Below are 144,179 nucleotides of genomic sequence, written 5' to 3' on the forward strand. Positions count from 1 at the left end.
TTAATGAGTAAAAATAAAACTCATTTCAGACCCCAATGAGGAACATCCCTGGGCTCCAGACTCCTCTAGCACCTTCCCCTTTTTTCTGAATCCTAAGTGATTCTCGGCCAGCAGCTCTATGGGAGACCCCTAGGGGTTTTTCCCCTCCATGTCTACAGAGCACTCTTGGCTACTTTTGAAGAGTGAGTCTCACCCACAACCTCAACCCTGCTCGTTCAGACTTTACCAGTTCCTTCTTTAACTGGTAACAAGTGCTCTAGGGTCTGGGCCAGTGGACCTTGTGTGGTACTGTCCAGTATCGACCTTTTGTGAAAGCCTCTATGTTCTTCTTATCCCATGAGCCAGGAACTCAGGATGGGCTAGACAACACCCCTCAACTCTCCACCCAAAAGTGAACTCTGCCTCAGCGGCATATCCACACAGCACTCTCATCTTCCCCATCCACTTCTCCAAAGCAGGTCCCATCTCCGGACCTGTGGTCAGGACTCCTGTGGTCTCAGAGGCAGCTGGCTCCCTGTGGACAACCGGGTGGAAGCTGCATTGCATTTTCTTTCTGATTTAACCTCGAAGGTTGCACAGTGTCACTTCTCACTCTGCTACATTCCATTAGTGAGTCACTAAGATTGGCCCAGACTCAAGGGAAGAAAACACTCAGTAACACAGTGTAAGAATTGGCAGAAACATTTCAAAACCAACATACCCACTAAAGTGGAGTTGTCTGTCTTAAAGTTGCCTTATGATGATTAGACACTCAGAACTAGTAGTTGATGTTTTAGAAAAAGCCAGAAACCTCTCATCATGTCCCTGGTGTACTTATCCTCTATAACCTGTCTCTGGAAACTGTAGCGGTAGTTTGGCAGGTGGAATAAGATGGGTAGAAATGACAGGGGAGGAGACAGTCACGACAAACGGTTTCACTCCCTAAGAAAGTTCACGAATTCCTTTTCATTTAGGCACACAGCAGCCAAATTGTACACATACAAGCATCGTTATTTATTTAGTGCCTGCTATGGGAGGAAAACAAGAAGTGTGGTTAGACAGAAGCAAGGAGAGCACCATAGATGTCAGGGAGATAAGGCACCATTCTAGAACTTGGCTTCCACTGGGATGGGAGCTGTGAGGGTTGTGTACAGAAATGGCATGATCTGAGTTGTGTGTTGAGATCCAGCTGGTAGGGCAGAGGCCTACCTGAGCCTTCAGGGAGACTGGTTAGGAGGCTCCTTCAGGGAGACTGGTTAGGAGGCTCCTAGAACAATCCAGTTGACGGTGGGAGGACTGGACCATGGTTAGCAGTAGTAGAATGGTGACAAGTGTTCTGGAATACATTTGAAGGTAGGCTTGTGTCTGCAAGCTTGCCTAACTTTTCAGCTTGCAACCTGGGATTCATTTGATAGATTAACAGATGTGACTCCTGAAGCAAGAGATGTAAGAAGTCATATCTGGCCAAAACCGGTTTGGCTCAGTGGATAGAGCGTCGGCCTGCGGACTGAAGGGTCCCGGGTTCGATTCCGGTCAAGGGCATGTACCTGGGTTGCGGGCACATCCCCAGTGGGAGATGTGCAGGAGGCAGCTGATCAATGTTTCTCTCTCATCGATGTTTCTAGCTCTCTATCTCTCTCCCTTCCTCTCTGTAAAAAATCAATAAAATATATATTTAAAAAAAAAAAAGAAGTCATATCTGGCCTTAAAATATAAGAAATGCAAAAGTACATTAATAACTTGGAAATAAAGCCACTCATTACTTATGTAAAGAATTATTTTTACACAAGTAAATCCAGAACTGAACAAATTTCGGTTTGGCCATATGCTTTTTCCTCTTCCTTTCTTCCTCTTTTTAGTACCGCATGAGGTTAATTCAACCAGATGTTCTTACTTATTTATAGAAGTTGCTCCCCAATGAGTTCCTCTAACTCCAGGTAACAGCTCAATGAAGTGCACATAACACAACATTTTTGCATATTCAGCCTTATGTGACAAAGGATGGGAAGAACATACCTAGGTGTGCTCCCTAATCCATTCAATCAATAAATGAAACACAGAAAAGATTTAGAGAATCAAAGGGCTAGCAAAGCCTTTAAGGATTGCGCAGGTCTTGTGTAAAGGGCAGTGAGGATATAGACATAGAGGCTCGTCCCTGCCTTACAGAGCTTCAGGCTAGAACCAGAGCTGGTTAGCAGGTCCTTACCATGCACCTGTCAAGTCTCATGATATGAGTCAAATCACGTGAGGGGTCCAGAAGAATGGTTTACATAAACTTGCAATTGTTCAAATGCAATTGTCCTGTCTGTGGCTTAAGGTATCTTGAATTCAACAAGCTGCCATCAGGCAAATCTTGTAATCACAGAATTAACTGAAAGAATTCACAGCTATGGAAATATCTGATTGTTTTCTATTCTTACCAAAACTTAATGTCACATTTATCTAATAAGGGAATGATACCTGTAATTCTGAAATGTTAAAATCATGTGACTGTTTTGTGACTTTATTAGTTGGATTTGATTTTCATGGTGGAGTCTACAGGCTATTTATTGGCTATTCTTTAATATTATAGGAATAGATGACAATCCCTGTTATGAGGTTAGATTTAAGTAATAGTCTCTTAAGAGTGTTACTAGTTTAACAGGCATACTTTAGAAGAGTGATTCCTTAAGTTATTTCAAATAATTAGCTTGATTTTGGCATGACTCTATATTCTTTTCTGCACATTAATGTTAATCTAGTTCAGATAAAAATAAAATTCACTTTCTAAAATAAATTTTGTAACAGTTATAAAATGACTTAAAATAGTGGAGTGTCATAAAATACAGATTAGGGATCACTGCTCTTCAGAATGCATGGGAAACGAATGATTGAAGTTACGTCATCACAAAAGCCACCTATCAGTGCCACCAGGTTTTCAAAAAATCTTTTTTATACTTTTTTGGTATTTTTTATTTATTTTCAGTTTCTTTTTATTATAATAAACATATTATTTTGAGAATGAGAAAAAAATAAAGCTTATCTCTTTAATAGCATAGTAAACGGCCATTCTGGTTTCCAAATCAACCTCTTACCAGTTAGGCCAAGAATCACTTCTTCTAGGTCAGAACTACCGTGTTTATTGACAAAACAGCTGTGAGGGGGAGACTGGGCCACAGATCTGGCGTCTCTTCATAGCTCACAGTGCAGGCTGAGAGCCTGGATGTGCTGAGCCACCTGACCCCAGGGCTTCATAAACTCCAAAAGAGACACCACCATCTGCCTCCCTCACATAACATACTACACATTAAGGCAGGTGGTATGAAGAAGGTGTGTGCTTCAAGTCAGACAGACAGAAAGACAGACAGGACCTTCTTGGTTTTCTCATCTGTGAATGGGGACAATAATGACTGAAGTGTTGCCAGGATTGAATAACATAAAGTCGGCAGAGCAGGCAGCACACCGAGGGTGCTAAACACACAGCAGCTACTATTATTGCCCTGTGTCCAGATCAAAAAACAAAAGCTAAATTAAGCAACAGAGTAACAAGCAAGGAATATTTTATTGTACACATTTTCTCAGAAAAACCCCACAAAAACAGAACCCACAAATAGGAGCAAAGGACAAAGATTTTTAGCTCTCTGGGATCCGTAGGGCACCATATCTTATAGAAACATAGCTAGTACAGGGACAAAATGTACTATTCAACATTGCCCTGACTCCCCAGTCAAAAAGGCTATAGAGAAAAACACTTAAAGTGGTATATTCTAATGCAAATTTGTCGCACAATTGAACTTCAACTTACTCAAAGAGTTGCTGTATAATAAACTGCAGAAAATAGAGTAGGCATTCAGTAATCTGCTCACAATGAATAAATATAGCATGTCTTACTTATTTGTTAAGCCTCACATTTATAATGAGCAGATGGTTTATCATTAATAGTAACTGAGTTTCTTACATTTTAAGAAATATCAGATCCAGTAATGGAAGTAGAAACTAATTTTTAAAAAAACTGATCTTAGAAAATAGTTCCTTGGGTGTGAGCCACTATCAAGTTTATTACATACTTGGGCCAGTTTCAACTTAAAAATGTGGACATGAACAAACTGAATTCTGTACAGAGAGGACAAAGTGACACCGTCTAGACCAATATGTTTGTTTATATCCACCAGGAGCAGGACAGGACTAGGACATAGCAAACAGAGATTTACAATGAAATGAATAATGTTTCCACCTATTGCTATAGAGATATCTCCATCACCTGCACTAATAAAGGGCAATTTAAAAACATGTTTAAAATGAAGAATTGGCATTTTCATGTCCTATACATACTAGGGCTAAGCATAAGGATCTTCTCTAACATTCTATACTTCTTAACCCCTGTTTGTACAAATGAGCGTGAGTATCCCAGGAATGGAAAAACCAGTAAACATTACTTGAAGAACTATCTAAAGTGACCCGTTTAAGAGGAACATAGTCAAAGTAAGGCAATAACTATAAGCCTAGCTGTACTATCTTTATGTGCCCAAGTCAGTAAAATTGAGAAAATAATTTTTGCCCACCTCTACAGAAAATATGCCCTCATTTGCTACTTAGTTTGTGACAGAGGCAAGACAAGGCTGCCATGTGTGTTTTCATACAGAAAAACGGTAACAGGCTCAGGTGGAGAGAAAGCAACACGGAAACATCTCCTTTCCTTTCCCGATACCACACTCTAATTCTTCCTTAAATATGCATTTCCTCCTTGATTTATATTATTAGCTTAACCCCTTGGGAGGCACTCTCACAATCTTAGTCTCTATGGAGCATTGGGGTTCTTCATTAAAAAGTTTTTATAAAATAAAAAGAAGTTTGAAAGTTATGGCATATTCTTAGCAGCTGTGATGTTCTACTCAGTCTACCACAGACATTGAAAGTCACATTTTACAGAATAAAGAAAAATGGAACCACAGTTCAGTGCTCTTCATTGTGGAAAAGAATCGATCACATTCTATTTTCCTTTCCGGACTTCATAAAATCCCCAGGATAGCACCTTTGTGGGGCTGAACCCTAACTGAACACAAGTCAACAGTCAATGATGCCATTTAGAAGTTAGCATCACTCGATTTTCCTTCCAGGTTATATTAGTAATGTACATTTTGCAGAAAGCCTAGGGAAAGTTTTTAGAGAAAACATCTTTTTCAGGTGATATAATACAAAAATTACAAGGAGCAACACACCCTTCGGTCTTATTTCTGAGGCAAGTCAACTTTCTCTGCAGATCACTCTAAAACAGGGTGTGCCTGACCCCGTCCCTTTCCCGCAGCATGTGTGTCCCTGCGCCATCTGACATTTCAGTGTAACTGCCTGTCAAATGTTACAGTTCCTCTGAGCTGCTGTTAGACACAGGGTGAGTCTCTTACTTGTATCGGGTAGAATAACATGTCGTCTTCATACGAACCCGACAGAGTAACACAGTAGTGAGCCTCTATCAATATCCATCAGTCAGACTAACAAAAATATTGTTGCTATTTTTAAATTTATCCTTAAAAAATGTAGGCCTCTCTCCATTCACTTCCATAGCCGTCAAGTGATAGATACATGTATTATTGTTAAAAACAAACAATAAATATCTGAATACTAAAAGCAGGTGCCCCTTCTCCCACCTCTTCCCCCTTCTGGTACTAAGTGGCCAAAACCCTTTCAAACACCATTTGATACAACAGATTTTGCAAGTTGTTATGTAACTAATATATTGAATATTAGTTACAATGACTACAAGTCAACATTGCTTAAAAAGCTTTGGAGTTCTTGTCTGAGGTGTATATTAACTGCCACAATATCATGGGGCTCACCCTGAACTAGAAATAGAAAGTGTCTCTTAGGAGGACTGGGCTGTTCCATGGAACAGAATGATCATTCCCACCGCACACAGGCTGGTAGCTGGGTTTTCCATCAGTCATTACTAACTGCAATGACAAACAGTCAGGCAGCTGTGTGACTCCCATGGTAGTGGCAACACAAAAGCATTTTGTCCTCAGAGCACGTGTGAGGGGAAGGAAGAACTTGGACTGCTTGGTTAACAGAGGAATTCACAATTCACTCACAACCACCATGAGGTTCGCCCACGGCTTACTGCCCGCAGGACAAACAAGTGAAGTGAGCCCAATACTAGGTGCAGATGGCACTGAAGAGAACAGATGTCTCTAATGAGTGTCAATAACTAAGTGTAAAGCAGGTGCACATCCTGCCAGCACCTGAGGAGTCGCTGGGATCGTAAGCTCCTACTGCGTTCCCTCAAGAGGGCGCCCTCCCTGCCTGACTCCTGCTCCCACAGCAGCCACAGGGCTCGGAGGCCCAGCAGGTCAAGGGGAATGTGTGCGTGTACTCACAGTTGTTATAAGAACATTTTAGGCATCAACTCTTTAGTTCAATATTTTTTTCTCTAAAACTCTATTTGCTAGATCAATCTTGTCCACATCAGCTCACTGTTTGTGAGGACGTTTTGCTGGAGGGATTCCATTCTTTGGGAACCACAGGTAGGTCCACAAATGCCCCAAAACACATCTTTACATTTTTTTTCCTCTGAAAAGTGTTGATCTGTGTTTAAGTGGCTCCTGTTTGTCCACGTGACGGTGACTGTGGTGCCACAGGGAAGGGTGGCGCTTGTACAGGCTGCCGCTGGGAAGGTGCAGACCTCGCGGCTCCTGGGTCAGTGTGGAGAGAAGCCGGTCGCCAGGCTGCAGCCCACCACGGGCGTCATGTCCCATATCTGCAAGAGAGAAGGCGCCGGGAGGCAGCACAGGTCACCTGGTCTGCCCGTGAGAGCCAAGACTGACACAAACAGGCGTGGGACTGGAAAAGGGCCGAAGGAGCTCATTCTCTTCTTTCAGTGCAAAACTGCCTCCTGACCCCAACAGTGATAAAACACTAAACGTGATGAAAGCTTTTCAGTAGTATCTAGACACCTGAAAATTACATCATAATGATGTTCTACTATAGTCTATACCTTATTATGAAATAATATATGTCATAGTTTCACAACTCAAGAGTGGTACTAAGTATAAAATAGTTACTTTCAGTTTCTGTGTTAGTGGGAATTAATGAAAAAAAAAAGTGTGGCTATTTCTTACAACTAGAAGCCTTCCGCCCAGGATGGAAGGAAACCAGCACAGGAAGGAATGGCTTCAGCAAAAGATCAGCCATGGGATCAGCGGGGAGGGGAAACCCTGGCTCGCTCAGCCAGGTGGCGACGGGGGTGCCAGGCAGAGGGAAATGCCTTGGGAAGCGCCAAGGCCGAGGGCGTGGAAACTCACAGGCATGCAGTTTGCTACTGCGGATCTTCACATGGCTGTAGGTAGCTTATGAAAGGGGAAGACGAGCTTGCCAATCAGAAAGTGAGGCTGGACTAGAAATGTCATGCTCATTCGCAGCATGATGAGGTAGCAATCTACGCTGAGATGCTAATTGGGACAATTATGCAGGTTACCTTTACAATGCGATCGGTCCCACAGGTCACCATCAGTCCCCTGGCAACATCCATGGACATGTGGGAGATGTTATGTTTTCCTTCATGAAAGGTTGCTAGAGAAGTCCGACTAACAAAGATAAAAGGGACCATTTAGAAGTCACCTGACTGTACCTAGAGCTGAGGGACACGTTTTCTTAGCAACAGAAAGGAAATACAGCTGCTCTGGAACAACATGGGTGTGATGCACAGGTCCACTAATATGCAAATTTTTTTCCAATAAATACGTCCGGTACTATAATGTATTTTCTCTTCCCTACAATTTTCTTAATAGCATTTTCTTTTCTCTAGCTTACTTTGTTGTAAGAATACAGTATATAATACATATAACTTACAAAATATGTGTTAAACAACTGTTTATGTTATTAGTAAGGCTTCTGGTCAACAGAAAGCTACCAGTAGTTAAGTTTTTGAGGGAGTCAAAAGTTATTTGTGGATTTTCAATTGCCAGGGGTTCAGCACCCCAAATCCCCACACTGTTCAGCTGTACTTACAGAGCCTTTCATGTAGAAGAGAAACTGCCTGCATGAGATCACACAGTGTGGGCACGAGACAGCTGCAGGCTCCCAGACCTCTCTGCTGCCCAGGGAGTAGCACTCACCGACCAATGGTGCCCACTGGCTTTCCAACTCGGGCCTCTGCCAAGGTTTGCCCATCTACTACTTTCAAAGATGACTCAACGGGAAGGGAACGAAAATGATGGTTCTGCCCTAGTGGAACTGCCTGAGTCAGGACAGAATGGGGAAAGGACAGAAATGTCTGAACACAAATAGTTAAGAACTGATTTCTAGGTCAGATCTTGGTGGGGGGAAAAAAAACCATCGGTCTCTAGAATTTTCCCAGTAATTAAATTTCCACGCACAGGTGAACAAAGTTGAGAGCATTCAATGCTTCTGGAGAGAACCAGCTGGCCACTGCGTCAGTGTGCACGTGGCCTTGACCCCGCACAGCACCCTGAGTGCTGGGGGCTCAAGACTGGGCTGGTCCTAGCAGCATCATTTCTCATAGTTTTGGGGAGAAATCTATCTTCTGTCGTAAAGCTAGAATAGGATCCTCTCTTTACACATCGCCTATGAAATTGGGAGACACAAACATGTGGGCAGTAGTACATCTACGTCACTTCCTGTTTCAGGCGCACAGTAAGATTGAGACACGCAAACACTCACTCCTCATCCTTGATGGAGTCATAGCAGGAGTCACACATGCGGACCTGGAACTCGAAGCCCATGACGGGGTAGCTTGAGCGCTTGCTGCTGCACTTCCCACAGACGGCCTGCCCGCACTTCCTGCAGTGGTGCTGCGGGAGGGAAAGGAGGAGTTTCATTTTGCTTTAATGTACAGGGTTTCCCTTCAGAGCAGGGGAATGGATCGGAGTGGGGAAGTCTTGCCTTGACTTATAAACATTCCAAGTTAATGTAGCAGTTAACAGCCAAAAGGTGGGCAATTGCACTATTTGACAAGGATTTCCAAACAACCTTACTACATCGGTCAGATACTGCTTTTTGTTCATTCATCTTGTGCCTCGATGTCAGGAAATATTAAAACCAAGTTCAAATTCACTTAGCAGCCCAACTGATTAGAGAGTTCAGGAAGGAGAAATCTATTCCTATGTCAAAGGAAAGTTAAGAAATAAGGTTTTAAATTTAATATGCCCTCATTAAGAAACCAACATGCATAACCAGATGTTTTACTATCTCTTTTAATCTTTCAATTGTGACTCTGGAAATAAAGCTTCAAGAACATTCCAAAATAGTTCCAGTATTATTACTGATTCGGACATACTTTTTTATACTGAAAGACCTGTTTATTTCCTCTGCTATTAGCTGTTAATCATAAACGTAAAATTAATCTCTTCATGTTTCCTTTAGAAGTAGGGACTTCTTCACCCATCAACTACAATGCACTAGTTTCCACCAGACACGCATTGTTAAAAATAGCTAACGAAACAATTCAGGTACCATTTTCAGAGCATTAGAAAGTTTTAAGTGCTAAAATAATTCCTGCATTGCCTGACAGTCTCATATTAGACCTTGCAGGAGTACAACTTTGTAAGTAAAATCCAAGAGAATTTATTACCACACACAAGTTTTAGGCCAATGCTTCATAGCGGTGTAACCAGTAATAAAATGAGTACAATCAGCATTCCTTTTTACTTACTTGCACAAATTCATATTAAACCTGAGTGAGTGGCTACCTTCAAATCTGCCATATATATATTTGTAGAACTTTAGTATATGTGCATACCTAGTGAGAAGAACATCTTTGAAATCTATAGGCTATTTTTAATTTAAAAAACAAACATTGTACTTGAAAGATGCTTAAAAATATTACACATGCTTACTAAAAATATTCCAGGTAGATTTATGTGGAACAATTTAGGAATAATCTAACATTATTAGAGCCACAGTATTCCACTGAGGGCTAAATTGTTACTTTTTATCAGTTTGTGAAAGCATGAGGCTTGTATGCCCTAATTCATTCTAATTTGGTGCTCGGCTACTATGAAACAGTGACCTTAACAATAGTCCCAAAGGGAAAGATCTGTATCTATTTACCAGCAGGCTTGGGTTTTCTATGCATCCCCCTCTTCCAGTGGGGGACCAGCCATGGACAGTTAGCGGACAGTGTCCAGTGCGGGACCAGCCATGGACAGTTAGGGGACTGTCTCCAGTGCGGGACCAGCCATGGACAGTTAGGGGACAGTCTCCAGTGCGGGACCAGCCATGGACAGTTAGGGGACAGTCTCCAGTGCGGGACCAGCCATGGACAGTTAGGGGACAGTGTCCAGTGCGGGACCAGCCATAGACAGTTAGGGGACAGTGTCCAGAATAGGACAAGCAATGGGACAGTTAGGGGACCGTCTCCAGTGCAGGACCAGCCATGGGCAGTTAGGGGACAGTCTCCAGTGCGGGACCAGCCATGGACAGTTAGCGGACTGTCTCCAGTGCGGGACCAGCCATGGACAGTTAGGGGACAGTGTCCAGTGCGGGACCAGCCATGGACAGTTAGGGGACAGTGTCCAGAATAGGACAAGCAATGGGACAGTTAGGGGACCGTCTCCAGTGCAGGACCAGCCATGGACAGTTAGGGGACAGTGTCCAGTGCGGGACCAGCCATGGACAGTTAGCGGACTGTCTCCAGTGCGGGACCAGCCATGGACAGTTAGTGGACTGTCTCCAGTGCGGGACCAGCCATGGACAGTTAGGGGACCGTCTCCAGTGCGGGACCAGCCATGGACAGTTAGGGGACAGTCTCCAGTGCGGGACCAGCCATGGACAGTTAGTGGACTGTCTCCAGTGCGGGACCAGCCATGGACAGTTAGGGGACAGTCTCCAGTGCCGGACCAGCCATGGACAGTTAGCAGACTGTCTCCAGTGTGGGACCAGCCATGGACAGTTAGGGGACAGTGTCCAGTGCGGGACGAGCCATGGACAGTCAGGGGACAGTGTCCAGTGCGGGACCAGCCATGGACAGTTAGGGGACAGTCTCCAGTGCGGGACCAGCCATGGACAGTTAGCAGACTGTCTCCAGTGTGGGACCAGCCATGGACAGTTAGGGGACTGTCTCCAGTGCGGGACCAGCCATGGACAGTTAGGGGACAGTCTCCAGTGCGGGACCAGCCATGGCATAGTCTCACTGGCCTGAGGAAAGGTCTTGCTCATTATCACCAGTGACGGTCATATAAAAAAAAAGTATGAATTAACAGCACTTCTGGAGAAGAAGTGTGATTCCGAACAAAATAAGAATTACACAAATCACAGAGTACACGATTAACCCGGTGGTGACTCAAAGTTGGTTACGTACCTGTCTCAACCCCAGTGTCTTTGTGTCCCACATCTGCTTTATGTTCCAGAAAAAGGGCTGCTCACATTTCTGGCAAGAATCACTTTCTAACCACTGAGGAGCCTGGAAGGAGAGAGAGCCAACGTCAGTGTGGCCGCATATTTACACTGGCTTTTCAGAAATTCACATGATAGTTCTAAATATGGTCGAGGTTAGCATTTTTAAAAATTCTCAGTATTTTATAGCTATTGCCATACTCACTACTATGTGTGTGTTCTGAGTAATCGTTATTATTTTAGTAATGTTTACAGAATTGTTCAACTTTCAACCTAGAGATATGAGGAAATTATTCAATTCTCATTTGAACTCTTAGAGTTGTCTTGTATATTTCTTTTGTTATGCCAAATTTGTTTGAAATTATTCAACCAGTTGAGCAAAAACCCCTTTTTACAGAATCTGGCAAACAACCACTTGGGGCAGCTGGTGGTACCACAAGGTACCTGACAGGGGAATCCCTCTCGCTGGGCACCAGGTCAGACAGATTTTCCACCCCCCGCCCCCAGCCTTGCCCGCTTCCTCCTCTAACCTCTTCTCTGCTAACGTCCATGTTCCACACAGCAATGCCGCCGTCCGAGGAACAGGAGACGAGCTGCCTCGTGAGCTGAAGGTAGCACAGCGCCTGCACCCGGTCACTGCGGATGACACGCCAGCACTGGCCTCAGTGTGGGAAACAGACAGCCTCCAGGGAGGCGCAACTCCCTCCCCCGTTGGAACCAGCCCTTGGCATGTCTCACGCACTCTGTGGGACGGGAATATGGACTCCGGTGTGAACTACCTGGCATGCTCTAACTTACCATAAGAATAATAGTTTCTACAAAACAAACACTACTTTCAGGTTAGTCTTTAAGAACTGCAGGTCAGAGACGATGACTACAGTTATCTGGACCAATCACCATGATTTCCTTGTCCAGAAACAAAGAACAAAGGAGGTGTAACTGCCTTGCCTGAACCCAACCATAACAAGTGGTCACACACTACAGAGGTTACTGGTACACTCATGCTCACACGTGCACACATATACGTGCTCACAGTGCACACACATGTTCACACATGCACACACACACACATACACAGGGTCACACATGCACACACACAGGGTCACACATGCACACACGCGCGCGCGCACAGGGTCACACATGCACACACGCACATACACAGGGTCACACATGCACACACGCACGTACACAGGGTCACACATGCACGCACACGCACAGGGTCACACATGCACATACACAGGGTCACACATGCACACACACGCACACACACAGGGTCACACATGCACATACACAGGGTCACACATGCACACACACGCACACACACAGGGTCACACATGCACACACACGCACATACACTTGCTCAGGTGTGCATACACACATTCACACATGTACACAGGCAGATACCGTGGAGGCTCTGGGGAACACTCTCCTGGCCTGTAGGCTTGAATGGAGAATGTTTCCGTGGCTACCTTTCGGCTTGACTCTGGTTATGGTGGACGGCAACAACCTAGCCAACAAAGGGGAAAGGTTCCTTTTCCTTTCAAGACTAGACGGCAAGAGCCTGAGTATTACACCGTCATAGCAATGGCCATACGACTACATCAAACCACATGTTCCTTCTTAATGAAATACATCTTATAATTTAAGAAAATGAGTTAGGCATCCGATTGGAGAATGGCTTAGTATCACATTACACACACTTCCACGGTCAAAGTCCACGCCTGGGCTCCAGGCCTGAGCAGCTTATTTCAACAGGGTGACTCGCTGGGAGAGACACGTGGGAAGTGCCCTTGGGACCAAGGAGGAAGCAAACCCTCTGCTCTCCGTTTCCCTTTTGGCTACAGAACACCAGACACTCAGGACTACCAGAAAAGCAGTTAAAAGTGGTCCCCGTCAGCCCTCTCAAATGGCCGTTTTGTAAACACAGTTTCCCCCGTTTTCCCCGAACTCGGGCTCTCTCCCCACCCCCAGAACAGTCACGCACTGGTGGCCCTGGAGCAGGAGCGTGCGGCCCTTCCTTCCTCCGATGTCCCACATGATGATGCTGTTGTCAGAGGCTCCAGAGAAGAGTAACCGCTGGATGGGGTCCCACCAGAGGCAGGCGATACTACCTGGGGGCGAGGGAGGGAGGGAGAGAAGGTGGGGTGGAGGAAGAGAGGAGGAGGGGCAGGGAGAGAGGATTGGTTAAGTTAACTCCATGTCAGGGCACACATCTGACAGCTGAAGACCCAACTAGCACAACTGAGTCTTTCAGGAAACATGTGTCTTCACTGTACAATGGGCCATTCAACGCTTCATCACGAGTCATGAGAAGACGCAGCACATCCACTCTCCTGGTCGTAAGACTAAAGTCTTCAGTTGTACATCAAAGATGTACAAAAAGGCAAAGATGTTCCAATAAACGGTTCCTTGTTCCGTACCACAAAATTATAAAACAGCTGTTGAAAAGACTATAAAAAGCTTTTGAAAAATATAGCCATTGACATTTAATGAGAACAGGCCGTTAAGTTTACTGTGGTCATCTCATAGAAGCTAGAAAGCTAGACTACTGAAGATATCTGGGACCTTGCAGGCAGTTTTACAGCCAAGATGCCTATGTTTGAGAAAATTAAGTGTCTCGAAGGAAAGGTTTGCAGGTATTTCAGAAATTTAGGTAAAAAGTCCAAATTGGCTAAACTTATCAAATTAGATAACCCTTGAGAAACTCTTTCTTTCTATAGATTTCTCTCTCAACAGAATTCATTATTCCAGTAACTTGCTTACCTAGAAGAAAATGATTAATAAACTTAATAAAACTGAACCAGTCACACGAGCCCATAATATTTTATATAATTCAAAGCAAACAACACAAACGGTTTCTCACAGAAACTTAACAAAAGTGTGTGTGGGGGGAAGTATTCTGCAAAACTGGCTTCAGGCATAATTTTGTATAAATCCTGACCTTGTTTAAACCTATGCCCCACACACTTTAGCTAGAGGCTTAATAGCAGACAAACATGATCTTTCTATACAAACATGACTAAGCAGTTGCCAGAACCCACTCTAACCTAGCAACCTGGAGAACACTTACGAGCCCGGAGTCATGAGACTCTTAAGTCATAAACGGAAAGGGGTGTCCTCAGGGGCTGTGCTTTCCTGCCCACGTCTACTCTAATTTACTGTTCTTTCTCCTTTTTCCTCTACAAGGTCCCTGTCTGACAGACTTGATTTCACCTAAATAGATTTCTTAGACAGCGTGGAGAACATTTAACTTGTTAGACTTAAGACACTATTTTCATAACAGTCCATCATTAATTCTTTTTAACAACTCCCAATTCTTCAATCTAAGCCAGATGGCCTCGAAGCTTCTAATTTGTTACTGAATACAGCCAAGTGAGTTTTAAAACACTTTCTTGGAGTCTTGCCAACTCACTGCACTGTAGAAATAATGAAATTCCACCTGACCTCTTTTTCCTCAGTCCCTTCCCAGGGGAGGTTTCCCAAGTAGAGGATGACCCAGCCCATACATTTCTTTTCATTGTATTGAGCCACTAGTCTTGTTCAGTGTCCTAGAAACTGACAATTTAGAAACACTAACATTCTTGAAAAGGTTTTACCATTTACAAAAAATTTTAAAAGGTCTTCTGAAAATAATTTCATTGAAAATGGTAAACAAAGTAGAAAGTATGATCCACACAAGCAACCTCGGAGGGATTTTGACAATTCAAAACCCAACCCAGCACCCTTCCTTCACTTGGCCTTCACTCTTGGAGATCTATATCCCCTGTCTGGCCAATCAAATTGAAATCTGACAGATCATAGGGAGGTGATCATTCATGAAACCACAGGGCTGAGAACTAAACTCAGATGCTCAAATTAGGTGGGAAAGCTGTGGGTGAGGACGCAGACTACCTTCATGTCCTTTGAGGGTTGTGATAACTGAGCAGGTGTCCTGTTCCAGCTTCAGCAGGGTGATCTGTCCAGAATAATCGCCAACAAAAGCATACTGGGTATCAAAATCGTATCTGTGGGGAAGCAGTCAAAGATCTCCAACACAATCCATCTCACAGTTGTAAATCAGAAAATGTTCTCTTTAAAGAGAATAAGCACACGCTCAAACTCTGAGAAAGGACACAGCCGACGGAAAATCATGCAGGATTTAAACACTGAAGAAAACAGTTGTAAGCTGGACTCAAGGAGAAAATTAGTATTTAATCATTCAACAAGAATTCATTGAGTATCTGTCATTACTCTAAGCAATATTTGGAACTTGGCAATGAAAAAGATAACAGCTAACAGAGAAGACAGACACGAGAGCAAGTAGTTCTAATCAAATTAAAATAAAACACACAAAAAGTGAAATACTCAATAATGAAAAAAGCAGAAAGAATGGGAGGAAAATGGCTATTCGTGAAATATCTCTGGAAATAATACGGACATGACCATCTTTCCTCTGGCCTAGAGCCCTAGACGATTTAGCTTTAAGTAAAGAGGATGGTTCACTTTAAATTGCTGTGGAGAGTTCATTCAACCAAAAGACAGTTATTTGGGGCAATGGTAAATTTAAGTTTTAAAAATATATTTACTTATCACTTTCTCAGTGACATCATAGCCATAGAAATTTGTGGCAAATTGGTAGATGACACACAGTAGGATACTACTATTTAAAGGTCAGAAGGACAGCCATGGGCTAGGCCAGTGGTCGGCAAACCGTAGCTCGCGAGCCACATGCGGCTCTTTGACCCCTTGAGTGTGGCCACGAAGTTTCAATCACACTGTACGTGCGCGCCCGAACATGGTATTTTGTGGAAGAGCCACACTCAAGGGGCCGCAGTTTGCCGACCACTGGGCTAGGCCATGACTGTGATTCTGTGGCATTTCTACCAGTCCATATGAAAAGCCTAACTCAGAACAGAAACACTTAATTAGCACATAAGGTATCTGAATATTTTCCTTTGTTTGATTCTAAAGTGTACGGTTCTAATTTATACGCTTATTTTACATATCTCATGTTCTATGTACATTCATTTGTAGCAAACATTTTTTATGAAGGCTTTCAATGGAAAAAAGGAATTTCACTAGGCCAGATGTCCAGCTCTGAAAGAGAACTACTGATGCCGACAGCCTTGATCTTGCTGGCACTAAGATACACAGCTACCACTGCTAGCCTTAAGCAAGGGCGAACTCCACGTGAAAGGTTCCATTCACCAGTGAAAAAATTTTAAAGCAGGAATTTCAGGGATGCTGAGGCACCTTTGAGAGTATTGTAAGAATTATGAACCCTCTCTATACACAAAAAAACAACTATAAAACCTATAGCCCATTTATGAACTCCAGAGTCATAAGCCTTACTGTATTTACTAGTATATTCTATTGCAGGGTCTGTAAATAACCAATTACTAGAAGATCAATTCCTTTTTTGTTTCTTTCTTTATACAAAAAGTCTTTTCTTTCACTTTGAAATGTAAAGGAATGAGGGGAGGGGTTTGCAATAATGAGGGTTAGGTTTTCCAAGATTTTGTATTAAAAGTACAGCACTGCCCTAACCAGTTTGGCTCAGTGGATAGAGCATCGGCCTGCGGACTGAAAGGTCCCAGGTTTGATTCCGGTCAAGGCATGCACCTTGGTTGCGGGCACATCCCCAGTAGGAGGTGTGCAGGAGGCAGCTCATTGATGTTTCTCTCTCATCGATGTTTCTAACTCTCTATCCTTCTCTCTTCCTCTCTGTAAAAAATCAGTGAAATAAAATAATGCCGAAATCGGTTTGGCTCAGTGGATAGAGCGTCGGCCTGCGGACTGAAGGGTCCCAGGTTCGATTCCGGTCAAGGGCATGTACCTGGGTTGCAGGCACATCCCCAGTGGGGGGTATGCAGGAGGCAGCTGATCGATGTTTCTCTCTCATCGATGTTTCTAGCTCTCTATCTCTCTTCCTTCCTCTCTGTAAAAAATCAATAAAATATATTTAAAAAAATCAATAAAATATATTAATAAATAAATAAAAGTACAGCACTTCCCAGCAGGGAATGGTAAGTCACTTAATTATTTTTAATAAACCAATTTTATACCAATAAAGCAAATTTCAGATTTTATGTAAAATATCAGGAATCCCTCAGCCTTTGGGTCTCAAATAACAATTTATTCCTTTTTTAATCTTATTTTTTGTTTTTTCCTTTCTTTTTCTCTTTTTTTAGTCTTTTTTACATTTTTTTCTCTGTTTTGTTTTTCATTTTTTTTATTCTACTTTTTGGATATTTTTGTCAATTAACAATTTCTGATCAGAATAGAAATTAATCATTGAGACAAGGAGGCGGAGGCCCAGCCCTTCAAAGGATACTGCAAACACGAAGCCCAGGAGGGGAAGAGGTGCCTCCCGAGCATGTCCCCGGTCCGGGTGCACATCCAGCTGACACACTTGTCGTGACCAGTGCTGACCACCCACTCCGTGGCCAAGCTGAAGATTATTGCAGACACCCGGTTCTGATGAGCTGTAGGAACAGAAACGGAAAGTCTGCGCCCTTCAGGAAGAAATGGGACCTTCAGAATCGAGCCTCATGGGGTGAGAACTGAGGCTGGCCAGGGGATGCACAACATCCCATCACGGGAGTGCCCGACTGTGAGCGGGTGTCAGATAACCTGAACTACCCCGACTCCCTATCACGGGCTTCCCAGGGCCCTGCCCACTGCCTGCCTACATGGCAGACAGTCAGAAGCTACCAATCGTTAAGGAGTAATGCTCAAGAGGGACTCCGATCATAGATTAGAGAACAGACTTGCACTTTGCTCTAAAAAGCCCTACCTACCAATGAGTTCCACACGGAAAGCAGGAGTCTCTTCTTAAAAGAGAAAATTTTTTTATTGTCCATAACTTCAGTGTTCTGGCCCTTTACAAAAGACTTTATAAACAAGAGCAACTATACTTTTCTGTAATTAAAAAGTAGTGTAAGCAATTTGTGTGTAACTTTTTACTATTTATAGAGACAAAATATTGTGAAGTTCTATATTCCAAAATACCAAAATAAGAGCTGAGAATGAGGAAAGTGTGCTGTCTGTGACCTAACCTGTGAAATATCTGAGTGTGCAGGTTAATTGTAAGCCACTAGGGCAGCGACCTACCTACTTCGTCTGATACAGCACCTTGCATAGAGCAGGTGCTTGGTAAATGCCCAGGCTGATGAATGAAGTCTGAGGCTAGACAGAGAAACTTCTAACTTGCTCTCAGCTGTACAGGCTGCTGCAGGAGCACTGAGGAACTCTTTCTTATAAATTAATTAGAAAAGACTCTGGGAATATGGGCAAAGCATGAACCAGATATGCATAAAAGATGACAAAGGGTTAACATTAAATACAGCTTAAATAATTTTTAACTTGAGAACTATTTTGACTATCAAACTGGCAAAAAGCATTTATAAAGAGTAATGTTGTAAACATTTAAAGAGCAGGCACTCTCAACCGCCATTCATAGGATTGAAAAATTTGCACAATTGCTGGGAGGAGGTTTGCAAATAAATCTAGAGTATTAAAAATACATTTTAATGTTTGACCCAGTTACTCTACTTTTATGAATTTGTCTTAAATAGAAGTAATTAGAGTCAGAGTAACAGTAAAGGACACACACACACACACACACACACACACACACACACGTATATACATAGATATGAAATATATATACTCACAGATATATATACACATACATATACTACCATATATGTTAGTGAGTGGGCATTATCAAAAAGTAGGAGCAGTACTCATGTTTAAAAATAAAGCAATGGTTAAATTAAATCTGATACATGTACCCAAATGGAATAGTATACAAAAATTTAAATATTAATAAGCAGGAAAAGAATGGTAAGTAACTTCAAAGAACTAATAGCCTCTTATTTAATTGGGGTAACAAAACTAAAAAGTTAATATGAAAACCTACATTTTTATTTTTACTTTTTTTATAACTTTATTTTTAAAATCTTTATTGCTGAAAGTATTACATATGCCCCTCTGCTTCCTGCATTGACCTTCCTAGCCCATCCCTGCTCCTCTCCCCAGGCCTTCACCAAACCTACTTTTGATCATATGAGATGGTGTCCTAGTTTTGTGTATGCAGATCTACATGTATTGTGTGTGTGTGTGTGTGTGTGTGTGTGTGTGTGTGTGTTTGTATTTATTATAATTACCTGGGTAAGTCCTGATAAAGTTCATTTTATTAAAATCTTCAGAAACATGAAATTCCTAAAAGTAAACACAAGCAATAAGAATATAGTCATGGTTTTAAAAACAACAGGAATTTAACTTTCAAAACAAAGTGAAATCCAAAAATAGCTATCACCAGACCTGGGACTGAGATCAGCTAGAAGACAATAATGCGGACCTGTCCTCAGGCACCCTTTGTTTTGGGGACCAGATGGAACAGAGCCGCTGACCAGCACAGCATTTCTATCCAGTCCTTCCGCCGTGAAAGCTTTGAAGTCCCTCTCCTTCCAATTGCAAAGGAGGCAACTTGTTCATTTTTTCTCTTTGGGCTGCATCAAAAATTCCTCAGGATGATATATATAAAGTGAAAGTATAAAAACCCATTACTATCAGAGTTTTCAACTACAGTGAAAATAAAACATAGGGTATTCCAAGTAATGTAAGGGGGGAGTATACATATTTAATATACAAATATACAAAAAAGAGCATTAAGAGGCTGTGGGTGGGTTTCTTCTTTCTTATATTCTTGGATTTTCTAAATTTTTACAGACTGTATAATACTTTATAACTAGAAAAAAGTTAAAAGTATGCGCTTAATGAAAAAAATGAACTTCAACACAAAATAAAAAAGATGAACCTCTTTATAAAAAAAGTCCTAATAAAAAATTCTATTGACCAATGCTAAATTGATAAGTTTTTAAGGCTCTAGGTAACATGGACTTTATAAATTGTTGACTACTCAGACTGAAAAAATATATATAAATTCCTTGTTCTCCATTCTGGTTTTGCAAACTACAAGTACGTCTCAGCGTCTTAAGGATACTCATCTGTTTTGGGTGGATCAATAGATCAATAGCTAGCTAATGGTAAGTTGGATTTCCATTGCCCCTTTCCACTGGAGAGCTGTAAGGGTTCTGTAGGCTGTCCTATTACTGATATCTTTGAACCAGGAGCCACAAGAAGGGTCCCTAAAAAAAAAAGAAATGCTCAACCTCTGCTACCACTGGAGAAAGTATTTGAGGCTTGAAGTTCACGGCTCCTTGTTATATTTGTATATGCACATCACCATTATTTTCCTACAATATTTTCAGAAAAAGTAGAGTGAGAATGTTGGCTTTAACTACTACGTAATGTATTTACAGCAGCCCCAACTTCATAGGGCATAGAACTCTTCAAAGCCTATCTATGTCGCCCCAAGTCCTTACCACCTGCCCTTTGCTGGATGGACTGTTTGGGCTGAGAACCTGTGTTTGTACTGGTTTTTCCCTTCTTGGCCCAGAAAGACCATAAACAACAAACATGAACTGAGGAAGAAATAGAAAATCTGTAACAAGTGAAAAGATTAAATGAGTAGTCCAAAAACTTTCCACAATGAAAAACCCAGGACATCAGGTGGTTTCTCTAGTAACTTCTTCCAAGCTGCAAGTCTGAGTCTCTTACTACTCAACAATTAAAAAAATAAAAATAAAAAATGGGCAAAGGGACTTAAATAGGTATTTCTCCAAAGAAGATATACAAATGATCAACAAGCAACTGAAATACTCGACATCACTAGTCATTAGGCAAATGCAAACAAAAATCATAATGAGATACCATTTCACACCCTCTAGGATGGCCATAGTAAAAACAAAACAAAAACAACAGAAAATAACAAGTGTTGGCAATGATGGAGACAAACTAGAACCCTTACACGGTGGTGGTGGGAATGTACAATGATAGAGCCACTTTGAAAAACAGCTTGGGGGTTCCTCAATGAGTTAAAAACAGATTTACCACATGACCCAGCAATTCCACTCCTAGGTATATATTCCCAATAGAATGAAAAACTTAGTTTCACACACGAACTAGCACACGAAGGTTCAACAACCAAATGTCCATCAACTGATGAGTGGATAAACAAATTGTGGTCTATCTACATAATAAACAAAAAAAGTACTAATTCAAATTACGATGCAAAGAACCTTAATATATTACTCTAGGTCAGTGATGGCAAACCTTTTGAGCTCAGTGTGTCAGCATTTTGAAAAACCCTAACTTAACTCTGGTGCCATGTCACATATAGAAACTTTTTGATATTTGCAACCATAGTAAAACAAAGACTTATATTTTTGATATTTATTTTATACTAGAGGCCCGGTGCACAAAAATTTGTGCCCTGGGGGGGGGGGGGAGGCGAGTCCCTAAGCCCAGCCTGTGCCCTCTCGCAGTCTGGATCCCCTCGGGGGATGACCACCTGCTGGCTTAGGCCTGCTCCTCAGGGGGATTTGGCCTAAGATGGCAATAAGACATCCCTCTGGCAGCCCGGCAGCCCTCAGGGGATGTCCACTTGCCAGTGGGGAGCAGACCTAAGCTGCAGTCAGACATCCTTAGCACTGCTGAGGAGGCAGGAGAGGCTCCCACCACCACCACTGTACTGGCAGCCATCAGCCTGGCTTGTGGTTGAGCAGAGCTCCCCCTGTGAAAGCGCCCTGACCACCAGAGGGCAGCTCCTGCATTGAGCGTCTGCCCCCTGGTGGTCAGTGTGTGTCATAGTGACCAGTCATTCCCAGTCCTTCTGCTGTTAGGTTCCGTTTGCATATTACCCTTTTACTATATAGGATAGAGGCCTGGTCCATGGGTGGGGGCCGGCTGGTTTGCCCTGAAGGGTGTCCCGGATCAGGGTGGGAGTCCCGCTTGGGTGCCTGGCCAGCCTGGATGAGGGGATGATGGCTGTTTTCAGGCTGGCCACACCCCCTTCAGGGTGGGGGTCGCCACTGGGGTGCCTGGCCAGTCTGGGTGAGGGGCTGAGGGCCATTTTCAGGCTGGTGGGCGACTGAAGCTCCCAACCTCTCCTTTTTTCCTTTTTTTTTTAATTCTGGGATTTATTTACCTTCTCTATCTGTCACTGGAGCTGAGAGCCGGCTTTAGCTCTGAGGCCCTGCTCCAGCTCTGAGACCTCGGCTGCTGAAAGCAGGTATCTGGGGTTTGTTTAGCTTCTATAATTGAAACACTGTTGCAGTCCTGCTCGCTGAGGCCCAGCTGGCTGAAAGCAGGTATCTGGGGTTTGTTTAGCTTCTATAATTGCAACATTTTTGCTTAGAGTACAGCTCAGAGCCCAGCTGCGGCAGGCGGGGAACCTTGGCTTCCTCCATCACTGGGGCAACCAAGCCTCATGTTCGCTTCAGCTGCGTGGCTGCAAGCCGCCATCTTGGTTGGCAGTTAATTTGCATATTCTGATTAGCCAATGGGAAGCATATCGGAGGTACGGTTAATTACCCTATTTGTCTTTTATTAGATAGGATATTTAAATGCCATTTAACAAAGAAAAGTCAACCAAAAAAATGAGTTCACATGTCACCTCTGACACGCGTGTTATGGGTTCACCATCACTGCTCTAGGTGAAAGAAGCCAGACGTAAAAGGCAACATGTATTATATGATTCTACTCACATAAAATATCAGAACAGACAAATCTCTGGACTCAGAAAGTAGATTAGTGATTGCCAGGAGCTGGGGGGAGTCCTAGGGGGGAATGGGGAGTGACTGCTAATGGGCTGGGGTTTCCTTGGGGGAGGGGGGTGTGATGAAAATGTTCTGGAATTAGAGAGTGTTAATGGTTGCATCATCTTGTGAACATACCACAAAACCACAGAATTGCACACTTTAAAATGGTGAACTTTATGGTATATAAATTATGTCTCCTTAAGAAAAAATGTATATATACATATACACACACACAACCTGACCCACAAAAATACCTATAATAAATTAAAAATGTAAATACCCAATCCTTCACTAAAAATACTTGTGAAACACTGCCCTAAAGAGCTATACAAGTTGTTGGTTGAATGGCTAGTCCCTAACTTGGTTCTCCTTCCCCTTCCTCTGTTACACACACATGCACACACACATGCACACACAGGCTCTCCACCGCACCCTCCTTGTCCTGGTCTTCTCTGTGGTCCAGGGATAGGGGCTGCATGGAGACTGCACCTGTGGGCTAGCCTGTGCACCCAACCATCCATCAAAACAGCATTCTGAGTTCCACGAAACTGGTTTAAAATTAAGCACTCATTAAAATTAATCCATTTTGCCCTAGCTGGTTTGGCTCAGTGGATAGAGTGTCGGCCTGTGGACTGAAGGGTCCTAGGTTCAATTCTGGTCAAAGGCACATGCCCAGGTTGCAGGCTCGATCCCATCCCCAGTTGGGAGAATGCAGGAGGCAGCCGATCAATGATTCTTTCTCATCATTGATGTTTCTCTCTCCCCCTCCCTTCCTCTCTGAAATCAATAAAAATATATTTTAAAAAAATAATAAAATTAATCCATTTTTAGGTCTAACACCTATACTGAATTCAAAAAATTTAATGCCAATCAGGCATTTATTGCTAACTTTATTTAAACTGTCCAACAGACATGAACATGGGGAGGTCGATATAATACATACATTCTGGAAAGTACCTACCATGACGGCTCCGTTATCCTGGCCCACAAATATCCGCCTGCTATCATGATGGTAAGTCATAGCCGAGCAAGGAGCTGCCAGAAAGACAAAGACCACATTATAGCAAAGCTAAGCACTGTGTCATTGTGCAAAATTCATTATTAAAAGAGCTATACGACTGAGGTTAAAAAAAGAGGGTAAAAAGGTTTTGTAAAAAAATAATGACGTAAATTGAAAATGCTAATAAAGTTCTTTCTGTTATTTTAGTTTAAAATTCTCACATAAAATCAGTTTTAATACTTTGGGTCAAGTGATCCAGCCTGAAGTTTCATCTGACTGAAACTCCTGCCTATTTCTGGAAAGGTTTGGGGACCAGCGCTTACAGTGGGTGACCTGCACCCCAAACTCAGTGGGTCATCCTGCCCCCGCCCCCCTTCCCTATCACAGGTAAGAGTAGCTGCTGTCTGTGGAGACAGGGGTTCCCGGCACAAGAATTCCCATTCCAAGGCGTATGTGAGAAGGCTGAAAAAGCCCCTTTGGAACTGCTTTTCCCCCTCACTGGCCAAACAACGTTCCCTTGTGCAATGACATCCAACCCCAGTGTGTAGTCCGTGAAGTTGTGCGTATATTTTTCTTTGTCCACAGCAGTATCATGTGACTGGGTAGCACCTGCTGCCCTCCAGGTTCTGGCTACCCTTCTAGATAGCAAGGGCCAGAGAATGAGTTTCAGAAAGGAGCAACTCCACCTGTCTCCTTCGGCTACAAATCAGAATCAATGTGATTTAGAAAATGGAGCATTCGTAAAAAGAAATGTGCGGGTTCATTTCATCCTAAGAATTGTAATTGCCCAGGAAGGAACCACAACAAGGAAATAAATGCATGCCAGGAAAAAAACAACAAACTTGAGTTTGCTTTGAAATAAAACTTCATATGAAAAAGTAAGGGAAAAAAACCTTATATGTGAAGTCACCATTTGAAAATTGTTTAATTTAAAGTTCTCTCTCTACAATGGGCTGGTATTCTCCACCAAAAGCAGGCAATAAACTATAATATAGTACTGGATTGTACTCAAAGGCAAGAACACAGCTAACTGCGTGACCAGCTTATAGAAAGAAACTGAGCAGCAAAGAACCATCTAGCTGAAAGGCAGGTACTGCCTTTGCCTGTAAACAGAACAATGAGAAGTGGCAAGAAGCCTGTACCCCCTTAGCCCCATGCTGCTGTTGAAACTGCAAAGAACAATCATGTTTAAGAATTGTAACCACAAAGATATGTGTATCTTCATACACAGTGCTCTTTAATAACCACGCATAAAATTATCACCGACAAATCAAATCATACTTTGATCATTTCAAAGATTCATTGTCATTATTTTTACTTACTTTTCAGTTGGTACTAAATATTAATGCTTTAAAACTTCCTTTCAATTCTTTTTATGTCTAACCCTCTAACAAACTGCTCGTAAATATGTAAGAACCCTCCTCTGTGCAAAAATTACAATGGGCTGAGTTATTTTATGAGGCTATAGAATTCTTAAGTTTAAACAGAAAGCTTTCCTAGTTTATTTGTTTTGTATATAAAGATGTCCTGGCTCTTTACCCTAGAAGACAAGCTTCTAGTGAGATAAGCAGTACAATTTTTTTTAAAAAAAACTTTGGATACTGACATAGTTTTATAAACAAACAAAATACCTTTTTATAATCAAACAAAATACCTTAAACAAACAAAATACCTGTGGCCTTTTAAAAAGGCATCACTGCCATCCCAAATCATATGCTTCAAGTCTAGTTCTGTAAATAAAGTTTTTGTTTCTTTGTTTTTCTGAAACACGGCCAGGCTCCTCCTTTTAGCATTGTTTATGGCCACTTTCATGTTCCAAGGGCAGAAGGTTGAAAAGTTGCCATGGAGATTGTTTGGCCCGTAAAGTCTAAATATTTACTGTCTGGCCCTTCAGGAAAAGCTCATGGACACACCCCATACCTGTGGTGGGGAGCATAGTTTTGGAGTCAGACAGGCATGGATTGGAATTCCAACCACAAGCAACCCAGTAACCCCTCTGGCCTCAGTTTCCTCATCTACTAATGGTGAAAATATCATCTACCTTCCCAAGTTGCTATGATGATTTCATAAAGTGACATTATTTTTTACAAAGGCATGAGGCACACAGTAGATTCAGGAACTAAGAGTTACCATTTCTCTTCAGCTAAAGCAGATTCTGAAAGTTATCTTTGTTATGGGAAGAAACATTCTGAAACATAATCGGACCACACAGAGCAATATGCTAAGGTCCGGCTTGCTGATCACAGTCAGGTCATAGGAAAAAGTCTTAATTGGTGGCTGACCACTAAAATGTCCTAAATTGGGTAATCTACAGATAGTTTTAAGAGCCAACATGGCACTTTTCTTCTCATATTTTGAATTTATTTTTAAAATGAAAGTCATCCTAAAATAGACAAGCAATTATTTCTCATAATTCATTCATTGTTTTCTTCTGGCAATGTTCCTGCAGTTTTATCAGCACACACATCTCCAGATGGATGCAATAAAGAAGCTTCCAGAAGCAACAAGCCAAATATGTGTAGGTATAAACATGCAGGGGTCAGCCACCAACAGCAGAGATGCTGGGCCTGTTCGCCCCAGTTTTTACTGGTCTCTGCAGCCACAGTGTTCTGAGAGCTACTTCCAGAAGGTACCATTAAGCCAAGTTGGCAAGGGATGGCCAAAGCCTCGTGCCCAGGACCTAAGAGCCACGGAAGAGTACTCACTTCTGCTGCCACTGGAAGTCTAAAAGGAACCCTTTTTGGTTGGGTAGACGGTGGGCTCAGAGGCCCAGGATGTCCCACCCACCTCTGACCCCTGCTCCAAACAAACTCCCAAAGTAAATTTATCAAATGGCCCCATGAGCACCTTTATTAAGACACTGGTCCTTCATATTTCAGAAGAGTGACCAAGGTTATGCATCCACGGCATACGGAAACAGGAGATACTACTGCTCGCTCCAATCAATATGATTGGGTTTTCTTCTAGTGCACTCTGTATTATAAAGCTTTATGGTGCCTTTTACATAGTTATCTCTATAGCAGTAGTCCAAAAAGTCTACTTCATTTTCACTGAATGATTACCAAGACAGGGGAGCTAAGGAGGCTGCCCAAGCTGCAAGTGGAAGACAGAACAAATGAAAATCCTGACAAACCACTCGTGTTTTGTAGTAACTGACCACAGGGCCTGGACAATGCATGTTCACGGGAATAAAAGTGCAGGTGCCTGGGAGGGTGGCTCACGCAGACCGTGGGAATGTGCTGAATAACTGGCTACTCTGTGTGTACAACTCCACTGCCTCTGCCACAACTCTTAAGAAAGTTGTCACCAGTGTCCGGAACAACTGGCAAGAGGTCTTTTAGGAGAACTTCATAATGGTCTTCAGAAGTAAAAACATTAAGCATGCCCCACAGCCTTTCTTTTTTCCCCAGGGGGGCCTCTAAATCTGGGAACACTTAACTGAGGAAAATCCCTTATTCAGGACCAAGCCACAAGGAAATGAGCAGCTCTGGATGCTTCTGTGTGGCCATTTGGGACAGCAGGGCTCCACCCCAGCTGGGCCTGGTGGGGTCCAGGCGTCCTGCACAGGGCTCTCTTTTGCAGAAAGGATGGAGAAAGGAAGTGGCAGAGGATGGTGATGCGGCTCAGATCTGCATGACGGGCTAGAACTAAAAACCTCAATGCAAAAGACTGATCTAGATTTATTTTTAGAACACATTTAGCTACTGAGAAAATTTTCTTTTTAGAATGTGTAGTACTTTGGGCCCAATCTCCCATTGGAACCCAGAGGTTTGTGAAAAGGTTGGGCACAAGGCTGGTTATGAGGGCACAGAACGTCAGTATCAGCTATTACTAAGTACTAAGTCACTACTAGTTTAAGTTGGCAAAATTAAGGAAAACTGGGGGTGGGGTTGGGAGGGGCATGTCCTCCCTCCACCCCCTCCAGTTTTGCTCAAGGTTGCTTCAGTTAAGCCAGTAGACCCAACTTCCTGCAAAAGAAAAGCAGTCTTCCTGCAGTTAGGCACCTCCAGTGGGAGGGGTTAGGCAACCGGGAAACTCGTTCTGAAATCTAGCAGCACTTTTTAATAGACATTTTGAAATTTAAATCACCACAGACATTAGAGACATGTTCACTGCGTGAAACAGCTCCCTACTTACAGGCCATTGTGTGGTAAATGCTGGGCCAGTACTGGCCGCTGTCTCTCTTCAGCCATACTCGGATGGTTCTGTGGAGGAAAAAAAAGCACATAGTAATTTTATCTTCTTTATGCTCCTGTAAAACTTACTTATTTTTAATACTATGTCCCAGCTGACCTTGAACACATACAGCGGTAGGCAAAGGTAGGTTTACCATTATAAGTATGCAAACAGAGTTAATAGTTATTGTATTAATCAGAACCTGCTTGTCTTTTTCCATATGAACAACTGTAAACCTACTTTTGCCCACTCCTGTACACACACACACACACACACACACACACACACACACTCACCCAGTATATAGTACATTTCTACATAAAGTACATAACTACATATATACATATTAAATATGGTTGCATATAGTATGACCATATGTGGTAAGTTATGTAGTAATTAGGAGTCAGGTTTGAAATAACTGTAACGTATGTAAAATGCTCATGATATATAGTGATCAACATATAAAGAAAACTAAGCATTCACTTGCTTTTCTTGATAAAACTGAGTGTGAACTTGGTCGCCTGACACCTGAGCCAGTGAGGGGAGCCGTAGATCTGTGTGGAAGGGGACATTCCTGGAGAAGCAGGAGATGTGTGTACAAAGCAGAGGCCAGGCCTGGCTGGCTCAGCGGAACTCCCAGTCTCCATCCCTGGGAGGAAGCCATTCTACCCCAGGCCTCGGGGCCCCGCTTTCATCAGAGAACACACAGGAAGACCAGGAAATCCGGTGCATAAGGCAGGAAAATGACAAATCGCCAAAGTTAAATATTCCAGCTTATCGCCTCAAGAACAACAGGGAATGCTGTGACCCTGGCACCCTGGCTCGTCCCTTCACAGAACCGCCTCACAGCTCTGGGCCTCTTCCTCTCCTGAACCCGAGCCTCCCGCTGCCCCCCCAGCACAGCCATGCTCTGTCTCTGCACGACTCCTGTCTTATGTCCCTTGCTGTCAGCGCTGCCACAATCATCCCTGCATCCTTAACAGCAACACAGATCCCGGCACCCAGCCAGCACTGGATCAATGTTCACAACCTTGAACTAAAATACATTAAGATAAAGTTGACACTGTGTGTGTCCATTCGGATTGAAGTTCAAGACAAGTAAGACTGGTCCATGAGGATACAATGTTTGCTCCTGGGGAGGACAGAATGCAAAGGAATACAAGGGAACTTGCTAGGATGATGAATGGCAAGCTGTGGGGAGATGGTTACATGGGTGCCTGCCTTTGTCAGAACTTGTCCAACCACACTGAGGAGCTGTGCAGACTACTGCATAGGATTAGGCTGTAATGAAAGAAAACAAAGACTAGATATTGACCTTCAGTCATCAACATAAATCAGATGATAAATCAGATGACTCAGCAGCACGGTGGGCATGACGCTGCTTGGTATGTGAACTGGATCTGGCCTTCCTGTAGGAGCAGGCATTGGTACAGCACACCTTGGTCACAACAGAACCTTTGCCAAGCTGAATGGCTCAGAATTTTTCTTTACATCCCACCCCTAATCACAACGGGTTAGACCAGAAATGGGCATCTAATCCCAGGTGGATAAATCGGTTCCTTCCCTGGGAAATCGGAAACCAGAAGAGAAAAGATCAGCGTGTCTCCAGTAGTTGAAATGGCTGTTTGTGGTCATATGTTTTGCAACTGGGACTGGAGGATTGTGTACATCAAAAAAAGAGAAAGACTTATAGAGAGAAGCAGGAAAGAGCTGAAGAGTCGAGGTAGAAAATCCATCACGCTGACTGCTCCTGAGGCCAAGCTATGTCCCCCAACCTCCTTACCAGAAACACCCACAGTGGCTTAACCCCGCCTGCATTAGTTCTGTTGTTTGCATGTGCTAATATACTTTGCATGAGACACCTAGAAAAATCCCAAATATAGCCTCTTCATTCAAACACCATTTAATAAGGTAAGATAATCAGGCAGGCTTTTTTTGAGGAACCCATATTGTGACAGGATGTTCTAGAAAGTCCATGTTCACATCCAAAATTAAAAGAGAGAGAGAGGGCGATCAGACTAAAACATGTTATGAACAGACCTTTGATTTTTACAGTTTGTAATTCAACATGTTCATTCAAAATGTATCACTCTTTGAGGTAACGTTTAAACCACTCTTGTTACTTGTGGGTTCTTGGTTACTGTTCATGACTACTTGGCTTTCTTCTTTCACAAACCTCAAAGATTATAACTTTTTCATAATATGCCTCTTTCCAGTTTGGAACCATTTAAACCAAGTTATGAGAAATTCTTAATGGCATGGGAAAATATTCACAACACGATGTTAAGTGAAAGAAAATTGATAAATGCAGTATGATAACAACTTTATTTTAAAATGCAATCTGACCAAACCCCTAGATCCAACTACCATTTTATAGGAAATACAGAGAAACATAATAAACACTAACACAGGGGTGCATTTAGCAAAAATCGAGATTGCAGGAAAGTCTATGGATAAATGACCCAGTTTTTTCTGCAAATAATTTGCCAGGGAGGAAAAAGAGATGGAGACCAGCCTGTGATTAAAGAGGTTTAAGAGGCATATCAAGCAACCACAATGCACAGACTTATCTGGATTCTGAGTCAATCAAACTGTTAAATACACGTATGTCACTATGAAACAATTGAAAATATAAACACTGACTATATATTTCCTTATTTAAAAGGTACTGTTCTTTAGGTGTGATAACGGTGTTGCCGATTTTTGCTTGTTTGTTTTTTTAAGAAGCAATCTTTCCTAAAGAAGACGCTGGCCCTTGTTCTCAGCATGCCCAACACAGTGCAGCTTCCTCTCAGGTTGCCTGGTCCACCTTGGGCATGTCCACTAGCAGCTGCCTCTCCCAAGGAGCTGTGCATCCCACTGCCCTGTGCTCAGAGCCCATCAGGGGTTGGTTGCCTCAAATCAGGGGTTCAACGGACCCAGACCCTGCATCCCAGGGAGATATGATCCCCAAGTGGCCCAACAGGAGGAGCTCAGGTTGTATTTCTAAGCCCTCCTCGCCCACAAAGAACTTTCCTCTCCACATCGCAGGATGGGTGCTACTGTAGTATGACTCCCTCATCAAAAATAATGCAGTAGAAGCTCACAAGGACGATCCCTAGGCCTGAACTACCAACACTAGATAACACTTCGTTGACTATATACTATGTCACTTCACATAGGATGCTTACAGATACATTTTATTACTTACGTTCAACATAGGGGATGAAGCCAAGGGAATTACAGTAAGTGAAAGGCCAATTTCCCTCGAAACATTAACTCTGACCAAGAACTCTGCTCCATTTCCAGAGATGGAGAGGCCAACCAAGGCACTTGAAGGTCAGAGCGTCATACAGTACCTCATCTGCCTCAAGTTCACTGGCCTTCACTCACACAGGATCACAAAGGGGGTGAGCCTGTTAGTTACCTATCTGTTAGGTTTATTTAAGTGTCTACAGAACAGAATGCTGGCGCACTGTAAAATCCTTCAAATCAACCCCAAAGTGTGGATCATGAATTCGCAGGGAGCTCAACAGAGGACTCAAAGAGATAGAGGACTCAATAGAGGGCACATGCTCTTCCCTGTGTCTCCTTGAGAGAAGAGCCGATTCAGACAATAAAGGAGCCCGCTGTGAGCCAGGAGTCCGCTCTGAGCTGGAAGCCTTAAAGGTTGTCTGCTCCAACCACTCATCTAACCTAGAAAAGTCAAATTTTAATTTCATGCAGCGTCAGAATATTTAAACTAGCCCAAGGTCAAAGTGGAACCTGCCTAGACCCCAGCATTTTTGAAACAGTATTATTCCCTTGGGACAAGCATCAGTACCACAACTTGGTCTGTATCCAGCTAACACACTAGGGAATTAGCAAGCCTTAAATTATCTCTTGGGGTGTTTCATTAAAGATTGTTAATCACATCCAGGCTGAGAGAAGACCAACCTTACTTAGGAACCAGGTTCCAAACTGGGCACTCGACCTTGACAGTCAGCTCTACCTCTGTATACACACCTTCTACCTGGAATTCCCTTCCTTCAGTTTTTCAAGCCATAGTCTTTCCCTTCCTTGAACAATGCATTAAAATCCCCCACTTTCAAGATTAAAGCAAAACAATGTTAAATTTAACCCCTAACACTCTGGCACTCCCAAGAACCTACTGAAGTTGTGTAATTACTACTAAGTAATACAGGAATTCGTTTTGTGTTTTCTGCAGACTATGTTTCACTGGTTTAATAAATGGGTGTAAAAACAGGCTTAGGCTTGGCTGCTTATTAAAAAGTTAACAAATTTATTTAAGTGTCAAAAGAACAGAATGCTGGCGCATTCTAAAATACTTCAAATCAACCCCAAAAGTGTGGATCATGAATTCGCAGGGAGCTCAACAGAGGACTCAACAGACACAAAAAAATTACTATTCAGATTGGAAGCAAAATCTCCTATTCAAAAAATTGAAAGCAACACAATAATACAGTCTACATTTTACAGGAGCAAACTATTAAAAACTCTAGGATGATATTAATAAACCATATAATCACTAAAGTGTCAAGATAAGATGGCTTCATTTTTACAAAAACCACAATATATTCCACCTTGATGAATATCTAAGCCGCTCTCTCTACTCAGATAAAACAGCTTAACTTTTCCTTAATGTGTTGACAACTTTATACCCACTCACCTAAACTCATTTTATGTTTTTCTTGCTCCTTATTCTATCCATATTTCTAGTGGATAGATTTTCTTTAGTATTCCAAGACCATGTCTTCATTCTGTAACAAGCTCTATTTTTAAGTTATTTTAAAACAATAGTCTGATATTTTTCCAAAAGGCACTTAGAAAGGAAATGTGTCATTTCTTTCAGGACCTACAGACATGTTTTCCCAACTTCCCCGTGCTGCTAATATCCCCGTGAAGGACTCTACCACCACCCTCCTTGCCCTTTAGTCAGAGAAGGACAGACTCACATGTAGCTGCAGTATCTGTCATGGGTAGACAAGGAAAGGCATCTCTATGTAATGTTATGTATACACTAGAGGCCCAGTGCGCGAAAATGTGTGCACTCGGCGGGGGGGAGGGGGGTGTCCCCTCAGTCCAGCCTGCGTCCTCTTGCGGTCCAGGAGCCCTTGGGGGATATCCCGCCACTGCCGCTGCACTCGCCAGCCGTGAGCCCGGCTTCTGGTTGAGTGGCGCTCCCCCTGTGGGATCGCACTGACCACCAGGGGGCAGCTCCTGCATTGAGCATCTGCCCCCTGGTGGTCAGTGTGCATCATAGCGACCAGTCGTTCTGCCATTCGGTCAATTTGCATATTAGCCTTTTATTATATAGAATAACTACAATGTACACACACCACTACCATCCCTTACTTGCCTATCGATGTTCAGCATGGGAGATGACCCACTCATTTTCTAGATAAATGAAATCCCAAAGTTAGATTGTAGTTCTTTATTTTAAATATTTCAGGCTTAAATGTTTTAAAAATGTATTATGGTGTAGGGATAAGCAAAGAAACAGCTGTAAACAATATCAAATGCCATTCCTAAGGGGTCTCATAATTTTTGGCCAGTACTGTAAATTAGCACTGACTCTTGGGCAAGAATTTTTCAATTTTGCTCAATACAGTGAGAAACACATTTCCCACCTGATAGTGATAATAATGATAATAGTAACAGTAATAACAACAACGATAGATTGATTTAGGAATTCCAGGTTTGGCAAGTGAGTCTGAAGACATTATTTAATAGGAAGAAAAAGAACTATACATTTACAAAGTTCATATGAGCATTAATAAAGGACACACACATGAGTGAGCCTGGCTGTGTGACTAGACGGGCTCTCCGGGTGACCCACAGGCTCCTGAACACTGATCTTACTTGCTGGTTTTTTTAAATATATATTTTATTGATTTTTTACAGAGAGGAATGGAGAGGGATAGTTAGAAACATCGATGAGAGAGAAACATCAACCAGCTGCCTCCTGCACACCCCCTACTGGGGATGTGCCCGCAACCAAGGTGCATGCCCTTGACCAGAATTGAACCCAGGACCCTTCAGTCCACAGGCCAACGTTCTATCCACTGAGCCAAACCAGTTAGGGCATACTTGCTGTTTTAAGTCACTGAATTTAGAGCTGGTTGGTTACATAGCAATAGCTAACTGATACAACATCATCTGTTCCAAAAAAAAAAAAAAAATAGTATACCTTTAAGAATACTTGGGAATCTGACATTATGAAAAATAGCCTTTGCTATTAACTGAGTGCTAAGGATTCCAAAGTACTTAGTAAACAAACAACTCCGCTTTCACTTTTAATTGAAATACAGGATCCTCACTTTGCACAGATGCTCACTGGAACCCCAAGAAACGGAAGAAATTTCTGTAAAAGCATAAATGAAGTTATCACTCAAATGTTGTTCAATATTTTTCACCCTCTCTACCTTAATTATTATTAAGGATAATAATTCTGTATGTTCTTTTACCTCACTGCAGTAGATACATGAAAAGTAGACTAAAACCCACAGTTCTGATTAAGAATAAAGTATTTATTCCAGGAAGATGAATCTTTGATCTGCTCAGAGATATGCCTGAGGGTCAGACTAGGTAGAGAGGCTCCTTTAAATTTCCTCTGGCCCCTTTGTTTCATTCCCTCAAAGAGCTGACTAAAAGGAAGTTAAAAATACAGCACTTTAGGGAATCACCAAATCTATATAAAGCCTCATCTACTTAAGCTAAACACAGTGGGAGCCATGATAGATTTAAAGGATGAATTTTCTTCTGAAAAGCACTGTCTCTCAAGCCAGGAGGCATCTGTGGGTGTGATGATCAATATCATTTTTAAACCTATAACTCCGTAAGAACACACATTTGGGTTCCGTACGTGTTACTTTCCAGTATGATTACGGTGAAAATCGTGCCCACACCTGAACAGACCGATTCCAATAAGTACACAAGTTTGTCTGTAAAATCACAAGGCCAAGTTCCACCACGCCTGACGAATCAGCATTTCTAAAATCAGGTATTTTTAAAATTTCTCAAAAAAATCCGAATCACCTCCAAACAGCTAAATTAAAGCAACTTAACCATATTTAAATTATAAACTGATAGAGGGATTATTCAATAAAAAAGAGAAACAGAGTAGAGCATTTGTTACAAATTAAGCCCAAGGCCTGATTTCTTTTAAACTCTGAACAAAAATAGTAAGTTTGAGGAAAATGTATTTTCCAGTCACTCTTAGGGCTGCTGCTACTATTTCGTATCTTGATAAAGCTCCAAACACTTCTGTTACCTACTACTGCAAAGGACATTTTTTTCCTAGTCTGACAAAGAGGTATAATTCTGGCAGCCTGGATGGATCCTATAACATCAGGATGTTAGCCTGAAAGGGAGAGGAACAGACAGGGTCATCAGCACAGTCTGCTTTTATCAAATAAACAGCAATTTCCTTCAGCCAAGTCTCCCGAACTCTGCCCTCTGCATTCCTGCCGCAGAAAGAAGGCTTTCTCCTTTGGCAGCAAAGAGGGGAAGCACAAGATTTTTATTGAATCGGTTATCTAAATGGAAAGGCAGAGGGAAACTAGCCCCTTTTTAAAGAGAATTAGATTGGCGATGAAAAATTAGAATTCCCATCCCTTCCACAGTCTGGGGAAGGAATAGGGCAGCTTGGAGGGCCCATGGCAATGAGGACGTTCTGTGGATTTCCTGCTCGCAGATGTTTATGGGGGTGAAGGCGGTGGGGACCACTTTTGTGGCATCTGCACCAGAACCTAAGCCAGTAACTCCTCTCCTAAAGCCAGATGGCTGGTTATCTACCTGGAGACAAATGTGCTTTTTACTCGAGAAACAAATCCTGCTGTTACCTTTTCTCTTAGCAACAAAATGATTTCCTGTGAGCTCTTTGCCACCAGGAAGGCTGAAAACCATCCCCCTATCTGAAAAGCAGGAGCCATCCAGATAGGACCGAGTCAGTGCGGGTCCAGGAAACAAGGTTTCTTAACTTGCAATCAAAACAAAGAAAACAAAGTTCCAACTCTATCACTAGTCTTGAAACACAAGGTTAAACCAGCCAAAAGAGCACCGCTTGGGGCAGAAAGGAAGAGTAGCCTGTTTTAACTCCCACCTTCCACGCTCCCTTATTCCTACAGGTATGCTGGCTGACTCACGGAGTTAACATTTGGGAGACCGCGGAACACCGCTTTCCTGGTAAAGTCTGGAGTTCGAGCAGGTGCTAGTGGAGGGTGCCTACGTGACCAGCCTGACTAAACCCTGGATCCTGAGAATCTCATGAGCTTCCTGGGATAGTGTTTCACCCATGCGGTCAGAACTCGATCCTGGAGGAAAGCAGCCCCTCCCGTGTGACTGCAGGGGTGAGGACTGAGGAAGCTCCTGCCTGTTTTCCTCCGGACTTCACCCATACCTCCCCTCGCTGATTTGGTTTTATGTCCTTTTGCTGTAGTGAATCATGACCATAAGGACCAGCATATGGTGGTGGTCTTGGATCCCCTAGTGCATCAGGGCAAAGATTTTACAAGGGAAAGTATGACTGGGTGACGTGTAAGTGAACAAATATGGAAATGATGAAAAGGCGTGCCTCAGTTATAACTCAGGTCTGTAAGTGACCCCCAAAATGGTACTGTCCTATTCGGAAGGGAAATTTTTATCTGTGATGAAACACCAGTAGTAAGGTAGGTGGCAATGAAAATAATAATAGTCAAAACATCAGTGCTTTCTCTGTGCTAGGCACTGTTCCATGTGCTTTACATAGTATATCAAAACCCTATGAGTAGGTCCTTTTATTATCTCCATTTTGCAAATGAGAAAACTATACGTAACCAGTCCAGTGTCTCATGGGATTCAAACTCGGGCAACCTGGATGCAGAATCTTTTTTTAACCATGCCATAAAAAGAAAATGAATGGAACAATGAGGGACCACTCTCACAGCAGAGGAATAAGGGCATTCCCACCCAGGCTGCCTGACTTCTCGCTTTTTCACTTTACTTTACAACACAAATTAAGGGGTCTACTTTTCCACACTGGAGATGACATAAATACAGCACTTAGCAGCCTATTTTTTTTGTACAAACTAGCAACTCCTAGCCCCCCAGGCTTCCTTCTGAGCATAACACTTAACCATCAAGTTGTTTATTTAAGATTGTTTCCATATGAACAGTTAGTAAATATACAACTTTCCCCTCAAACTGTCTAAGGCAGCGGTTCTCAACCTGTGGGTCGCAACCCCTTTGGGGGTCGAACGACCCTTTCACAGGGGTCGCCTAAGATCATCAGGAAACATATATAATTACATATTGTTTTTGTGATTAATCACTATGCTTTAATTATGTTCAATTTGTAACAATGAAATTGGGGGTTACCACAACATGAGGAACTGTATTAAAGGGTCACGGCATTAGGAAGGTTGAGAACCACTAGTCTAAGGGGTAAGTCACTTAAGTTAAATCGCTGGCATAACAACAGAAAAGATGCTACCTGGATAGTTTTAAAAATTGGTTTTCTGCCGACACCGGTTTGGCTCAGTGGATAGAGCGTCGGCCTGCGGACTGAAAGGTCCCAGGTTCGATTCCGGTCAAGGGCATGTACCTGGGTTGCGGGCACATCCCCAGTGGGAGATGTGCAGGAGGCAGCTGATCGATGTTTCTCTCTCATCGATGTTTCTAACTTTCTATCTCTCTCCCTTCCTCTCTGTGAAAAATCAGTAAAATATATTTAAAAAAAAAAAAATTGGTTTTCTGTAATCTTGTTTATCAGTCTAAGTGCAATATCCTAAAATATTTTAACAAACACAAGGTCTGTCTATGTTTGACTTAGGCCAGGAAAAATCTTCTGCAAGATTTCTGCAAATCAGTCTTGTTCCCAAAGGACACTCATATCCAAACTCTATTTTCAAACATGAAGACAGCCAGTCTACAGCCTTACTTATGCTGCTTTATAATTAAGCTTTACCTTTAAAAAATTCTATCCTTCAACCAACTGACGTCTAAATTTTTGGTTCATTCCGCAGGAAATAAGTTCAAAAGGCAAATTAGCCTCTGTCGAGGGAGTCGGTTCCTGCTGCCTCACCACATTCGTTTCTGTTCTGAAAGCAGAGTCTCATTGTCTGTTTCCCCACCAGGAAAATGACAGCTGCAGTTGAAATTCTTCAATTTAATGCTGCAGCTATTTTATTTTTACAGTTTCCTGACTAGAAAAATAGTCAGACTTTACTGGCTCAAGAATTTGTTTAAACTCTACAAATGTATCATTTTTATACTTTGAAAAGTAAGCATGCTCAATTAATCTAGTTCCAAAGTGCATACAACATAAAACTAAAGTTTAAAATACTAATTTAGGTGTAGCTGGAGAATGAAGTTCAAACAAAAGAGCTTAGGACATTAATAACCCCAACAAAATAGAATTGAGTGCATACAAGAGAGAGAACAAAGCCATTCTCAGTGAACCCTTCCAACATTTCTTTTTTAAATTAATTAATTTTTAAATTAAGTTTATTGGGGTGACATTGGTTAATAGGATCATATGGGTTTCAGGTGTAGATTTCTATGATACAAGATCTTTGGGCTCACTGCTCAAAACTTGACCAGTGACTGCAGCTATGATGGAATTAGGCTTAATATTCTGCACTGGTTGAATACATTTTGGGGGAATTATTTGTATTTAGCTCTGTCATGTATAGTTTGGTTTTACTGGGAAATAGGTGGGTACATGTGAATGACTCAAGGGAAATATATCCCAGAAGCTGACAAAAAAATAAAGTGTACAGCTTTGCCTCCCTGTGGGTCTGGTGCAGGCAAGCACAGTGGCCATTCACACGTCTTTCTCGTGGTTCTCACAGTGGTTCCAGGTTCAGCAGTATCAACGTCAACATCACTGGGAACGTGGCAGACATGCAAACTCTTAGGTTCCACCCCAGACTTACTGAATCAATCTCTGGGGTAGGGCCCAGCCATCTGTGTGTTATCAAGCCCTCCAAGTGAATCTGATGCTCGCTCAAGTTTGAGAGACCAGATAAGCATGTACATTAATTAAGCCTAGACCAGTTTCTCAGCCTTGGCACTAATGACATTTGGGGATGCATGATTCCTTTTATGAAGGACTGTCCTGTGCATTATAGGATGCTGAGCAGCATCCCTACCCTCTACCTACTAGGTGCCACCTCCTCCAGTGGTGACAACCCAAATGTCTCCAGATATTGCCAGATGTCCCCTGGGGGACAAAATCACTTCTGGCTGAGAATCACTGGCCTAGAGTTTAGAGAAATGGACACTAAATTAAGGACAACCCTTATATTTTCCACTTTCCCTCTCCAAATGCTATCAGCCATTCTCACTGCTTTTCTTAAAAAAAAAATAAAAATACACACACACACACACACACACACACACACACACACACATTGATTTCAGAGAGGAAGGGAGAGGGAGAGAGAGATAGAAACATCAATGATGAGAGAGAACCACTGATCAGCTACCTTCTGCACGCCCTACACCAGGGATCAAGTCCACAACCGGAGCATGTGCCCTGGCCAGGAATCAAACTGTGACCTCCTGGTTCATAGGTCGACACTCAACAACTGAGCGATGCCAGCTGGGCCTCACTGCTTTTAACTTTATAAATGAATTAACTTCAGCTGGCCCTACTTCAATGGCTAAAAGTTATGCTACTTTTCTGAGCATTAAAGCAGAAGTTGTAGACAAAAGGTGTGAGCCAATCTTTTTAAACCCGAAAACTAGTATAAAGGAAGGATAATTGATTCATAGCAAAAGGTACAATCCTAATATTTTATACTTCCTGCCAGAATAGTCAATCACTGACTGATATTGCCTGGACTCAATTTCTCCAAATTCGTAGAAAAACTGGATGCATAGCAGAAAGAATTAGAGCCTCAAAGTCAGACCTAGTTTCAAATCTCAGTCCTATTATTTACTAGCTATGTGACCATAGGCAGTTATTTCAATGTCTCTTGTACTTAAGTTTCTAAACTGTCAAATGTCCATTGCAATAGGATGTATATCCAATAACACTCGGGGGGGGGGGGGGGGGGGGGGAGGCTGGGACAGACCCTGCAATTAAATGCATTGCTATTTCTGCAGTAAAACATAAATCCACATTGCATGGGATAAAGATTACAAATAGTCTCACCTATTCAGGTCAAGTTTTAGCACCAATGAGTTTTCAGGCCTAACTTACAAAAAAAAAAAAAAAAAAAAAAAACAAAAAACCCACACTTTTACCTTTTAAGAATGTGCTGGATTTTGGAACTGCTGGTAAGGGAAGGTGACTGCTCCCGCCTCCTGGGGAGATGTGAGGATTGGATGTGGTAACCTACATAAGGTCCAATTCTGTACTGACACAGAGAAGGGACTTTTAAAAGGTTAGCTAGCTATTGTTATTTCAAAACTACAAATTCTACCATGTCATCTGCTTGCTTTGAACTCTGATGGTTCTTCACTACCTACAAAATAAAGTCCAAATTCTGAGGAGTGGCCCACAACGAAGTAAGTCCCTTCCAAAACTGGACACAGGACGTTCCAGCTGACATTACTCTCCCTGCCATGGCCACCAATATACCTTTTGCTTTGGTCACGTAGAAATAACTGGTTCTTTATTCCCTCCTGTTCATTCCCTCTGCCTGGAAGATAGATGTGCAACCTCCTTCCTTCACACTGACCACTCCTCCATCCAGTGACACCTCTCCTAGAAGGCTCTCCTTGAACCCTGGCCCTCACCTAATGACACTCCTTCCTCCGTCTTCCCAGCACCCTGGATGCTGAGAGCACAGGGCCATCACTTTACCACACTGCCCAGCCCTTTGGAAACAGCAATTTTGGAGTCAGGTGTCTTTTATCCCACAGGTCCGTACACAGTAAGTGTTCAATAAATGCTTATTGGATGAATAAGGGCGGTCAGCAGTCCATTTCCTCAATATGTTGGTTCCATCAGGTCAGGGGCCATAAAAATCAATCAATCAGAGGTTACGTGAGGGCAGGTTTTTTTGTTTTTGTTTTTAATTGATTTTTTACAGAGAGGAAGGGAGAGGGATAGAGAGTTAGAAACATCGATGAGAGAGAAACATCGATCAGCTGCCTCCTGCACACTCCCTACTGGGTATGTGCCCGCAACCAAGGTACATGCCCATGACCGGAATCGAACCCGGGATCCTTGAGTCCGCAGGCCAACGCTCTATCCACTGAGCCAATCCGGTTAGGGCGAGGGCAGGTTTTTGATCCCTGTTGTGTCCCCGTGGCCTGGTACTCAATAAGCACAGCTTTTCTAAATATATGAATGATTGAAGAGTATGATACATATTTATGACAATGTAAAAACAAACCACCACGACCAACAACAACAAAACACAAACCCATAGCATGTCCTTTCATTAAATCTCACAAAATGTGGCATTGGCTTAAAAGGCTGTCCCACCTCCAAGGAAGTTCCATAGGCCTGAAACACAAATCAGAATCCCAAGGTGCCAACCCGCACCTGGTCCAGTCATCTACCAGGGTCCTCCAGTGCCCGAGTGGAAAAGTGAGCTGATCTAAGGATCCCCCAGAACATTTCTGACCCAGAGCAGCTATGTAATCACTTCCCATAAAACATTTATCAGCCCTGCTCCTGGCCAACAATCTCAAATATTCAGCAATTTACCCAACTTGCATGAGTCATAAATAAAATATTTTACTGAATAAAAAAACAGCTAACTTTTATGAAGTGCCTCCACCTATGTTCATATCATGCAAACATCATTCAGCCCTTTACCTTTTTTACATTCCCCTTCTCTCCTTCGGACTCATGCACCCCTCTCTCTCCCACACCCAGGTCCTACCAATCACTCCCCACTTTGTTTGGGGTCAGTAACTTGCAAGCTGGCGGCAAGAGGCCACTACCTGCTCACAATAAATTCACTCCAAAGCAAAATACAGAGGTCAAATAGGCGCTGGGAGCTTCCGGTTCTGGACAGGCTCTCAATGTTAGTTATTTCCAAACATATGATTACAAAAGGCCGGACACTGTGCCTTCGGCTCTCAGAGAACAGCAGTACCTCTGTCTTCCAAAAGAAAGCCTTTTAACTTGTGGAATATCCCCATTTAAGACCACTCATTGTACCAGGGGAATAGTTCAACGCAATAAACATAAGTCATTTCCTCCAAATTCCCACAGTTAAGCAGTAACCCTTCAAATGTTGAGGGTTTTTAAAAGCTCAAGTTCTAACATATATTTCTCCAATCAATCACACAGCCCTGGGAAGACCAGAGAGACGGAGTGGGGAGTGCTGGGCGGCATTTCTGGCTTCACCAATATCTCAATATTTCGGTGACTCTTCACGGGCCTCCGTTTCTTTGTGGGTAAAATGAGAACATCTGATCGGATGGATCAGTGTTTCCCAAAGAACAGTGGGCATTCAATGCAGGACGTCTTAATACAAGAAAGAACTGACTTCAGGTGCACACAGATGAACATGTTTTAGCTACCAGTTTCATTCTTTACGACAAGGGATGTTGGTTTTCCAGGAATAATAGGAATATAAAATTTCCTTGAAAATAAAAACATCTAAGACTTAAAAAAAAAAAAAGAGTCCCCTTTAGAAAAAAACCCAGGCTATTCAGGAAATAAGAGTTCAGGTGGTTCTTGCAGCTGTGCAAAAATAAGTGCTCTAGGGCCCTGGGTGCTGCGGAGGGACCTGAGAAGCCGAGGGAAGCAGAAGGAAGAGAGTGGCAGCCCTGGAGGCTCCGCGCCCTCAGGGAATCCCGGACACCAGGGCCCGCGGGCGGGACCGGCCGCCCGTCCTCCCGGCTCTCGGAGCAGGAGGCTTGGAACTGACCAGGGGGGCAAGGAAAGCCCCCTGAGATCGGGCAAAATCCCAGAAAGGAGAGGCGGGGACTGGGGTCCCGGGATGGAGGGGGCGGGGTGCGGGGAGAGGCGCGGCGGGAACGCGAGTCTCGGGCGCACGGGATGGGGATCCCGGGCTGGAGGGGCGCAGTGGGACCGGGACCGGGGGGTGCCGGGCGGGAAGGGCGCAGTGGGGCCGAAAACGGGGGTGCCCGGCGGGAGGGGCGCCGGGAACCAGGGTCCCGGAGTGGAGGGGCGTGGCAGGGACCTGAACGGGACCGAGCGGCGGGGACGGGAACTGGAGGGCTGGCGGGTGGGAACCGGGAGTCCCGGCGGACAGGGGCGCGGCGGGCCGCGCGTCCTGGGGACCGGGCCGCCCCCGCGCGCGGAGGGCCGGGCCCGCGGACCCCACCGCCCCTGCACCCCGCCGTCCGCGGGAGAACGGGCCGCCCCGCCGCCCCTCGGCCCCGCGCCGCCAGACCTGTCCTCGCTGGCGGTGATCACGCCGTCCTCCTTGGGGATGAGCAGCGCGGCGGTGACGGCGTCCTGGTGCCCCTCGATCTTGCTCAGCAGCACCGGGCGGCTGCTCTGCGGCCTGGAGTGGATCTCGGCCGCCATGTTCGCGCGGCGGCGGCCTGGGGGAGGGCGGCCCATCAGCTGACCGCGGCGGGCGGGGCGGCCAGACCCGCCGGTTTCGCTGGGGCTCCGGGCCGCGTGGGCGCTGCGCCGTAAGCTCCCGAGTGCTGCGCGGTAGCGCCGTATTTCCTAGGGAAGCAGCGCAGCCACATTTACCAGGCCCGGGAGAGCCCCCAGGGGGCGCCCGTCCAGGAGCAGGGAAAGTTGTCAAGGTTGAAAAAGCAGAGGAAAGGAAGTCCAGCCTAAAGAAAAGGATTATAGGGGGTTATTTACGCCCAACTGAGGACAGTTTCCGGAAAGCAAAATCTCAACAGATGGAGAAAATCTTCCAAAGATGGCAGTTTTGCATCTTATTTTATACATTAGCATAAAAGGAGGAAACATAAAGAGGGTCACAAGAAATCCATTGGTGGTAGAGTAAGGAGGCAGGAAAAAGCACTGTAGGGAAATCTCTAGGATAAGATAAAAAGTAAAACGGAGAGACATGAAGTATGGTAGCAATCATCTCAGGTAGAAAGTATAGTTTACCTTTAACGCTGCTGTTTGGCTTATGTACCTATTTGCTTTGTTTAACAATAGACAGGTTATTTTGATTTTCTGAATTATATAAATCACCCCATTCGACTGAATACCCTATTGATTGTACTGTGAATATCCCATTGGTTGTGGTCGTACTGGTCTTAGAAAGCACATTTTCCTTTACCTGGGAAGGACAGCACAGTTATCCCAAGGTCAGAGGGCTCCAGTTAACATGTCCCCTGTTGACTCAGTGTTCCGGAGACCCCAAAACTGTAATTGAGATAACATGCTTAAGTCTGACCAGGTTCCTCATTCCAGACCCGAGGGCTCTAGATAATGTGTTTCTGTCAATTCAGTGATCCGGAGACCCAAAACTGTAATTTAGATAACATGCTGCTTCTGCTTCTGTAAACTGCTTTTTTTTCGAACCAGGTTCCTCATTCCAAACCCTGGGATGTAATCAATACCTTTGTGATTTTTTCCTATATAACCCTGGAGCTTCGACCATCTTGTTACTATGAGATTTGGGAAAGCAAGATGCCCCCTCCTAGTCCTGGATTGCAATAAATGTGACTCTTTAATTCGCCTTCTTGAGGCATCCTTCTGTGATTCGCGGGGTACATTACAACACATATATACGTCTTTTACATTGGTGGGCACAGCACAGCTAACATTTACAGCAATAGAGATGGTATTAGGAGTGGGGGAGAAGATAATGTGGGATTCTGTTGTCTCGTACCCTGTGGGGTCTGGAAAAGGAGATTATTCTGATATTTCAAAGTCTATTATTTAGATGCAAAAAGATAAATGACAAGCTCACCGAAGGTAAAGGTTGACCTTTGTGTGACTACCCACCATGACTCACTTTTAGTTAGGAATTTTTATGTCCAACAATCCTATGTGGTTACTTTTCATCTCTGAGTTTGTAAGGCCTGACATACAGGCCTCCCTTGAGCTTGTCAGGTTTATTATGTGGCCCCTTTCTTTTGTCCACAAAAAGTGAAGTCCTTTATACAAGAATGGATTGAGCAGTTGGCAGGGAAGAGGACTTGTCCCCCAAACCAGAAAATGACACTACTACATTGTATTCATTCTAAAATGCCATTATTTGGAAGGCATCTTCATTTCAGAGATGTTAATGTGAAAAAATATAGGGCCATTAAGAATCTTTGGCAGATAGGTGACACTCACTAAATGGTGACTACATACTAGACACTGACCCAATTTCTTTACATGGAGTATCTCCCTTAATACTGATGACAACCTTAAGAAGTGGAGAGATCATCGCTCTTGCATTCTCATTTTAGAGATAAGACCACTGAACCAAGGAGAAGTTAAATCGCTTGCTTACGGTCACATCGCTATGAGAAGCAGAAAGGCAGCCCTGACCTCCAGGCGCTGGCCTGGTACTATCAACCAGGGTTGATGCTGCCACGAACTGCCTGGGTGCTCACAGCTCATTCCTATGGAACATAACAGCAGACAAGGTGGCTTCATAAGCATATTTAAACACAGCAAGAACATGAATATTGTCCAAGCCACAAAAATGACCAAACATCCCCTAATTCTAGCTAATACAAGTGACTCCTGGTTCTTTACCAATTACAGCATTAGCCTCAGTCTAGTTTTGCTACATCTAGGCAAGATTTATTAAGATATCTCTATGTATAAAAGGCTAATATGCTAAGTGTCCCTCCCTCCATCTGACCAGTCACTATGATGCTCACTGACCACCAGGGGGCAGATGTTCAACGCAGGAGCTGCAGTGACTTGGCAGCGGCAGTTCTCGGTTGAGGTACCCCAGAACCAGAGTGGAGGGAGCCCGATTCCTCACGGGGCATGCGATTCCACCTTCAGCCATGGGTTAGGTTGTTGTTGAGGCACTGTTGGCCCCAAATGTGGTTTACTGCACACTTGTGTTTGTGTTCCACACCATGCACGACAGCAGCTTTGCAGAGTGCCCTCACGCACTCCAGGACCCCAGCTGCTGGAGGGACCCCACTCACTCCGCAGACGCCTTTCGAGCCACAGTGCCACCCCAGGTGCAGCTGGCTGGGGAGGGACCGTAGGAGGTTGGCTCCAGGGTGTGTCCGGCCCATCTCGCCCAGTTGGCCACCTTCTAATTCAGTGGTCGCCAACCTTTCAGACCTCAGGGCCCATCAGTGGTCCATGGACCAAGAGTTGGCGACTGCTGTAAATCTAATTAATTTTCTTTCAATGTGCACAAATCCGTGCACTGGGTCACTAGTCTAATCATAAAATGAACTCCACTTCCTGACAGTATGCAGTCCAGAGGGAAGCCCCTCTTCCATAAACTCTCCCCAAATCATCTCCTAACACAAATGTGAATCCTTTAAGTCCTTCCTTATCACTGACTCCCCTCCAATAGGCAATCAAACCAACTTATTCAGCTACAGATGTGTTCCTGGTGGCTTTTAGCTGGAGAACATTGACTGCAAGTAAGTTAATGAGACATGATTGGGACCCAAGAAGTCATTGACTCCAGAGACCTCCCCTTTCCAGCCCTCCCCACACACTACATTATGTTGACTCCTGAACTGCAGAATTCTGTTAGATCTGCACTGCACAGCTGGGTACCCAGCACTTGAAATGTATCTAGTCCCAACTGAGACGTGGTATGAGTACAAAATTTTAAAGACTTTGTGCAGAAGCAAAGGGATGCAAGATATTTCATTAATAATTTTTATATTGATTAAATGTTAAAATGATACATTTTAGATATATTGAACTAAATTATATATTAAAATTAATCTTACCTGTTTCTTCTTATGTTTTAATATGGCTAACAATTTTAAATTATATATGTGGCTCACATAGTATTTCTGCTGGACAGTGCTGTATTGATACTTACTTATGATTCAGATAATATTCATTCATGGATACATTTATTCATCTATTCAACAAAAGTGTATTGTATACCTACTATGTGCCATGCACTGACAAGATGAAAAAGATGTGGTTCTTGTAAGGCTTGTACAGTATAATGGCTAAACAGGCTAATGAACAACTTTTTTTTCAACAGCAAATATTTATTTATTATTGAATGTGGGCTGTGAGCCTGGCTCCACTCTAAATACAGCTGTGCTTAAGTGAGGCAAAAATCGCTTTATCCTTAGAACTTATATTCCAGTGACAGAACCAGATAAGAAAATAAGTAAGTTACCTAGTATATTAACAGATGTCAAATGCTGTGGAGAAAATAAAACTGGCAGGGTGATAGGAACTCTAGGAGGTGCTGCAATTTTACATAGGCTAGTGTGGTAGATCCGGAGATACACTCCCCAGGTGTGGCTTCTTGGAAGGAGGGTGGTCAGCAGGTAGTCCCCAGCTTTCCTCTCTTTCGGAGTCTGCCTTAGTTTCAGAGAGCCACTATGGCTCAGCCATGTTCTCCATAGGCAGCCTGAATTTGGTAACTAAATGAGACATGAATATAAAGGCTTGGCCATTTCAGCCAGACCCGGGACCCACTGATGGGCAACACTGGCTCCAGAACGCTCTCCTGGGTTGGATGAGGCTTTGCCAGGCCTGCACTGCAGCTGACTTTGTAGGCCTACTCCTGTTACACCCCCTTCCTTCACAGCCATGGATCCTAATAAACACTCCGTGCGCCAGCCTCTGTGTCAGCATCTGCTTGCAGAGAATGCAACCTGAGACAAATGGCCAGGAAAGGCTTCGTGGAGAAGGGGACATTTGAGCAAAACAGGAGAGGAGGGAGTAGCTGTGTGGAAATATGGGACAAGTGCTGTCCTGGAAAGGGAAGAGCAAGTGCTAAGGCCCTGGGGTGAGAACATGCGTAGGGTTTTCTAGGATTGGCAAGGGCGGCTGGAGCGGAGCGAGTGAGGAGTGCCGAAGGAGGTGAGGACAGAAGGGTCACCAGACAGACCATGCTGAGCCCTGCGGAATGGTAAGGACTTTGACTTCAAGTGAGATGGAAAACCATAGGAGGGTTTGAGCAGACGACTGGCCTAATCTGCCTTCAATTTTGTTTTATTTTACTTTATTTCTTTTTATTTTTAAGGAACAGCTTTATTTATTTTTAAATTTCTATTTACTAATTTGAGAGAGAGGAGGTGGGCAGAGAGAGACACACATCCACATGTCCCACTTATTCATGCATTCATTGGTTGCTTCTTGCATGTGCCGTGACCAGGGATGTAACCAGGACCTTGGTGCATCAGGACGATGCTCTAACCCACTGAGCTACCTGGTGAGGGCTTTGCTTTAGTTCTGACGGCAACTCAGGGCCATGCTTATTTCAAGAATAATCCCAACTGCCACCCTGATTATTTTGAAAATCTGATACCTTCTTTTTCACAAGTAAATATTTCAGTGTAAATCTCTAAAAATTAAAGATTTAAAGAAAAACAAAACTAAAATACCGCCATTGAGGATCCCCCACCCCCAAATAATTATCTGATATTATTTAAAAGCTTCTCAGTATTCAAATAATCCACATCTCATTTTTTTTCAGTTGATTTGTTCCAACCAGGGTCCTAACTAGGTCCATACTTGGTTGTGTCTAAGACCCTGTTTGTCTATAGATCCTCCCTCCCTCTTTGTCACCCTGCAGTTATTTGTTGAGAAAACACAGCCGCCCCGCCCACTGCGTGCTGGTCCCGGCCCGGCCCGGCCCGGCCCGGCCCGGCTCAGCGCTCGGATTCCGGGGGGACTGTGTTACCGCGACACTGACCCGCCGCTTTTCCTTCCGCCCACCGTTGCCTTCGCCCCTGCAATGGCTTCAGGGCTGGGAAGGCTGCTGCTGCGGGGGCCTCGCTGCCTCCTGGCCCCGGCCGCCCCCGCTCTCGCCCCGCCGGTTCGGGGAGTGAAGACCTTCCGTGCCGCCGTCCGCTTCCAAAAGGAGCTGGAGCGGCGGCGCCTGCTCCGGAACCCGCCGCCGCCCGTGCGCCGGTAGGAGCCGCCTCGGGAAGGGTCCGGGTGGCGGTCGAGGACCCGGGGCCTCCCGCAGGGCTTCGGCCCCGCGGCGGGGAGGGTAGGTGGCCGCTGAGGCGCCCCTGGTTCGAGCCTGGGAGGTGTGCGATGGAGACACTCATGCTTGCGACGAGGACGCGTGGACCGAGCCAGAGGAGCGGGTTTCGGCCGCGCGTGGAGCTGCCCGGCGCGTGGGAACTCCCCGTGAGACGCAGGGCGCGAGCTGTGGGCCGCGAGCCGGCGGAGGGCGACCTTCCTGTGGCCTCGGGTGTGGGGCCCCTGCTTTGTAAAGTCTGAGGTGTCTGTGGGTGCGGGCAAGAGGGGAGACAACACGCCACAGCGATGCGGTTCAGAGGGAGGAAAGAACTAAGTGTATTCCACCACAACCCCCTGTCCAGCGAAGAGAAACTTTCTGGCTTTAGGTTTTCCCCTCATTACTCTTGCTCCGGAACTGGAAGGTCCGTGGAAAGGGACGTAGATCTTGTAGGTCCGAATCAGATCCGACTACACGCACACGCTGCATCTTTTTCTCTTTAATCATGTGCCTGACGTCGTCGTGCCGGTACAAATAGATGCACTTCACTCTTTTATGGCTCCGCTTATGTGTATTTAAGGTCCATGTTATTGCTATTACAACCGACGTAACAAATGAATAGCTTTGAACTATTACTCCTTTGAGGATTTAAGATGGAATTTCCATAGCTACTTCAATATTGTCCTTCCCTTCCCCCCAAAATACTTAATCCAGTCTGTATGCCTACCAGTAGGAATAGACATGTTCATATTCCTATACTCTTTGAACACAAATAGTTCGTTTTCTAATAGGCAAAAGTAGCATTTATTTTAAATTCGCATTTCTTATGTAGTTATCTTAGGCTTTTATAGTTGGAAGAAACTTACAGGTTATATATCCATTTTATTATTTATAACCCAGGTCTTTATATTTTGCTGCCCTCTTTTATTTAAAAGTTTTATTTTGGGTGCGTTGTCTTTAAAAAAATACCTTTTAGTCATTCTTGGGTATGGACTTTTAACCTACTTATAATGGTAGTATACTACTTAATTGCTAATTTAAATGAATGTTTTCAAAACTTAATAAAATATAAGACAAATACAAGGTACTTATTGTTTATGGCTTGAATATGTGAAATTATAATTTGTACTTCACACCTAGACGTTAAGTATAGTTCTATGGTTAGAGCACGGTAATGTAGCAGTTGGCTCAAAGGGAAAATTAATCCAGCAGTGTAGCTAGCAAAGAACAAGTAATCGTCTGGCTTGAATTTTAACTTTTAGGAAATCAAAGTCTGGCATTAAAAATGAAAATCTTTTTTTTTTTTTTTAAATATATTCTATTGATTTTTTACAGAGAGGAAGGGAGAGGGATAGAGAGTTAGAAACATCAATGAGAGAGAAACATCCATCAGCTGCCTCCTGCACACTCCCTACTGGGGATGTGCTGCAACCAAGGTACATGCCCTTGACCGGAATCGAACCTGGGAGCCTTTCAGTCCGCAGGCCGACGCTCTATCCACTGAGCCAAACCGGTTAGGACAAAAAAATGAAAAAAATTTTAAATTTCTTATATAATTAACAACATTGCAACACAATGAAAAATTTTTGCACAATAGCAACATCTTGTCCTTTTCTTTGCCATGTGTTACTACTGTCTTCTGTTTTACATTTTCAGTTCGGAGAAGCCCAACTGGGACTACCATGCTGAAATACAGGCATTTGGACATCGGTTACAGGAAACCTTTTCCTTAGATCTTCTCAAAACTTCATTTGTTAATAGCTGCTATATTAAAAGTGAGGAGGCCAAACGCCAGAAACTTGGAGTAGAGAAAGAAGCTGTTCTTCTGAATATTAAAGATAATCAAGAACTATTTGAACAGGGGTCATCTTTTTCAAAAGCTTGCCTCACACAATTTCTTGAGAACGCATTCCCAGACTTGGCCACTGAAGGTGTTCAAAGTCTTGTTGACTTTCTCACTGGTGAGGAAGTCGTGTGTCACGTGGCTAGGAACTTGGCTGTGGAGCAGCTAACGCTGAGTGCAGAATTTCCAGTGCCCCCGACTGTATTACGGCAGACTTTCTTTGCCGTAATTGGAGCCCTGCTACAGAGCAGCGGACCTGAGAGGACTGCACTTTTCATCAGGGTAGGTCATTATTAATTGCACATACTGGGACATACCTGAGATAGAAAGAAGAATTTCTTTTTTTAAAAAATGTGTCTTTAAAATATATATATATATATTATTAATTTCAGAGAGGACCAGAGAGAGAGAAAGAGAAACATCAATGATGAGAGAGAGATTACTGATGGCATATAGTGAATAACCATGTATCTATACTAGTAAAAGGGTAATATGCTAATTGGACTGGACATCCTTCTGGACAAAGCCATGGTAGTGGGGGCAGGGGAGAGCAGTTAGGCGCAATCAGGCAGCAGGGGAGGACAGTTAGGGGCGATCAGGCAAGCAGGCAGGCAGGTGAGCGGTTAGGAGCCAGCGGTCCCAGATTGGAGAGGGTGTAGGCTGGGCTGAGGGACACCCCCACCCCGTGCACAAATTTTGTGCACCGAGCCTCTGGTGTCTTATAAGGCATCTCTGTACATTAAGATATTCAAAATCCCCAACTGAGAATGGACTTAGAAATATGTTTTATTAATGAAGCTGAAATAGAGGTCTGGCGCTTGGGGAAGTGTAACGAATTGACTATTTTGTGAACTGAGGAATCTCTCTTATTTCTCCCATTTGCCCCCATTTATCCTGCCTGTTACACACTGTGTTTGTTCACACAAGTTAATTGCAGTGTATTGTGAACATTAATATTTATGTCTATAACTCCATAAAATATAATTTATTGCCAAAAAATTTTCTTGTGCTTTGAATGATCATAATTTTTTCCTCAGTTTTTTTTTAGTTTTATAAACTGAAAGTATGTAAGTCATAAACACTTAAAAGGCAGTTCATGTGAAATTATTATGTTGAGGGACGTAAATCAAAGCATTTTACTGAGGGTGTTCAGGGGCGGTTCGAGGGCTGGGAGGGCAGTGAGATCCCATGTTCTCAGCCTGGCCGTGATCTCCCAGCTTCACAGTTGCCGGAATCCTGAAATCATTATTTCAATTATTTTTTAAAATCATGAACTTAGACAAAGTAGTACTGTTACCCAGAAGACCTTTAGTGCCTTTTTATAAGAGTTTCTGCCAGAAGTTATTAGTTTATTAATTAAACTCTTTGTAAAAATATTTTTCTTATTGATAATATATTTCTAAATTATGAGACAGGATATTACCTTCAACCATGATTTTTGGAATAAAGTTTATATGAGAAAACTACATGCAAATGTAAAGGAATAGTACTTTTTTTTTTCATTTCCCATTCAGTTTTTAATTCAGGTTTTAAAATTGTACTTTGAATTATGGTCTTTATTTTCTTTACACTAAATGTATAAATTCTATTTTTATATGCAGGACTTCTTAATTACTCAACTGACTGGGAAAGAACTCTTTGAGATTTGGAAGGTCATCAATCCCATGGGGCTACTGGTGGAAGAATTGAAGAAAAGGAATATTTCAGCTCCTGAACCGAGACTTACCAGGCAGTCTGGAAGCACCACAGCTGTGCCTCTGTTTTTTGTTGGCTTATACTGGTTAGTAACATTTTAATCTTAATTTCATTACATTGATTGAAAGCCTTAAAAAATGACTTTCACAGTTCCTCAGTAGAACCTCTAATTGTATTAAAAACTATTTAAAATCTCATTCCTGTGATTATGTACTACTTAGGGAAAGGTAAGTCATCTGTGGATTGCTAATAGTATGTATCATTCTTTCCACCCTGGATTTTCTTTCTCTTTTTTAAAATATATTTTACTAATTTCAGAGAGGAAGGGAGAGAGAGAGGGAGAAAGAGAGAGAGATAGAGATAGAGAGAAACATCAATGATGATAGAGAATCATTCATTGACTGCCTCCTGCATGCCCCTTACTGGGGATCAAGCCCTCAACCCGGGCATGTACCCCAACCAGGGATCAAACTTAGACCCTCTGGTTCATAGGTTGCTGCTGAACACTGAGCCACAAAGGCCAGGCTCTTTTTCTAATTTTAATTTTATTTTTCAATTACCGTTGACAATATTGTATCCTGTTTTCAGGTGTACAGCATAGTGGTTAGACAGTTATATAATTTACAAAGTGATTTTTCTATATTTCCAGGACCCACCTGGCACCATGCAAAGTCATTACAATATTACTGACTATATTCCCTATGCTGTACTTTATTATTAATATTTTAATATATTTTTATTGATTTCAGAGAGGAAGGGAGACAGGGAGAGAGATAGAAACATCAGTGATGAGAGAGAATCATTGGTCGGCCGCCTCCTGCGTGCCTCACACTGGGGATTGAGCCCTCAGCCCAGGCATGTGCCCAGCTGTGACCTCCTGGTTCACAGGTTGATGCTCAACTGCTGAGCCACACTGCCTGGGCTGTGCTGTACTTTACATCCCGTGACTATTTTGTAACTTCCCGTTGGCACGTCTTAATCCCTTCACCTTTTTCATGCTAACAGTAGCTTTTGATAACCAACCATTACTATAAATTTCATGGAATATATGTTAATCTAAATATTTCTGTAGAAAAAAGTAAAAGTTTTGATTCAAGTTTTGCAGATTTAACAGTAAGCCACACTTGTAACAGTTTCAGCTGAGCCAAGAACTGGAAAAAGAAAGGTTTTATTGTCCATCAGAATGTATAAATCAACTCATGTTCAGAACTTTTTAGTTTTCTTAGGGAACAGTGACCTACCCCAAATTGATTTCAGGTGGATTTGAGGGTTAAATGTAAACAGTGAATATTAAGATAACTAAGAAGTTAAGTGAACATTTTTCTAATTGTATATGATGTAGGGCTTTTTAGCTATAAAAGCAATGGAGGACATCACAGAGGAGAAAATGGGTGGTGGTATGAAGTTTCACCTTTAGTTTTAATTAAAGTGTAAAGCAAAATATAAGATACTCCTTTGCTCCTCAGATGGGCAACCCTTAAACACATCCTTTATCAGCAGTCCATACACTATTGCTGGTAGAGAGGAGAAATGGTACAATGTTTCTGTTCCTCTGGTGGATGATTTTGCCAAAATAAGATCTACAAGGCAAACTGATGTGTGGATGCACCAGGTAATTTCGGACTGCTGTTGTTTTTACTCTAGTGATAAAAAGTTGCTTGCAGAAGGACCTGGGGAGACAGTCCTGGTTGCAGAAGAAGAAGCTGCTAGAGTGGCACTGAGGAAACTCTACGGATTCACTGAGAACAGACGGCCTTGGGACTATTCCAAACCCAAAAAGAATTTCAGAGCAGAAAAGACCATCACTGCCGGCTAGCCAGCCAAAGATGTGGGAACCTGAAAGTTGTAAGCAAAACATTGAGACAAGAGTCAGATGTCCAAACCTTTACATTTTTCAAATTGTAAGGAAATATGTTTTATTCCTTATACCGAGTTCCTAAAAGTAAACAAGTATTCATCAGGGCACAGGTTTTGTTTTTTTTTTAAAAATAATTTTTGTTTCATCATCATTTTTGATGTTTTCCCAATAAATTTTTTCTAGGTCCTTGGTTTTATTATTGTATATTACTTGTACAATTAGGTGTATTTTATTCCCTTCTAGCTTTGAGGTATAATTTGAATGTATTTTTTTCTTTGTTTTATGTGAACTTCACTGTAATACCAATAAAAAAGGTACTCTTTCTCTAATTGTTTCATTGTAGTTTAATTTGATATACCCAGGTGAGTGAACTTTGCCTCTCTAATATAATTTTAGCTAAAATAGTAATGTTATTACTTAACCTTTAGAAATGTAGGGTGCATATTATAGCAATTAGGTATTTACTTGATCTCTAGATTCTAGGTTTAAAAATCTGTATAGTAATTCATAGCTATTTACTTTCTATAATGTAAATGGCAGAAAAGATACATTTTATGTTTTTAAAAGAAAACATGAAGATCAAAAAGCAGCTTAAAGTATTGATGCCAGTGCTAATGGAAAAATAAAGTGTGTATTTATCAATTTAATATTTCATAATAATAATCATAGTTACTATGTGCCAAGCACTGTTCTAAGTATTTTACTGTAACATTTAATTTGATAGAGGACAAATCTTAAGTGTGTCCTCTGGCTCTTTAATCCTTTGTGTTCAGTTCTGTAATCCATCTGCAAACTCTCTTTGATTTATTTCTTTTTAACTTTTTGGCAGCAGTAATAATTTTCAGTTTCAGTTTGCCAGTAGTCACTCCCAGGGGTTAACAAGAAAAGTGGGACTGGGGAGTCGGGAATAGAAAAGGTAAAATGTTTAAACCGATAGCACTGTTGCTATGAAATCTTCTTTATAAAGGAAGATGAAGGACCTCGGACACTTTCCTGAGACTGGTTAGGAAAGTGGGACTTAATGTCACATGTATGCGGTTTGCAGATATCACAGCTAACACAGACTGGAGTGGAAGGTTTGAGAATTGCATAGTTGGTTGAACTGGTGGGTTAAATGTAAATTATTTCACCTTTCTTTTGAGAGTTAACTAACTCCTAATAATTGAACCAGGGACAGAGGACCAAACTCAATAGTAAAATGCTGCACATAAGTGTGTCACCCACAATAAGCAAACATGATTTGACAAGCAGCTCGTTGACACCAAAGGAGAAGAGAGATTACAGAAGGTTTCTTGGAAGCAAAACATGATAAATGTCCTCTAACCACTTACTCATCCATCACATGCAAAACTCGGTTTTCTAGTTGAGTGTTTGAATTTTATTTTAGGTGAATATTTTTTTCAAAGGCTTTTAAAAGAATTTAGTTGCAAACTCAGTAAATCTCCCCTAGGGCCCCCCCCCCCCCCCCCCCCCCCCCCCAATTAGTAGTGCTGATAATGTGATCCCAAAATTCTGTTTAGGGCAGTTTGCAGGACCTTGACCTACAAAGCCAGAGGGACGTATCCTCACCCGTAGGCTTTCAAACTTTGAAACCTTGAATGCTTCTGAGTTTACATATGGAGCAAAGCTAGTTCTGGTTCATAAAAATTATTCTGCAAGCAAAGAGATCCAAATTCCTTATGGAGATTGAGCTCAACATATTTCTAAGTAAAGTCTCCTTTGAGCCTGAATTAGGTTGTACCTTTTAAAAGCACCCATGAACATATGAAGGGCTGGAAAGTAGAAAACAAATTATTAACATACTTTTGCAGTTCTATATGAAATAGCTTGAAACTTGGAACCAATCTGGACAATAATTATAAATCCTGCATGAGTTTGATGTGTGGGCAAGAGGAATATGTGGGTTACAAGGATGTCAAAATGGGTGTGTAACCTAGAGCATTCAGTGAGCATTTGGAGAACTAGGTTTTTGATTATCTAATCCAGCGGTTCTCAACCTGTGGGTCGCGACCCCTTTGGCGGTCAAACGACCCTTTCACAGGGGTCGCCTAAGACCATCCTGCATATCAGATATTTACATTACGATTCATAACAGTAGCAACATTACAGTTTCGAAGTAGCAACGAAAATAATTTTATAGTTGGGTCACAACATGAGGAACTGTATTTAAAGAGCCAGAAGGTTTGAGAAGCACTGGTCTAATCCGAATTGCGAAGATAGTTGCTATGACCATAGGAAATTGATGGGGATATAAAAGTACTGATACTTGAACTTGGCACAGGAGAAAGACATTAGAATTATTTACTTTGAAATTCTGACACCCTTTCTCACCTCTTTCCACTCCAGCTCCCTAAGCCCAAAATATAATGGCTCTAAAAGAAGTTCCTTAGCCAAAAATGTAAGATTGATGTCTACAGACTCAATTACATAAGCCTTATTCTTTTTAGTACATATGCTCTTTCTATCTATCTATATATATACAATAGGGAATATTATTCTCAAAATGGTTTATGTGATCATGAGAAAGTGAACTAACTATATTACTAAAAACAAACTCCCAAGAGTGAAATAGGGGCTGTTTATTGTGTTCAGCATGTTATATATATACTTACTAGAGACCCGATGCATGAAATTCATGCAAGGGGCTTGGCCCTTGCAGCACTGCTGCCTTGAGGCCCCTCCCACTGGTCAGAAGGTCATTCTGCCACCAGGTCTAATTAGCATATTAGCTCTTTATTTTATAGGATTTGGCCACAAGATGGTGCTCTAATCCCACTTCATAGTTAAGTAGTATGCAAAGTGCCATTATGTGAGACATTGCCTTTTATCTCAATACAGGAGACATGTATGTATGTATGTATGTATAGGATATATGATTACAGTGGCACATGGCTTTTCTAAGCCCCTTACAGTTCTAATGAATATGTGTGCAGAAGCTAACTTACCTCTTCCCTCTGGATGTAAAGTCGAGAATTTTATGTAAGATCCATTCATGCCAAGGTCTGGATGTTTTAGCTCTTATATTTACTGGAAAGAAGGAAAATGGCAGAGCTTCCATAGATAAAACTTTTTAAAGGCTTTTCCCCCCCACTTCTTGCTATATTTTTTCTACTTTTATTTTATGATGGAAGAAAATGCACTGGCTGCAGTGTCCATCTTGACAGTTTGTAAAATCAGATGTGGGCATCCCTCTTATCAGGGGTCCAGCTCACAACCTCCCCAGCTGAGGGGTGCCCAGCTGGCAGCGTGCTGCCCACGTCTGCATCCTCAAGCCCATTCTCTTCTCCCCTCAGCTGTCTCCAGACCTGTTTGTAAAGCCCCCTACCATTGTCCCCTAGGACCTACAACTGCAGCTCCCAACTTTGTCAATCAGAGCACTTGAAAGCCCTGGCTCTCTCTCAAGAATACCAGGTGATTGCTAAATTGAATCCCATCTTGCAGACGACGAACTTTTCCAGGAAAAAATTCATGCAATCAAAAATTATAATCACAAGCACATATACTTCTGAAAAAAAGCAAGCCGTTTGGTGTCGGAACTGTCTGTGCTTTCACTAACACTCGCTTGCTCTCGTTCATGTACCTGCCTGTCAGTGCTCTCTAGCAGCAGAAGACTGAAGTTTTCAGAAAAATCTGAGAGAAAATCAATTGAGAAAATGAAAAACATTGTTATTTCCCCTTTGGTTGAGGAAGAGCTCCATTATATGATTATTCACATCTGTTGTACATTAACATGGCAAAGAACTGATGACTTTGACCTAATGAATTTTTCAGAAGAGATGAGTAATGAGGTCTCTGACAGGTAGAGAAGGCGGGGAGGAGGGGTTTGCTTGACTTTCTGACACTTCCTCCACGTAAGTTATGGCGTTGTTATCTCCACAGTCAGAAAACAGTACGGGCCAGGGGATACCATCAGTACACAGTTTAGTTAATAAGACCAATACAGTCAAGGATAGGGGACCATCCTTAGAGTCACATGACAATGATGTCTGTAGGGATCCTGGCAACCTGCCAGTACGATTCACTTCTTAGTCCTGGGATTGTTTTCCTGTCTAGCAAAGAAAAGCACAAGCAATATCACCCTTCTCTTTGCCTTTGGTAGCTGGGATTATAAACTTCAGACAGAGGAGGTATACTACTAAGAAATTTAAAAATTCACATTTATTTTTCTATTTAATATTCAATCTAATCTGCAAACACTAACAATGTACCTGGTAACAATGTACCATGACCTCCTGGTTCATGGGTTGACAACCACTGGGCCACACACGCAATTTTAATGTGCCCAGTAAAATGTGACTGATTTATATTATTGGGGAGTTGCCCACCTATGTCACATAACAGGGCTACTCTATTGGGCAGTAATAAAAAGGTGAACTCTTCTGGTCTTTGCTGGAATGAGCAGTGCTGGAGTCAAGAACCCAGGGAGCTAGTCTTGGCCCTGCAAGTGTTTTTATTATGTCTTTTCTCTTGGACTAAGGCCCATTGGGTCTTACTTCCTATCATGTAAACACACTGCAACAGTCAGATACCTCAATGTGCTAAGATTCTCTCTCTCTTCTAAAATTAAACTATGTAGAGAAATATTTATCTCTGTACCCCCTGGTACTTGGTACCCCAAAGGTAATTGAATGAATGAGTGGAGTGCACAATTCTTGAATTACTGATTATCCTATTCTTATTTTAAACTATTTAAAGTAATATAACTGAATGGGATCAGAGAACTGGAAAACCAGTAAAACTAACTCTACAAGGCATTAATAACTAACTGTACCAGCATGTTTGCTAGAGTACAGTGTTCTGAGGTAACCCTTCAAAATAATTTTTTTGGGCCCAGCCGGTGTGGCTCAGTGCTTGACATCGACCCATGAACCAGGAGGTCATGGTCAGGGCAGTGCCTGGGTTTTGGGCTCAATCCCCAGTAGGGGGCGTGCAGGAGGCAGTCGATCAATGATTCTCATCATTGATGTTTCTATCCCTCTCTCTGAAGTCAATAAAAACATATTTAAAAAATAATTTGTTGGCATCTAATTTTAACTAAGGAAAACAATCCCCTCTTTCTCCCTTCTGTCAAGGTTAACCAAAGTACCCAAACTTAGGCAAAGCTCAGCCCACTTGACAAATAAGAATTATAAATGGCAAATGGTGGATTGTTGAATGTGATGTTTTAATATATAAAGAGTATAGTTCATGGGTTAGGAAAAGGTTTTTAAGTTTTGATAAAAAAATATTTGAAACCATTCTGATTGAGATAAGACTACCCAAATCTTGGAGAAATTAGTGGGAAGAAAAAAAACAAACAACCAGGCAACTAAAAAATGGTAACATTAGAATTGTGACTAGTTCTCCAAAAAACCAAAACAAAAATCTTTCCATTTCACAAAGTAAGTGCTCCAGCCTGTCACCCAAAACGACACATTGACACATCCACCGTTCTCTCCGATTTCCGAATTATATGAGTCCCCAGCGGCTTCTTTCTGCGCTGGCTACCAAATCCCCATGTTAGCTGGTAATACTTGGCCCTCACTTGAGTGAACAGGCCTCTGAGATGAGAGGTGGGTTTAATGAAATAGTTCTTCCTCTGAAGGGATCTACAGATGAAGGGGTGAAGCAGGGAATAGTGTCTGATTGCTGCGTTGAGGAGAAAGCCAGGGGCTTTGGGTTTTCTGCAGTTTACCAAAGTGCAAAGGTTTATTAGAAGAGGTTGAAGTCTTTTCAAAAGGCTCTGTTTCTTAAAAAATATATATTTTCACTGATTTCAGAGAGTAAGGGAGAGGGAGAGAGAAACATCGATGATGAGAGAGAACCATTAATTGGCTGCCTCCTGCATACCCTACACTGGGGATCAAGCCCGCAACCTGGGCATGTGCCCTGACTAGGAATCGAACCGTGACCTCCTCGTTCATAGGTTGATGCTCAACCACTGAGGCACGCCACTCAGGCAAGTCTCTGTTTCTTGTGTTATGCTTTAAGATAGTAGACAAATAACTTTCTTTCCTTTTTTTTTTTTTTTACTACTCATAACACTTTATTTTTACTTTGTACAAAATACAAAAATGCAAATCCAAAGAGTACAGAAGACCAGTAGCGACAGGCACACTGCACAACAGCAAACCTTGTCTAGCAAGACATTAGTTTTTAAAACTTTATTTTAGTGAATACGTGCATTATATAAAACAACAGCAACAACATCATCAAAAACACAAAGAGGCTAGAGATTTCACTATTTCTACCCCCCAAATAATGCTTACTATCAAGACTTTGGATGAGACCAAAAAAAATTTAAAAGGCCAATAATATTTTTTTTTCATAAAAATGTGAAAGCTACGATAAAATGTCTTTCCCCCCCATCACACTGATTCAACGTCTTCTGCAAAGCCATACATTAAACAAAACAAAACAAAAATCCTGAACTGGACAGTAAATACTCAAGAGGGTTGTTACCTAGGTAACCACTCAGTAGTTTAAAGACTCTTTTAAACATTTGGAAGCCCTCTAGTCATTGCTCAGTACAGGGTTCCAGCCATCCTGCCCTTTTCCCACCTGTAACACATCTTGGAATAGAAATGCTTACATCATTGAGTCTGTTCCTAAGAACTAGTTTTGAAAAAGAAAGGAATGTAAAAAAATATTTAACAGAACTATGAGAGATGTAGGCAAGGAGTCTTCTCTTCATAGCAAAGTTGGGTTTGCTTTGCATGGCTTCTTCTGTTGGACCTTTCAGGGTTTGTTGATCTGCCCCATGAATAAGAAGGCACCTACAGAATTGAAAGAAAACAATGCATGACTGTAAAAAAGTTTTAAAAAAATAAGATGGAAGACACATTTAAGGGAAGGTCCCCGGGGTAAGTTTAAAGTTAACTGCTCTCAACAGAACTTTCTGCAATAATGGAAATGGTTTATACCTTCATGGTCCAGGATGGCAGCCAGGAGTCACATGTGGCTACTGAGCTCTTGAAATATATTTATATTTCATGTAAATGAGTTAAAAGTTGAAGTGAAATAGCCACATGTGGCTAGAGATTAGGGCGCACACTAATTATGACATTGAACTTGAAATGAGACAAGAGGATAAGGAACTAGCTTATATTATTGATTTAAAAAGGGTAAGAGTTAAATTGTATTAGTTTCTACTCTGTACCAACATGAACCCAACCTTTCCACAAAGACACTATTATTTATTCTTCAGAGTTGTACTAAGGGGTAGGAACTACTGTTACCCTTAAAGATGGAGCTAAAGTTTGAACCAATGACTCAAAGAGCCAAGATCCACTGAATTAACAAATCTTAACCGTGGAGTGGGCTTACAAAGGTTGATGGCATCTAGCTTCTTATAAAATTTTACTGCATTTATTTAAAAGAAAATCAATAGATGTTAAAAATGGTTCAAAGGGTGGCAGAGCTCTCTACATGTTAAAAAAAAGATAAAACAAACAACACAAACATACAATCTTGTCCTTGTTTCAAAGATTCCATCACACTTTATAAACACAGTCTGATTTTCGCCTCTCTCCAATGTGTGTGGTTATATTATTTAAAGTGCTTGCGATAGTTGCCACATGGGAAATAGACTAAAAGCAGCACCATTGAATGTAATACAAATCCACCTTTCTGAATTCTAACTTGTAACCAATGGAAGAGGAGAATCACTTACCTGTAGGATTATGTCGGATGAAAAATAGAAAAGGTCTGTCCACTATAAACCAGGGAGGAGATGACCTTGCAATTAGAATCGCAGCTGTGGGAAGAAAAGGAAACATGTTGTGCACCCAGTGTGTGGCCACAGCTGGCCCCATGGAGCCTTGATGCTGGTGTTTGGGGACACACTTAATTCCTGTTCCATGGGCTGGACGTATCATGAAAGGCCCAATGGTCCCCATGTACTGAACAGCCACGATGGGCCAGGCCCTTTGCCTTTACCAGCTTATTTAGTCTACACAAGTATTACCTTTAATAAAAGCACTTACTCCTTGTAGGGTTTCTATGAGGGTTAAGTGACATAAACATGTTATAGGTCTTAGCACAATGTTTGTTCACCATCATTAGTGGCTGTTTTCTATTTATTTCATCTGCCTTTCTGATGAAGGCAGCTGGTCCTTTCAGCCGATTTGAATCCCTTCTGTGTATCAAAGCCCAGCTTCATGCTCAACCTCTGAGTCTGTGCCTCTTCCTCTGGCACAATCTAGGTTTTCCTCCCATTGGCAACATAGACCACTCGTTGGGACTTAATGTGTTGTCCATCTCATCTTGGTGTAGACATTGGACTTAGAAAGAAAACTTCTTTAGTTCATGGTCTTAGACATGCTTACTCTGCCATGCTTACCAACAGTGGCTTCAATTTAATGAACCCGAGGTAGTGCCAGGTGTAACTGCCCCATGCTTGCTGCATTGACCCGGTCCTCTTGTTCAAGCCCCAGAAAGCATTAATGACTTGGGCTTGATATTACAAAGAAAACATCTGCAGCTATGTTGGGATACAGCATTCAACCCAGGGTTATTAAAAACAACTCAAGAGCAACGGTTATGGACTAAATCGAATACCCTCAAAACATATATGCTGAAGCCTTAATCTCCATTGTGACTGTATTTGGACATAGGGCCTTGAAGGAGGTGTTTACTTAAATGAGGGCATGAAGGTAGAGCCCTAATCCAATAAAACTGGGGTCCTTATGAGAAGAGAGGGAAACACCAGGGATGGACACCCACAGAGAAAAGGCCTATGAGGACACAGTGAGAAGGCAGACATTCACAAGCCAAGGAGAGAGGACTGAAGAGAAACCAGCCCTGCCAACACCTTGATCTTGGACTTCAGCCGCCAGAAGTGTGAGAAATGAATTTCTGTTGGACTTGTTATGGCAGCTTGAGCAGACTAATACAGCAGGGCTGGGCTTCATGAGGATTTGACCTGGGCAGTTACACAGGGCCCCACACTCACAAGGTCCCCGCATGTGGTTTTGTGACCTGCTGCTGCTATCTCAAATTCTCAATCAGTTTTGAACGAGGGGATCCATACTTTCATTTTGCGAAGGACCTTGCAAATTATGTAGCCAGTCCTGATAGTTATGCTGTTGGCAAAACGGGTCAATAACTTGGGAAAAACTTAGATGTCACTTATAATCACCCAGAAAAGACAGGAGGCATTTACAAAATTCCAGCCCCTCTTATTCTAGGTCTTTGTTTCAAATTCTATTTTAAAGAAATACACATTAAATGTTTATTTTAGAAAGGCAATAGCATGTCCACTGTGGGTATAAATGGTACTTTTAATGACCAGAAATACTTGACCCAGTTACAAGTGTAGCTGAGATATGATTCACTTTATGAGCTCACAGGGCTTGGTCATATCTATTCAAGCAATCTCATGTGGATAACCAAGGAGTAAAAAGGAAACAACTGAAGATTGTTCCATTTCCTCCTTCATTATATGAGCCGTCAAGGAGAAAGCCGATGTGGATGTTCAAATGACCAAGAAAGGCTGCACGGCCATCCTGCTCCAATCAGCAGCTGCGTGCTAGTTCTTCACTTTGTCCTGGGTAAACCCGACTGACTCGTTTCCTGTGAGTTAAGTGCTATTATGCTATGTTTCTATCTGAAGACTGGTCTTCTCTGCCCATAGAAGCCAGAATGCGCTCTGTCGTGCTAAGAGCAGGTCTCGGCACACTGCTGTGCTCAGGCCGTGTGGGGACAGATCCTGCCTTCATCAAGTTTTGTAGAAACAGTCGGGCCCTCTGGCTTGCATCATCTCTGCTGCTCTGTCGCTTCAATGGCAGAGTAGCTGCTTTGGAGCCGGGAGGGCCCACAAAGCAGAAAATACATAGTTTATAGAAAGAGTTTGTCGACTCTCGTCCCGGAGGAATTTTCTCACTGAAGTGCTTCCCTTAATGATACAGACTCAGAGGCCCATGGGCACAGGTCTTCAATCTGTCTCATTTCCCACCATGTCCGGACAGTCACCCCACAGCACCTGACCGGAAGTCCACGAGTGAGCTGGGGATGCCTGTCCTCACCCCTCACCCCTCACCCCCGCACCAGGACCAGCCCCGCCAGGACCCCGGCTTACTGGTGACTGCTGAAGCTTTGGTTCCGTCTTCACTGACTTCAATTTTTGCTTTTTGCAAGATGTGAGAAACATGAAGGTTTTCTGACCCTGTTTTCAGAAAATAAGACAAAAAACAACAGCGTTTGTTTGCTATGCAGACCATCTGTGTCGCTGGAAAAGGAACCTCAGCCATGGCCAATCCCAGTTCTTAAACGGTGTCAGTGGAGAAGCAACCTCTCACAGTCCCGCTGACTGAAGGCTGTAGGAGGCCTGCCAGCTGCCATGTCTGCTCAAAGAACTGGGGTATCACTCGAGGGGAGGGAGTCGCAGACCCCAAATATGTTAGTGCCGCTGGCCATCCAACTCCGATCACTGAGGACTTCATAAACAATAAAAACAGCGGAGCTGTAAAAAGGAAGCCCAGTTACCCGGGAGCAGCAAGCCAACACTACTGTTCCCTTACAAATGTCAGACCCAGGAGGGACTTCAGGTGGCGCTCACAGATGGGGAAACCGAGGCCCAGGGTGTTGAAGAAAGTCTGCCCTTAAGTCGCATGCAAGTTAGTGGCAGAGTAGGTGCTGGCTTTTCACAAGAAAAGCCACTCATCTCGTGGGTGTATCAGTAAGAGAAGAGGGTCAAGCAGGAGACCAGTCAGACTGTTGTGAGGGCCAGACTCAGAAATGCAGTTTTGTCCCTGGAACCTTTTAGTGAATTCACTTTCCTTCTCAGCAAATCCTTACCATTCCAGCAACCCCCACTGGGGGCAGCTTTCAGGGGCAACACAAACAAAGGGTAATGGTAGCCTTGACTGGACATGGGTCAGGATGCAAAGGGAACTAGCGCTTCTTGCGTCATCTGGTTTTATTTCTTTTTAAATTTATCGGGGTGACATTAGTTAATAAAATTACATAGTGTATTTCAGGTGTACGATTCTATAATCCACCAGCTGTACATTGTCCTGTGTGCTCACCACCCCATCTGGTTTCAAATTGGCTGCACCGATGCTTGGCTGTAAATGTGACCGATGGTGAGTGAGGGGCCCCTTTGCAGGGCCATGTCACCTGCAGGGTTAAACAGAAGGTCTCAGGAGAATTTGGGGAGCACGGTCTTCCCTCTGAACACCTGTGAACTCCCTGGGGACACTATGAAGTGTTTAGGCTACACAGGATAACCCGGGAGGGGAAAGTGCATATTCAAACTGTGCTCCTCAAATGTTATTGGGCAGAGGAATTTGGTAAAGAGAAGATTCTGACTCAGTAGGTCTGAGCTGGGCCCAGCATCATGTATTTCAAACAGGCTCCCAGGTGATGGGGCCGCCGCTGGACCGGGATGAGCGTCTGGCTCACAGGAGGAGACCATCAGGACAGCCATGCACTGCCGTTTCCCCAGGGGGGCCAAGTGTGTGCCCGGGACAGGCACTCAGGTGTTCACTAGCAGGCACCTGAGGCTGGTGATGAACAAATGCCTTTGCATTCAAGGGAAAAAATACAAAATGGAGTGCAAGTAGTGTTTAAACCAGGGGTGGGCAAACTTTTTGACTCGAGGGCCACAATGGGTTCTTAAACTGGACCGGAGGGCCGGAACAAAAGCATGGATGGAGTGTTTGTGTGAACTAATACAAATTCAAAGTAAACATCATTACATAAAAGGGTACGGTCTTTTTTTTTTTTTTTTTTTAGTTTTATTCATTTCAAACGGGCCGGATCCGGCCCGCGGGCCGTAGTTTGCCCACGGCTGGTTTAAACCATGACTTTCCTATGGGAAGAGGTTGCTATGCCCCAAATTAAAAAAGACAAAGTACTGACCATTCACACATAGCTCCAGGAAAAAGTACCTATGTTGGCTAAGAAGGGATGTCATACCAGATGTATCCTAGAAGTTTTGGCAAAGAAAAATTCTAATCGGACTTCTTTGAATTTACATTATTTCAGATTAATGGGCATGAATTTCCAAAATACCTATCTGGATACTGTGCATGCCTGCTGTTGTTTGGTGGGAATAAGTATTTGAAAGCCCAAAATATCTTGATTTTTCAAACATAGGGGACAAGTGTGCATTTGAAAAAATAACAACTAATACCTAAGTAAGGGCCACATTTTTCGGTAATAGAGACACTACACAAAATACTTCTTTACCAGTGTAGAGTTACGTGGGCTTCACAGAAAAAGTACAAGTGAAATGCAGGGATGACTGAACTTCTCATTGAAATGACTAAGGATCAACAGCAACTGGGCCATATATCAAATTAAACCTTGGAGAGTTTTAGGTCAACACATTTGTAATTTTGACCTTTCCTTTCTGAACAAATCAGAGACTCCATTTGTAACAAAGTCTTCAAGTTTAAGAATACATTTTAAACTGAACATACTTGTTATTTTAGCAAAATTTGCCTTTGATGGGTCAAACATCTCGGTGATGCCAAGAACTTTCAGCGGCTCCTTCAGATCCATTTCTGCTGTGGCTGTGAACCTATAGCATGAAAGCAGAAAATAGGAGGAAAAATCACTAGGCTATGAATGATATACAATGATATAATCAGTGCCAGTGGGAAAATGTTTACAAACAGCTTCTTTTTAAGCACGCTCCGAACACCGATCTAAATTGCATTGTAAATCTTCATCCCAAGGTAATTGGAGAACAACTCATCCCTGAGACCCTCGGCTGGCATTAGCAGCACACATAGTAACAGCAAGTGGCGCCTCTCTCATCCTCACATGCAGCAGGCTCCCTGTTCCAGTCTCAGGGAGACCCATAGGAGCACCTTCTCTTGTGTGGACGGGAGATGCCGGGTGTTGACAAGTGTCTACACTCTGCAATGTCTACAGTCCTTCCCGCATCCAACCAAAGAGCCATCACCTTGGCTGCCGTAAGAGCCACCATCCTCACTGGGACTGGGGATGGTCAAAAGAGAGGAGATGCATTCCTGCTGGTTCATGGAGAGATTCTGAAAGCATCTCAGAAGGTTAAAATGAGAGCAAACATTGGGAATAGGGGACATGGAAATGGTATTGTGTTTGGGTGAAATACTGGTTTCTTGAATATGTGTAGGCTATCTGGCCTTATAGCACCCACATGTCAGCTATTCAATGTGCCATCAGGGGATATTTTACCAGATTTGATCACATCTTGTGGGAGAGCAACAGGGTAGGTGAATGGATTCTCACCACAGATGGGTAGGAATGGCAATTAGCCATTAATTATCATTGTAATTTACCAACAATGTCACCAACTCATTCCTTTATACCAAGCATTGCCCATGTAAAGGCTTATTTTACAACAAAAAAAAAAAACTTGGGAAGATTACTAATACTTATTATCAACGTACTTCTCTGATTTCTTAACTCAGTGACTGGAAATTAAAAGCTATTAGAACGGGAAGTTACCACCACACTGAGGTCTGGGTGGTTAAAAGCCCAGAGACGGGCCAAACACTTATGTTAAAAAGTTCGTAAAAGGAAGACATCATTGCCCCCCTTCACAATCTAGGCAAAACAAGGCATTCTCTGATCTGTTAGAAATTCAGGATTCAGACAGAATCTGGGATGACTTTTCCCTTGGATTCAAGTCTTAACAGCACAAATTCCATCTGTCTTATACTTTCAGGATATAAGAGAAAAACTTCCCTAGATACTAACGTCTGGATTCTGCTTGGTGGTTTCAAAATATTCCCTTACCACCTACCTTCTGGGCCTTGGTCTTCAGTAACTTCCAGTTAAAATATAAATAACTAAAATGAAGCTCCTTATAAAAAAAAACGCTACTAAACTTTACTGTAATTTCATCATATTAACATGATGACATGCATGTGTTTTCCAGTTTTTTGAACAAATGAGACATGTGTGGAGCTTGGGGTTTTGTGGAGGGTCTGAGGCCATCTGCCTTCTCCCCTCCACTGGCATGAGCTGGCCATATCAGGAGCACGGGAAGAACAACAAACTTTCCCCAAACACAGCCTTGCATTCTGACCATGTGATTTCTGCACAATAAAGTGGGCGTCGTGATGGGCCAGATTTTAGCCTCGTGTTGTCTGGTATCTGGCACAATCACCATCAAGGATTGAGCACTTCCGCTGTTTTCTCCTTCAGGGAAAGGAGCCACTTACTTGGGCAAGACGACCTGCACCCTCTTGGGCACCATCATGCTGGTCCAGCTGTCTACGGTCTTGGTGCTGATGTGAGGGATGATGGCCGAGAGTGGGGTGGAGCTCTCGCTCGGCAGCGCAATCAGCATGCTGATGCTCTCCCCGTGGTAGGGCAGTTCAATGAAGTTGTACCATAAGCCATTGGGGGTGCTTGCTGACCCTAAAGAAATCAGAGGCAGGTTCAGTAGGCCCTTGATGACTTCCAAACGTGGTGGGAGTGACCGCTGGTCACCACGGTAGATTCAGAAGAAAGACAGCCATGCAAAATAGCTTCCTTAGGACAAAGGCACTTAGAATACAGTGCTTTGCAAGAAGTTGAGCCTTATCATATGAATAAAGAAATGAATTTGAGCTGCCGGAGAAGGATTCTTTTGGCCAAGACTATGTGTGCATGTTGAAGAGAAGGGAGGGAAGGAATAAACAGCTTCCATTGTTTAGGGCCCAATCTGTGCCAGCCTATACCGAGCATTTCCACACAGTTACAATCACAGTGTCCCATAAGGTAGGTATAAGAGGTCTGTGTTACCACTAGGGAAGCTACCATTAGAGGAATTCGGTAACTTGCCAAGGGACACATGGCTAAGAAGTGGAGCACCAGGACCTGGGGTCAGTATGTCTAATGCCAAAGACCATTTTCCTACTTCACTACCCTGACTCCCTGCTCACTCTTCATTCATTCCGGTAACTTTCATTAGGGCTCTTAGATAATTTATGGTACTCGTGCTTACTAATAACAAACCAAGAATGACTTAATCAGTATTTGTCAAAATGTCGTGTAGAGAACTCTTGCAACTTGCAAGATGCTCGGTGGACAAACTGGGTTTTGTACCCAGTGAGTTTAGGAAGTACTGGACCATTGCTTCTTGCAGAGAATATAATACCAACATTATGAAGGCTCTGAGATAGTCTGAAGAAAACTGTTTAACTCTAGTTATCCCCAGATCTCTCAAACTAATCTGATCTTAGAACCCTTTTATCCCATGTAAAATATTCAAAACATTTAGCAACTGAGCAGCCTGCCTGAGCATCTCGGATGAGAGTGAATAAAAGTGTAGTCACGATGGGCACTGGCGAGAAGCCCAGCTCATGGGGACGGGCCCAGAGAGGCTACCAGCTCCCTGGGAAAAGTCTTAGACAGAGCACTTTAGGATCCCATGGAACCTCTACATTTGGCATGTACTGAGTTATAAAAATAATGTGGTGAGTGGAAAACCAGCATTTCTAGACTTCTGGTGGATTTCTGAAAAGTTTTATTAAACATATCTGAAACTTTTTAAGAAAAACTCGGCACCTTGGTGAGGCTATTTAACCTCTGTGTGCCTCTGAGCATGGAGGATGGAGACACCAGTGCAGGAGATCTGGAGTTACAGGACTTGGATTGAAATCCTGGTTCTGACATACACTAGCTCTTGGACTTAGGCAAACTCCTTATCCAGGGGTTGTTGAGATGATTAACACTAGAAAGACTGAAACTTAGTATATACCTATATTGCCCAAAAGCAGTCAAAATGACTGCATTGTGAAAGAATAATATCGAGCACTCTTCACTTATGTTCCTTAGCTTTTCCAATAACTCACTTCTATTCGACATTTCTTTCATGAATTTAGGGCACAAAAGAAATAAAATAAACAACTTATTAGAACAAGTATCACTGCATAAAGATTCGAATAACAAGTACTAGTTTAGCTTATTGAGCAACTGCAACTTATCAAGTATCGACAATTTATCATGTACTTGTATGTTATCATGTGACGGTAATCGAAAAAAAATGAAAACTATTATTTCAATACAGAGCCGAACTGGTCATATAAGAAATTTACTCAATTCAATAATAAGAGTCATTTGATTATTTAAAATTTCCCAAGCAATCAAAATGACTGCTTTTGGGCAATATAGGTATAACACACATATATATATACCGGAAATGAAGGAGGGGGAAGTAACTACAATTATTAATAAATGCATTTATATGTTGTACAAAAAGTCACAAAATTCTAAGACATTGTGTCCTTATATACATAATTGTTTTTCTAATTGAAATTAAAAAGCAGTCAAAATGACTTCCTTGGGCAATCTAGTGTTAAACATGAAAAAAAAAAAATACACGTAAGGGACTTAGCAGGGTCAGACCCAGGGTGAGTGCCCACTGAGCAGGGCCCTCTCTTCCTCTTGCTCTAAATGACCTAGAAGGACACCATGTTTAAGGAAAAGAGGAAAGAGAAAGTGATTTCTCTCATGATTGCCTTTTCTTTGAGGAGGACCTTTGCCAATCACTGCACTGGAGACAGATAACATCCACGTCAGGTCTCCGCAGATGGGGGAAGGGTGGCAGAGAGACAGTGAACTTGTCTTTGTTACATAACAAACACTTTTAACTATGAAATGTGATGAAAATAGTGAAGCAATTAGAATGGCTGACTACAGGGTGACATTGCAGGTTCCTCTTAAGAAAGAAATATGTGGCAATCTGTGCATGTGCAGGCTCAGGCTGGCCCGGGTTTGTCTTGGGGCTACCTATAATGCAAACACGGGACCCTCGTCTCTGCTTTTACCCTGCATAACACAATGGTCTCAGAAGAAATGGAAAAAATCCATGGGAAAGTGAGAAAAAAATCACTTCCTAATAATCCCTTTAATCCTCAAAGTAAACATTAGGTCCCTCCTCTGGCAGAGCTAATTTTTAGAAACTGAAATGTGGGAAGCAGTTAATAAATGATTACCCCAGGGCGAGGAATAAGCACCTGGAGGTATTCATTAACCACTTCTAGAAGTGTTTAATGTTCAGATAAGGATTGGGGTCATGAATAATAAAAACTTATGAGTTGAGTGTGCTTGAGGCGAGGAGACAGTGTCTATTTCCACCGGTTAATCCAGCCTCGACTGGAGACATCATTAACTAACCATTTATATCCAGTCACTCACATCTGCCTCATGATTCCTTTCTCCCTGGCTCTGCTTCTGCTTCTGATCACAGGGGCTGATGACAAATGTCAGCTAGGATCCCTCGGAACAAACCCTTTCCACGCTTATCTTTACTTGGCAGCTTGAGGAGCCAGGAGACAAAAATAACACTTGTCCTCTCCTCCCACTCAGTCCCTAAAGCACTGCTTTCACAGTGTCACCTTATGGAAGGCAAGCGCAGAGGTCAAAGACATGAGATCTGAAGTTATAGGACCTGGATTCAAATCCTGGCTCTGACACACACTAGCTCTTGGACTTGGGCAAATTCCTTATCCAGGTCTTAGTTTATTTATCTGTGCAATGGGATAACAGTGTCTACCTTACAGAGCTGTGAAAATGAAATGAGAATATATCTGCACACATCTACTGATGTCAGCAGTTTTGTAAAACACTTCACTTCCTAAGTGTTAGGTTGCTGCTCAAACAGTTGAAACAGAATTGATCCACCAAGAGAAACCCCGCTTCTGGGCAGGATGAATCAGACAGAGAAAGGGTATTTGGGAAGCTGGTGTGGGGCAGCTTTAAATCTTTTGGGAATGTCTGTGGAAATCCTTGCATTTTCATCTTTGACTACTGAAACATACAGTAAATGAGGTCCCCTCACTTTTTATTTTGTTAGAATGGGGAATGTGTGCAAAAATAGGCCTTAAGATAACACAGCTGCACTTTGGCTCTGAGCTGATGGCCATGCTAGCATTCTGCTAGAGTCTTCTTGCTTCCAACTTTGGGACAAAAGAGCCTTTTCTTATCCTCAGTTGCTTCGCATGATACGTTTCTGCAGGACTTTTTAAATATATGTTATCTTTTTAAAAAGTTTATTGAGTGAATGACAACATTTTACCAAGAAGGATGATGAATAATAAATGAGAGGAAAGTGACTTTGTTTATTGCATCCCTCATATAAAGCATTCCCTAATTTAAGAATCGGGCAGCTAGTGAAATGTTGAACAGTGCTTGAAGCTAATTCGTACTGAATATACAAAGGAAATACATGGAAAACACACGTCCTGGTATAGGTTGGAGATGTCAAGACTAACTTATACAGTGAAAAGAAGAATAATGTTAATCGGACCACCAATGCTTTGATAAAACCAGGTTTAAAATGCAACCACCAGGCTCAGTTATCTATGCTGTGGTAATGGCAGCAGAAGTGGGCCATGTTTTTGTTTCCTGATTGCAAAATGGATACATTTTTTGTTTCCTGATTGCAAAATGGATACATATTTAAAATTGAAATAAAGAAAAAGAATAATTTGAAATACCACCTCTGCTAACATTTAATTGAACATCCTCCAACACAGGTCTCTAGAGACGTATGAATCTACAGCAAGTATTTTATACAAATGGGGTGAATCAGCATCTGCTGCTCTATAGCTTACCTGAAATCAACCATGTATTAGAAAGGAGCCTTGCACGTGTGGACTTACCGCTCCGGAACAGAGAGAGCTGGGCTAGCATGGGCACTTGGTAGGACTTCCCGTCAGCTGCCACAAACGGACGTTTCTTTGTGTTCTCGGGTCGAAACCGTGATTTCCACAAACCCTTAAAATACAGGGCGTTGACCAGGACCATTCTGGTGAGCACGCCGTCGATCAGGTCAGGGGAGAGCAGGTTGTCGATCTTACCTGTGAAGTCACAGAACACACAAGGAAGAAACTCAGGGTGGGCAGAGGCAGCTGCTGGATCAGGAGAATGGGAAAATCAAAGGGATTCTTAAATGATTTAGAAAAGCAATTTTTTTACATCACCCTTGTGTACTTTCTGATTCTTTTTCTCACTAAAAAGTAAAGCTGAAAACAAGTTAAAAATCAGAGATCGGGAAAGAATTTAGAGATCCTCTATGTAGGGATTACTGAACTTTTCATCAAGAAATTCTTTTATACCTAGTCCCTATCAGCCCCATGCTTTAGAAAAATTTACTCATCCAAATAAGCTATACAGCAGTGATGACGAACCTTTTGAGCTCGGCGTGTCAGCATTTTGAAAAACCCTAACTTAACTCTGGTGCCATGTCACATATAGAAATTTTTTTATATTTGCAACCATAGTAAAACAAAGACTTATATTTTTGATATTTATTTTATATATTTAAATGCCATTTAACAAAGAAAAATCAACCAAAAAATGAGTTCGCGTGTCACCTCTGACACACGTGTCATAGGTTCGCCATCACTGCTATACAGTATTTAATTATTAATTAAGTTCCCTATTTTGGCTAATAATGGACAGGTGTGATGACCAGTGAGAGGTTTTGGTCAGCACAAGATAAGCAGTCGGGCTGTTTGAATCACTGAGTTGATTTAATCACAGTCAAAATAAAGGAACACTTTATCCTGCACAGTGTGAGCAAAGGTGAATGCCTAAGTTCTCGTAAGATTTTTAGAAATGTTGGGCACTGGTTTGTAATCTGTGGGTAAAGAAGAGTGGAAGTTAAAATCGTTGTCTATATTTATGGGTCAGGGATCAAGCTAGGTGCTAACATTACAGAGATGAAAAGAAATGAGTTCTCTCCCAGAACTCCGAATTTTGAAGGAAAACGCTCTTCACCAGACGTCAAGATGTGGGGAGGGTCCACCTCGCTTGTGTCAGGAGTGAGGGAGCAGCCACTGACGTTCTGGGAGGCTCCGTGAAGCCACAGGATCCTGCAAAGTGCTACCTGGGCTTCACACTTTGGATTTTCATTTAGGTCCTTTTGGCTTCATATTTGAAGATTCAGCTGAGTGTGTGTGTGTGTGTGTGTGTGTGTGTACATGTGCAAGAGAGATCACTACTACCCAAAGCTATTAAAAATTAGTTCAATGCAGCCTTTAAAAAAAAAAAGAGAGTGCATAAGTGCAAGTTATAATGTATTAAATGGCGAGTTTCTGAAGAAGCAACAATGTCTAATTCAGAAAAGAGATTTAAGTCCTTTTAAATGAAGCGCAAGAGGATTCTGATGTACAATAAACAAACCTAAAGAAATCACCGGAAAGAAGCAGACCCAGGTTTCCCTGACAGTTTCACCATTGCTCCCTATTTCCACAAGGGGGCACCAACGCCGCCTTACCTTAGGATCTGAAGGAAAATACATGTTTTAAATAGCCCTTATTCAGTACAAGGCCGGCCTCTGCCAACAGACTGTGGGAAGGAAGTTAGAGCTTTGTGCTCCAGCAATAGCAAGCTCCTTAGAGCTGGTCCCCCCATAGTGAATGTTTCTTGCCTTTGCTGGGAACATCACCCAGTGCAGCCCCTACCTGCCTTTAAAGACATAGCTCCATGGTCCCTCTTGTACACCTTTCTGAGCCTCCCACTCATCTCCCAGGAGTTTCCATAAAGCCCGATGCTCAGCACCACCATGACATTGAGGGATTTTGTTCCAGACAAATGTAATGTGTCTGTCTCCCCCAACTGAACCACGAATTGTGCAAGAACAAGGACCCTGTCATTCATTTCCTAAAATCCTGCCTAGCTCTGTGTTCAGTGTACAGTCAGTGCTCACTAAGTGTCTGAAGAAATCTCTTCAACCTTTTTTTTTTTTTTTTGCTAAGATAAATAAAGCCTCTGGTTGTCACTGGAAGGACTAAGATATTGTAAGGAGACATGAAAAAAAATAAACAGAAAAGACAAAGAAAGGTAAGAAATGCATAGCTTAGAGGCAATGAGGCACACGGGGCGCCTGCCATCAGTAACTGCCATAAACATGCACCCATTGTCCATCCACGTGTCTTCCAATACACTCACCATCCACCTACCCATTCATCCTTTTTTAAAATATATATTTTTATTGATTTCAGAGAGGAAGGGAGAAGGATAGAGAGAGAGAAACATTGATGATGAGAGAGAATCATTTATCAGCTGCCTCCTGCATGCCCCACACTGGGGATCGAGCCCACAACCTGGGCATATGCTCTGACCGGGAATTGAACTGTGACCTTCTGGTCCATTGGTCGATGTTCAACCATTGAGCTACACTGGCCTGGCCCCATCCATCCTTAGATGCCTACCTATCAGGTGCCACGTATTCTTTTAGATAAGAAAATGAAACAAACAAACAAACAAACCCTGCCCTCAAAGATCTGTGTGTCCTTGAGGTGGAGGCTGACTAAGTAAACTCAGAATAGTATAAAGCTGCAGTTGTAACAGCTACCTTGAGTGAAAGCACTCAAGGATGTGAGGGCAAATAAGGGGAATCTGACCTGGTTGGCGAGGTCAGGTACGGATGGGTTCCTTGAGGAAGTATGACTTAGTTGAGCCAATGGCTATCAAAAAATAGCTCACGCGTGAACATTTGCTAAGTGCCAGGCACTCTGCTAAATGCTTTACCTATATTATTTTTATCCTCATAACAACCTTAACGTTGACATAGCTATTCTAGTAGTATCACTATGATATCTCCATTTTACGGATGAGGGCATTGAGGCACAGGGAGGCTAAATAACGAGCCCTAGGTGACACAGCCGATAAATGGCAGAACTGAGATTCAAACTCAGAACGTGCTCTTTTAACTGTTATGTTCTTCATGTGACAGTGTAAAAATGAATAGGCATTAACAAGGGGAAGTGTTCAGTAGGTTGGGGTCCAGTGATCTAAACATACGCCCCGGGTAACTCTCATGCAGGTATGTCAGGAACCACACTGAGAAACATGCCTGAAGTTCCCAAAGTTTTTTCTTTGAGCATCTTCTCTCTGTTGTGTCTCTTTTGCTTCCACTCCTGTGCCCTCAACTCTCCCTTCTATGAAAAATGGTTCCCAAATCTACGTTTCTAGACTTAAGTTTTCTCTGTTGTCCTGGACCTACCTCTCTTCCTGCATGTTTTCACCTGGAACTCCAGTTTACAAATGAACAGGTTTAAAACGCCAATGTCAGACTTGGCTCAGTCTCATGGGAGAAGAGACACAGGTAAACAAGTAATCGTTATGCCGTGTGCAAGTGCTATCATGAAGGACATAGAAGAGGCACAATCATATGCCCATCAGAACTGGAGAGGAGGCACCTGCTTCCTGAGAAGGACATTCCAGGCAAAGGAGACAACAGATACAAAGGCAGGAAGGAATGAGTAGCAAAAATTTCAAAACAGACAAGGGCCAGTGCATGAGGTTTCTGGGGATGAGATGCAGTGAGGAAAGAAGAAGGTCTGCAGGGCTGTAGTCTGCTCTGCTGCCTGTGCTACAGGGGAAAAAATCCCCAAGGGACACGAGTTGAGGGCACGAAAAAGGAAGGAAGGCAGCCCGAGTTGTGGACCCTGCTCAGAAAGAAAAGACAGACCAGCCAGTAGGGTCTTGGCCTTTGCCAACAGAAGGGCCACTGGACTTGCAGACACGTGTTAGGATCTTAGAGTCTAACTCATGCTTTCATTCACAAAGTGTAAAATCATACAAAATGTTGCCCAGGGAGCCGTGACCACTCACCCCTGGTTTCATTTTTAACCCACGCGTTGATGGAATCACAGGCGGTGGCTGGATCCTTAAAGTTCACATTCCGGACTTCGCACTGAAACACATCTTTGTTCCTGGTAATAAAAGGCACTTCAATTTTAGAGCCATTCTTCACAAACATTGCATTAGCCACCGTCACAATATCTTTATTCTTCTTGGAGACGATGGCCTTGTTGATCTTCTTTAACGTTTTACCAGCTCCTAGAGGGGAAAGGAGAAAACATGGCAGTATTTCCACAAGAATTTAGAAAAGTTATTTTTCAAAGTATCTTCTATCTTATGGCAATAACAACGGTATAAGCAAGATAATATGAGCAGTGTTCTCAGTGTCCTTGTGTTAAGAAAAGGAGGGGGGGTTTAATTAAATAAAGTACAACTATTAATAGGTCTTAAAAATCGGTCATGCTTCGAGCATCAAATCAGGCACATTGAAGGTGTTTTCAACAACTTTCCCATGTGGACCTCATTCTCCTGAGGGACTTTCTTAGTACTGGGTCAACAGGAAGATTGGTAGGCGCCTCAATTATGTAGCCATGGAGGGATACATGGAAGGAATCTTCCCAACCCATTCTCTTTCTCACTTAACAATCGTGACTGCTGTTTCCTTTCCTGCCAAAGATTTAACAACATGATTACCTTTTTCTATTTTGGGAGGAAGAAAAAGAATAAAATAAGCATTTGAAAGACTATAAAAAAAATGGCCATGTGCCATCATCCACGAACAATGATTTTTACTTGATATCAAGCTCAAAAAGCAAAGGGATTAATTTTATGGCAGCATAAGCTTTATTTCACACGAGCCATCCATCCATGCTCCACTCAGTTTTAGAGCATGGGAAGGAGGAGAATAAGTTATAAGGATGCAAGGTGTTTCCGTAGAGAGCTTGTATTACAGGTCCTTCTCACGCACGCTGCAGAATGACACCGTCCTAAAATGCCTGCAAGTCTTGTCACTCTGAGAGCATTTCTTCTTCTGGCTCTTCAACAAAAATTTTTTTATTGATTTTATTAGAGAGAAAGAAAGGGAGAGGGAGAAAGAGAAACATCGATGAGAGGGAAACATCAACGTCGACTGGCTGCCTCCTGCACGCCCCCTACTGGGGACTGAGCCTGCAACCTGGGCAGTGCCTGACTGGGAACTGAACCTGCAAACTCTTGGTGCATGGGATGATGCCCAACCAACTGAGCCACACCGGCCAGGCTCTTCTTCTGACCCTTTAAACCAGGGCAGAGAAGAGGCGCCCAGGCTCCATGAAGAGGTGAGGTGGTCCTACGGCCTTTGTCGGGTTTCTCAGGACTCTACCCCTCACACCTTCTGTGGGGCAGGACCGGATGGAGGGGGCTGGCCCATTTCATAAGTCAGGGAGCAGCAAACGTCAGAGGCCACGTCCCAGCTCTGTCCCGTTCAGCCATAAGGCCTCCTCCACACGCCCTGGTCTCCTGCTGGGAGAAGATCAGAGCAGATCTCTCCTCTTTTGCCCCACACAGTCCTGCCTTCGTCCTCAATGAGAGCCCCACACAGTCCTGCCTTCGTCCTCAATGAGAGCCCCACACAGTCCTGCCTTCGTCCTCAATGAGAGCCCCACACAGTCCTGCCTTCGTCCTCAATGAGAGCCCCACACAGTCCTGCCTTCGTCCTCAATGAGAGCCCCACACAGTCCTGCCTTCGTCCTCAATGAGAGCCCCACACAGTCCTGCCTTCGTCCTCAGTGAGAGCCCCACACAGTCCTGCCTTCGTCCTCAATGAGAGCCCCACACAGTCCTGCCTTCGTCCTCAATGAGCATCACTATTGTGAGTTCTCAGAGGCGGAGCTGGAAGTAAGGCGGAGCCTGCATAACCACTCAGGCTCCCTGGGATCAGTGTGTCATGTCAACAGACGTCACAGAGGTTTGGGAGGAAGAAAAAGTGAGGTGGGCGCTGCCCACAGGCCAATATTCTCAAAACTTTAGAAGTACTGCTTAAAATGAGTGTGGCTCAACATTAAAACCAACAACCAAAATCCAGTTGCTGTTTTGGAATTGGACTGGCACACAGACGGCCCAGGGAAAGGCCCTAAATTCTAGCCGTGACTCACTGTGAAGTTCTAAGCCACCAAGAGTTCCCGAACTCCTGAGCAAGGGGCAGAACAGTGTGTCCCAAGTATTATTCTTTCCCTGCTCCGACAGGTGAACAAACTGCAAACTCATGCCGAAGGTTAACGCTGTGTCATCCAGCAGGGGGTCAGGCATTCGGTGCCGGGAGCGCTGGAGGCCACACGGAGACCATCGCCAACGGGACCCGAAGTGCACAAACCCCACCTCACTCATCTTCCTCTCCAGCTGAAGGCGTCAACTCAGTCAAAGCCAGCAGAGGTGGAGGAGCAGGGGCAGGGAAAATGGTCACTTCCCAGTAAAGTCACTACTCTGTGAGAAGTGACTGGCTCAGGGCACAATGCCTGGAAGGCTCTGCAGCTGGCTCTGCACCTGGCCCCCAGCAGCGTGGAGGAGGCAGGTAACCCTGGTGAGAAAACCCAAGCTAAAGCAAAATGACAGCGCTGGGACATAGGAGGTCTAGGTTAGGTTTAAGTCCGTCGTTCAAAACAAGTAAAGAAAACTATGCTTTTTCCAAGAACTGGGCCTCACTTAAAAAACAATTTTTGGAGCCTTTTATTTTGAAATAATTATAGCTTCATAGGAAGTTGCAAAACAGTGAATAGGGTGGTCCCACATACCTTTCACCCAGTTTCTCCATTTGTGACATTATGTATGGCAATGCCACCACCAGGAACTTGCCATTGGGACGGTCCACAGAGCTCATTCCGATGGCTGTGTGTGTGTGTGTGTGTGTGTGTGTGTGTGTGTGTGTGTGTGTGTCTTTATGCAATTTTATCCCCCAGGTAGATTCAAGTGTCCATCACCCCAGTCAAGACACAGAAGGGTCCCATCACCGTAAGACTCCTCGTGCTGCCCTCCATAGCCATGCACAACCCACCTCCCCAGCTGACATTTTTAAAAGTGCATTCACAGCCATAAGGCATTTTTAGCCCTGTACACCCCATGAAGGTGGGGCCGATGGGCAGTTTCTCTTCAGAGATGAGAAAACTGAGAGATCGAGGGTTTGACCCAAAGCCCCACAGCTACGGGCTAGAATCCAGCTCTCCTAACTTCCAGCACCGCGGCACCCGTGCTTTAGAGCAGAGGGCTTAAGCCCCGGATGGCACCGGGGCTACTCTGCTGGCTTCTGGGGCTTTCAGAGAAGACCCAGCAAGGGATCCCCAGACTCCTGTCAGGCCCTGCGGCCAGAGCCCACAGGACTCACCTTTCACGCCGTATCGCATCACGGAGGTGAGCTGCGCCTTGGTTCGGCCATCGGCTCCCAGCTGCAGCATCCCCAGCACAGACGCGATCCCATGGGGGGAGATGACGATGTTGTCCTGAGGCCGGGACTTGACAATCTGGTGGAAAACTTGGATCCCTATGTCAGAGCCTAGTTCCTCCAGAGGCTGAGGATTAAACTGGAGGCACACGGAGGGCAAAGTCACTGTGACCACGAGGAAGAGGGGGAAATGCCAAGACATGGTTCCTGCTGGCAAGGCCAACCTGAAAATTAGATTAGAAAAAGATCATTTAAATGCTACTGAAATGGCCACTTTGGGAACTACTTTGTACTCAACCTGATGTGATTTACCTTACCCAGCATAACTGAATACCTTCTTAATAAAGTTAAGAAGAACAGCACAGATTACATTGGTTTTGACTTACGTTGTTAGGGGGATGGGAGGGGACAAGAAGGGAACTTCTGCTTAGTGTGTCCCAACTAAGCGCCAGACACTATTCTAATTGTTATTTATTACTCATAGCCACTGTCCATCCAACTAAATCAACATTTATTGAGTGCTGACTGTGTGTCAGGCCCTTGTCTAAGCGCTGGGCATTCAACTGTAAAAAAGGTCAGCAAGATCCCTGCTCTCATGGAGTTTCCATTCCAGAGGGAGACAGAAAATAAACCAGGAAGCAATAAAGGAGTCAGAGAGGGATCAGGGCAGGCATGAGAAAACAGTGATGCCAGCAAATGACAGGCTGGTGCGGGCCACATTAGACAGGGCAGTTATCCGAAGAGCCTCCTCTGCAGAGGGAACACAGGTGGCGAAGCCTGAACGATGGGAGACCCGGCAGGGCAATGAGCAGGGTGCGTAGGGCCTGTCAGGCAGGTGGATGGCAGGGCAGAGGCCCTGAGGTGGGAACACACCTGGTGGTGGAGGTCGGGGTGGCTGAGACAAAGAGAACTTGGAGGAGGGGAAAAGAAGGAGGGGCAGGTCCTAAGGGGCCTGCAGAGCCTGATCCGGCTCTTGGATTTCATTCTAAGGAAGACACCACTCACATGGCTGTGATTATCATATAACTACACACCGTATACCTGATTTTCCCACATGAACATATGCCTTTCTTAATTAAAGAATTGTTGATTACAATAAATTTAAGGGACATCCTTAAATCTACAATGGGCAGGTCTTCTCGATATGGTGATTTTATTACACGGATATTCTCAATGATGGTGATTTTATTAAATGTGCTTTCTTCCTTGATTACCCTTTACTGAGCTCTCTTGTGCCGTGAAAAATGAGGAGTGGTACATATGTTTATGGAAAAGCAAATACTTTCATTCAATAAGAACCTCAAAGTGGCAGCCAGTAAAACAAAAGCAAAAATCGTGATATGGCTAATTTGGTTCCTCCCTCTGGACCAGGGGTCCTCAAACTTTTTAAACAGGGGGCCAGTTCACTGTCCCTCAGACCGTTGGAGGGCCGGACTATAGTTTAAAAAACAAACAAACTATGAACAAATTCCTATGCACACTGCACATATCTTATTTTGAAGTAAAAAAAACAAAACGGAACAAATACAATATTTGTATTTGCATGTGGCCCGCGGGCCGTAGTTTGAGGACCCCTGCTCTGGACTAAAGCTCCTGCTAAGCACAAGCTTCCCACGAGGAGGTGGGGAGTGTCTGCAGAGAACAAGAGAGAGGGGAGCCTCTTAGGAGATAGGTGCCAGGAGTGAAGGGGAAGTTAGGTCTCTGTGCTCCAGGGAAAAGAATGGGCACTGGGCCCATCAGTAGACGAGTGGATAAAAAAGTTTGGTACATGAAGACAATGGAATATTACTCGCCATAAAAAAGAATAAAATCCTACCTTTTGCAACAGCATGGATGAACCTAGAGAGTATTATACTAAGTGAAATAAGTCAGACAGAGAAAGACAAATGCCATACAACTTCACTTATATGTAAAAACTAAAGAACCAAATAAACAAAAAATAATACAGAAACAGACTCGCTCTAGCCGGTTTGGCTCAGTGGACAGAGTGTTGGCCCACGGGCTGAAGGGTCCCAGGTTCCATTCCCAGTCAAGTGCATGTGCCTTGATTGCAGGCTCGAGCCCCAGCCCTGGTCGGGTGCATGCAGGAGACAAACAATCAATGTGTCTCTCTCACATGGATGTTTCTCTCTCTCTCTGTCTTTCCCCCTCCCTCCCAATCTCTCTAAAAATCTATGAAAAAATATCTTTGACGATGAAAAGAAATAAACAAACAAAAAAACTGAGACAGACTCACAGATACAGAAAACGGACTGATGTTTGCCAGAGGGAAGGGAGGTTGGGGGGCTGGATGAAAAAGATGAAAGAATTGAGTACCAATTGGTAGTTACAGAACAGTCACGGAGATGTAAATTACAGCACAGGGAATATACTGGTAGTCAGTAACATTGTAATAACTATGTATTGGGCCAGGTGGGTACTTAAAATATTGGAGGGAAGGGACCACACTATAAAACACACGATTTTCTAACCACTATGCAGAATAATACTGAATGTAAACTGTAACTGAAAAATAAAAATAAAGTCTTAGAGCTAAAAAGGGCTTTAGAGATAGAGAGAAGAAAGGAAGGAAGGAAGGAAGGAAGGAAGGAAGGAAGGAAGGAAGGAAGGAAGGAAGGAAGGAAGGAGGGAAGGAAGGAAGGAATAAATTAGCGCAGCATTAGGCAAACCAGCATTTGGTGTTTCCTCACTTTCCTTTCTATGCGTGTGTCTCCTTCACCTCTAGATCATAGTAGGTGGTCAATAAATACATGTGGGATCAAACCTGCTGGCTTACATACTTCCTGTTTTTCTAATTATTTTTCATGGCATCAAAATCATATTTATTGAGTGTGACTGGGAAAATGATTGTGTTGAGTCACTGTTAGCGCCCAAACTTTCCAAGGAGGGTAAATTCTTTGGGGTGGAAGAGGGCTGGCAGCCAGAGATCCCGCCTACCACCCCCACACATAGGGCCACAAGGTGAACACCAAGGCCATCATTCAAGGTGATGTTGCAATTTTTTTCACACATTTTAAAAAATTTAGAGCATTCAGAGTTTCTTCAGAGCTTCACAGTAAAATAATTGCATAAAGGCAGCCTGTCTACATTCAAAACAGCGAATTGACCTACATACGCTCCTTCTGGGGGCTTTCCTATGGCCAGAGTGGCCTACTTTGACTTTGGCTCCCAGGACTGGCTCTAATACCACTACGATCACGAGTTTCTCTCCGCCTGTTGGACATTGGGGAGCTTCCAAATCCTGATTATGGAAGCTTTGCTCATTTTATCTAAAAATTAGACACTTTGTCTTCCCTCCCTCCCTCCCTTTTTTCCTTCCTTCCTTCCTTCCTTTTCTTTTCTTTTCTTTTTTCTTTTCTTTTCTGGTGATAAATTTCCCCTTTAAAATGAAGTAGACTAAAACCCTGTGGGAAACTGATGGCAAAGTCACAAACAAGTCCCAGCTTAGAGGGCACAGTCCTCTTAGCATAATTAGGCTTGACCTTTTAACATTCCCTAGATCTTATCTGGGAAGCTAATGGGCTGAGGGAAGTGCAGGAAGTGTAACTATGGTCAAAACAAGTGAAACTCACAAGAACTGTGTAACTATGGTGACCACTGCCCTGTTAACCTCTCACTATAAAAGGTTGGTGGCCTGAGCACCAGTGGAAGTCCTTCCTCCTGAGTTGGACTTACCCGCCTGGTCCCCCAATATTCCCAAGTTATCTCATGTCTTTTCTTTTTCATTTGTGTGAGGCTCTTCTTCCAGATCCTGAACCCTGAACCACGCGGGACATGGAGGGAAACATTTACAACAAAACCCATGCTAAGTATAAAACAGTTTGTACAATCTTGGTTACAAATGGTCAAATTCGGTGACTGGCACCAACTTCATCAATCTAAATTGTTGACCCTTGCATTGTAATCTATTCTGGCGTCCACCTTCAGCATGCCATCGAATTTATACACCCAAGCCTCCCAAAGAAATCCTCCTGGATTAGCAAAATTGGAATAAATGTTTGAATCTGCACACTCATAAAGGACATCAAATTGGGTTTGCCCCTTCTTGCTTACAGTTGATTCACTTAAGTGTTATGGATTTCTGTAGAAGATTGTAAAATGGGTATAAAGGATCAGTAACAGTTGGAAATTTAACAGCTCCAACGTCTCAGAGTTGACAAAGACAATCTTCCGAATAAATTGCCATCTTATTCAGCATCATTTTGCTCGGTTACGAATTTTTTTTCTAAAAGAACAGTTCCATTATGAAGTGGGGGAAGGCTGCCATCGCTGTTTTGCTTGGTTTCTTGGATTTGGGACTTCTGGGAGATGACAGTGCAGCAGGACAGTGTCAGAGCTGTGCAGAATCTGGAATCAGATCTATTTTTGATTGATATTCTGGGCATCACTTCTTGGCCTCCGTTTCCTAGGCTAAATGCTTCACTCATCTGAACTCACCTGGCATATGTACATGTCTGAGACCAAGCTTTTATTTCTCTCCAAAGTTCTGTAGCCAGGAGAGTGGATATTGATGCACGAATTCTTTAGGCTTATAAAATTCCTATTACAGATACCTATTCATGTCCAAATAGACAATCTTTTACATGGAATAACTGGTTGAAGTTCAGGCTTTGAAATTCTTAGCCTCTAGAGGACAAGGAGATTCTCATTATGGGAAGAACATAGTAACCTCCTGTTTGTTTAAAAGAAATTAGACTTTAAACTTTCAAGTAAGAGAGAAAGAATAAAGATGTTGCTCAACTGTATTACATAGCATCCATGTTTCCGTTTCTTGAGTATTCTTTTCATAACAGTAAAGAAAAAGATTAAGTTTTAAGTCATCAATGGAGGAAGATCATAAACCTGTAAGTAAAGCCATGGTTATAGGCATGTCCTTCCAAATGTGGGTTTCTCCTTCCCCACAAACTTCTAGTTTCTCTTCCTCCAAAGCTTTCCTTCTCCGTGTGGGAAATGTTTTTGATATAACTGGGTACTGCTTTGAGTTTTAAATGAGATTTAGTGTAGTGAATAACCATTGGTAGTTTTGCAGATGCCAGACTCCTGGCGCATCCCTATGTCTATAAATGCACCACCTGTCAATGGTAGGCAGAGCACCACTCCCATAGACCCCATGATTTCAATCGTCACTTCTACCAGATGATGCTCAAATCTGTAGTTCAAATCCTCAGCTGAATTTCAGTGCTATACTTCCAACTGTTTGCTGCATATTTTCACCTGATTGCTCAGAACAGTATCTTGGCCTGTGAAATCTGCCAACCCTTATAGGGTGGTACGTCTTTTTGCTAGCCCTTGGTCTTGCTCACATCCAGGCCTTTGCTTTTCTCCCTTATCCTCTACCTACTAAGCACCAGAGTTCCCCGACTCCGTCCATGGCCTGTGGGAAGTTTCCCTGATTGCCCAGATAGGGCTATTCATGCTCTTCTCGGAATTCCCATAGCATTTCCTATCTGCCCTCTCATTTTGTTTTTTCAAGTATTTTTTTTCCTGCCAACTAGACTGAAAGCTCACAGAGAGCAGGGCTATGGGACTTTAGAATCCTAGTGTGCCTGGGTCCAGCCCCGGGGGTCCAAGGGTTCCCAAAGGTGGACGGAGTCGGCGAAGAATGTTTTACATGGAGACAGCTTCAGAACTCTCTAGCTCTCTCTAGTCTCCGTGGATCTTCCTGTGCCTGGCTGAGGCCACAGAGAAAGATCCTGAGGCAAGCTGAGCCTTTATTTTTATAGTCAGAGGTAAACAAGGTAGTGGTTACCAAAGTTACACTGTTCTTGTGAGTTTCACTTGTTTTTGTTCTTGTTGCACTTCCCTCAGCCCATTAGCTTCCCAGGTAAGATCTAGGGAGCCTTATAAGGTCAAGCCTAATTACGCTAAGAGGACTGTGCCCTCTAAGCTGGGACTTGTTTGTGACTTTGTGAACAGGTCAGTCCGAGGTTTAACCCTATAGAGGCTCCCCACACTAGTGCCCACAGGGTCTTAGTCAATTGGTAGGTACTAAACCAGAGGTTGACCCATGGGACTTGCTGCTGCTCCAGCTGTTTGGTTTGGAATACACGGCGTTATAAAAATATTTAAGCAATTAAAAGTTAGAATATGTCACATACATCTAGATTGAGTTATTCTCAGGAAAAACGAAAATGAATGGGAGTTCCAGTAACTCGGAGTTCTCATTCCTCAGGCAAACATCCTGCACAGCAACCACTCCTCAGGGCTGGGTGCCTGCTTTCCTATAAGCCTCAGCTCCCTTCACTCCCTGTTACCATCGCTGAAGACATCCCTCTAGGTTGGGAAAGCACTGTGGCCAGACCCCTGCCCTGAATGAATGCCACTCCATTGACCAATGAGAGACTAGGAGAGCCAGTCACAAAGGAACCTTAGTTTCAACCTAATAAATTCTTGTTTACAAAATAAAATAAATTTTATATGTGACATATGAGCTAATGAGATATCTGTCAGCTCTATTTACTATAACAAATAAGATGTAAACAGTTTGGGGAGAAAAAACACTAGAAGGACTCTTCAGGCTCCAACTCTTAGCCAGATGACTCACATCTGTTTTAGGCGGCCCAAGGGTGTCTAATAATGGAAAGAACTACATGCCTTTCATTCTCTAAAACTGTCTAAAGCAATACGTTATTTTATATATACATATAATTAAAATCTTTATGTCATGAAAGATTTCAAATATATGCAAAAATACCCCTCCCCCTAGTACCCAATAACTAAGTAATTATCAACTTATGGCCTATTTTATTTCTTTTAAAATCAAAGGCTATTTTGAAATAAATTCTAGACACCATATAATTTTAAATATCCAACACATACTCTAAACCTGAGGAATATATATATATATATATATATATATATATATATATTAAATACATACACACACAATATTATCCCACTTGAAAATTAATAATTCTTTTATATATTAAATACCTAGTTGGTATTCAAATTTCCCTGATTCTCTTCTTTTTTTAAAAAAAATAATTTATTTGAATTAGGATCTAAATAAGGTCCACATATTGCAATTGGTTGATATGTCTCTGTCTTTTAAAGAGTCTTCCTCTAGTTGCTGTATTTTTAATTTTTTTTTTTTGGAACTTTTGGTTGAAGAAACCAGGTTACTTGTCCTGGTGAGTTTCCCACAGTCTAGATTTTGCTAACTGCATTCACGTGATGTGTCTTCTGTACTTCCTGGAAATTGGTGGACCCGGAGCAGGGGTCTGCATGCTCGTGGGTAAGATGGGGCCACACTTTGATTTGTCTGTGGTTGCGTTTAAGCCTCACTACAACAGAGACTATGTGACCAGCAAAGCCAGAAACATTCACTACTTGGCTCTTTGCAGGAAATTTGTTACCTCTGCTCTAGGGGCTAATCAGATTCAAATTTCTTCTTTTTTGTTAGGAATATTTCATTCAGGTGTTGGACCTGGTGTTGGAAGAAGGAAACAATGCCATTTTTCTTTCTTGCTTTTTTTTTCTTTTGTGAGCTTAGCAGCTACTCATAATCATTGCTTAAGTGCATTGTTTGATTAGGGATTGCCCAATGGTGCTATTGTAAGTCTGTTCTCTCTGCATTAGTTGGAACACTTCTATAGAAAGTAAATTTCCATAACCCATCACATGGTTATCCAGAGGTTCAATGTGTACAGCAAAGGCAGGATAAATGCGTGAGTCATTCCCTATATTGTTCTCACACAATACGTTGGTTACCCAGCATTTTTAGAGTTAACCAGAGGGATTTTTTTATTTGTTTGTTTTCTTAGTATAATTACAAACTCATGTTTTTAAACATATTTTAAGGGCCTCGATCCACTGAAATTGTATTATCCTTATTGATGTTCAAGAGGAGCTTCCGCAGGTTGGCTCCTGAACCTTCCGTATGACCTGTAGTCTCATTAGATTCGTTTCCTGGTTTGACAAGATGTTCCCAGCTCCTTTTGCCCATTTCTGTCCCAGGTGGAATCAGCCACTTTTCTAGGGGTCTCTGCTTCCTTTTAGAGGGAGACAGACTTTAGAGACCACAATCTGAGTATGCTCACCTAATAAACTCTAAATCAGCTCTGGGAATACTGCGCATTGCCAATGGGGAAAGTCCAAAATGCATTTGCATCACTCTCTGGACTATATCCAAATATTGAAGTTCAAATCATGAAAGATAGACTGTTTACTTATGAATTGCTTTGCCTCCCATGGCAATACCACCCAGGGGAGGCACACTAGATGATGAAAAGCTGCAGGAGTGAGTTGGGCATTGAAGTTGGGCTAGAATATCAAATAGAAAATTCTTATGCGAAGACAGTGAGTCTTATCCTGAAAGTGGGATTCCCAACAATGCAAGTGTCTGAAATGAACAACTGGCACACAGTATGACAAGGAAAGTCCCCTAATTTATCTCAGGGGGGGAGGCGGGGGGGTATGCCAACCAGCCCCTGCCCCCATCAAGCACTGAAAAGGCTTTGATATCCTTCTGGTATCTGTGATTCTAGGATCCTCATTCTTAGTACCTAGAACCCTGTATTATTCTGCCTTTGGGCTAACTCTTCCTTCTAGAGGGGCTACAGGAGGTAGAGAAAAACAGTACATCAGATCATATGAGAATCAGCAGATTCCCCAACAGTTTTTTTCATGACAGTTTTTCTTCTCAAAGAAATAAATGTGAAGGAAAGGTATTCGGCCGCCAAATTGAGACTTAGTGGCCTTAAGTAGGATTGACCTTCCCAGCAGCCATGCCAAATGTTTCTCACCATACTCTTACCAACAGGCAAAGGTCTAACTCTTCAGGGTGTCTGGCAAGGGACATTCTAGAGACCTTCGGGGGTTGACCTGCAGAGATTAAGGCTGATCGGGAAAGTGACAGGAGTTAATGCACAAACAATTGAGGTTGAGCCTCAAATATGGTCCTGGAATGGCCAGAGGACTCTGGTCTCTCAGGCCTCTACAAATATCCCTGAGATACATTCACCCAACCCTGTCTTCATTTTCCAAACATCTTCCGCATTCTCTTAAGGCGGAAAGTTAGATGAACAAGCAAAAGTGAAGTGCATTTTGATACCTTGGGAAATGTACTGAGTGGTATCTGAATGAGTCAGCATCTTTAAAACTTCAGAGAAGAAACAGGAAATACTAACTGATCAAAGTGACTGCAGCCTGGTGGTTTTAAATGTGCTCTTTCAGGTTACTGGGGAGAGGCTTAGAGACCTCAAAGTGTGTACTTGATCTATGATGCTAATTAATGTAGCCAAAAATGAACTTTAAAAGACTCAGGAAAGAAATGCTCAGTCACAGAGGTGTATGGCAACAATGTTTAAAAGGTTCCTCCAATGAAGAGGCATGCATTTTATTAAATATACTTGAACTGACATCCAAATGCCTTTTATCCACATTTATTTATTTATTTCTCTCTCTTTCTATTTAATTTATCTTTATTGTTGAGAGTATTACAGATGTCTCCCATCATTCATTCTTTTTTTTTAAAAAGAAAATATATTTTTCTTGATTTCAGAGAGGATGGGAGAGGGAGAAGGAGATAGAAACATCAAGGATGAGAAAGCATCATTGATCGGCTGCCTCCTGCACTCCCCACGCTGGGGATCGAGCCTGTAACCAGGGCATGTGCTTTGACCAGGAATTGAACCATGACCTCCTGGCTCATAGGTCAATGCTCAACCACTGAGCCATGCTGGTTGGGCTATCATTCATTCTTAAATCTCTATTGGGCTGAAGAAGGAAGGCTATGAGGAAGAAGGTAATTGGGGCTTTGTTAGCTGCCTTTTAAAATGCAAGTTTATGAGACATTTATTCTATTTTCCTCTAAGTGTCAGGGAAAATTAACCTAAGGTTCAAATCCCATTCTATCAACTAACCAAGAGATCCAGGGCAACTCACAATCCTTATCGGCCTCAGCTTTCTCTTGTACCATATTAGAAATCAATTTTCAATGGTGGTCATGGGAGTTTCATAAGCACAAACAGAAAGATAGTCAACCCTAAGGTAGTAACAAAAAAAAGATTTGGGTGTAAACATGTTCACTGTACAGTTATATCTAGATGAAAAATCATTACAATATTCTTTGCAATAAGTAATTGCATAGCAATTATCGTTGCAACCTCAATTTCCAAGGGAAGGAACACTGTGGGTGATCTTTCACCAGCTTTGTGCACTTCTCCTCTAGCTTCTGGGTGCTTTGACACCAACAATTTGCACCTGTCACCTTAGGAGAATTGCTACTGGGAGTTGCAGCCCATTTTCTTGGTGGACTTTAGGTGGCTGGGAGTTGACACATACCATTCCTCTACCCCAGAGGCCAACAGCCACTGACTGACTACTGGTCCGGGAGTCTGAGAGCCCAGCTTCTTTGCCTCAAGGTGGCACAGAACTCTCCAGGATCAGGCTGAGTGTGGGCCTTCACTTGATATCCCCCCACTTGATTGGCTGATCCCCTTTCTAACACCTACTCCCCCACTCTCTTACTCTGTCACCTGGGAACTGTTCCTCAATGAATGGTTTGCACTTTATTCTTGGCTCAGCAATTCGTATGGGAGACCATGACCTCTGACATCCAACAGTAAGGGTCAGTTCATGACATCCCTCTAACACAATATCACAAATATATGGTAATATATTCTGCATATATCTTAATTGAAAAGAAAGCTATGCTATAATTAACTATGCAAAAATTCTACACAGGCACAAAAAAGTCTAGAAATATGGATATAAGATATTATCTCTATATTTAGTTCGGATGGTGGAAATATGAATATAATTTATTATTCTTTATACTGTTCTGGATGTTTTACAAAATATATACAATGAACACATTACTTAAAACAAGCAGCCCTTTTCTGGTTATAAAAACACAGCAGCAGGAACTCAGATCAGCTGAAATGTGTAGCAAGGAGGAGCAGAAAAGGCTACAGAGCACAAGAACCGTGGTTCAATAACAGGATCATAAAAACTGGAATAAAAAGTGCAGTTGCTGGAAAAACAGAGAGTTGAGAAATAATATAGTGAGAGCCCTTTATATACAGTAAAATGAATGTTACACCCCCTTACAACCCACAGACCACTCTACATTGAGTTTTTTTCAATAAGTGGTGGTTCTATTTTGATGCACATGACTGGAACCATTCATGTGACTACATCTACACACTAGATGTTTAATGGCAAGGATTATAGTTTATTCATTTTTTTTTAAGCCCCGAGTTTAGCAGAGTATCTGGTATGTAGTAGAAACTCAATAATGTTTATGAAATAAATTGTAGTTCAGTGGAAATGAACTGATTTCATTCTTATTTTAAGCAGCAGCAATTTTTATTGCTAACTTAAAAAATCCCAACTTGCTTAAAACTTGTGGAATGCATTCTCAAGTACTCAAAATTAATGGCCACCGTTTATGGAATGTCTACCATGTGCCAGACCCTGTACCTGGAGCTTTATATATTCAACATCTAGGTGAACCCTTGACTTAAGGTGTAGGCATGAGTATTTAGATGCTATAGATGTTGAAAACAGAGGTCCGGAAAAATTAAATAACCTGCCCAGACCATACAGATCGTACAAGGTGAAGAGATGTCTGAATGGACTCTTAGCTGGTATGTCACACTGCTTCTTGTGATGGAGTTTAAGGGTTGACCGAGGCAGAAGTGAGGAAACACTGCCTTCTTTCTACCTCTCTGTCCTGTGCTTACATCACCAGTGTCTCGGAGTAAACAAGCGACCACAGCTTTACAAGGAACAAGAATGGAACAGAATGTTTGTTACTCCAGTGCAGTGGTTTTCAGCTCGGAGGGGGCTCCGCGGCCCCCGGGGGGGGAGGGGGCATTTGCTGATGTCTGCAGACGTTCTGGTTGCCATACCTGGGAGGGAGTGCCACTGGCATCCGTGGGTTGAGGTCAGGGTTGTTGCTGAACATCCCACGATGCACAAGACAGCTCCTCACCACGGGGAATTATCTGGCCCAAAACGTCCGTCAGTGCCAAGTGCCAAGGATGAGAAACCCCGCTGGCCCATAGGAAGGTGCACATTCCACTCTCCCCCCAGGTGGCATACGGAGGTCCCACGGACTTTCCTTACTTCAGAATCCAGGCTCCAGTCTGAAGTCACACACTGCTTCTTGTCAAAGCAGCTACTGCATTGATGCCAATTGTCACCATGGCTCCCCCTGGAATTTCCACCCAAGGCTTCTCTATGTGGGAGAGGAAGGAATCCAGCCCATTCCCCTTAGTGGCTCCCAGAAGGGAGGGTTTAGTGACCAGTAATGAAAGCTCTGAACGTCAGCCCCCCTTATCAAATCAGGCTCCTGGATAGCCTGTTGGAAGAGGCGGGGATGCCTGCATTACCCGGAGCTTCCTGTGCGGAGCATCAGGGCGGGTGTTTGTCCACACCAGGCCCCTCATCAGACAGCTGTTCCTCGCAGGAGGAAGCCTGGCCCAGCCTCCGGAGGCTGTGGATCCTCCTGCACCGCTGACATCCTTCCCATAAAGCAGCAGCAGCAGGGAACGGCTGACATAACCAGTCATCACCTCCTATGGGCCCTGCTCCCCTCCCACCACCTGGTTGCTCTCCCAGCCCCACCATGGCCTTTGTTTTTGTTTTCTGAACCAAAGCTAGCTTTATCATTCAGGTTCAGGGAACAGAAATGCCAGGTATAAAGAGAAAACCCCAAACACGCTCATATACCCTCCATTATTCTTACATCCACTGTACTTACTCCCTGGGAACTTTCTGAACTAATTAGTTAAGCAAAACTGAGCCCCAATCCTACTCTCCTCCCTTCCCTGGTGAAAAGAGGGCAGGGCCCAGCGACAGAGGAAGGACACTCAGCAGGTGAAGGCTGAATATCACCCTGTGCCAAATTATCTCCAAAATGCCACCTGCGGGAGGTCCCCTTCTGCCTGCTGCGATGCCCTCCTTTTCTTAGAAGGAGAGCTGGGAGTCGGTGGGAGCCTGTGCATGACGGAGGTTCTTCCTCTAGGTGGGGAGGGCCCTTGCTTGGCAGTTAAGGGGAGGATGTGGGCTTTATCAGGCAGGAACTCCAGACTCAGGGAGCCTCCCCTATCGGCCAGGCAGAAGAAGGTCGAGGGCACCAATATTCTACTGTGTCGACAGGGACCAGCATTTCTAGGGCTGAATTCACAATTAAACTCACTTGGCTCTTTTGAAATCGGGGTGCTATTTCCAAGGCTGCCATGTGAAACACTGTTAGGTGGTAGGTACAGTTTGCCCATTTACCTATTTCACAAATCCTAGTGGAGCACCCATGGGTCAGGCACGGTGCTGAGGTGGGAGCGTGCACAAAAGTGGACTCGGCCCCACACTCCTGGAGCTGATGGTCTAGAGCCTGGCTTCTCATCAGGGCAGGTTCGTCCCTCAGGGAACATTTGGCAACATCTGGAGACATTTTGGGTTGTCACAACAGGTGGGGAGGATGCTACTGTCTAGTGAGCAGAGACCCGGGATGCTGCTCAACATCCTGCAAGGCCCAGGAGAACGCGGCCCAGCAAGGACGGTCTGCTCCACAACATCAACAGGGCCGAGGGGGACACTGGAGGAGGGCCACGCAGGTGGACACAGAGGATGAGCTGGATATGACTGGACAAAAGGGGCAGAGGAATGGGGACAGGGCCCAGTGTCCCAGACGGAGGCCTGGAAACAGATTCTGGAAATGTGTTCATTTTAACACTATACCACCTTACAGTCTTTCTAAGACAAGGTCCACTCTGTCTGGGGACAAACAGCGCATCATGACACACACCAGAGTCCAAACGAGACAGAAGCTGAAGAATCATTCACACTCATGTCCACCCTGCCCCGCGGCTTCTTCCTCAACGACCAGGCACCGCACACTAGAAGAGGCAGGAAGTGAAACCCATTTTTACTAGCTTAGTCATGATACTAAAAGCATGACCCAAAAAAGGAAAGACTGGTAAGTCAGACCTCATCAAAATTACAAATATCTGCTCCACAAAAGGCTGCAGAGATGATGAAAAGACAAGCTGCAGGCTAGGGGAAAATATTGCCGCCCACCTATCTGACAAAAACTAGTAGCTAGAAAATACAAAGGACTCTCACAATGCAACAGTAAACAGAAAACAGCAATCCAATCAGAAAATGGTCCAAAGACACGGACTGACAGTTCACTGAAGAGGATACACAGATGGCAAATAAGCCCATGAAAAGATGTTCAACATCATTCGCCATTAGGGAAGTGCAAATTAAAACCACTACACACCCATCAGAATGGCTAAAATAAAAACTAATGATAACACCAAATGCTGGAGAAGATGCAGAGAAATTGGATACCACACATTGCTGGTGGGAATGTAGAATGGTGTAGCCACTCTGCAAAAACAGTTTGGCAGTTCCTTAACTATATGATCTAGCAATCTTGGTCATCTATCTCAGGGAAACGAAAACTCATGTTCACACAAAATCTATACGCCAATATTCATAGCAGCTTTATTCGCAATAGCCCCAAACTGGAAAATATCCAGTTGTCCTTCAATAGGCGAATGGTTAAACAAATCATGACACATTCACACCATGGACCACTACCCAGCAATAAAAAGGAATGGACTACGGATACACACAGCAACTTGGATGGATCTAAAGGCAATTATACTGAGTGAAAAAAAGTCAATTCCAAAAGGTTACATACTATGATTCAATTTATAAAATAGTCTTAAAATGACAAAATTATAGAGATGGAGAATATAGTAGAGGTTACAAGAAATTGGGGAAGATGGGAGGGGAAGGGATGGATGTGACTGTAAGGGTGACATGAGGGGGCCTTGTGATGGAACTATTCTGTGTCTTGACTATGGAGATGGCCACACAATATACAGGTGATAAAACATCACAGATGTGTACATACACACAAACACACACACACACACAAACACATACACACATGAATGCATGTAAAACTGCTGAAATCTGATAAGGTGGATGGATTGTACCAATGCCAGTTTCCTAGCTGTGGTATTTATGGTTGTGTCCTGTAGTTATGCAAGGTATTACTTTGGGAGGAACTAGGTGACCAGTAAATGGGATCTCTCTGTATTATTTTTTTTTATAACTGGATAGGAATCTATAACTCTGTTAACATCAAAAGTAAAAACAACAAAACAAAAAGAACCCTTATTTTAAAATTGTAGTCAGCAAACAAATGTACCTTATGACAGATCTTTTATTCACTTTAATTCCTTTCCCCATCCTGCAACTCCACTAGAAATGTCAATCTTCTAAAAAACATAACAATAATGTTTTTGCATAATTGTGCCTTTTCATAATTTGTGACAGCCTCAATTCTTAGCTTCTGTAAGCTCCTGGGACAAACCACCCAAGTTAATTAATACCCAAGCTCCACTACCAATTTACTGTGTGACTTCGACAGGTATATAACTTCACTGTGCCTTAGTATCTGCATCTGTAAAATGGGTATAATAGTAGCCCCTGCCTTTCAGACTGCTGAGAGGCATAAAAAGGAGGAATCTATCTCAGGTTCCTCCACCTTCGACTGAGGGTCACTCGAAGCTGACTCTGTCACTTACTACCATTATCATGGAGGGTTGAAGCATCCTTGGTCTCTATCTTCAGCCTCTTAGGGTCTACATACCAACCCATCAGAACAATTCCCTCAACTGCAAAATATCCCCAGATTCCAAGTTCTAAAAATTGAAAGGAATTTAAAAAGCTGCCTTTTCTATTTACTTGTGGTCTTTTTTTTCCCATTGTGGCCCATTCCCTTCATTTCTTTGTTGTAGAAGAGGTTCAAGGCTCTAGTTAGTATGTGACTTTATCACAGTTTCACCTCTAGTCACAAGTCCTCAGGGAAGGTGGCCTTGCCCTCGGGGGAGAAGCAGCAGGGCCCCATGGCCCTGGTGATGGGACCAGAAAGTGATTCATGGTCACTGGGTGAATTAGGAAATGGGCCTCAGGCTCTGCTGATTTTCCTTGTGTTCTTTCCAAGCCATGGCCAGGCTCACGAATGAGGAAAAGTGTTTCCTAGCAGCATAAACTTAAATAAGGCATGATTAGACTAAAGCAATTTTTAAAACATTTCAGTACGACAAAGCCCATAAAAAAACCCTGTCTCTGTGGTTGAGAGACTCAATGGTAGACTCTGGATTGTAAGCCGAGGCTCATCACTGTGTTATTTGCTTAGATGGAGGAAATATCTAACACAGAAAATGCTTGATGCCTGCACAAGGAAGCCACTTAGAAATAACTGGGAAGCCCATTGCAATGGTAACTGAAAAGAAGGGGCAATCCAGGAGAAATAGCTTGAATTTTAGCAAGTAGAGCAGACTCTAAAACCTTGAATTTCTTTTTTTGAAAAAAAAAAAAAAAAAAAAAAAGATTGGGTAGAAAGATATCAAAGTCCCCTTGTCCATTTTCACAGAAATATTAGGATCAGAGAAAAAAGCCTCCTCATCTCTGGGCTTATTGTTCCTGCCGTTTCTGCATCTCAGAGAGTGGGCACCCCATCCACCCAAGAATCGAAGCAGAAAGTCTAGGTGTCATCCTTCATCCTTTCCCGGGCCCATTAGAACCACTGCAAACTCTTTCATTCTTCCTCTGAGTGTTCCTGCATGGCCTACTCTTCCCACCTCCTCTGCCCTCAGTCCAGCCACCAGACTTCCTGGAAGAGGACATTAGTCTCCTCTGCCCAACTCACAGTCTGCTCTGCCCCAGTGACCTTGCCGATAGGAAAGGCTGACCATGCCCCTTGTCACCGAGACCTGCATCAAACCCTCCAGTGGCCTCCCTAAGCTCTTGCAATGAAATGCAAACCCGCTCCCACAGCCTGTGAGTTGGCCCCCTGGGCTGGATTTCTTCCTTCTAGACATATACTCTCCCCTTGGGAGGTCACAGAACCTTTCCAGCCTCAGCCCTCCATATGTGCATTCCTTCTGACTAGAGCATTTGTCTCCTCCCCCTCTCTTTGTACCTGAAGGTGGGGCAGGGAGGGACCTTGTCGGTCCTGTCACCACTCTTCCCCATCATCTAACATGGCACATGGGACACCGAGGTGCTCTCTATGTAGTCAAGGCACTGATGAAGAAAGCAGGCTGCAACAACCAACATGATTCACTTCAGGTATTAACCTTGATTACAGAAGCCACCATCTTATAAGCAGGTTGGGATCTAAATTATTTGGGGAAGTGATTTGTTAAAAGAAGTTCTAGAGCAAGCTTTCACAGCACTGGATCTACTGACATTGGGGGAGCGGGGAGGTTGTGGGCTGGGGGTTGTCCTGTGTATTATAGGATAGTTAGCACTATCTTTGGTTAAACCAACTAGATGCTAGTAGTTCCCCCCCGCCCTCATTGTGACAACCAAATTAAATGTCTGGAGACATCAACAAAAGTTCCTGGAGGAGAGAGGGAGGATTACCCCTGGTTGAGAACCACTGATCCAGAGAAAAATTAAAAACTGGTGGTTATGATTTTAATTCTGCCCACAAAATGTCTGATTGATTAACCTGTTTCTGAATCACTTGAGCAATAATGCGGTAATACAGTATCATCTAATATCAAGTGTCTATTGACCACTGTTACAGCATCATTTCAGTGGGAACAAGCATTCCAAACTCCTAGATATGTTTATGAACCACCATGGAGGGCATGGTTGGTCCATCCCAAGACTCAACTTAGCTTTCGGCATCAGTAAACTCTCTCGGTGATGTCTGATGTGAGACAAGTGGCAAAGAATGGTGGGGTGCTGGGGGGGAGGGAGAGAGAGAAATAGAAAGTCAGAAAAGAGCTGGGGAAAGGATTTGATCTTTCGTCTGTGTCTGGTACATGAAAACAGGAGAGGGAAATGGAGAATGCCCAGTGCCTCAGGTCCTTCCTGAGAGCACCATCCCACAGAATCCTCAGGCAGCTGAGCATTCTCTTTCTGACCACAGTGTGGCACAACCCAGGAATGAAATGTGAAAAGTCTAAATCTCAATACTGCTCTAACCCCTTGGACTAAGGGTATATTGAGCTCGGAGCACCTCTTCAGGAATGCAAAATAACTTCCTGGTTTTACCTGCCACATGGCAACAATATTTTCAATTGTTGGTTAAATTGCAAATGCCCCATGAATCATTTAAATAAATCTCACATGTATGAAATAGTCAATTGTGTTCTCCGAGCAATTCCCAGCTGTAAAAATAGAGCCACACGGAACAGATTTCTTTTTCTGCAGCTAATTGAAAATACTGCACATATAATGTATGATTTAAAGCTCCCAGGAGGAATTTCAATTTGTGTTCCCCATTTTAAAATGTACAATCAAATGCTGTCTTAAAGTGCTCCACACATTTAAGTCAATATTGCTTGCCTGAAGCACCCCAACCACTCCTAAATTTTCACACTATGAATTGATGACCTGAGATTTTTAATGCTCTGGGTGACTTTCAAAACAATGGCTTTAATAGGGCTGTGTTTCCTGAGAAAACAAACACTCCTAGAATTGACTGATTCAAATGTCTGTGGCCCAGAGAAAATCTCCAAAACAGCAGCAAAACGCCTGCCAGGAGGAAAGGACCACGTAGAACATCCTTCACCTGGGAGCCCAAGCAGTGATCTCAAGTGCCCACAGCACCTCCCTAGAGTTAGAAAGGCTGCCTCAATATTCTTGACCATTGATCAAATGGGAGATGGCAGAATGTGTGACAATGAGGAAGAGACTGTCAAAGTAACACGTGCCAAAGAAGGAGTGCCCAGGCTCAGGGCCTGGGGGGAAAGGGGAGTTAACAGATTGAAGATCATTGTCCATGTCTAATAGAGCTTTAGAGCTTGCACAATACTCAGATTTCCTGCTTAATGCGACAGCTGGGGTCCTGCACCACAACTCAAGCACATGGAAGACATTACAGGATGAAGGGAGAGCACGGGCTGACATTGAGCTGTAGATGAACAGAGGATAGAAGTACTTAGAGGACTAAGATACAAGGTAGAACACGGCAGGTAGCATTAAGCGTTCCAGGCGAACAAGGAAATTGTCAAGTTGCCTTTACTTTACATGCAATCACATTAAATTCGATCATTAGTGTTCCTCTATCCAGCCAATTAGTAAGAGGTGAAAATCTTACCCTACTAGCCAAGACGAGAGAGTGATGAGCAATTCTGGCAACAGACAAATGATAATCAAACTAGCAAAGAATTCAAAGCATCAGAATTTAGAGTCAAATAACATAGTAGACACTTGATGCATATTTATCAAATGAGTTAAAGTACCACTCACAACTTACTGTTGTTCGTTAGATATGCAAACCTTTAACCCTTAGCTTTTGTTCCACAAATTAAGAAATGGAATGAGAAATAATGATAGAACTCAGAAATGATCTGTTTCAAAAACTTGACATCAAGGGCTAAGGTCTTATCTATAACTAAGGTGTAGATGTCCCCAACATTTGGGGATGAAGGCACCTACTATTGGTGGAACTCTTGACATCTGACTAGGAACTGCCCTACAGGCCATAGGGAACTAACTCAGGTTGAGTTCTATGACTTGAGCCATAATCTCTCTCATTTACTTTCATACTGTACTTACCAATTAACCCAGTAACAACTTGGCTTCCCATGAAGATCTTGTTAATGTGGGAACGTGCTAACTGGCCAAGGGGCCATCTTCCAATTCTGTCTCTTGTGTGTGGTAACTGTTAGTCTCTCTGACCTGTAACAATCCTGGGGGTCCTAACAAATCTAGTTTATCTTCTGTGTTTTGTGCTGTGGATGCTCCTCAGCAATGCCATCTCCAGAGAGCCCACCCAAGCAGGCAGCACCTCAGACTTCACACAAATAAAATGCAGCACCATTTGATGACCCAGCCTATGGTTTTTCTTCTCCCTTGGGCACCACTGACTATTTATTTACAACCTTTTCCACAGGGCAAATGGAGGGAAGGCAGGACTGAACTTGTGCTTCATAACCTGAGAAGGAAGAAGACAAAGGAAGAGCTCAGTGTAGTTCAGTCAGCTTCCTAACACACCCATGTCCCCAAGTTCAGGGATGAATGGCTCAGGGAAATAAACAGACAGAAAACATCCTTCCTACCCCCTCTCCAAATATATTAAAGATTTCACATTAAAAAAAAATTGGATTCCATTTTTTCATTGGATGACCAGGGATGCTTTGGACTAAGTTTTGGCAGCCACAAAAGTGATTCTGTGGTTGTGGTACCTGGGTATACTTTCATCTTTTCTTTCTCAGTTACCCATTCTGGTTCTTGTAATTGAGTCCCCTCTCTACTCGGGTGTAGTACAAGAGACGCAAACAGGTTTAGCCCATCCGCCTCCTTCAGAGTAAGTTTTGGGTACATATTCAGGTAAAATAGTTATGCAAAGGAAGTTGGAAATGGGAAATTATATGAAACATCCTCCTATGTAAATTAAATAAGTAAATAGAGATATATGTATCTTTAGGCATAGGATCTAGAAATATTCTAAAGTAGGAAGAGAGAATGAGGAATAGGGAAGAGAATTAGTAACCACTTTAAGAAGGGCTCCTCAGCTTTTATCTCTGGTCCTTTGCTCTCTTCTTTCAGTACAAAGAGTTTGTAAACAAATAAAATCACAAAGATATATTTAAGAAGATGACCACTCTACAGTTAAATTTCCCCCCGACAACCAGTGGACCAGCAAAGCTCCGCAAACCTTAGAAACCATCTGAAGTGATGGGAAGCACAATTCCAAACGTCTTTAGTCACCCAACACTGAGGTTCTCCCTTTAGCTTGACTTAGCTTCTTTGCTGACGTCCCTGCTGATGCATTTCGAAGGGATTAGGTGGGGTTAGGAGAGCTGTTCAGCTATTTCCCAGGAAAAACCTGTGTCTACTTTAACACAACTGTGGAATAGGCCTGTTGTCTAGTCCTAGGCCTGCCTGCCTCAGATACATCACATACCTGCTCTGTGACTCAGTTTCCTCATCTATGAAATCAATGATAATTCCCTCTCCCATCCTGTACCTCAGAAGGTTGCTACAGGATCACATGAGACACCATCCTGAGAAATGACATAAGTCTCAGGCACCACAGGACTTTTTCTCACAGGACCAGCCCTTTCACTTTCCCACATCCAAAGCTAAGGCAGAAGAACATGAATTTCTGGAATTAAAAACCAATGACTTCATGAAACTTCTTGTCACCTTTGTCTAACCTCTGCTATAAGCTACCAATGGAGGAATCTTTAGGGATGGAGGAGACCCAGCCTCTTTTTGTCAAAATTTTATAAGGAGAGAAATATTCTAAATTTCTCCAATTTCTCATAACCAGTTATGGAGAAGATGTCCTATTCATCAACAATGAAGCTGGTGAGTAGCTGCATAGGAGATGTGAGGGGGGACATTTATACAGCTCCTACTCTGTGCATGCTATCTCACTGAATGTCACTTAAGCTTGGGATATAGTTGAGGTAACAGAGATGCAGACAGAGTGAGTCATCTGCCCACATCACATAGCAAGGAAGAGATGAGAAACCACATGGATATGCCTCCCGAGAGAGAGCAGAGATGCTTATGCTTCTGTCACCTGCCTCTCCCTATTCAATCCCTCCAGGTCCTTTTCCATTCCCTCAGTCGGCCCTCAGGATTGGCACTGATCCCATTCTGGAACTTTTGCCTTCCCTTTAGTTCCCAGATGCAGAAAAGAGTTTTCAGTACATCTGACGACCCTTTCCCACACGGTAAGGGGCACCTCTTCTCCCAGGATGAAGTTCTTTCTTTGATTAGGTTCTAATTACATATGCTTCAATATATGATGATAATTCCCAAAATAAGACAGCCTTCCCTTTTTCCCAATGAGAAGATCTCCCACAACCCTTCTCCACTCCCACCCAAGTTTTGGTTAACCGGACTAAAAGAACTTTATGACCAATATGTAAAAATCACACATATTATGATTTGGAAATAGTACTTTTCTTTCCATCCCCACCTTCCAAGAAGCAATTTAATTCAGAGTTCTCCCAGCCATCGTCTACATGCCTGTCATCGCTGTTTGAGTTGTCTAACAGTTTGTCTGAGCCCATCAGCTCCTTCTCGTCCAAGTTGTCTCGGATACAGCACTTTGCAAATCTCTGTGTGACACTGTCATGGAAAAATCCATCCTAAGCCACAAGAAGCCCTTCCTGGAGCATCAGGACAGCTGCCCTCAGAGGCAAAAATACATTCCGGATCCCCACAGCGGATCACTGACCATGATACTTTTGAACAGTCCTCATAAAACTTCATTTGACAATAACACTTTCATTGTTTTTTCTTCAGGGATTGAATCTCTTCCCTGGAAGGAGTTATTTTTTTGAATTTAGCCATAGAGAGTATGTGAGAGACTAAATGACCAACTATTTATTATTGATACAAGTCAACAACAATTAGGGCAAAAAGGGTTTTGTGGAGAGCAATGTGAAAAAAAAATGACTGCATCACTCATGAGGGCTGCCTGGGCATTCGTGTTTATCTGCAACCCCGCCGACAGCGCACACAGGGCACACACAGACCTCCCTCTCACACACGCTATGGTGAGTGAGGACTGACATGTGAGAAACTCCTATGTGTGAGGGGCTTTGCTGTTAGCACTGCTGAGCCTCCTGGACTCCTGGGAAGCAGGAATTGCAGCCCTGATTTCATGTGGGAGGACGTTGAGACCTGGAGACGGTCCATCACTGGCCCACATCTACAGAATGAACTTGGGCTGCCATGAGGACGCAGGGAGGCAGTGCCTGTAAAGAGCTTTTGTAGCCCAAAGCTCATGCTGGCCCGTGACTGCTCTGTCATTAGGGTCAAACACTGCTCCCCCTGAGTCCTTTCACACCAAGAAGGAATGGAGAGACTTCATGCAGCTTCCAGCGATTCAGTCCACACCGACCACCCCAGTCTGACCCCCTGCGCATCTCATCTGTAGCGTTCACTCGGCAGAAGATTACTGAAACAGTGCGGTACTGAGGGTCAGGGCACGTGGTCGGCAAACTGCGGCTCGCGAGCCACATGCGGCTCTTTGGCCCCTTGAGTGTGGCTCTTCCTAAGCCTCAGGAGTACCCTAATTAAGTTAATAACAATGTACCTACCTATATAGTTTAAGTTTAAAAAATTTGGCTCTCAAAAGAAATTTCAATCGTTGTACTGTTGATATTTGGCTCTGTTGACTAATGAGTTTGCCGACCACTGTTTTAGACTATGTTGTATTGTTCAAGTATCACAGATATGCCTGTTCTACCTAAATATGTAAGATCCTCAAAGGTCAATCTGTTTTGTGGATACTTCTGTGTCCTTCAGAGCACCTGTTAATACAATAAGTGCTTAAAAATTAGCTCTTAAACTGAAAGTCACCCAAATACAACAGGGCTGCCACTTTCCAGTCCTTTGAAGACCTGTGTGGGCCAGATTCATCTGGAGTAAGTCTTGGGGAATCTCTTTACTCTCTGGGAATAATCCTCTTTGAGATCACAGAAATGAACAACACGGAGAAAAGTAGGCATGAATCAGCCAAGTGGCTTTAAGAAATGGATGGTAACTGTCCCCAAGTCAGTGGGGTACTCTGAGGACTAATCAAGGGTGGATGACAGGTGGTGGCAGATCTGTCACCTCACTGTACCCAGACTTGGCATCTGGAGAGGTGACAAATGACAGGAGCAGAGACATGAGCTCTCAACCTGCCACAGCCCTGACCTTGCCAAGTGACCTAAATCACTGTCCTTCCTATCTCCCCGTCTGTGAAACGGAGACAACTCTGTCTTTTGCTGCATGGAAGGTAACAGCCGTATCATCTCCATTCTCTAGCTATGGAAATGGGGCACAGATTGGGGTGTATTTCTGTGTCCACAAACTACTAAGCATAGACCTGGGTTTAAACCCAGGTTCCTTGGACTCTCAAATTCATCCTCTGTGCAGCAATGTCTCGACGCTTCACCTGTGGGTATTCGGAAAAGTTAAATGACTGCTTTGCCTCAGTCATCCACTGAACATAATGCTTCAGAATAAAATATCTCCATGGCAGAGACACATGGGGGGAAGTCTCAGCAGGGTGCTTCACACACCCGAATCTCAGATTTCTCACCTATAAACTAGTACCAATCTCTATGTTACAAGGGCTGTTAGGATTCAACACGATCATATATAAAATTTGCCCAACAGTACTCGACACACTGATGATCCATCATCTTTCCTTTGCTGCTCCCTTCAAGCATCTTTGGGCAGGTACTGTGGAAGGAGCCCAGAATGATAAGACAGACCAAACAATCCTCAAGGGCTCCAACCAGTGCAGAAAAGACGCACACATAAGTAGAACACAAGGTAGAGAGTAAGACAAAAGCATAATTTTGCCCATGGCATATGTGAAAAAAATACTATCCTACTCACAGAAATTTTAGGCTAATAAGTGATAAAATATACATGCATTGGAACAACTATGTTGAAAGGACTTGCTGAATTAATTCACATTAGTATGACTAGCACTTGAATATTCATAATTTACCTCCTTGCTGCACAAGAACAGGTTTACTATGAATACTTTTGCATCTCTGGCCAATCCTCCAAATGGTTATTTTAATTAACATGTCATTAAGAAATGAACACAGGTTTGGCATAAGATGATATGAGTCTATCGGTAAATGAATTTCAAAGCGAAAATCCCCACCGTTAGAAAGTAAGCTCTCTTTATAATTAAGTCATCACACACACTCCCTGACATCTACCATCCCACTGTCCAAGCAACAATTCAGGTGTGGGTGTGCAGTGAGTGCTGTGTAAAATCCCAAATGAATATTTGCCAGTAAATATTGCCAGTAAATAGAATACACTTCCTATCTGGGTACGCTTGCTGAAGTTAATTGAATATTCATAGAACTCTTTTGTATACTGAGGGAATCAAATCATAATTAAATGACCACATGTTTTAAATACATTCAGCATGTGTTTCAAATGGTTATTACTGGGTATCTGGACATCACTGGATACAGTAAGAATGACATTTTCACATCTGAAAAACAAAAAAAGAGAAGACTCTGGATGCTCTTTATTATTTGGTTTAATATTGCAAAGACAGGAATATTAAGCCAAATAGAGTTTCTTCTACTCCATAGACCTTTATTCATTCTTTGTAACTAACATAAGAAAGAAAACACACCTAGCCTGACAGAGTTAGCCTGAAATGTGCCCCTAGAAAGACCTCCTGGGAACACAGCTCTCACATTTCCTCACACAGAGGAGTAAGAGGGAGTTTATTTCATGCACAAACCATCCTTTGCTCCACAGCCAGTCCTGGAAGACCTGGAAGCCTGCGGGAAGGACAGATGACCACTGATCACTGGGAGTACTGCCAACCGAGAGTGCTACAGGAAAGGAGTCTGGAAACAAAGCACGTGAACACACAGAGCAAGTCACTCATTCTCCAGGTCAAAGACAGAAAGGAAACATGAGTTCCAGAGGAATGAAATGCTCACCAGAACAAACGGAAGCCCCACCACCTCCACGTCATGTCCTAGAAGTCAGCTCCATTCTAACCCCTGTGCTCAGCACCTGAACTATACTCTCTACCTCATCCCCATGAGACTTAACACATGATTACCTTCATGCCCAACTCACAGATGAAGAAACTGAGGCTTGGAAGAGTTTAGCAAATTGGCTATGATCTCCTGGCCTCCAGCTAGTAATTGATCAAATCTGGATTCAGACCAAAAACCACTGGCCTCCCAATCCTCCACACTCCAGATTACTACATGAAACGAAGGAAGGGGGGGAGGAGGGGGACTAAATATACTACTTAGATGTGACAAATTTTGAAATAAAGGTAACTATTTAAAACAGAAAGAACAATAAAAACTAGGAAAAGTTAAATCTCAAACAATAATCTAAGCTAAGTCTTCATAGGTTTGTGGAGTTCAATTAGGCATCTTTTAAAAATCACGCCCCACTTTTCCTTTGGTCATGTTGAGTCTGACCCAGCTCAGTCTAAGTTACTCCCTTGGAGTCTGGGTAAATGCACTCTACCTTTTCAACCCAAAAGTCAGTATTAATTTTAGAGTTGGAGTCCCATGAGAAAACAAGTGTCGAAGGAACAAACTGGGGCAGGTGAGGTCCAAGGCATAAAAACATTACTTGAAACATAACACAGAAATATTAGCCTCTCCCTGTCTCGAGTGTTTTGGCTTGTGATTGAAGGCTATTACCTGTACACAGCAAAGGAAGAAGATGCTCTTTTGAGAGAAGGCATATTGTTTGACAGGAATTTCTTTTTGAGAAGTTATGAAAATTGATGGGATATAAATCTTTGAACATTCGTGGTATCAGCTCACAGTTCACACATTGACAGACCTGGGTTCAGGCTCTGGCATTGACACACCAAGGTTGTATGTATGACGGAGGACACTCCGGCTGCTCCACACTCTTTCCCAGCTGTTCCAGTGGAAAGGATACTGCCTCTGTCCTACAGGCAAACCCAAGGCTCCGGGAGACAGCACAGAGCCTCTGCCAACTGAAAACAAACTAATGGCAGTTGGGGTAACTTGCCTGTGCAGCACACCTCTCTCAGTGCTCCCTCCCCTCCTGACCACAGGCTTGAACATGTGACTCAGACTCTGGCCAATCATAATATCCCATTCCCCTGACCACAGCCATTGGTCCAGGGAAAGGCACATGATCCAAACTGAGCCAATCGGAGTGCCTCCCTAGGGTTTTTCCAATTGGAAATGGCAGAAAGCCCCTCTTTCCTCTTTGATCATGAGGCTGTAGGGAGGTGAGCCTGCAGCTGCCTTTAGTCATGGTCCCCGAATCAAGAAAACCTCCAGAGACAAGAGGCAGGGAGGGAGAAAAGAGAGAAGCAAGGCCCTGAGTCTTTGGTTCCAGTCACCTCCAGGGCCAGAGGCATCTCTGCCATCCTCAGGGGTGGCAATGCAAACCAATAGCTCCACCTCACACCCCATGTTTGTGTCAATTATTTTTATTTAGATTTCTGCACTTTTAAGAAAAGATAATGCAGTAGTTGATAGCTCATATAATCTAAACAGTAACCAAATCCTCCATAAACATAATTTCTTCCTAAGTGGATTTCTTATTTTAAAAATGAACAAAAAATTAGCAGAGGAAGCAAACACTGCATTACTTACACAGCATTTTTTTTAAAAATACATTTTATTGATTTTTCACAGAGAGGAAGGGAGAGGGATAGAGAGCCAGAAACATCGATGAGAGAGAAACATCGATCAGCTGCCTCCTGCACATGTCCCACCGGGGATGTGCCCGCAACCCAGGTACATGCCCTTGACCGGAATTGAACCTGGGACCCCTCAGTCCCCAGGCCAACGCTCTATCCACTGAGCCAAACCGGTGCTGGCAACACAGCATTTTCTTAAAATAAAAAAAGAAAAATCTATTTTCATTTACAATCACCTTACTTATTTTAAGTGGACTTTGTAGTTGGCGTTAAACTCTCTCACATACCCAAACCCACTTTCAAAATTTGGTCCATTAAAAACTTTGGCTAAAATCAAGCAGTTATTTTTTTTTTCTAGAACTATATTAGTTGGCACTAAATGGAAAGGAAAGAACTGATGCTAATCCTCCAGGTTACCAGAGTTCTGACTGCAGGGCTGAGGAGGGCATTACAAAAACAAACCAAGTATATTTACCAAGATTCGCAGTCACTACAATAAATCCTTCTGCCTTTGCAAAGGATTTTTTTCTTCTTTTACACGAAAATCACCTCCACATTATCTCTGTCTCAAGGATGAACTGATAAAAACAGAAAGGCACTGTGGATTGCAATTCTGGAATTATCTTCTGAAGCAAAGGACAAAGTCTGAGGTCAAACTGAAGCAAGAGCATAAGGTGTTCCGGATCTAATCTTGAACGAGGGCGCGTCCACCTCAACCTTTGAAGGAATTCAAGGATGAAACAGAGGACATGTTTGTCAATATGCATGAATGGAATTACAAATAGAAGGTTGCCTAGGCTCAGTAGCCATCCACATGCACAAAAAGCCCCAGAGGGAATGCCAACTTCTCCGGACTGGGCTTACATCCAGACCTAGAAATCTAACCAGGATATGGGGAGAATCATTGACTGTGTAAACAGACTTGGCCTGCTGGGTGAAAGGCGGCATTTCTCAAAAGAGAAATAAAATCTTACTAATCTCTCAGTGTTCATAGGCAAACTGTGAACTTGTGGATAACAAATAACTTAAAGATGTAGTTTGCTGCATCTTTGACTCGATTCTACACCAAAGGGTTTTGTGCATGTGTGTGTTTTTAAATCCAACACTGATTTTTCAGGTCAGACCTGTAATCTATTTACGAGGAAAGTTGGTTTTGGAAAGAAAAGATGGGCACATTTATGGATGAAGATAATGGTTTACAAAGAAGAGCCAAGTATATGGGACACAATTTACTTAATATGTTTTATGAATCCATCCAAGTAGGAATACAAACTAAATCAATCTTCATGTTGGCCCTCAGTGCTATTTCTGAGTACTAAAGAGCCAAGCTGAATGATTTCATAGGTGTAAAAGAAAAAGAAGAATTTCATGTAGATAAACATGAGACCAGGCAGACAGCTCTTTGTTCATGGGGGGATGGAGGGCTAGATGGAGGGATTGAGCAAAAAGGAAAAAAAAAAGAGAGAGAGAGAATTTATGGGCATGGACAACAGTGTGGTGATTTCTAGGGTGGAAGTGGAAGAGGGCATAGAGGGGATAAATGGGGATGGGAAAATAAATTAAAAAATACATTTAAAAAATTTCCTCTAGATCTGATATTTATGAGAAAGTTGGATCAGACAGAAAAATAACTCTAGAACTTACATTTCTTAAAAAAATAAGACACCTTTCTGATAATTATTTCAACATACCCATTGAGCCATTGTATAGAGAAAGAAATTAAGTTCTAGGTGGTCAGCTATACAAATCATTGTAGGCACAGCCCAAACCCTCTTCCAACCCAGGACTCTTTCCATCGCACTTGGCTGAAGACACTGGCCAAAAACTACTATTGGGGGGAAAAGCCAGCAAGAAGGCATGCATCACCATCATGGAGAAGATTAATGGAAATAAAGCAGAAAGCATTCTCCTACCTTGTACAAATCATGAAATAGAGCACAGCCCAGCTAATGGACCTCAAGGAAGACAGAACCAAGCCAAGAGAAGTTCAGATGAGGATAACTGACCACAGACACAGAAGCACTTCTGTATTAGACTTCTGCTTTTTTTCTCCTGGCCTTTTTTTTTCTAAGTAATGCTCACTCTCAGAAGACATGGCTGATCAAAGATCCCCTTTAACATAAAGATATACAGGGTGGGGCAAAAGTAGGTTTACAGTTGTGAGTACACGAAACAGTTAACAGAGCTATTGTAATAATGCTAACCTGCATGTCTTTTTCCATATGAACAACTGTAAACCTACTTTCCCCCCACCCGGTAATATTACGTAAATGCAGAAGTACCAGAACCAGAGGTGGAGGTCTGGGGGCAGAGCTCCCTTTCAGCCTGAAAAACAAGCACTCTTTCATAAAATATGTAGTAAACTTATAACAAAAGGGAATGCAGTTTAGTTCAGAAATCCATTAAATACCTTTGGGTCATGCACCCCTGCAGGTGCAAATGAAACTAACATGCAGGCTTGGTGGGTAAAGCATGTTGCTATAACACAGCAACTGCCATCAGGGTAGGGTGTGTGTGTGTGTGTGTGTGTGTGTGTGTGTGTGCGCGCGCGCGCGCGCGCAAGCACATTATACATCTGCCATAGAAGGCGGGGGGGGGGGGGGGGGGTAGTGATTTTCAGGGAGGACTTTTTGGAATAGGTGATACTGGACCTGGGTTTTGAAAAGGGGGGAAGATTCCCAGACGATCAATGCAGACAGAAGATGAAGAAAAAGAATTCTAGGCAGCGGTTCAGTATTGGCAAAGGCAAGGAGGGTACGAGGAGTCTGCAGGAAGTTTTTGCAAGAAAATAAAAGTTTTGGGAAGCACAGGAGGCAGGGAGGTGGGAAGGGATTGAAGAAAGCTTAGGCTTTCAGTCATTACAAATGGCTGGCATCCTAGACTGTCCCTGTGGGGGACAGTGGCGCACTGTGGAATGTTCCCTGGCTGAGTGCTAAGGAGTTGTTGAGCCAGGCCTGTCCAATGCAACTGAGTGCCTTTGGGAACATACTGTCTGACTCTGGGTACCATGTGTTAAATGGGCCTTCCATGTTCCAGACGCTGAGAGTAGGTGGGGGAGCCCATGACCCCATATTTAGTCCCCCAGTGTTTGGGATGTGTAATCCACCATGCCCCCCTTCCTCCCAGGGAGGCCCTGAGAAAGCGGCAGGGTGGAGAGGTCTGTGGAGATGGCTGTAAACAGCAGAGACTGCATCCCAATTCATGTATCAACCATGATCCTTAAAGAAACTTGGGTACAACGCCATAGAAAGATGCTAGAGCTCACCTCTCAATCTGAGACACCCAACCTGTCAGAGTTGGGTTTGTCCCAAAGACAAGAGGGAGGCACTGGGTTTCTTTTCAGGAGGGACACAGCATATTTGGGTTTGAGGGGCAGGAGGAAAGTCATCCCAGGAGTACATGGAAGACGGTTGAAAGGGGTGCAAAACCAGGTGTGAGAGAGCAGGCAGACCGGTGGTGAGCCACTAGGGAATCACAGGCTGTCATGGTCTCCCAGCCTGTGGCCACTAGCTCAGAGCCCCTGGGAGCCAGCAAGCTACTATAGTGAGGGCCACAGGTCCAGGGGAACCAGAAAGCAAGCAACCTCCAGCGTGGCTGGGCACTGGAAACTCCATGCCAGCCAAGTGTTGCCACATAGGAATGTTAGCCTCATGTTCCAGGTCTTCTGACTTTTAAGAGAAGCTATAAATCCAAATGACATCTTAATACTTCTAAATATAACTCAGTGTTTGTATACTTGTCCAGGCCAACAACACATCTGCCAGCTGCAGATGACACACTGGCCACCATTTTGCCAGTTCTACACTCTGAAGCAGGGCAGGGCCAGTGTGACCCAGCAGAGGTTTCCAGGACTTCACAGCATGAAGAAGCAATGCGACTTGGCGGCTGTCTGGATGTGGGAAGAGCTGGAAGAGACTAGCATCACTGTGAGGTTCCTGCGTTAGCACCTTGGTGAATGGTTGAGCCACCATATTAAACCAACAAACAAAAAAACACAAAACAAAAACACAGCCCTACTGGTGTAGCTCAGTGGTTGAGTATCGACCTATGAACCAGGAGGTCATGGTTCGATTTCTGGTCAGGGCACATGCTTTGGTTGCAGGCTCGATTCCTAGTGGGGGGTGTGCAGGAGCAGCCAATCTATGATTCTCTCTCATCAATAATGTTTATTTCTCTCTCTTCCTCTCTGAAATCAATATATATATATAATTTTTAAGAGAGAGGGACAAACTTGGGCTAAGGATAAAATGAGTCTGGAATGGATGGTGAGAACTAAAACCAGTTTTGGATTTATTGTAGGTTTTCCCTAAAGGGCATGGATAAGTCCACCAGCCTGTAGGTCACCAGCTGGAGACTCACTTTGTACTTGGTGAAAGTTGGAGCTGTGGGCACATGGTCGCCCAAAGGCTACATAAAGAATAAGGGCAGAGCCCTGAGTCTCCCCAGGAGGGAGTGGAGAAGCCAGGGAGGCAGAAGGAAAAGCAGGAGGAGGTGGCAACTATGGAAGGAAGAAAGCACCAGGAGGAAGGAAAGATCACATCTAATTCCACAGGGAGGTCAGGTCTGCAGAGCATCCGCAGGGTGACCCATTCAGGAACTGTGGGTCTTCTACTTTGGGGAGACTCTGGCCAGCTTGCAGAGAGCTCAGAAGGAAGGGGCAGTGGTAACTCATTTCAGAAGCCCGGGGAGACATGGTGGTAGTTGGAGATGAGGTGAGGATACAGAGATAAGGGAGGTGATGGGATTTTTAAAAATACCTTTAAAAGGGAAAAGAGTTCACAGGGAGACATTAGGCACTGCCGCAGGGAGGCCTTCTCTTTAACCTTCTCTATGTTCCCAGTTCCAACTTGACTTTTTCTATTATTCTACCCTATTCATGTTTTATTATCAGACATTTTATGGTAGCATAATTCAGTTTGCTCTTTGTTTCCTCCCACAAGAATGATAATTCAAATAGAGCAGGTACCTGCTATCTCTCCCATACTTTAGTGCCTGGACACAGTAGATGCCTAAGGAGATTCCTGGATGACTGGGTAAAGTTTGTAGGAGGGAAATGGGGTAGGACATGGAGAGATTTTAATCCAGTGGCCCCTACTGTAGGGTAGAGTGGGCCATGAAGTCACCTGCCCAAAGGGAAGGAGGAAGAGGAGAGATCTCTTGTGTTGAAGAAGAGTTGCAATGGGAAGGCTAGTCAGCAACCTGGAAGGATGGTTCAGAGACACTGAGATGCTGAAGTGTTTTATTTCACAAGCTGAGCATCTCTGGGCAAGGGCAAGGCTTGGATGTGGAGCACTAAGTAGCTAGAGTGGGTGGCGGTCACTGGATTTGAGACGGTCAAGGATTGAGAGCAGCCACACAGAGGAGAAGCAGGGACCTGGCCAACTCACCACCTCACTTCCAAACTCTGCCACCTCAATCTGATTAGTATCTAATCCCTTCTGTCTGGATCGGAAAATTGATGTCCTTTTCAGACTGAGTCATTTTTGTCCTTTTAAAATTACACCCATATGTGAAGCTCATGGGAGGCAGAAATTTTCTGTACATATTCATTTTTTAAAGGATAAAAGATAGATGACATCTTGATGACCTTCAATAATTGCCTCACACTGTACAATCTTTTCAAACACTATTTTAATAGAGAATCAAAATGTAAGGGTTGAAAGAAACCTTCGATTATTTAGGCTAACACCTTCGTTTGCAGAGCTGAAGAAGATTATTGCTGAAATACTGCAAACAGCACATAATATCTGATTGAGATCCGCAGAAAGCCTGGAAAGTGTCTTCGATTTTGGAGGTGCGCTTTAGATAGACAAATTAGCAACGCTTACGTTTCTTTCAGTTATCTGTGTTCAACTTTGGATGTAAAATCTCCAAAGTAAAAAAATTATCACGTACATTGTTCCTGAGCAGTTCAGAGAAGTAAATTGCTCCCTGGCTTGAAAGAGGAAGTCAAACCTTCAAACACCTTTTCATGTGGATGCTAAATAGAAGAATGTTCTCTGCAAAGTAGTCAAAGCAAGACACGGCAGCATTTGAGATTTCTAAGAGACACACATGAGGACTGTTTTTCTTTCCCTAAAACACGAAAACCTCCGATGGCACTTTCCACAGTACCTCAGGTACAGTGAGTGCTGTCTTATGTAATCGGAGCCTTCCCTTCCCAGTTTGTAGGCAAATACCCAATTTCGCCCGGAATTTCGGAGTACTTTTCATCTTACCTGTAGTCACTAACCAGCATCGCAATTCCCATGGGTACAGAAGGTGAAAATAGCAGAGACCTGCTCCATAGGATTAAAACGGATGGCAACGGCCAATTTAAGCCCCCACCCCCATCCCCATCCCCAAAACCACTGGTCACCCCCACCTCGTTCAGGCAATGGAAACAAGAGTCCGTTTGTCTTTCCTTGTAAGGCGGCGCACATGCAAACTACAGGGTAGGGGATGCCCAGGGAGTACCTGGGCACCTCGGGTTCAGGGCTACGGGGCCAGTTAGGATGGACCCGCAGAAACCACGCGTTCCCCAGGACTCCCAGCTGCGGGCACACCTGGACGCCCCAGCGGCGCGGACCCTCCTCGCCCTGCCCGGGTTCGGGGCACAGGGGCCGGGCGCACAGCAGCCCCGGCCGCCGCAGCCTGAGGGCGGCTGAGAAAGTTCCTCCGCCCCGACGCCGCCGCCCCCCGGCCCCGCTCGCCCCGCAGCCTCCCAGCCGGGAGCAAGGTCGCTGCCGGGAGCCAGCGGCGCGCGGAGGGACAGTCCCCGGCGCAGAGGCATCGCCGCTGCTCCCCTCCCGGCCCTGGACGCCCACGACCGACCGGGGCGCGCACCCCCGTACTCACCGCCCCTGGTTCGGGATCCCCGGTGGGCGAGCCGAAGCCGGGTGGCGGCGCGGCGGGTGATCGGAGGCCGGAGAGTGGCGGCGGCGGCGAGGAGGACGATCCGAAGAGGAAGAGGCGGTGGCGTCTGCAGACTTCGAGTAGCGGGAGCAGCCAGTGCACCCCGGAGCGCTAGCCAGGAGCCGCCGCGGCGGGGGCTTTATCGCCGGCCACCCGGCCCCCGCCCCTTCCTGCCAATCCCGCCCCGCCCCGCCCCGCCTTCCCGCCGCCTCCTTTGTGTGCCAGCGGGCCGCCGCGTCCCCGCGCCCGCACGCTGGGACGCCCCCACTTTTTGCGCCGCCTCGCGGGTATCGCCCCCAAGGGGTCACCGTCGTGTCACTGTGCCCAGAAAGCGCCAGGAGACGCGGCGACCCCGAGGTGCGGCGCCCGCTTGGGCCGCGCTGCACGTGGGTCGCGCGGATCCGGGTGTAGGTGGGAGGAGGAGGGACCCGCGGGCTCCCGGCGCGTCCCTGGGACGCTGGGCGAGTGGTCTTAGCTGTCCCCTGGGAGAGACAGGGGAGCGCCTCGGGACAGTGCCCGTCGGTCCGGGTGATGGGGATAACGGTCCCAGGTCGCGGCCGGGAAGGGGTAGATCACCCCTCGAGGTGCTTCTCAGGGTGCCCCAGGGCCCACTGCTCCAGCCAACGGGACGAGGAGCGGCAGCTCGTCGCCTTAAGTGGAAGGCAGACCAGGGAATTCAGAAAACTGGGTCCCTGGCTGCGGTGACAGCATGAGGAACCGCAGAGTGCTGGAAATCCAGCCCTTCCCAGCGGCAGCTGCAGCCGAGGGGACTGGACCTGGTGCTCAGCGAAGTGCAGACTCTTGAGGCCCTTGACAAATCACCACCGCTCCCAGCTGTGTTACCCAGATCTCTCCTATTCAGCCCTCCTTTGGGTCAATTTAGGTTTGTGGGGACCCAACTTAATGACATAATTATGTTGTCCTTAGACAGTGCAGAACCCTCACCAGCAGGCCCAGGGCCCCAGCTGTGCGAAAGAAATGTGGTAAATCTAAGACACAGCCTTGAGTTGAGGCTGTATGCACAGATTAGAGCAACTTGGAATCTGTAACTGGCGCATAGGCAACCGTGGGCGACCATGCTAGACGGTGTGTGCATGTGTTAGGGTGAGAAAGTCGCTTTTAAATGTAAAATCTGGGCTAGCTGAAGGGTATTCATAGCCTCTCAGAGCTATGGGAGGTTTGGCCCTTAAAAAGAAAACAGTCCACAAAAAGAAAACCTGTCTTGTTATTTACAGCCATGCCTAATATTTATATCCAATTACAGAGCAGGATTTAAAGCCCTCTTCTTGTTTCCTCTGCCTGAAATGCTCCCCTTGCCCCTGCCCATGATCTCATGATCTTATGACTGCCTCCTTACACTTCAGGTCACAAGTCAAGTACCACCTTCTTGAGAAACCTTCCCTGATCACTTGCGCTAACTTTCCCTGACCACTTGACCACTTCCTTCCTTCTACGACCTATTGCTTACTTCATAGACCTCATCATGAATTGATTTTTTTTTTTTCACTTGTTTCTTGGCTAGTTTTCTCCCACCTTTCCTCATGAGAATATGTGCTCCCAGAAAGCAGGGACCAGAAACCAGTTCAGCATGGTTTCCAACTCAGCCAGTCCCTAGTGCCTAGAGCCAATTCTACAGAGATAGTAGTTGCTCAATAAATGATTGTTGAAGGTTGGTGAACAAGTGCCTGGTGGCTACTGACATGATAAGTACTGCTCTGGAGGCAGTCTCATCAGGAGGGTGAGCTGGAGCTGGGAAGAATAAGGGGGTGGTGGAGGGGGTGGAGAAGGTTACAGGAGAAGAAGCCTAGAGGTGGGTATGAACTCTGTGTGTCTGAGAATCTAGGAGTAGCCTCTTCTCGATGGAAGGAAGTCATTCTAGGGACTAGTGAAGCAACAAACTAGAACCAAAAAGTGTGGGTGAAGCCAGTTTATAAAAGCCTGCCTGATTTCCCATGTTCATTTCTATCTCAATCACTTGTTTTAATTGAAAAATTTTACAGAAATAACCATAGGTTCACATGCAGTTGTAAGAAATAACACAGAGAGGTCTCTTGTAAACTTTGCCCAGTTTCCCACATCGGTAACATTTTGGAAAACGATTGTACAATATCACAATCAGGATATTAACATTGCTACACTGATGAGTATTGCAAACACCTTGGTTAATTATTTGTAATTTTAAATTTTTAGTAAAGTTACTCTAAAGTTAAAAAAGTAAAAGATACTCTACATTTTTGAAAGAAATGCACAAGTATTATTTTGAAGAGGTTCAGTCTCTTGTTTTAATGGAACCAACATTTTTTAGGGAAAAAATGTTTTATTTTACCAATTAGAGTGTATTTAGATTCCAGAGTCTTCATATATAAAAGACCATCAGGCGTCTTTGGAACTTAATCTCTTTTGTTTACATCCAGTACTGTCAAAGGAATGTTTTGAGCAATACTGTACATGACTTGTCGATTCTGAAATCAGACAGGATGCAGTGTTAACTAATATGCTAAACTAAGCCCAACCACTAATGTGCCTTTCTCTCTCCTTGGACATTGGATGGGACTGCCAATGAGTGTCTCCCAAAGGGAAATGATTCGAGACAAAGACCCATTCTGCCTGCGGTATATGCCGGGAATACCAACTATGCTTATTATAGAATGAGCATGGCTGGGGTTGGCTGGCCTTCCTGATGCCAGTAAGAGGATACAGAAGCAATCTCCCAAGCTTTCAAGTGACATTCAAGTCACCAGGCACTTTGACTCCCATCATTAGGGGGGCTGCTCCAAAGAAGCCGTGTTCCTACCTCTGTTGGTGCCCAGGAGAGCAGCTCATCTAGTGTCTGACCCTCTTTGAAATCTATTTCTCACAGATGTGCTCTTTCCAGCAGCATGTGCCTCGCCTCTCTACCTTGGTCTTGTTTGAGAAATCCAAATCATTAAACGCTCCTACCTGCCTCTTTCTTTGCAACTTTACATTCACTGCAGAATTTCATTTTGTCTTTCAACTGTGTGGCTTGCCTTAATCCTTGGAGAGAGCTTCAAATTGTTTATTCCTTTAAAAAGTAAAAAAAGTGACCTGGAGTTTAGCCAGCTCCAGTCAGTCTCTCAGTTTGGCTTTGTGTCCATAAGCCGCAGTTGGGAGAAACGCAAGAAATGCCCAAACAGAATAAAACAAATGATCTATTTAGTCTCGTTTCCTCTCTTGGAAGAGGTCCAGTGTTGAGTGCTTTGGAAGAAGATGAAAATCCCCCTGCCCCACCCCCTGCTCCCCCAAACACCCTAACAGTATGGCCTTGTATTTAAGTAAAAACTATCCTTAACTTCCAATGGGTGAGGTGTATTGTCTGGAAGAATGACTGATGTTTCAATAATAAGATAATGGTTGCTCCTCTTCTATCTAACCCCCATTGAAAACACATTACCCCACAAGATGCCTTGTTACACAACATTATAGATGCAAAGGCTGTTATGTAAGACTGTTTCAGCCAGGGGAAAGGAGACTGGTTATAGCAGTTCACTTAGACAATTAGTTTCTGGGACTGTTGCATTGTTATGATTTTTTTTTTAGCTTATAAAAGGCATTTTTATTTCCCTTTCAAGTTGGCTTTCAAATAAATCCAATTTCTTCTTTCTGTAACTTCTGAAACATTAAACCAGAGCATCAATTCACACTTCCCCATTTTCGTCACTACCTTTCACCAAGCGCTTCAGAGAAAAGACATTGACTAAGTGCGGGCCTAAGTATTATTGTCTGCTTTTACTATTAGGTCAAATAGGGATGAGAACCCCTGAGGGTCATTGTGATACTGACCCTTCAAACAACAACCTATCTTTTCTTCCTTTTACACTCAAGGAATAGATGTTGTCTCTCTACTTCCACATAGGTCTCTGACCTATCTTCTTATCTGTATCACTGACTGTGTCTCCCTATCGCCCCCTCCCTTCATCCCTCCCCCACCCTTTTCTCAAAGCTCTGTTACCAATCACTTCCAATGCCAGCCCCAGGATGTTGTCATCATTCTTCACCACCCTTGATGTCTGGGAAGCATTTAACTCTGGTGTTTTGCCCATTTTTTTTGAAACTCCTTTGTCTAGTCTCTCTCCTCCAATTCCTTACCCAGCCTTTATCTTTTGCTCATCAAATCCTCCTCCTCTATATGTGGGTGCTATGCAATTGCCTGCCTGCTGCTTTACCTCCTTTCTTCCTCACACTCTGCATGGAGGGAACATTGACTGGCTTGTGGCCACCCGGCATCTATTCCCCAGTCTTGATCGCAGAATCTGGTTTGCTTTGGAGAATCACTTGTCGGGCTCTATGTGCCTCCCCGTCAAAAATGGGAGTCATGGTGTCTTTCCTTCCTCTAGCCAAGGGGTGAGCATATGATCCCCTCCCAGCACCTGAGTCCTGAAGGGAGTGGGGAAAGTCATTGGAACTGATTCATCCTAGCTTAATGAGATTGTGAATTCTTCTCATCTGGGCCCCCAGAAGCACTGTGACCCCTGGCCCTTTTGAGTAGATGTCCACAGCAGATTCTTTTGAGCCTCAGTTTCTGTTCCTTGCAACCAAGGATCCCCTACCTGACACACCTAGATGTGTAACTTGGTTTAGTTCTTTATGAATTCCAAGCCTGTGTCTACAGATGGCCTTGACCACTGTCCTAAGTTCCCACTCACATATCTTCAAAGGCCTGGTAGAAACTTCCACTTAGTACCCCATCGTCACCTCCCATCTAACAAATCTAAAGTGAGTTTAGTCTCATCCTTCCCAAAGCAATTATTCCTCCTGCATCCCCAAAGTGTCTGGCAGGGATGACAGTGTCTCCATCATCAAAGCCAAGAAAACGGGGATGAGCTCTGACTCCTCCCCTTCCCTTGATTCATTCCATATCCACCCTGGGGCGGTGGATTAGTTTCTTTCCCACATCCTTCTTATTCACCCCTCTCCCATTATTTTTCAGAAAATTTTAGATCCTTACCATTTCATACCTCAGCTACTCCCATAACATCCTAAATAGCCTCTCAATTTCCAGATTCTCTCCACCCCTGTCAGCATAATCTTCCTAAAATACTGCTTCAATCGTGCCACCACTTGCTTAAAATAATTCCAGGCTTATCACTTAGGTCCGAATTCCCTGGCTTAGGCCAATCTTCTGTAGACATTATGGTCACAGGCTCTGGAGTTAGATTGCCTGTGTTCAAATTCCAGTCTCACACTACGTAATTTTTTCCAAGTAGTTTAACCTCTGGGCCTTAGTTTCCTCATCTGTAAAATGGCAGATGATAATAGTACAACCTACTCATAAGCTTATATAAGAATCAAGTAGTTAGTCCATGAAAAGGGTTTAGCTGAGAGTCACTTAGTAAGCGCTCAATAAAAATTTATCACGATGAAAGCTCTCCACGACCTAACTCGAATCTATCTTGCTAGCCTTATCTTCTCATTTTCTCTGGTATGGTTTCCAAAGTTTTTACCAATCAGAATCACTCCTATTGTAGTGTTCTGCACTGTGTCACTGTTCAAACCATTCTCTCTATTCTGAATACCCTTCTCTCAACCCACCTGTATGAATAATCTAATTTTTGAATTGCAAACTATCCCAATCTGAATGGCTTCAAGTGACCATTTTATTTGTTTATGATGCCATGAGTTGGCCAGGCAGGGTTCAGCCCAGATGGTTCTCTGCTCCACCAGGTCGTCTGACCTCACTCGAGCAGCTGCAGGATCCAAGATGGCCTCACCCATGTGTGGCCCTTCAGCGGGAAGCTGCAACTCGGTCTTCTCTCTCCTCCAGCTTTTTCATCTTCACTGGCTTTACCCCCTTGTCATATTTCAGTCTGAAAGGCTTCTCCCTGCATGGGTTGTCCAGCAGTACTCAGACTTCTTTACATGATGGCTCAAGATAATAAGAGGGTGAAAACAGAAATTAAGTCACAAGACCTCTTAAGGACTAGCCATGGTTTGGGCACAAGGTCACTTCTGCTGCATTCAAGGGAGTCATAGGGCTATCCGCATTTTAATGAGAGATGTTGCAGTCACCTTGGGCTGCCATATAAGATACCACAGACTGGATGGCTTAAACAACATACATTCATTCTCTCCTAGTTCTGGAAGCTGGAAATCCAAGATCAATGTACCATCAGGGTTGGTTTCTGGTGGGGCCTCTCTTTCTGGCTTGTAGATGGCCACCTTCTCATTGTGTCTTCATATGGCCTTTCCAAGAGCACAGTATGAGAGAGAGATCTCTGGTGTCTCTGTTCTTCTTATAAGGACACCAATTCTATCAGGTTATGAGCCCATTCTCATGACCTCATTTGACCTTAAATAGCTCCTTAAAAGCCCTATCTTCAAATAGAGATACATTGGGGGTTGGAGCTTCAACATATATATTTTGAAAGGACACAATTCAGTCTATAATACGAGGAGTAGGGAAAGTTACATTGCAAAAGGGGATGCCGGATGGAAGGGATGACTGTGCCCATTTTTGGACACAATCTGCCACCATTCTCTGCAACTGAAATAATCTTTATCCTTCATAATTTTCCGCTCAGCCAGGCCAGCGTTGATGTCTCCTCCCTCAGCACTCCTGTAACTCTAAGTATGGGTTGCTTATTTCACATGACCACATCCTGCCTTGGATGTAAGAGTTTGGTTTAGGCTCTAACCTCAAGGCCATGGCCATATTTTTTTTTATATCTTTAAGTTTTCACAGAGTGCCTTACACAGAAAAGGCCATAATAAATGTTTGTTATTTTGAATGAACAAAAATGCAATTAATTTTACTGCTCTAGCAGACCAAGCTGGATTTGGTGCCTGGGTATCTTTCATGCTTCGCTGCTTCTTATATGTCCCCTGTCCTCCACCCCCTCCAGCTCTCTAGACCAGTGTGTGTTGGAAGAACTCAAAAGGCTGGACACTGGGGGCCAGAAGGCCTGGTTTCCTGTCCCATTTATGGCACCTCTAAATTGTGGTCATGGGCAAGTCCTGGATTTCTCAGGGCCTAAGTTTCCCCATCTCTAAAAGAAAAATAACAATACTTTTATGGGATTATTGTGAGAAAGGAATGAATATCTAGGTTAAAGCTGTTTGTGAAGTCCGAAGAGCTTCACAGGTATTACCTGTGTTAGTCTGGTTGGGTTGCCATAATAAAATACCAAAGACCGGATGGCTTAAACAATAGAAATTTACTTTCTCAGAATTGGAGGCTCTTCCCTTGGGTTGCAGATGTCTGTCTTCTCACCATGTGCTCCATGTGTGAGCATTTGGAGAGAGAGAGAGAGAGAGAGAGAGAGAGCGAGCAAGAGAGAGAGAGAGGGCGCTCTGATGTCTCCTCTTTTAAGGATACTAATCGTATAGAATCAGGGCCCCATCCTCATGACCTCATTTAACCTGAATTACTTCCATAAGAGCCCCATCTCCAAATTCTGCCACATTGAGGATTAGGACTACAACATATGAATCTTGGGGGTAGGGGGGACCACAAACATTCAGTCATGATTCTTTTATAGTTAATTCTGAAGCACACAGTTAATTTTAATTGGTCTAGCTTGGTTCCTTGCTGATTCTGCTCTATGCACCTTCTGATGCACCTTCTATAGTGCCTGTCACAAATTAACAAATGATAGCATTTATTTTAGTTATTCCCAAACCCTATTAACAGATGTTAGGGGAGTAGAAAGTGATGATAAATATTTGAGATTTTTAGTTCTAAGTAGAAGGAAAGGATTTGTTCTCTTGGGTTTCTAACTTCATAGCAGATTAGAAAGCTTTCTGAGAATTGTGTTGGGTTGTCTCCAAATTGGTTGTCTCCAAATTTTCAGGAATGCCCCCATTCCAAATTATCAAAGCTCATCCAGACTTCAGAGTGACAAAAAGTAGCTTTAAACTCTCAAAAATGGCTCCTCAGCTAAAAAATAAAAATTTTAAATGCAGCTGGCTGCCTAGCATGCTCTGCACCTGGTCACAGGGGAACAGCTTCTATGTGCTGCTATGTTTGTGCTGTGGTTCCCAATGTTCCAGGTCACCAGCATCTCCATCATGGGAAAAGACCCACCTCCCACATCTGCTTCCACTTATCACCTCCCCTTACACACCATTTTAGATTTAATGAGGATAATGATACTCCCATCCTTATAAGACCTCAAAAAAAGACTGGTTTTTATTAAAGAATAAAATTCAGTTATTAAGTTCTACCAGACACAGAGATCTAGTGTCACTTTTAAAGCAATAATCCCATAAAGTACCACTAGAGGACCCTCTTCAGCTTTGCCAATCTATACTTTGTATATATCTACCCTAAAGGATTTAGGAACAAGAAACTCAACAGTGAGGGGGTCTGCAAGCCTGAGCTTTGACTGACTCTGTCTATTGACATAAGCTGTTAATGCCAACATCATCTTAGCTCTGAACATATCTTCAAAAATTTCTAGAGTGAGGAAGAGACCTTATAGATCAATAGCCTAGCATTTCTTAAAGTGTAGTTCAAAGATAGCCAGCATGATCATCTTTAAGATTCTTATTAAAAATGTACCTGGGCCCTGACCAGGTGGCTCAGTTGGTTGGAATATCATCCCATACACCAAAGGAGCACATACCTATGTTGTGGGTTGCATATGGGAGGCAACTGATCAATGTTTCTCTCTCATATTGATGTTTCTCTCTCTCTTCTCTTCTCTTCTCTTCTCTTCTCTTCTCTTCTCTTCTCTTCTCTTCTCTTCTCTTCTCTTCTCTTCTCTTCTCTTCTCTTCTCTTCTCTCTCTCTCTCTCTCTCTCTCTCTCTCTCTCTCTCTCTCTCTCTCCCTCTCTAAAAGACATATCCTCAAGTGAGGATTTTAAAAAATGTACCTGGTAATCCATTCCAAAATCAACTTTTTTGGCATTCATTTGATTCTGAGTTCTCTAACAAGCCTGCTAAGTGTCACTTATACACACACATCTAAGCACTGAATTAGCCCAAGCCCTACTTCTGAAGATGAAGTCCTTAGACAGGTAGTATCAACATCACCCAGGAGCTAGTTAGAGATGCAGAGTCTCAGGCCCTACCCAGACCTCTTGAATCAGAATATACATTTTAACAAGATCACCACTTGAGTCATACGAACATTAAAGTTTAAGAAGACTGGTCCAACCCACCTATCTACAAGGCAGCTGGGGTCCAAGAACCCAAATAACTTGACCAAGGCCACATAGATACACCAGAAGAAAATGTGGATAACTGAGTAAGAGCACATGCTTGGCGTCAGAAAGACCAGTGTTTAAATCTAGGCTTTCCCCTTTGCTATTCTAAAATCTTGGGTAAGTCTCATTATTTGTTGTTAAAGTAGTCATACTACCTCAGAGGCTTGTTGAGAAGATAAAATGAAAAAGCATAATAATAGCAGCTAGAAACAGATCTTAGGACCATGATTTCAACTCATATTTCCAGATTCTGTGCTGCCTCAGAGGTATCCCATGTTGCCTATAAGAAGTGGGAAACAGCGCTTTAGATAAATTTGGTCTTTTTGAGACTAATATGTCCAATTTAGATCTTAGGGTTTGAAAAAATGAGGACAAGGGTGGAGGCTGTCCAGTGGGAAGTAAACAAAATGTGGCACAGCCAAGAGATTTCTCAGACTCCTGCTAATCCCACTCCTCCTAGCTTGGGTGGCCCATGATGACCCGCAGAAACATGATAACCTGGAAAAACATCCAGGACAGTGAGACTTCTGCCAGTGCTTTCCCCCAGCTTTTGGGTTCTATTCCTCTCTGTCCTCACAGCTATGGGTGTCTGGCCCCTTGCATTCTCATGCGGGCTCCTTACAGCCTTTCTAAGAGGGGCTCCTTCTTTTCCTGCTTCCTGAGACACCTGATAAATTTGGGGCCTTCCTTCCACACCTCCAAAGTCACGGGCTCTGTGCCTCATTCTAGAGGACTATCCCTCTAAGGTGATAAATCAAATTCAACACTTCACTTCCTTCCAAATAATATTTGCATTTTAATGAGATCTTGTCCTGTCTTAAACCTTAAATAGTAAGCAATGGATCACTCAGTGATGCAGATATTTTCGAGTGGAGTAGGACTGGGATTCCTCTAGCACTCCTCAAACCCTGCAACTGTGAGCAACAGCCAGCACCACCTTCAATTAAAACAGTCTTTAGAAGTCTACCGTCTCTCTATCCCTCCCACTCTCCTCATTTTACAAACCACTTGATATTATGTGGTTAAGAACAGACTCGTTAGACCTATGTCTCCATTATCCTGAACTCTTACTTTGATTTACTCACGAGAAAAGGTTTTTATGTGCTCAAGGACACACACCTTGGTAATATTTGATGCCTCTTGCCTCTTGTTCATGGGAAAATATACACTGTACCACACCACAGCATACAATCAGTTCAATACAGCATTTCTATTGATGCCTATTAACATATCAAGATGGGCATTCATATAATAAATTCTATGCTCAGGTCAAAGTCTGGCAATACGCCTGTGGAGGGCTTATGATATTCTACAGCGCACTGACTGCCAATCGATGTATAGTGGATACAGTTGTTCATCTGGAGAGGCCATTTGCCTTTCTTGCTAAAAAAAAAAATTTGGATTTTTCTCAGACATCTATCCATCTATCTCTCCGGTACTTATTTTAGGACAAATTCTTGATAATCTTGGCCAATTATGATAATGCTATTCTCTTAGCCAATGCTTGATTTAGAGGTAGAAATGTTTTGCTGGGAAGTCAGCTGACAGAGCTTCTGAGAAAGGTTTCCTTGATGATAAAAAGAGATTTTTTTCTGAAAGAAGAGATCACTTTTTCTACCTGTTGCCCAGCACTACAGCAGCCACCTGTGACCATGAAAGGACCTAAGGCACACGCTGAAGATGGAAGAGGCCAAAGATGGGAAGAACCTGGTTCTTTCATGATGTCACTGAGGCCCCTACCAAGGAAACCCTTCCTTATAGATAATAATTATTCTTTACTATCCTGTCAATTTTGAGTTATTCTTTCTTTTATTTGCAGCTTAAAAGCATCATATTGAATATGTCCTTCTTTAGAATATTTTAAAGCAATTATTAACTTTTTGTGACTCAAGGCCCTTTATAGAATTCACCCATTCATTCACTTATTTATTAATTTTTTTATAAATATTTACTGAGAAAGGGTAGCAACACACACACAAAAATCTAATAATCATATGCACATATAACAACAAACTATGATAAATAATAAGGGAAAGTATAAGGAATTATGTGAGAATAACTGAAGGATACAATTTAGACTGGGAAAGGGTAAAGTTGTAGATAGAAAAGGGGCCACATACTAAACCTGATAAGCTCAGGGGAGGCCTGCATGGCTTATAAGCTCAGAGACCAAAAGTAACCACATAGGATGGTTTAAACATAAAATTCTTAACTAAAAGCAGGTCATGGTAGCTAGTCACATCCTAGACCTGCAGCTCCTTGATAAAGGTCAATCTTTACCTTAATGAACCTGTTCATTCACTTTTTGCATTTAAGATAATATACCTTTAAAATGTCAGAGTAATCTTTTGTCATTGTTATCTTGTTTGCCACATACATCTCTATGTGCTATAAATGTTAATTATTAACAGCAATATAAAAGAAGTATGTGTCTCTCCATTTTACTTCTTATCTAATCCCAGAGATTTCCCTGCTTTGCTTTCTCCTGTGTCCTTAATCTAACATCAGTGGATTTTATGTAACTCTCCTTACATCTCCTTTAATTCTAATGCATAAAATAAGTGGCAAAACTGCCAGTCTCTGGAGCAGTGGTTCTCAACCTTCTGGCCCTTTAAATACAGTTCCTCATGTTGTGACCCAACCATAAAATTATTTTCGTTGCTACTTCATAACTATAATGTTGCTACTGTTATGAATCGTAATGTAAATATCTGATATGCAGGATGGTCTTAGGCGACCCCTGTGAAAGGGTCGTTCGACCGCCAAAGGGGTCGCAACCCACAGGTTGAGAACCGCTGCTCTGGAGCATTTTCTCAATCTGTTGAGATCTTGCTTCCAGTCAATTGTTGTTAGTTTGGCTAAAAAAAAAAAAACTCATAAAAATTCTCTGCAGGTTTGGATATTTTTACATTGATAGAATTAAGGTAAAACACTACCCAGCAAGTGATGTGTGAACTGACATCCTAAAGCAAGTGTAGGAGTAGGAAGGTATTTTAGGGAGGGGAACGGAGTGTGCAAAGCTGCTGGGGGGGAAGCAGCAGGAGGCCCTGGAGGAGCCTGCAGATGACCTGTGGGCAGGAGGACAGAAATTGGGAAAGAGAATGTCACACCTAAGTCTAGAGAGGTCAGCAAGGTCCAGAAGACATAGAACCCATCTTGGACACCATAAGAAGGATTTTTCTCTCTCTCCTAAGAGAATAAGAAAAGGGCTATAATCTGGGTGTGACATGATTATAAAGCTCAAACCAGTGTCTTTTGGCCACTTTGGGGCTCAGTCTTGCCATAGTACTGCATTCAAATGCAAAACATTGTCCCTGAAAGACAAAATCTTTTTGATCATTATATGTGACTTCTAGAAAGGGTTCTATGGCAGAGTATTATTCTCAGGAGAAACTGATTTTCTCATCGTTCTGGAGGCTAGAAGAGTGAAATCAAGGTATTGGCAGGGCCTTGCTCCCTCCAAAAGGCCTAGATAAGAATCCTTCCTTGACTCTTCCTAGCTTCTGGTAATGGAAATCCTTGGAATTCCTTGAGTTGCATCTCTGCAATCTCTGTCTCCATCCCTGCCCAGCCTTCCTCTCTGTGTCTCCAGATGGCCTTCTTATAAGAACACCAGTGCTGGATTTAGGGACCACCTTAATCCAGTATGACCTCACCTGAACTAGCCACATCTATAAAGATCCTATTTCCAAATAGGGTCACATTCTGAGGTTCTGGGTGGACATTTGTGTTGGGGCACCATTCAACCCACTGCAATGACTAGCACACATTATAATTCATAACAAACAGCAGCACTTCTTAGAACCACCATTTCTATCCACCCCAATTCAAGAGCAGCTCTGGAACCTCTCACCTTTTCATCCTCCTCTCCCTCTTTCACCCTCACTCTTCACCAGCTTCAGTTTGCAGGCCCATTGTTTTATCACAACCTCACCTTCTCTCCCATCCCTCTCTTTTTTTTTTTTTTTTCTCTCCCATCCCTCTCTGTACCATCTCTCCAAACATTAGTCTTGATTCAGGATCACAGCATTTGTGGAGACTGGGCTGGTGAAAGCAGAACATGCACAGAGGGCAGAAAAAAACAAGAAAGACCATACAGCCAAAGCAAAATATTTTAGTGGATGAGAGGAGGGTGGAACACTCTCAAATTAATAGCTGCCCCGGTTGAACCTGAATTTTAGTGGGTTATTCTGGTTGTTGTTATAGTGTGATTGTTGGGGGTAGGCAAGCACATATAAGTCAGGAGGCCAGAGGGAGCTTGTAGCTGTTCTGAGAGCTTGGATCAAGGTAATGGGGAGGAATGCAGGTGCATATATATTCCAGGTACAATACTAATAGGATGTAGGAAGGGTGGGTGAAGAAGAGAATCTGATCAAAGCTATGGAAAAGGCATATTCAGGAAAAGGCATTTTTTATACATATATAATGACTCCTGAAAACCATTCTCATTCTCAATGAACAGTCTTGGCTCTCTGGGAAGAGTTGCAGATCTCTGGAAATACTGCTCCTCCTAGCCGAGCTTCTGGTAACTGTTGAGCAGCAGCCAAGCTGAGGTTATTCTTGTGAGGCTTGCCTGGAGGGTTCAATGCTGCCCCAAATGAGTGAAGCCATCACTTTAAGAGCCCGGTGCCTGAAGGAGGAGAGTTCCATCTGCATGGAGATGAGCCAAGGGGACAGCTGCAGAAAGGACGTTCACAGCTACTTTTACCGCCCCCCCTCCCCCCAAAAAAAATCAGCAGAAAAGAGATGCAATTTCAAAATGGGAAAAGGCAGTGGATATTCTGGGGAAACCTGGGATAGAGGTAAGAGGAGGCAGGTCTCCCACAATAGAACATCAAGTACAGACGCTGAGAAGTAGAAAGACATGCAAGAGGGAGAGGGGCTATGACAGTCTCCATGATCTACTGCTCTTCTTGTATGAAGTCAGGCAGCTCACAGTGGCCCTAATCCTGGGAACTCCCACTGCAGTGAGTGCTGTGAATCTGTGTGAACACAGCCTTCCCCACACCATGTAGGGCTGGTTAATAAAACCGGGCTTCTGCTTTGCAACCTGTTGTGGTGATATGTTCAAGCTTGTTTCCCAAGTATGTGGGGACTCCACCCACAGGCTGGGGAGTGGTGGGGAGTAAGCTGACTCAGACTGGTGTGGGACCACAGGTGCTGATACAATTGGGACTGACTATTTGGGATAACCTCCCCAAGGAAGGTAGCCAGCCATCTAAATTACCAGGTAAGATTGCATTTAATCTGGCCTGGCATCAGGAGCCAAGTGGTCCAGTTTGGGGACTGAAGGTACAGTAGTAAGTTCTCTGTGTAGTCATGGTAGCCAGCATCAATGGATGTCTTGTGAATCTAAGGAGGACATATTTGGAATGAAACAGTGTTACTGATAAATGGATTCTGGGTTGAGAAACAGGGATCAGGTCACTGGAGAGGGAGAGGGGCAGGAAGGGGTTGAGCAGGTTTAAAGGGTTCTGGTCCAGTAGATAATGGATCAAAGGCCTGGATGGATACAGCGACTGCGCATGCACAGTACTGGTTGTGAGAGGGGCTGCTGTGGGGTAGAGTATATAGGTTCTGGTTCTGTTTCATTTCAGGGACTCTTGGGTGATCATTTATCTACACTCAGGACCAGGTATTGAGGGTGGCCCTAATGGTTTTCAACCGCTGACATGTTGCCATTGGCTCTGGGCTCCATCTGACTGACCTATTAAGTAACAGGTCACTCTGTTATTTTTTAAAATATATTTTTATTGATTTCAGAGAGGAAGGGAGAGGGAGAGAGAAAGAGAAACATCAGTGATGAGAGAGAATCATTTATTGGCTGCCTACTGTATGCTCCCTCGTGGAGATTGAGCCTGCAACCTGGGCATGTGCCCTTGATCAGAATTGAACCCAGGACCCTTCAGTCTGCAAGCTGGTGCTCTATCCACTGAACAAAACTGGCTAGGGCTGCTCTGTTCTTTATATTGGGCATGTCTGAGGCAGACATTGTTTCACACATGGGTTGCTGCTAAGACTTGAAACCAGGCCTAACTCCTGGCAGGGCTGGGCAGGCTTGATTGGATTTCCCACATCCTGACCAGCTCTTGTTAAATTCCCTCTCTTGGGGTGCTTGCCTTACACCTTCTCCCAGAACCCTCAGGCTGGTTACTCCAGCATTGGGTGTCTCCCTTGGGAGGACAGTGATTTCTAGTCTGGGCCATGGGGCCAGATGACTTGGTCTGAATGGCTCTGACACTTCTTACAAGTGTAATCTTAAATAAATGTTTTCAACTTCTGATCTATTGGCTTTTTATCTGCAGGTAAGAGAAATAACCCTAAATCAAGAGTGGATAAGGCAATTAAATGAGATCATGCATGTGAAGTACTTGACCTATGTAACTATTACCTGATATTATTATTATATTTCATGATTGGTTGATTTGGTTGTGGGCTACTCCCTGAACTTGCCCTGTCTCCTTCTTATTATGGCTTCCCTCCCTTCTCCACCAATCTGTGATGAGGTGACGCTAGCATATCTCCAGGTTGAGCTGCCTTAATGTACTCATAGGAAACTCTGCTATTGCATTTATGTGGAAAGATATTCACATGCATATATTTGGAAGGAGGGGGATCAACCTCAAGTTAGGCCAATATAATTCTTCTTTTTTAAAAAAATCATTTCCACTCTGTGTGGAGAACAAACAGACATCTGGGAACACAGTGAAGGTGACATCTCCTTTCAGAAAAGCTGGTTAAAAGGCTGAATACATAGGCCTGATGGGAGAAGGTTGTTTGATTATTCAGCTTGATTCATAGCAGGATTGGGGATAAGTTTTAAACTGGTAAGCAAACAACATATATTTATAGAAAGGGTAATGACATGTTATTCTCCACCAGCAGTAATAATAGTACAAGATTAAATTCATTATAAGAGGAAAAAGTCAGTTTAGGTCCAAAGGAAAAAAGACACAGATAGTTCTATTAGAACCAGCTTAAAAAATACAAAAATTAGAATTGTTCTAGGTACCTTGAAGTGGCATTTAAGATGTAGAAGGCTGTGGTGATAACATACATTCTGAGTCTGTTTAGTCTATATTGTTTCATAGGGAAGTAATCATTACCATGGCCCCCCCCCCCCCAATAATGCATTTATTTCCTTCCCTTTGCTGTTCATTGTCTGTGTTCATTTTTCACTGCTCCATGTCCTCTATTCCATTTTTAACCTTACTTTAGTGACTATAACAGCATCTTCTCTATGCTTAATTACACTGAAACTAATACCCTCTCTCCTTCAAATACTCTTAAAATACCTTATCTCCCACTTTCACCCCAGACCTTGTGCATAGAGTGTTGTTGTATTTTAAACCTCATCCGAGGATGTTTTTCCATTGATTTCTAGAGAGCATGGAAAAGAGGGAGAGACAGAGAGAAATATCAATGTGCACATTGATTGCTCACCTCCTGCATGTTCCCCGACCAGGACCCGGGCCGGAAGGAGCCTACAACCGAGGTATGTGCCCTTGACCGGACTCGAACTTGGGACCCTTCAGTCCACAGACTGACACTCTATCCACTGAGCCAAACTGGCTAGGGCTGCATAGAGTGTTTTATGTGTTTGTTTTTTTTAACAATATTTGTAAGCTACTACGTAGAGCAGAAAATGATAGAGGAATTGGGGAAGGGATTTTTACCTGAATTTTACTCAGCTCCCCCAAATCTTTTGAGCATGGACTTTTGTGTAAACTTCTGTTGTTTTATTTCCCAGCAACCTCTTTTTAAATAAAATATATTTTATTGATTTTTTTACAGAGAGGAAGGGAGAGGGACAGAGAGCTAGAAATATCAATCAGCTGCCTCCTGCACACCCCCGACTAGGGATGTGCCTGCAACCATGTACATGCCCTTGACCGGAATTGAACCTGAGACCCTTCAGTCCACAGGCCAATGCTCTACCCACTGAGCCAAACTGGTTAGGGCCCCAGCAACCTCTTTTAATTCTTCAGGTTATGGACCCCGATTTTCCCTGGGGAACTACTCCTTGACTTTCACAAACACTCTGCCTCATTGAAAGCAGTCCTGGTGGATAGCCAATTGAGATGGCCCAGCCTTTGAGCAAGATTGAGTATGTGACACAAATTAGGCCAAGTAGATACTCTCTTGCTGGAACTGGAATTGTAGCAAAATGGCATAAAAAGCCTGCAAATAGCTGAAGATTGTTAATCATGACAAAGGCAATTTGAAGAGGTGACACCTCATACCTGGAGCTATTATGTTCCTTGTCCTTTTTGAAGTCTGTTTTTTACTTGTGGTTTTTTTCTATTGTTATTATGAAAGCCATCCCATATCCTTCCCAATAAGTTTCTTTTTGCTTAATTTAGTTACGGTTGATTTCTGTGTTGTAAGCAAAGAACCCCCAAAGACATTTTGATACACTGTTTTTTTATGATATTATTAAACACTACAGAACAATTCCCATATGTTCTTTTAAAAATTACCTTTTTTGTTTGTTTTTGCTGTAAGGTGTTAATAAAATGTTGATTATTGGTATGGAGATAGTTGTAACATTGTGAGGGAGTCACCAGATGGTGACATTATATATTATTTCCTAATTCAATTTATCTTGAAATGTGTGTGTTTGTTAAAGCCCAAGGAAAAGCTTTATCATCATTATTATGTTATAGCTCTGCTTTTTAAAAACCAAGATATAGAATATCATGTAGGAATAGAATTTGGTGTGATAAAAGCAGTTCTTTGGCAGTATCTCAGAGGTATATACCTTAACTTCAAAACAATTTAGGTCCAAATTGTCTGAAGGCTAACAAATATCTTCAGAAGAGGAATATATCCTAAGTGGCTGCAGCCAATATGTGGATTTCATTATAGCTCTGTCAGGAACCAATGACTTACATATTGCTGCTGCTCACACACAAATCTTTCACAGATTATGATAAATACTTCTTTGATATGTAGGCACTGCTCGCAGCAAAACCCTCAAGCAGTGGGCTCTGACCAGAGCCATGCATTGGTAAAAACAGACCTTTGCTTTAGATTATAAGGGAGATTGCAGATTACATTGTTGTGATCAAACAGGGGCTAGGAAAAAAATTCTACATTTGTAATTGGAAGCTCATGGGTAATTTTTTCTTTTCTTTTTAAATTTTGACCAGTTATTTTGTAGATCATATCGAAAGAAGAAGGCAATGATAATATTAAATACCAGTATCACTGACTGCTGGGAACAGTCACTGATAAATATCAGCTTCCACCAAAAGGAAAGAAAATGTATGTTTAAGTGAGTATTTTGCTATTTCACCTCTCCTTCCACTTCTGATTTTCCCTGTTTCACTAATGTATCAGTTAGCGAGTGCTGTGTGACAAACCAATCCAAAAGGTGGTGGATTAAAACAGCCAACATTCATTAGCTCATGAGTTTGTGGGTTGGCTGGGTGGTTCTTTTGGTCTTAGCTGGGCTTGCTCATGCATCTATGATGAGTTGGAGGGATACCTGTTGGATCAATGAGCCTCTTCTCTACTCATCTTATAGCAGGCTTGAGAGATACAGAGGGGGTACAAGAGAGAAACAGGCAAGGCATTTTTTTCCCCCCAAGTTTAAGCTTGGAACAGACATACCATCACTTCAACCACAAGGTAGAAGCCACAAAATTACATTGCAAAAGGTATAGATTCAAAGAGGCATGAAAAGTTGTGGTCATTTGTAATTCCCCACACTTAAGACTATCACAAATCTGCTAGTCTTTTTTGTATTGTAATTTCAAATAAGAAGAATGGTGGAGAGAAATCATGAACTAGAGAGGAGAGAAGTGGAAGAGAAAGAGTTCATGTGGGTTAAATCTCAAAGAATTTGGGGGATTTCTCAAATAAAAGGATTTAAAACAAAGAAGATAAGTGGGTGTGAGAAGAAATAGGGTTTGATATGTGTTCTCATGGTTTAAGAATTTGGTTCCTCTTGATATGCTATAAGGGATGTAAGTAAAGTACTTTTTTGACTCTTGAGCCATACATTTTTCAGTGTAAGATGGAGCTATGTGGGGTCCCAAGGACTTATTTGAATTAAGCATTTAGATTTTGAAAGGAAGACCTTAAGAAAACAAGCTCTACTAAACCACAAGAAAAATAAAACATTGATTTCCTCCTTCCAAAAAGTATAATCAATCATATTTAGGTGTTTAATATTTTCTGAGCACTATCAAGTTTAGCATGTCAAATTTTTGAACAAATGTGGTGTTCGCTGAAGACTTTGTGGTTTTAGTGTTTTCAAATATCCATGGAAATGTAAAGAAATAATGCATTGACTAATTCTTAGCTGTATGATGCTGCCAGTTTATTTGAACACTTGATAAATTGCTCCTCTGAACACACTCTTTTGTTCACCCCTTTGTATCCTAATGGTGTGGGTGCTTGAAATCTGTAATATCTATGGAATGAATGAGAGATGCTCTGGAAGCCAAAACTCAAGGGCTTGAAAGTCAGCTCAGGCTGTATTAAATCCAAGATTCACTGTTTGCTATATGAACTTGGATTTTTTTTTTTTATGTGACTAAGGTTTTTTAAAGTCTTAACATGAGGATAACAATCCATTTGCATAAGTTTGTTGTAAGGATTGAATGTATCATCAGTGATGAACACATTGATGTTTATTTTTGATTCCTCAAAAAGAAGCTATAGACCAGCTTTTATTGCCAGCATCAGGATACTGCAGACTCCCCAAATGAAATAAGCTTGTCCAATGCCCACTGTCAGGAAGCCATTGAGCCAACAAAGACCTCATCCTTTTTATTGCTCATAGAAGAGAGCCCAAGGTATAGCGACCAACTTAGGTGTTGCTGTTAGGTGCTCTGCCACTGGGGGCATTTGAAAATATATTAATTACCAGATTTGGTTTTGATTTTCCATATAGTTATTCCAGATCTCAAGGCACTTACAACTTAGTTGGGGAGAAAAGACAACAGCAAACTTTAAAATGCAGCAAGTACATAATCAAATGCTACATTTGGAATGTTAGGACCTTCAAAGAGAGGTAGATACAGTAAAGGCTGATGTGGATAACTGAAAGTGAGGCAAGTTTCTGGTATAGAGATGGCTAAGGGAGTATTCTGAAAGAATAGTTGGAGGTGGATGCAGACTAGAAAAGAAGGTAGAAATTAGAGAGTTGGGTGGGGGGAAAGTAGATGATGAGGGTTTTGAAAGCCAGGCAGAGGCCCTTGATGGGGCTGAAGCTAGAGTATCACTAACAATTTCTGAACAAATGAAAGAAATTGTGAAGATTAGTGCCTGGCAGGGACCTCCAGATTCCCAAGGCAGGGCCTGGAATCAAGTGTTGGTTGGCAGGGAATCAGGCATGTGGTGATGGAGCCTGGCCAAATGTGGTAGTGGTGGAGGGGCAGGGGAGAGTCACAAAGATTCTTCACTACTAGAGTTTTAGAAATCTCTGGGTCCTTCTGAGCACCATTTAGTTTACACTGACTGGTACTATCCTGGCTCAAGCATCTGCTTTGGGCAAAGATTCAGAAGGCAAAAACTGCCCTGTTGGGTACTAGATAGGTGAGCTCAGATTCCCTTTCTTTGTTGTCAACTTTGCAAAAACCAGGGTATTGCCTATTAGAGACTTACAAATAATGCCTCATCCTTCAAGTGCTTGAGAAATAGGAATGAGAGGAGTTTGCCTCACCTGGTGGTTTGTGCAACAACTACAATTTCCTTTCTATCTGAACTTCATAATAAAACAAAGGCCAATTTCTCTCCCTATCCCTGGGCAAGGAACACATAGAAAAATGAAACATGGAATGGAATAACATTGGTTATTCTCTCAATTACTAATGTCCATTTTTGCCTTCCCCAGACTGTCAATTACAGAGAAATTGGCCCACACATCATCTCAGGAGAAACTCAAGGTCAAACAAGTCCTCTTATTCAAGTATCAGTGGGACTTCTGATGTTATACTTTCTGCCAATTAAAGGCTGAGAACTTAAATGTTTTTCTCTAACTTCTAAATAAATGACACCTCTGTCTTCAAGCTGGCATTCATCATGGAACAAAGGTGGGGAAAGCTTAACAGAAGAAGCCTATGAGTCAAGGTAAATTCCCTTCTTGTTTGAGGTGTTTTCTTAAGGGAGAGTTTGTCATGGTGGGTGAAACAGAGGATAAGAGGGGATATTACTCCTGAAGGAGAGTGATATTAAAATTTAAAACTTGGATATTTACCTACAAATAGTCTCTATAGGAACCAACAATTTAAAGCAAGTTCTAAGTCATAAATCTATTTATTCAACAAGTAGTTACTAAGGGCCTAGCCTGTGCCAGACTCTGTCCCAAGAATGAGGAATGTATCAGTAAATAAAACAAGTCCCTGCTTGTATGGGGTTGCAATGCCAGTGGGGGAAGATGGACAATAGCCTATAAAAATAAACTCTGCTAGGTTATTATAAGTGCTAGAATTAGTCTGGGAATGGGGACAGAGAGGGGCAGAGTTGGTGATGGTGTTGTGCTCTTTTGGACAGTGCTAAGGGCAGCTTCTCTACTGAGGCAATATCAGAGGGAAGTGAGAGCTGAGCCACGTAAACTCCTAGGGCCAGAATGACCCATGCAGAGGGAGAAGCACAAAGTGTTGCCAGGTAAGACACAGGATGCCAGGTTAAGTTAAATATCAGACTTAAAAAATTGTTTAGTATAAGTATGCCTCACACATTGCATGGGCACACTCAAACTACCAAAATGTAATTAATCTAAAATTCCACCTGAACTTGGCTTGGTGTATTTTGTTTGCTGAATCTGGCAACCCTTGCCAGGTCTTGAGGAATGCTTGGTGTGTTCAAGGAACAAAGAAGGCCAGAGACATGAGCTAGAGGGGAAGACTGAGAGAAGCTGAGGTCCTGGAGGTGGCAGGAGGCTGGGTCGCAGAGGGCCTTGGTGGCCACAGAATAACTTTGGCTTTTCCTCTGAGTGTGATGGGACTCCATTGCAGGCATTGAGGAGAGAAATGTCAAGATTCATTCACTTTTTCCAACTGTTGATGAATTTCACTCAATACTCATTTAAACAAATTATTGAATACCTGTTAGATTTACTGAGCTAGGACAATGTTAAGATCTTTTTCTTGCTTTCCAGGTGCTCGTCCACTATCTGGGGAGATAACACTTAACACATCGGTTAAGTAATAATATAAATGTTTTGTCAGCATGGGTGATTCAGCCCATAGTACCATAACTGAGTGGATTACTTAGCTCAAAAAAGTCTGGGAAGCATTTTTTTTTTTTGGCGGTGGGGGAGGTATTTGTTAATCCTCACCCGAAGATATTTTTCATTTGATTCTTAAGGAAAGTGGAAGACAGACAGAGAGAAACATTGATGTGAGAGAAAAACAACTATTAGTTGCCTTCTGCATGAGTCCCAACCAGGGCCTGGGCCAGGGAGGACCCTGCAACCAAGGTATGTGCCCTTGACCAGACCCAAACCTGGGACCCTTCAGTCCACTGGCCAATGCTCTATCCACTGAGCCAAACCAGCTAGGGCTGGGAAGCATTTTGGAGGAGGATGGACTAACTGGACCAGGAAGGATGCAGCCTCTGAAGTCAGTGTTTCCTGGAGACAGTGCTCGCCCCTGACATCATGTCTAAAGAGGGCATTCAGAACCTCGTGGATTTCAGAATGAGCTGCAATACCCCATATAAAGGGTCAGAGGGTAGAACTCTGAACAGAGTCATAGCAGATCATCTCTACCCTGACATACCATAAGCAAAGCCCTTGTCTAGAGCAGGAATGTGGACCTCAGTCAATGTGCATTTTATAAAACAACCATTACTTTTCCTGAGGCATTCTTACCTCTCACAAGTTAGCACCCCAAAAAATTCCTGGCACACCAGAGAAGATAATAAAAGTTTGTGGAATACATAGCCATCGCTTGTGCATCAATTTGCAGAAAGCATTTTGAAGTGTTTTTAATGATGTAATTAGCTTCGCCAAGTAGCTTTAATTTAACTGATTTTTTTTGTCAGGCTGCCTAAGTGAGTACAGAAAAGATCTCATGTCCTGTGGCTTCTCTGGAATGGCCAGAGAATCTCAGAGAAGGGTTATGCTTGCAGTCTGGAGCCAGGGAACCAGAGGCAACCTGAGCCTGTGGTGACCTGGGCATCTGCCAGCCTCAGAAATATAGTCAAAGACAGTCAGGTCTTTCAGAGTTGTCCTGCCTTGATGCAAAGGGGCTGATTCTCTATACCCTTCCAGGATTGTCCAGGCGCTGGATGGGGGCTACTAACAATAAGAAGGCATGACCTTGTGTGAGGTTGCTCTACTTAACATAGGGCAATTTTTGGAGGAAAACTCATCTGAAAGACTTCTATTGTCAACGCTCCCAGCAACTGGAAGAGTGCATGCTTTACTATTGAGAGGAAGGATCTGGGTGGTGCCCTACTCTCTACACTTTACACTGTTTGGATCCAAGTTTTTCATATAATACCTTCTGGGAACAACTCCCCAGGATCCTGGCCGATCTCTTTCTCTGGGTAAATTTATAAGAAAAGGTTAGTAGGATAAATGACAGGCCCCACTACTGTAGCTGGTCTCAAAACTGCAAGTGATCTGCCGAGTTTACATTTATCTCACCCTCAGCTGTCATTTCTGCTGGTTTCAGTGGTTTACTTGGTGAGATAACCAAGAACCTCAACCATGAGGGTTCTGAACACTGGTCAATATGCCCTTCGCAGGCTATGGCTGCCATATTCACCCACTCACTATCAAAATTGGATGGGGGAGTATCGAGAGAAGTTCAAGTGGATCACATGGGTGCTAAACATAGTCTTTCCTTTCCAGTAGCCTTAATCTCCTCCTAATGAACAGAATCAATCACTCCTGCCATGTTGGAGACAACTTGCTTGGCTTTCTTAGTCCCTTGGCATAAGAAGACGGAAGTGACTGGGTATAGCCTAGCAGCTTAAAACTTAATGAGTCTACTGTCTTACCTCTTGGAGCTAGTGTTTTCTTGTTGGGAACTAGGACCTTTAAGTCCATGGAAACCACAGCTATTGATACCAAAAGCACATTACCAGACATGATGGATTGAACTATTCCTACTCCCACCTCTTGATTCTGGTTATATGTATTCTACCTTCTGTGGACCTAACCCCATATAATGGTCACTGATTTATGCTGAATCCTTCCTTAGTTGTGGAGACCAGCATCCTTGCAGGGTCTCATCTCCAAGCTGGCACCTTAAATGCACCTTCAAATATGTATCCCATTGCTCTATCAGGACAGCAGCTTCTAAGTTGGTTCTTTGATCCAACATAACATTATATAGAAACCATGTCGGCAGTTCAAATGCTCTATACACTCAGATAGCGCTGCTGGCTGAAGCCCAATGAATGGAGAGGAAAGTCAAACCCAGATCCTCCAAAATGTGTTCCTGTGTCTGTCAGAATTAAACACTGTCCCTTCCATGGTGAAAAGAGTCCAATGTGGTCCTCATCAGGGGATGGTGTCATATCATGGCAGTTGCAATAAAGGTTTCAATAGGTTCCACAAGGAGCTTGAGAACAAGGATGGCCCCTCAGGGTTATCTTTATTTAAGATAAGGGGGCTGGACCTTTATACTTGCTCTCCTACTAACCAGTTATTGGATGCTGGCTGTTCCCAGAAAGGCACAAGACTTTGAGAGAGATGGCTTCCTTCAGCTGACAGGAATTCCCAAAGAGCAATTCAGCTGAGAGCCTTCAGCCCCCAACCATCCCAGCAGCGGGGGGCGGAGCGGAGGTCTGGCAGAACAGCATCCACTGAGGCTCCTTCATTTTCCATGAGCGGGACCATGCTTGCCATTGTTTTTCTCCCTGGAGAAATGGATTGGCCCTGAATAGTCTTCACTCAGGACAGTTAGCAGATTGTTGGTGGTTTTAGCAGGAATTATTTTAATGGAGTGTTGGGAGGAGGGAGGAATCCAGACATTTAGGAAATAACTCTGAAATAAGGAGGCATAGCTAATGAATCTAAAACATCTCTTGCTAGAAACTTAGTTGAGAAGAAAAAAGATTTTATAGATTTGGGGAGAATGAATTAGAATACCCTTCCTTCCCCAGTGAGTGTACTTCCAAAATAGATGGCTTGGGGCTGTGAAGGAAATTTGGAAGACTTTTTTTCCTCTGTGTGAAGCTAATTAGTCCCCAGGGGAACTGAATCTGTAGCTCCAGCTTCATTAGTACCATTCCAGCAGAATCACTGGCTGGAGAGCAACCAAGATTTGGGCAAGTTGTAGCAGTCAAATCCAAGATTATCTGAGAGGTCAAGTTATTTACTAAGTCAGACAGACAGAATGGGTTTACATTCATTATCTACAAAATGTATCATAATGTGTGAGGTCTAACACTAGAGAATCTAGTGGGGGTTGGCTGAAACTTTAAGAAAGTATTATTATTTACGCCCCAGAGGGAGCATAAAAAATGAAAGAAAGATGAAATTCGTGGCTCTGAGATATTTTTAATGGGACAGATTTGAAGAAGACCAACGGATTCAGATGTGATTAGGACCTTCCATGTCATCATATCAGGTGGTTGAATGCGACTATACTTTTTCAGTGACACATCTGTTTAGCATGTAGAATATGGAAAACGGAGCCCATCATGATACAGTATAACTTATGAGGGCAGGTGGGAATTCTCACCCGTTCATGAACCATTTGACAAAGCTCTGTTCTCATCCATAAACCAGAAAATCTATTTTTTTCTCAGGCTGAGGAACAAGCATAAATATTTTTTTTCCATTTCTTGGGTGTGAAAAGAAGAGTCATAAATTAAAGAGGTTGGTGGCCTGTATTTGTGATTTGTACTAACTACTTCCGCTTACTCCTGAACCATCAAATGGCAAATTATTATTGAAAATAGCGGGTTGCTGCCAGACCACGTAAGCCCATCTGAGGATGAGTCATTAGATTTAAACCCCAGGAAGTGAAGACTCAGAAGGAGAGGAGTGTGCCCATGACCTCCTTATTTGTCCTCGTTCCCCACTAAAAAGAGAGAAAACTCAACACATGGATAAACTGGAAACACAGAAGGGTGTCTAACTTCACACCTACTTCTATCACAACTAAGAAACCAAATAATAAAGTTTGTTAGCCTCTCCTGGTTTCCCTAGCCACATGAGACTGTCGCAGGGTTCTGATAATATTTTCCTAAAAACCTTGGATTGGTGAAGCAGCCACAGTGATCTTAACACTCAAAGGCTTGACATGACACTTAAGGAAAATGCAATGAGTCTCTGGGAAAGAAACTACCATTTGGCCTTGGAATTCTAACTGTATTTGTGCAAAATCAGGTGGGCTTGGGAAGACCAGGAACTGTTTTATAGAGCAGTACCCCCTTTTTTGTTTCCATTTAGGAATTTAATGAAAATTGCCACATAAGATTTTATAAAGCTTTGGGGGAAAGCCAAACCTATTCAAACTGGAAGAGCACTTAACGTAGTCACTTTCTCAATGAAGAAAGACTGATTTACAGCAGTTCTGTAGCCTGCTCAAGGTCACAGAGAGGTCTCATAGTTTTTGTTTTTTTAGTTGTTTTTTTTTTGGGGGGGGGGCGGGGGGCGGGTGGCTCAATCACCAGGATGATGTGGAAGTGTTAAGCATTTCTCACAAATTCTGCCCACCAGTCAGCCTCAGCCATTCTCAATGTGCCTTGGAATACTGGTGAACAGATGTTCTGCGCACAAAGATTTTGCTAGACAAATGAATTTGGGAAATAACATGAGCTATTGCTCCTCTTGGAGCATAGTAACAACCCAGATGTCCTAATTAAAAAAACATTTACCTATATTTATTAGAGAGCTGGCCCAGTATATATGACAAAGGAACATTTATTCTGGGGAACACCTACCTATTTGAGTAGAAAAGCTTTCCATGTGGGAAAGACTGATATGTTCGTTCGGTGTTAGCTCTGCCACATGAACTCAAGCTTCTGGGAACACTTTAAACTCTGTTCTGAGATTTATTGGGCCAGATTAGATTCTATTTAAAATTTTAAATTAACAAATAAATATTTTGCTGAGGAAAATTTTCAAGCATATTGTTTCTGGTATTTTTATAGCAAAGCTTAGGAAATACCAAATTCTGTAACTCAATGAAATTTGGCATGTGGTTCTTGGAATCAAACAATCTGACGATTAACTGCCTGACTAAGGGTGAACTATAAAACCATGCGTCAGGATTACCCAGCCAGCTCTGCATGGGTGTGCCTACCAGACTATGAGTTATTAGTAATTCTAAGTGAACCTGTTAGCCAATACTACTGAACATCATCAAATGACATTGTTACATTTCTTCAGGGCTCACCAATTAAAATGCCTTTAGGCAATAACATAAATGGATAAAAATGTAATAGAGTGGTAGGGACCATGTTGAACCAGGAAGCACTTGATCCCTAAAAGCAAAAACTCCCTCCCAAACTCCCCAAACAAGTTTTCTATAATATGTCTTCCAAACAAAACTCATTTGGGATCTGAATTAGTTACGTGGGATTTCAGTGTGTAACCTCTGTCTGGAACTTAAAAGAGGAGTCAAGATTTCATTATTAGTGGCTATTTATGAAAAATAGTATGGAGGGTCCTCAAAAAATTAAAAATTGGACTGCCTTAGGATGCAGTGATTCCACTCCTGGTTACATATCTGAAGAAACCCAAAACACTAATTCCAAAGATATTTTCACCTTTATGCTCACTGAGGCATTATTTACAATAGCCAAGATATGGAAGCAACCCAAGCGCCAATCAATAGATGAGTGGATAAAAAAGTGGTGGTATATATATATACACACACATTGGAATATTACTCAGCCATAAAAATGAATGAAATTTTACCATTTGTGACAGCCTGGATGGACCTAGAGGGTATTATGCTAAGTGAAATAAGTCAGACAGAGAAAGACAAGTGCCATATGATTTCACTTATATGTGGAATCTAAAGAACAAAACAAATAAACAAAATAGAAACAGACTCTTAGATACAAAGAACAGACTGATAGTTGCCAGAGGAGGGGTGTTGTGGGGGACTGGGTTAAAAAGGTGAAGTGATCAAGAAGTACACATTGGTAGTTACAAAATTGTCATAAGGATATAAAATACAGCACAGGGAATATAGTCAATAATATTGTAATAACTACATATGGTACCAGGTACTAGAAATATCAGGGGGAACACTTTGTAAAGTATATGATTGTCTACCATTGTGCTGTACACCTGAAACTAATACAAAAAAATATTTTTTTAAAAAATATATTTTATTGATTTTTTACAGAGAGGGAGGGAGAGAGATAGAGAGTTAGAAACATCGATGAGAGAGAAACATCGATCAGCTGCCTCCTGCACATCTCCTACTGGGGATGTGCCCACAACCAAGGTACATGCCCTTGACCGGAATCGAACCTGGGACCTTTCAGTCCGCAGGCCGACGCTCTATCCACTGAGCCAAACCGGTTTCAGCACAAAAAAAATATTGAATGCAAACTAATTGAAGAATAAAATAAAGAAAAAAGTACAAAGGAACTTTCTAGGGGAAAAAAAGATTTAAATAGTGGTGGCTAGAATGATCCTAGAAATAGTGGCATTCTGCTATCTAGTAAGATTAGGAAACTGAATAATTGGCTATCAATATCATGATTTATGATGCATGGTTACAATCCATGAGCTTTATTTTACAAACAATATGCAGATTTTGTATTCTCATGAAATTAGCAGAGAAATGGAAAATGTATTTGGCATCTAGACTTAACTGATCATTACCGATTCGTCTAATGATTTGGAAGACACCAGGGGAGCCTGACAATGCTTCTGTGGCATCATTTGGGCCAATAGTTGCACTGTTCCAGGGGAACCCAAGGGTGTCACAGGTAGAGATTTTTCATCTGATAGTGCAACAGCTCAAAGGGAGTTTGCTGTGGTGAGGTTAGATCTATAGAATTTTCTGGGAAATCAAAACACCACAACTTAAGAAAAGATTGCTAAAAAGTGACTGGATGTTTGAAAATTAGTAACCACATGGAAAATTACTTGGTAAGACTTGTCAGGAAAGTGCTGCAGAAAGCAAATTTTCAGGAGAGAAAAAGTTGTTATTGAAAGGTAATTTCTTTTGGGGAGAGACTTAGTAAGCTTTTATTATTATTATTGATTTGTTTCTCGTTCCTTTTCTTTCTTTTTTTTTTAGAGGGAGGAAAAAAGAGGGAGAGAGAAAAAAATCTATGTGACAAACATCCATTGGTTGCCTCCTGTATGCACATCCCAAAGGGATCAAACCCCGCAACCTGGATGTGTTCCCTGATCAGGAATTGAACCTGTGCACAGGGCAATGATCTAACCAACTGAGCCACACCAACTAGGGCTAGGGAAGAGGTTTAAATTAGTATAAATACCTAGCATCAGTAATGATGATAGTGTACATCTTCTTAGACATAGAAAGAGCATGATTCACGTAGGTTGTGTTCTGATTCAAGGGCTTTACTGAGCCTTCTACTTCTAAGAATTTCAGAACATAAAACAATTCATTTGTGAATTCTCTAAGGGTGATGATGTTTCTTCTCTGGACTCAGAAACCCTCCCCACAACGACTGTTACTGTGCAATATCTAGATAAGGCA

The 144,179-nt window shown here is 43.1% G+C and overlaps 3 protein-coding genes across 4 annotated transcripts; 1 reads left to right on the forward strand and 2 right to left on the reverse strand.

The window, feature by feature from the left end:
• Positions 1-3,501: 3,501 nt before the first annotated feature.
• WDFY1 (WD repeat and FYVE domain containing 1) lies at positions 3,502-43,626 on the reverse strand. Its single transcript, XM_036319156.1, has 12 exons — positions 43,416-43,626; positions 28,090-28,157; positions 23,914-23,987; positions 19,455-19,509; positions 17,618-17,768; positions 15,196-15,308; positions 13,289-13,415; positions 11,835-11,940; positions 11,270-11,371; positions 8,632-8,762; positions 7,427-7,535; positions 3,502-6,709 (listed from the first exon to the last, which is right to left on the reverse strand). Exons 1-12 carry the CDS (start codon positions 43,586-43,588, stop codon positions 6,650-6,652), a joined length of 1,269 nt encoding a protein of 422 aa, XP_036175049.1. The 5' UTR covers positions 43,589-43,626; the 3' UTR covers positions 3,502-6,649.
• A 5,175-nt stretch (positions 43,627-48,801) lies between these two features.
• Positions 48,802-54,798, forward strand: MRPL44 (mitochondrial ribosomal protein L44). Its single transcript, XM_036320371.1, has 4 exons — positions 48,802-49,018; positions 50,730-51,198; positions 52,518-52,696; positions 54,256-54,798. Exons 1-4 carry the CDS (start codon positions 48,843-48,845, stop codon positions 54,425-54,427), a joined length of 996 nt encoding a protein of 331 aa, XP_036176264.1. The 5' UTR covers positions 48,802-48,842; the 3' UTR covers positions 54,428-54,798.
• A 5,666-nt stretch (positions 54,799-60,464) lies between these two features.
• On the reverse strand, positions 60,465-114,544 carry SERPINE2 (serpin family E member 2). 2 transcript variants are annotated; one of them, XM_036319780.1, is made up of 9 exons: positions 114,349-114,544; positions 80,322-80,602; positions 76,997-77,224; positions 73,036-73,233; positions 68,608-68,806; positions 66,874-66,974; positions 64,527-64,613; positions 62,121-62,204; positions 60,465-61,224 (listed from the first exon to the last, which is right to left on the reverse strand). In XM_036319780.1, the coding sequence occupies exons 2-9, from the start codon at positions 80,578-80,580 to the stop codon at positions 61,187-61,189; spliced, it is 1,194 nt and encodes a 397-aa protein (XP_036175673.1). In that variant the 5' UTR covers positions 80,581-80,602; positions 114,349-114,544; the 3' UTR covers positions 60,465-61,186. The 2 variants fall into 2 exon arrangements, with proteins under 2 accessions (XP_036175673.1, XP_036175672.1); XM_036319779.1 differs by lacking the exon at positions 114,349-114,544 and adding an exon at positions 107,987-108,134.
• Positions 114,545-144,179: the final 29,635 nt, after the last annotated feature.

Source organism: Myotis myotis, unplaced genomic scaffold, assembly GCF_014108235.1.
Source record: "Myotis myotis isolate mMyoMyo1 unplaced genomic scaffold, mMyoMyo1.p scaffold_m19_p_8, whole genome shotgun sequence".
NCBI classification, from domain to species: domain Eukaryota; kingdom Metazoa; phylum Chordata; class Mammalia; order Chiroptera; family Vespertilionidae; genus Myotis; species Myotis myotis.

Excerpts from the sequence above, each read along its gene's own strand:
- WDFY1 (XM_036319156.1), bottom strand. The coding sequence starts at position 43,588 with ATGGGCCGCCCTCCCCCAGGCCGCCGCCGCGCGAACATGGCGGCCGAG. Across the intron at positions 11,372-11,834 it reads TGGACGTTAGCAGAGAAGAG|GCTCCTCAGTGGTTAGAAAG; the intron begins GTTAGAGGAGGA and ends CTCTCCTTCCAG. Across the intron at positions 6,710-7,426 it reads GGACCGATCGCATTGTAAAG|ATATGGGACATGACGCCCGT; the intron begins GTAACCTGCATA and ends TCTCTCTTGCAG.
- MRPL44 (XM_036320371.1), top strand. The coding sequence starts at position 48,843 with ATGGCTTCAGGGCTGGGAAGGCTGCTGCTGCGGGGGCCTCGCTGCCTC. Across the intron at positions 49,019-50,729 it reads CCGCCGCCGCCCGTGCGCCG|TTCGGAGAAGCCCAACTGGG; the intron begins GTAGGAGCCGCC and ends TTACATTTTCAG. Across the intron at positions 52,697-54,255 it reads TTTTTTGTTGGCTTATACTG|TGATAAAAAGTTGCTTGCAG; the intron begins GTTAGTAACATT and ends TTTTTACTCTAG.
- SERPINE2 (XM_036319780.1), bottom strand. The coding sequence starts at position 80,580 with ATGTCTTGGCATTTCCCCCTCTTCCTCGTGGTCACAGTGACTTTGCCC. Across the intron at positions 66,975-68,607 it reads GTGCAGGTCGTCTTGCCCAA|GTTCACAGCCACAGCAGAAA; the intron begins GTAAGTGGCTCC and ends TTCATGCTATAG. Across the intron at positions 62,205-64,526 it reads CAAAGCTTCAGCAGTCACCA|CTGCGATTCTAATTGCAAGG; the intron begins GTAAGCCGGGGT and ends TTCTTCCCACAG.